The sequence below is a fragment of the Vigna unguiculata genome, chromosome 8, assembly GCF_004118075.2.
Source record: "Vigna unguiculata cultivar IT97K-499-35 chromosome 8, ASM411807v1, whole genome shotgun sequence".
Lineage (NCBI taxonomy): Eukaryota > Viridiplantae > Streptophyta > Magnoliopsida > Fabales > Fabaceae > Vigna > Vigna unguiculata.
In genome coordinates, this window is record NC_040286.1 from 29,943,980 (window position 1) to 30,088,158 (window position 144,179).

The 144,179-nt window shown below is 32.5% G+C and overlaps 16 protein-coding genes across 20 annotated transcripts; 14 read left to right on the forward strand and 2 right to left on the reverse strand.

Moving 5' to 3' along the window:
- Positions 1 to 10,592: 10,592 nt before the first annotated feature.
- LOC114193262 (laccase-3-like) lies at positions 10,593 to 13,179 on the reverse strand. Its single transcript, XM_028082991.1, has 6 exons — positions 13,016 to 13,179; positions 12,788 to 12,939; positions 12,390 to 12,634; positions 12,119 to 12,247; positions 11,085 to 12,041; positions 10,593 to 10,938 (listed from the first exon to the last, which is right to left on the reverse strand). The coding sequence occupies exons 1-6, from the start codon at positions 13,127 to 13,129 to the stop codon at positions 10,808 to 10,810; spliced, it is 1,728 nt and encodes a 575-aa protein (XP_027938792.1). The 5' UTR covers positions 13,130 to 13,179; the 3' UTR covers positions 10,593 to 10,807.
- Positions 13,180 to 22,014: 8,835 nt separating this feature from the next.
- Positions 22,015 to 28,235, forward strand: LOC114194442 (sorting nexin 2B-like). 2 transcript variants are annotated; one of them, XM_028084654.1, is made up of 5 exons: positions 22,015 to 23,377; positions 23,618 to 23,827; positions 23,966 to 24,229; positions 27,449 to 27,535; positions 27,972 to 28,235. In XM_028084654.1, exons 1-5 carry the CDS (start codon positions 22,322 to 22,324, stop codon positions 28,050 to 28,052), a joined length of 1,698 nt encoding a protein of 565 aa, XP_027940455.1. In that variant the 5' UTR covers positions 22,015 to 22,321; the 3' UTR covers positions 28,053 to 28,235. The 2 variants fall into 2 exon arrangements, with proteins under 2 accessions (XP_027940455.1, XP_027940456.1); XM_028084655.1 differs by having other exon boundaries at positions 22,016 to 23,377; positions 23,969 to 24,229.
- A 13,423-nt stretch (positions 28,236 to 41,658) lies between these two features.
- On the forward strand, positions 41,659 to 44,921 carry LOC114194749 (exocyst complex component EXO70B1-like). Of its 3 annotated transcripts, none has more exons than XM_028085139.1 (3): positions 41,660 to 41,927; positions 42,087 to 44,118; positions 44,518 to 44,921. In XM_028085139.1, exons 1-3 carry the CDS (start codon positions 41,889 to 41,891, stop codon positions 44,649 to 44,651), a joined length of 2,205 nt encoding a protein of 734 aa, XP_027940940.1. In that variant the 5' UTR covers positions 41,660 to 41,888; the 3' UTR covers positions 44,652 to 44,921. The 3 variants fall into 3 exon arrangements, with proteins under 3 accessions (XP_027940939.1, XP_027940940.1, XP_027940941.1); XM_028085140.1 differs by having other exon boundaries at positions 41,663 to 41,927; positions 42,181 to 44,118; XM_028085138.1 differs by having other exon boundaries at positions 41,659 to 44,118.
- Positions 44,777 to 45,976, forward strand: LOC114195088 (exocyst complex component EXO70B1-like). The gene has a single exon (XM_028085484.1). The coding sequence runs from the start codon at positions 44,777 to 44,779 to the stop codon at positions 45,974 to 45,976; it is 1,200 nt and encodes a 399-aa protein (XP_027941285.1).
- Positions 45,977 to 47,859: 1,883 nt separating this feature from the next.
- On the forward strand, positions 47,860 to 50,604 carry LOC114193450 (exocyst complex component EXO70B1-like). The gene has a single exon (XM_028083257.1). It carries the CDS (start codon positions 48,086 to 48,088, stop codon positions 50,336 to 50,338), a length of 2,253 nt encoding a protein of 750 aa, XP_027939058.1. The 5' UTR covers positions 47,860 to 48,085; the 3' UTR covers positions 50,339 to 50,604.
- Positions 50,605 to 59,132: 8,528 nt separating this feature from the next.
- Positions 59,133 to 61,630, forward strand: LOC114193376 (exocyst complex component EXO70B1-like). The gene has a single exon (XM_028083141.1). It carries the CDS (start codon positions 59,181 to 59,183, stop codon positions 61,377 to 61,379), a length of 2,199 nt encoding a protein of 732 aa, XP_027938942.1. The 5' UTR covers positions 59,133 to 59,180; the 3' UTR covers positions 61,380 to 61,630.
- A 7,527-nt stretch (positions 61,631 to 69,157) lies between these two features.
- Positions 69,158 to 71,948, forward strand: LOC114193462 (exocyst complex component EXO70B1-like). Of its 2 annotated transcripts, none has more exons than XM_028083273.1 (2): positions 69,158 to 69,396; positions 69,556 to 71,948. In XM_028083273.1, exons 1-2 carry the CDS (start codon positions 69,352 to 69,354, stop codon positions 71,596 to 71,598), a joined length of 2,088 nt encoding a protein of 695 aa, XP_027939074.1. In that variant the 5' UTR covers positions 69,158 to 69,351; the 3' UTR covers positions 71,599 to 71,948. The 2 variants fall into 2 exon arrangements, with proteins under 2 accessions (XP_027939074.1, XP_027939075.1); XM_028083274.1 differs by having other exon boundaries at positions 69,159 to 69,396; positions 69,771 to 71,948.
- Positions 71,949 to 73,566: 1,618 nt separating this feature from the next.
- LOC114195089 (exocyst complex component EXO70B1-like) lies at positions 73,567 to 75,933 on the forward strand. Its single transcript, XM_028085485.1, has one exon. The coding sequence runs from the start codon at positions 73,567 to 73,569 to the stop codon at positions 75,832 to 75,834; it is 2,268 nt and encodes a 755-aa protein (XP_027941286.1). The 3' UTR covers positions 75,835 to 75,933.
- Positions 75,934 to 77,975: 2,042 nt separating this feature from the next.
- Positions 77,976 to 87,356, forward strand: LOC114194700 (exocyst complex component EXO70B1-like). The gene is made up of 2 exons (XM_028085069.1): positions 77,976 to 79,153; positions 86,274 to 87,356. The coding sequence occupies exons 1-2, from the start codon at positions 78,044 to 78,046 to the stop codon at positions 87,195 to 87,197; spliced, it is 2,034 nt and encodes a 677-aa protein (XP_027940870.1). The 5' UTR covers positions 77,976 to 78,043; the 3' UTR covers positions 87,198 to 87,356.
- On the forward strand, positions 80,642 to 83,437 carry LOC114194698 (exocyst complex component EXO70B1-like). The gene has a single exon (XM_028085066.1). The coding sequence runs from the start codon at positions 80,944 to 80,946 to the stop codon at positions 83,185 to 83,187; it is 2,244 nt and encodes a 747-aa protein (XP_027940867.1). The 5' UTR covers positions 80,642 to 80,943; the 3' UTR covers positions 83,188 to 83,437.
- A 674-nt stretch (positions 87,357 to 88,030) lies between the features above and the next one.
- Positions 88,031 to 90,499, forward strand: LOC114194699 (exocyst complex component EXO70B1-like). Its single transcript, XM_028085067.1, has one exon. The coding sequence runs from the start codon at positions 88,101 to 88,103 to the stop codon at positions 90,333 to 90,335; it is 2,235 nt and encodes a 744-aa protein (XP_027940868.1). The 5' UTR covers positions 88,031 to 88,100; the 3' UTR covers positions 90,336 to 90,499.
- Positions 90,500 to 94,260: 3,761 nt separating this feature from the next.
- Positions 94,261 to 96,622, forward strand: LOC114194102 (exocyst complex component EXO70B1-like). The gene has a single exon (XM_028084158.1). The coding sequence runs from the start codon at positions 94,453 to 94,455 to the stop codon at positions 96,358 to 96,360; it is 1,908 nt and encodes a 635-aa protein (XP_027939959.1). The 5' UTR covers positions 94,261 to 94,452; the 3' UTR covers positions 96,361 to 96,622.
- Positions 96,623 to 113,482: 16,860 nt separating this feature from the next.
- LOC114193168 (exocyst complex component EXO70B1-like) lies at positions 113,483 to 115,945 on the forward strand. Its single transcript, XM_028082879.1, has one exon. It carries the CDS (start codon positions 113,657 to 113,659, stop codon positions 115,667 to 115,669), a length of 2,013 nt encoding a protein of 670 aa, XP_027938680.1. The 5' UTR covers positions 113,483 to 113,656; the 3' UTR covers positions 115,670 to 115,945.
- A 3,730-nt stretch (positions 115,946 to 119,675) lies between these two features.
- On the forward strand, positions 119,676 to 120,732 carry LOC114195090. Its single transcript, XM_028085486.1, has 2 exons — positions 119,676 to 119,940; positions 120,176 to 120,732. The coding sequence occupies exons 1-2, from the start codon at positions 119,676 to 119,678 to the stop codon at positions 120,712 to 120,714; spliced, it is 804 nt and encodes a 267-aa protein (XP_027941287.1). The 3' UTR covers positions 120,715 to 120,732.
- Positions 120,733 to 120,816: 84 nt separating this feature from the next.
- LOC114193859 (GDSL esterase/lipase At2g24560-like) lies at positions 120,817 to 123,034 on the reverse strand. Its single transcript, XM_028083822.1, has 3 exons — positions 122,413 to 123,034; positions 121,149 to 121,404; positions 120,817 to 121,031 (listed from the first exon to the last, which is right to left on the reverse strand). The coding sequence occupies exons 1-3, from the start codon at positions 123,028 to 123,030 to the stop codon at positions 120,838 to 120,840; spliced, it is 1,068 nt and encodes a 355-aa protein (XP_027939623.1). The 5' UTR covers positions 123,031 to 123,034; the 3' UTR covers positions 120,817 to 120,837.
- Positions 123,035 to 138,997: 15,963 nt separating this feature from the next.
- Positions 138,998 to 139,767, forward strand: LOC114193938. The gene has a single exon (XM_028083940.1). The coding sequence runs from the start codon at positions 139,098 to 139,100 to the stop codon at positions 139,596 to 139,598; it is 501 nt and encodes a 166-aa protein (XP_027939741.1). The 5' UTR covers positions 138,998 to 139,097; the 3' UTR covers positions 139,599 to 139,767.
- Positions 139,768 to 144,179: the final 4,412 nt, after the last annotated feature.

A 144,179-nucleotide genomic window follows, 5' to 3' on the forward strand; every position in this document is an offset into this window, starting at 1 on the left:
GCTTATATAAGGAAAGAAAAAAGACAAAGGACTAATGAAGTGATCTCTATTATTCTCGTCCTTAGTTTAGTGATGTTTCACCAAGAATGTGCTAAAAATTCTCTCTTTCAAACTACCACTATTACTGTTTCCTTGAGTGAATAATTGATCGAACATATTTGGTTATGCAACTTGATGTCACAAAACATGGGCAACTTCTTCGTGTCGGAGAAAATAAAAGAAATATACTTAGGAAAAAAAATTGTGGAGAATTGACTGTGTATAAAATATTATAAAAGATATTTTATATATACAAATAAACTTAATTTTGAAAGTCACAAATAAATAAACTTAAACAACACATGCATCTTCATAATTTTCTCTTACAATCCTGGAACACTATTAAAAAAATTTATATTTCTTGTTAATTTTATTTTGAAATTTTTTTCGTTGAAAATATTTACAAATTTTGTTGTGAAAAAAAAAATTGCAAAAAATTACTACTAATTTTCTTGTAAAATATTTTGTATAAAACACTTTTCGCTACAAATTTTGTAGAAAATACTTACAAATTTTATAATTTTGTAGAAAATTATTATCCACGAAAAAATTACCTGCCAATTAAAATTCTTAGAAAAAATGGTAGAAAAAAATATTTTCTTGCAAATAATTTTAACAAATTTGCAAGAAAAATATCATGTAATATAAGAATTTCTAATCGTGTAAGTTTTTATATTTTAGATTTTGTAATTTGGAATGTAAATTTTATGTTCTATACTACTCAATTTGTGTAAATTTTCATTTTATATTTTAGATTATATAATTTAGTCAATTTTTAATTTTCAAAATATACAATCAAAAATATAAAAAAATATTTTAAATTATATAATTCAAAATAAAAATTATTTTGAATTGTATAATCTAAAATATAAACATATTATAAATCATACAAATCAAAATGCATTTTTTATTTTATAAGATGAAATGTAAATCCAAAACACGTATAGTTATATTTTGGATTTTACATTCCAAAATACAAAAAGTTTATGGAGGTGCAAGTTGAAATTATGTCATCCTAAAGTTGAAACTAGTATAAGTTTTAAGTATGACAGTTCTTTCTACACCTTCATAACTTTCTTCCGGTACTAATATACTTTTATTTTTGCATTTCATTTGAATTAAATAATTCATAAGTAACTTTTTCGACTTTCAACTATACAATTTCCAAGTAAAAAATGATTTTTTGTATTTTGTAATCTAAAAGCTAGAATGTATAATTCGAAAGTCATTACTTTAGAAAAAAAAAAAAACTTCTAAATTGCACGACTTTGAAATTATTTATTGTTTCCGATCATACAATCTAAAAGTTTTTTTTTTTTCTTTTGGGGTGTGTAATTCAAAATTGTTTTAACGTTATGTAATTTCAAAAGTTACTATTGACTTTTTATTGCATAATTTGAAAAGCTTTTTATTGTAAAATTCCAGAAAGAAAATGAAAATAGAGATAAAAAGAAAGTTATGGAATAGTAAGAAGAATCTGCTTTTCAACATTCATGAATATTTGCCAACAAGGGAGTAGTGTTTGATTATAGGTTAAAATACCATTTTTTTTTTCAATTTTCGTAAACTTTTATCAAATAAATCCTAATTTTGTTTTTGTATTCAAATAGGTTCTAATTTTCGTCAATTTTGTTCAATTTGTTATTTTTTTGTTAACACCGTTTAAATCATTAACAGTCATGAACAGTGCTTGTCACATTCCGTTTCGTGTTTTGTTTTAATCTTTTTTTAATTTTTTAAATGTCCATGTGTCAACCCAACAACGTGCTACATGTTAGAGTAAATGTTTAATATTCAATTTGGTTCATATATTTGTTAAATTTGTTTAATTTAATCATAATTTTTGTTAAAGGTGGGCAAAAAATCCAATTTTTATGATCCAATCCATTTTTTCTATGATCCAATCCATTTAATATCCATTTTATTAAAAATTCAATCCATTTAAAATCCGTTTTATTGGATGTGGATATCAATCTAATCTACATTTTATATATTTTATGGATTGGATATCCATTCTCAAAATCTAGATTTTCAAAATGGATAATCCAAAATATCCAATCCAAATTTTCACTTTATATTTTTTGTTAGGTTAGGCTAAAGGTTGAGACAGACTAGCCCAAATTTAGTCGTATTTGATTGTGTTGGCGTGACATTGTACAAAATTTGGCCGAATTAGGCCAAATTCTGTCAAGTCGGTCCCAATCGAGATTTGACCCAGTTGGTCCTAGACAAAATTTGGAAGTATTCAGCCAAATCTGTCAAATTCTTTGGTGTCAGCCCTATGGACACAAATTTGGATCCACATCCATTATTTGGATCCAAAATGGATGTTGATTAGATTTTCGATAGGGCTGACACCATAAATTTGGCAGATTTTTTGTCGAGGCCAACGAAGCCAAATTTTAGCATGGGATGAACTTGGATGACTTTCGAACGAATTTTGGTCGAGGACGACATGACCAAATTTAGGCTAAGGTCGACTCGACAAAATTTCAGTCGAGATTGACTTGACTAGATTCGACTGAATTTCGGCCAAGGCCGATTTTGCTTAATACGACCAAATTTTGGCCAGAGCCGACTTGGCCAAATATGGCCACGTTTGGGTCAGGGCCTGATCAGTCAAATTTTGGTCAGGGTTGACTCCACTAAATTCGTTGGCCGGGATCGACTTGACTGAATATGGCCATTTTTCGATCATAGTCGACTAAGTTGAATATAGTCAAATTTCGTTCGGGAATTAGTCGACCGAATATGGCTAAATTTGGGCAAGTGCCGACTTGACCAAATTTTGGTCATGACCAACTCGACTGAATTTGGCCAAATTTAGGTTAGGACCGACCCGCCTAAATATGACCAGATTTTGGTCGCAATCGACTCTGCCGAATACGACCAAATTTAGGTCAGGACCAACTCGGTCAAATTTTGGTCGAGACCAACACGACCGAATTTTGATCGGAGCCGACTCGACTGAATTCGGCCGAATTTCGGTCGTGGCTGACTCAGTTGAATATGGCCAAATTTCGATCGTGACCGACTCATTTGAATATAGCCAAATTTCACCTTAGGCCGTCTTAGCCAAATACGACCAAATTTGGGTCAGGGCCGACTCGGCCAAATCTCAATCGGGGCCAACTCGATTGAATTCGACCAAATTTTGACTAGAGCCAACTAGGCCGAATACAACCAAATTTTGGTCGTGGTTGTCTCGGCCGAATACGGTCAAAATTTGTCTAGGTAAACTCAGGCATTTGCATTCAAATTTGGTAAAATAATGTTATTTCTCTTCCTTCTTTCGATAAATAAGAAACTATTATCTGAAAAAGGATAAAAAGCAAAAAAGAACCTTACCTATACTGCAACCAGTAAATTGACAAAGCACCATTATTTTATGAAAGAATCAAGTATTTCAGTGCAATAATGTGATATATGTGACGTGAGACGTTAGACATGCTACGTATGACGTAAAAGATGAGACATGGACGTGGTACGCGGGACGTTAGACGTGAGATATGAACGTGAGACGTGAGACATGGGTCGTGGGACGTGAGACGTGGGCCGTGGAACGTGAGACAACATGGAATGTGAGACGATGTGAAACGTGAGACGTGAGACGACGTTGAAACTGAAACGCGAGACGTAAGACGTGATATGTGAAACGTGAGACGTGGGACATGAGACGTGGGACGTGAGATGTGAGACATGAGATATAAAACGTGAGACGTTGGACGTAATACGTGAGACGCAGGACGTGAATCGTGGAACGTGAGACGTAGGACGTAAGACGTGAGACGTGGAATGTGGAACGTGAAACGTGGACATAAGACGTGGGATGTGCGACGTGGGACATAGGAGGTGGGATATGAAAGGTAAGACATGGGCATGAGTTGTGAGACGTAGGACGTGAGATGTGAGACGTAAGACGTAAAACGTGAGACGTAAGACGTGAGATGTGAGACGTGGGCCGTGGGACACGAGACGACGTGAAACGTGAGACCTGAGACGACGTGAGACGTGACACATGGAATGTGAGACAATGTGACACGTAAGATGTAAGACGTGAAACAGGGAACATGGGACGCGAGACGTTGGACGTGAAAGTTAAGACGTGGGTGCGATATGTGGGACGTACGACGTGAAACGTGAGACGTAGGACGTGGAACGTGAGACGACATGGAAAGTGAGACCTGAGACGACGTGGAACGTGAGACGTGAGACGTAAGACAATGAACATGGGACGTGAGACAAAGGACGTGGGACGTGCGACGTGCGACGTGTGACGTGAGACATAAGACGTGGGACGTGAGACGTGAGGCATGGGAGGTGAGACATGGGACTTGACACGTAAGACGTGGAACGTGGGACGTGGGACGTGAGACGTGGAACGTAAGACGTGAGACGTGAGACGAAAGTTGTAAGACGTGAGAGTGGAACATGAGACGTTAGATGAGAGACGTGAGACGTGAGACGTAAGATGTAAGACGTGAGACGTGGGACGTAAGATGTGAGACATGAGACTTGGGACGTGAGACGGGAGAGGGAAGACGTGTGATGTAAGACGTGAGACGTGAGACATGGGACGTGAGACGTGGAACGTGAGACGTGCGACGTGAGACGTGAGACGTGAGACTTAAGACGTGAGACGTGGGACGTGGGACGTGGGACGTGAGACGTGAGACGTGGGACGAGAGACGTGAGACGTGAGAGGTGAGATGTCTGTAAACACTAAACCATGAAATTTATATTCATAAACTTTAAAGCTTATAATTTAATTGAAATTTTAGAAGTTTAATAAAAGAATTGTTAATGTATCCATAAATTTTTACTAACAAATTTAAATTATACTCTTATAAGAAAATGTATTAATAAAAAGAGATTAAATACATATAAAATTGAAAGAATAAAAATATGAGACTAAAAGTAATAATTAATGTTTATTTAACACATAAAAATAAAAATTATGAGGATAACAACAATAATTTATATTTATTGAACTCTTAAATGAGTGGAGGAAAGCAGAGGATGATCTGAAAAGTTAAACTAAGGATGGACAAAAAATCTATTTTTCATGATCCAATCCATTTTTGCTATGATCCAATCCATTTAATATTCATTTTATTAAAAATCAAATCCATTTTATTGGATTTGGATATCAATCTGATCTACATTTTATATATCCATACTCTAAATCTAGATTTTCAAAATGGATAATCCAAAATATTCAATCCAAATTTTCAGTTTATATTTTTGGTTAGGTTAGGCTAAAGGTTGCGACGGACTAGCCTAAATTTAGTCGTATTTGATTGAGTTGGCGTGATCCTATACAAAATTTGGCTGAATTAGGCCAAATTCTGTCAAGTCGGTCCCGATCGAAATTTGGCCCAGCCGGTTCTGGACAAAATTTGGAAGTATTCGGTTGAGTTCACCCCGACCCAAAATTGACTACATTGGGCTGAGTCGACCTAGATAAAATTTGACCGTATTCGGCTGAGACAACCGCGACCAAAATTTGGCTGTATTTAGCCTAGTTTGTTCCAGTCAAAATTCGGTCGAATTCAATCAAGTTGGCCCCGATTGAGATTTGGCCAAGTCGGCCCTGGTCCAAATTTTGTTGTATTCGGCTGAGACGGCCTAAGATGAAATTTGGCTGTATTCAAATGAGTCGGTCACGATCAAAATTTGGTCGTATTCAACTGAGTTGGCAACGATCGAAATTCATCCGAATTCAGTCGAGTCGGCTCCGGTCAAAATTCGGTCGTGTTGGCCTCAACCAAAATTTGACTGAGTTGGTCCTGGCCTGAATTTGGTCGTATTCGGCAGAGTCGATTACGATCGAAATTTGGTCACATTTAGGCGAGTCGGTCCTGACCTAAATTTGGCCAAATTCAGTCGAGTTGGTCATGACCAAAATTTGGTCGAGTCGGCACTAGCCCAAGTTTAGCAATATTCGTCGAGTAAGTCCCGAACGAAATTTGACTATATTCAACTTAGTCGACTGTGATCGAAAATTGGCCATGTTCAGTCAAGTCGATCCCGACCGACGAATTTATTGGAGTCAACCCTAACCAAAATTTGACTGATCAGGCCCTAGCCAAAATGTGGCCATATTTGGCCAAGTCGGCTCTGGCCAAAATTTGGTAGTATTAGGCAAAATCAGCCCTGGTCGAAATTTAGTCGAATCCAGTCAAGTCGATCTTGAATGAAATTTTCTCAAGTCGACCTCAGCCCAAATTCGTTCGAAAGTCATCCAAGTTCATCCCATCCTGAAATTTGACCTCGTTGGCCTCGACAAAAAATTTGTCAAATTCTATGGTGTCAGCCTTATGGACACAAGTTTAAAAAAAAATTAATTTGAATTTATTTTATGAAAAATGGATTTTGGATTTTGAACTTGATCCAAATATTTAGATCTAGATTTAAACTTGATCTAAATATTTGGATCTGGATTTTAAAAAAATTCAATCTACTTTTTTTGAAAAAATGGATTTGGATCGAAAATCTAATCCAATTATTTGGATCTAAAATGGATGTGAATTGGATCATTAAAAATCCAATTCATGATCACCCCTAATTTTTGTTAACATGAACCAATTTTGTCCCACTCCAAATTGAAACCAAATTTAATTTTTATATTAAAATTCACATTTTTTTATTAAATGTTTTTATATGATATATTAAAATTCAGATCATTATAACTTTTATATAAAAATTAAATTTGGTCTCATCTATTGGTCAATTTTAAACAAAATTGTGATTAAATTGAACAAAAATAAAAAATTTAGGGACCAGATTGAATATAAAACATTGACTTTGACACATAACATGTTGTTGCATTGACATGTGACACATTGATGGGTTGTCATGTGTATATTTAAAAAAATAAAAAAAAAACCACGAAGTGAGATATGTCAGTCACTTGTTCAGGGTTATTAATGATTTAAACGTTATTAGAAAAAATGTTAAATATGTTTTTGGTCCCTTAAGTTTGTGTGAATTTTGGAATTAGTCTCTCATCAAAACTTTATACCAATTTAGTCTTTCATCTTTCAAAATGCGTGAATTTAGTCATTTTATCCAAATTTTGTTAAGTTTATCTGACGTTTCAAGCACATTTCATAATAGTATTTAAGTTAACATTGAAGCAAACATGTGTCAAACAGTGTAAATAATTTAAATACTATCATGAAATGCGCTTGAAACGTCAGATAAACTTAACAAAATTTGGTTAAAAGGATTAAATTCACGCATTTTGAAAGATGAAGGACTAAATTGGTATAAAGTTTTGATGAGAAACCAATTCCAAATTTCGCTGAAACTTAAGGGATCAAAAACATATTTAACCCTTAGAAAAAAAAATCAAATTGAACAAAATTGACGAAAATTAAGATCAATTTGAACATAAAAACAAAATTAGAACTTATTTAACAAAATTTGACAAAAAAAATTAGGATAGAAAAAAGGTATTTTAACCTTGATTATATTCCTGTTATTACCCCATCTATATTTTTGTTAGTTTGATGTACTACTACTAAAGGCAACGCATGTTTCGCTCAATCTAGTTAAGTGTTTTGGTGTCCATAGTACCTTATTACGCTATTGCTTCCAACACCCCACAATTACTAATTACATCCACACAATAAAAGGACAACACTTAAACACCCTTTATTACTGCACCACACTATCATTTCCGTTGTCTCCACCACAATCATCATCGTTACTGCAAAGGAGGAAGCGGAGTGAAAAAACACAACCGGAAAAGAATGAGAAGAAAAAGTGTGAAATAAATAGTTTTTTTTTGTTATAATTTTTGTCAAATTTTGTGAAATAAATTCTAATTTTTTGTTTTATGTTTAAATAGGTCCAAATTTTTGTCAATTTTTTTCAATTGGTTTCTTTTATGCTAACTCCGTTTAAATCATTAACGACTATGAACAGTGACTGCTACGTGTCACTTCGTGGTTTTTTTGAATTTTTTGAATTATTATTTATTTTGAATTTTTTTTTTTAAATTTTTTTAAATTTTTTTAATTGTTTTTAAATGTCCACATGTCAACTTAACAGCGTGTCATGTGTCAAAGTCAATGTTCTATATTTAATTTGGTTCTATATTTGTTATTTTTGTTCAATTTATTCACAATTTTTGTTAATATGAACTAATTTGGTTCCTCTCTAAATTGAAACCAAATTTAATTTTTATATTAAAATTCACATTTTTTATTAAATATTTTTATATAATATATTAAAATTCACATCATTATAACTTTGATATAAAAATTAAATTTGGTCACATCTTCGATAGGAACAAAATTGGTTAATTTTAAACAAAATTGGGACTAAATTGAACAAAAATAACAAATATAGGGACCAAATTGAATATAAAACATTGACTTTGACACATGACACACTATTGGATTGACACGTGGATATTTAAAAAAAATTAAAACAAAAATAAATAAAATTTAAAAAAATCACGAAGTGACACATGACAGTCACTATTCATAGCCGTTAATGATTTAAACAGTGTTAGCAAAAAAGGACCCAATTGAACAAAATTGACGAAAATTGTGAGCAATTTGAACACAAAACAAAAATTAGGACTTATTTGACAAAACTTGACGAAAATTGGGACGAAAAAGATATTTTAACAAAAAAATAATAATTAGAAAACTCTTTTTAGGATGTAATTTGTGTTTCACTAAGCTTTTTCCGAAATACATTTATTTTCTAAAATGATGTTTGAATTTTCTTTTCTAAAAGACTCATTCATGTCTTTTTTTTTTCGCAAAAATACTTTTTAATTATGGATATTTTTCTGAATTCAAAATAATAAATAGAATACATTCATGTTATAGACTCCATAGAAGTCGAAGTCTTGTATGCATACTTATTTTCGATATAAACAACAAAACAACAACAGCTATGGACTCAAATGTATATATAAAAAATAGTTAACTACTTATTTCCTAATTAATCATATCATCCCAAAATTCCAGTTCAATTATTACAGATTATATTTTAAACGATTTTTATTCCCAGTAGCAAGTTTCAACGTAAGATATTTTAGAAAAAAAGTATTTTCTTTTAAAATATGATTAGTATAAATTAACTTTCTTAATTAGTGCAAAAGTAGATTGATTTTACCTAAATTTGAGTTCAGAGAATAATATCTTTGAAACCGTACTTTGACTATTCACATGCACAACCAATACATATTAAAAAATAAATATATTAATGATACAAATATTAAGAGAACTAAAACTAATGGTAATTTTGACAAAATAAATAAAAGGTAATGAAAAAATACATATAACTGAATTCAATATTACTAAATAAAATTTATATATATTTCTTTTATTAAATTAATTAGTTGAATTTTATATTCCAGTAAACTGAATTAATAAAAGAAAAATATCTTCTTGACATTCTTCAAACTATACAGAGAAAAAGTAAATCTAAATTATCTGAATTTTTAATGTTGGATCTCTATGATACCACCAAAATATATTAATTTTTATATATTAAAGAAAATTTTAACATATTTTAAAATATCAAAACTAAAATATCTTTAAGACATAGGAGAGAAACAATATAAAAAATCAGAAAATCCAAATTCAATAAAAAAATAAAAATAAGTCTAGAAAATCTATAAAAGGAAGTGCAAGAGTTTTGAGTCCAAAAGAACAGTCACCACAAAGCCCATAATTCTTGTTTCAAGACCAAATCAAGAACAAACAATTAAGATTTATTATTTTTTATTTTAAAAATAGTATTTTGAAGGATAAATTATAATCTTTACCTTTCTGAAACATCTTCATAAACCTTTATTGGTTTCAGAAGAATAAAATATCTTTTTAGTAATAATTAAAACTTTAATAACAATATAGCAATACCCATCATATAAATAGCTCCTGATTAATTCTAATTCTCGAAATTTATATATTTTCTAAATAATACGTAAAGTAATTTAAATCGACAATTTGAACAATAGAATAAAATCATATATCAGATTAAGAATTTCATAGATATATTTAAAAGAATGTATAAGTAAAGATAACAACAATGTGCATCTAAATATCACACTTTTAAAACAAAAATTCATCTTTATTTTTATACTCATATTCAATAAATATGAAACTTATATGTTATCTACATATAAATAGCAAATATATCCATATTTATTCTTTTGTTATTTTAAATATTAATTAAATAATCATAAATTAAGATAATAATGTAAATCATCATAACACAAATTTCATAAGTTTGTAAAAAAAAAAGTTCTGGAACCAAAATTGTATATTATTGAAAGACCAAATGGATTTAAGATCTACTTCTTTTATGAAAAAAAAAAATATTGTTTTGACTTTCTGGTATAGTTGTTGCCTATAATTTTCGCTTTGAAGTTTTCTAAAAATTACAGGTAACAAATCCAACATCTTTCTTCTGCTTTCAACTTTGTTTAGTGAATTGTTTCTGGGTGTTTGTTTAATTATACTATTATTTTTGCTTTAACAAACATAGGAAGATTTTAGTTATTGAAAGCATTTTGGAGGGTATGATCAATACTAATAACATCTTAAGCCATTTTTGTTGAAGAAGCGCAAGCAATTGCACCCAATGAAGAAAAACACAAACATAGCTGCTCAATTGAGCATGGTCCAATTCTGGGCCTTGAAACACCACAGAACAAATACTGTCTAAAGAAACCTGGTGAAACAACAAGCCAATAATAATTGAGGAACATAAAAATTGTGACCAATGATGTTTTTTCGATCTAACACTGGGGAAGATCTGGTGGTGGAGGAATCACTGACTGTGATGGACCAACTCCATTTTCTACCAGCAGTGCAGTTGCCAGACCCCAATTCAGATGTGAGTCTATGTGACAATGCAAGAACCAAATTCCTGATTTGCAATAAGGAAAAAAACCGAATAATTGGTTAGTTTGCAGTTCACATTAGATGCTTGATAATATGTGTAAGTGTAAGTTTTGTCCTAGTGCAAAATCTGAAGATTGAGTTTGTTTATAGGAGTAAATATGTTGTTGTTACCTGGATTATCAGCCACAAAACGAATGGCCACCCATCCTCCTGGTGGTGTTCCAATGGTGTTCCTCACAGGTGGGTCTACGAGGTTAAACCTTGCAGGATCTGTTGCTGGGTTGAAGTTGCCAAAGCCTGAACCAACTACAAAGAAGTGGAATCCATGAACATGCATAGGGTGGTCCTCAGTTGTTACTATGCTTGTGTCCTGCAGAACAATTTGCAGATGTGAACCATACTTCACCTTGAAGAGCTTAGTTCCTTTTACAGGGGTCCATAGCCCCCGGGGTACATTGCCGGTGTAGTTGAATTGCAGAGGAGGAACCGGAGGAAAGTCTGTGGTGAAAACACCAGGAATACCTTGATAATAGGCTTGCATAAGGGATGTGGTGGATGGAAGAACAAAGGAATTATTGTTTATGCTGGCTGCGAAACGGGTTCCATTTGGTCCTTGGCACCTTGGACTATTAGGGTTTGTGCAGTTGATTAACCCCAACCCAACTACGAAATATAGGCTAACATCAACTCTTGTGAAGACATTGATCTTGGAAAGGCCTCTGATCCCTGCTGTGTATGCAGTTGCAGTGGCTGTGTCATTGAAAGCTGGCAAAACTGGGAGTATTGGTCTTTGAACCTGTCCGTTTCTTTTGCCGCAGCTAACAGATTTGTATTCGAGGATTGCAGTGGTGGTGGTGTTGTCAAATGCAGCATTCATGGCTGTTTGATATGCACGTGCAGCCATGTAGTACCTTCCAGGTGTTTGATCAGCGGTCACAAGGACGTTGATTGTCTGGCCAGGACCAATCATGAGGACATTGGTGGTGAAAGGCTTGGTGTACGCAGCATCAGTAGCAACCACAGTCATTCTGTGGTTGGCAATTGAAAAGAACAGTTCTTGATTGAGTGCACTGTTGATGATTCTCAAGAGAATTGTCTCACCAGCATCTACTGGTACACGTACAGTTTCTGCATTGCATGTTTGTTCTATATTTTAGCCATGTGTGAATCACTAGAGAATGGAAATCTGTATAATAATTCCAAACCTTGACTTGAACATCTGTAGAGATCTCCAGGTTGACCATTGATTGTGTATGCAACAGATACATTAGGAGGTGCTCCTGTGAATTGTGCCTGCCTTAAGAGAGCCATTGGATCCCTGTCAAACCATTCCCCTGTGCATTATCATAATACAATTGGTTATGGTTCTGTCATTGTTTCAGAGAAATGAAGACTTCAGCATGTTTTGCAGTGGAAGAAACGTTTTATTATGGTGCAGAGGTAAATTATAGAAGTGAATTGAAAAGGATAAAGTACCAAGAAGGAGGGGAAATTCTTTCTTAGGCATGGAGAATGGATAAGGAGAACCCAATTTTGGATATATGATGAGAGCTCCATATACAGTAGCTCTTAGGAAACCAGTGTGAGCATGCCACCATAGGGTTCCCTCTTGGTTTTGGATTGTAAAACGGTATGTGTAACTCCCCCCTGGTTGAATGGGACACTGAGTCACATAACTAGGACCATCTGCCCATGGATTTCTCAACATCCTTAACCCATGCCTGATGCAAAGTATACATAACATTGTCAGCATGAAGCATTTCATTTTTCATGATTGTATCATTAGCATAATGAATTAAGGGTTACTTGTTCTGTTTGAAGGGTAAAATAAAAAACATGTCTTTTATGTGGGGATAAATGATGATGCTATTTACCAATGGATGGAGATGTTATATGGTCCAGCATTTACTACTTTGATTGCAAGAGAATCTCCATCTCTTGCTTCCACAGTTGGGCCAGGAAACTGCCCATTCACAGTGAGCACATTATGGGTTCTGCACAGCCTCTTCACTGGCGCAGTTTGAATCTTTTTCAATCAAACATTGAAGTTAGTAAAACTAAGAACTGGTGCATGATCATTACATTGAATGGAAAACACTTACAACAAACTCATGGTAGTGATTCTCTGCAGCTGAAGCAAGGGAAGCAATGATAGAGAGTAGACCAAGTAAGAACCAAGAGTAGCATTGCTTGCCAGGGAAGTGGATAGTCTTCATTGGTGCCAAAGAATTTGTCAAATGTAATTACTTGAGTTATGTGACATTTGGTCTAAGGTGCAGCTATTTATAGAATGATTAAACCTTTGATTGTAACTTTGAAAGAGAACTGTTTTGGCCTTTATTTAATGAGTTAACAGTGTACCAAATAATTTAAGATTGTTAGTCTAACCACAGAGGATTTGGTGCACCCACTAGCGCAATCAACTGTGGAACAAATGCTAGATTCTGTGGTTTAGATATATCACTTATAATATACTGCAGAATTAACAAATCACCTTCATATAGTACTTGCCAAGATAACTACTAATCATTACCCAGCTCTTACTAAACTTGTCTGAGAACAATGAAAGGAATGAAGTTTTTGATGGGAAAGAAGTAAAAACTCAAATTTTTTTCCATGTCTGAAAAGGTAAGAATGAGACCACAGTCATGAATGTAACTCAAACTATGTTAACCTCTAATGTACAAAAAATTAGCAGCATCATGTTTTCAAAGAAAGAAACACACTCTAAAATCAGTGATATTTGAGAAATTCCAATTGGTAAATTGGTCCTTATCATACACTGTTAATAAAGTCAGTTAAATTCGTACCCAAAAGGAAAAGGTTTGGGAAATCAGATAGTCTGTTGAACAATTCAAACGTCAACATGGTCCACACAACCATGCATTTTCCTAAGTTTATTTGTTATGTTCTCACACTGAAACATAGGAGTACCTTCTCAAGTCGGAGGAAGACATGACAGAAAAGCAAATAAAATACTGAGCAGTTAAAGACAGGTTGAATTTTGGTTTGGTTCGGTAGTGCAAAGAGTAGTTGTTCAGTGTTTAGTTGACTACCAAAGTTATTAGCTGAAACAGTGTTTTTTCATTAGCTTTCTGAGCAATATGATAGTGGCATTTGTTAATCCAAAGAAAAAATGGATTTAACATCTTCACTCACTGTTCATTATCTAACCTGAACATAACTATCAAATGGACTCAATGACAGTAACCAAGGGAACATTAATTGTATAAACTGCATAATCATCAATCATAGTACAAATTTATATAATAACAACATCACTTTTACACAAGCTGTGTAACAGTAGTATATTAAATGAAGCAGGTTTGATACGTTTACTTTGGATATTTCCTTTGCAAAGGGTACCTGCAATGTCGTTAGTGTATTGATTGGCCACCTTATTTTCATGTATTAGGTAGACTGCCACCTGACTTTGGAACGATTCCATGAATTGTTTATCTGTTAAGTTCTAACCATAACCATTTTCAGAGTACCACGTGTTAATAAAACCATGTAAAAGCTATACATTAGCTTTGTTTTCGTTGGTGCTTAAGACTCAATATTCCTTGTCAAATTGCAGCAACATAACACTAATGTCAACCCCTGAATTTCAAAAGCTTCTTGCCATTAATATTCATGTTCCTGTTGAATATAAGAGATAAGGACCAATCACAAGATTGGGTGCTGCAAATTTGATAGCTTTTGCTCCAAAGGGTCAAGTGGATAAATCAAACAACATCCATCAAAATGAAAGGAACCTGGATCCTTTGAAAAAGAAGTGTGGGAGGAGCAGTTTGTCGTATAAAATCCACATTCGTTGAATAAAGTTTCCGATATAGATTACTTTAGCATAAAAAATTATATGATCTAGAGTGTTATGCTTATGAGAGAAGGCACAATGTAATGCTACAACCCTTAACCAAAATTAAGTGTTGAGATCTGAAAATAATTCTTCTTGTTAGTGGTGAAGTATAATTTGAGATCTCGAAATGATTTTTTTTCTTCTTGAAGTTTATGTTACGAGGGATCGTTGACTTGGAGTTGTTTATGTTTTTTGTTGTTTTTGGTAGTGAAGTGCGTGTTATTTAGTTGATGATCCAACTCGTTATGAATGGATAATATTCGGTCTTTAAATACTGGAGGAGCTCCAAATAGCAGAATTGATATGGGTAAGACTAATTGTAAGAAAAATTAAGATGAGCAATCAAAGCATATAAAGCGAGATTAACGCAACATAATCATTGAAAAAAAATAAAAATCTATAGACGGTGGACTCATTTAAACATATATACAAATGGTAGGGATGTCAAAGCGGGCAAGACCCGCTAGCCCGTTAAAAAAAATACGGACCGGGTTGAATTTTCTAACCCGTCAACCCGCTGTAGTCTGGCCAACCTAGCTTGTCAGTTTGGTGGGCCAAAGACGAGCTAACCTGTCATAGTCCATTAACTCTTATTTTTATGTTTAAAATTAAAAATAATTAAAAAATAATATTTTTTATATTATATAAATAAAATTTATATATATAAAAAAATTTACCAACAAAATTTTTTAAAAAGTTAAAAAAAAATTAAAAAAATTAAAAATAAAGTGAGAGACCAACCTGTCCTGAGACCGGACGAGTTACAATATCTAATTTGTTTGTTGATGGCAGGTCAGTCCGACCCAACTCATTTTTTGCAATTTATAGGCGGATCAGACTGACTTGTTTTGCCACTACTAATAAATGGATACACTTTTTTCTATTATTAGATACATATTTGTTACACCTAGACTAATTTATGACTTAAGCCTAATTGACTAATTCGACTTAGGCATAGGTGACGATATGTTTTTATTTAAGATATAATATAATTGTAGATAAATCAATTAGAAAAGTAAAAAGATAATATTAGATGTTAAAAAGTGTACGTGTAATTTTTTTCCCGACAAGTCATCATTCAATTAGACGAGCGAGCAGATAAACATGTAGATGATAAAAAACTAAGAAAAGGTTGAATTGTGTTCTAAAATATTTTTAAAATCCTTTTTGTAATAAAGAGAAAGTATTGTATGTAATTTTTAAGGAGATAAGAAGATCTAATTGTTAGCAAATGCTCAAAAACACAATAAACGAAGTATTAAATATGTTTTCACAGATGATAAAAATATAATTTAAAGAGTAATCAAAGTAGTTGAATATATATTATATAAAAAAAACAAATTTAATACAAATAATTTTTTAAATTATTCTTTATTTTAACTTCTATTTTAAAAAAGTGAATTGTCAAGCTAATTGATGGAGTAAAAGGCTAATTGATGGAGTAAACTTGGTTTGAGATTTTATATCTATAGGGTTTGAGCCAAAAAAATTTCACATCAAACAATATAAAGTTTTAAAAGAGTTATTCAATTGTGTGACCACAACGGGATAGGTAGGGTACGGATAATAGCTCCCTAGTATCCTACTCATTGGATAAATATTCGTCTCGTACCCGTCCCCATATTTGTGCGGGTATCTAATAACGTTTGGCAAGTGAACCCCCTTTAACGTAGTAATAAATTATCGTCCTCTCAGATTTATTCACTGAATACTAGATTCCTGGATTACGTAATTTTGAGCAAATGAGATTTAGTAAAATTATAAGCATAAAAATATAACAAAAACTTTAATCAATATAAGAACTGTTAGAAGATTGATTTCGTACTCCTTCTTATAGAATTCTATTCCTTTTCAATTGATGCAAGCAATGTAATCATCCACTTGAGATTACTTAGAGTTGTTTTACCCCTAATCCCTTAGTAGATAAAATCTATTCATTGAATTCGAACCCCTAATTCCTTAGGTCAGTTTACAAAAATTCAATAGAATAATGAAAAATTAATAATCATCTCTATTGCAAACTAATTAAGTATGCCTAATTTTCCAATTATGACATAACGTAACATGTCTTATTTATAATTGCAAGCAATCCCCAATTTCCCAATTGTGATATCGGTCATAGAATAAGCAATAAACCATAAACAGAGCACTGAGATGAAGAACATTAACAGAACATCAAATGTAAGAAGTACAACCTATAATCCAAAGTCTTACATCAATCCTCTAACAAAAATGGAAATTAGTTTTGCATAATGAAAAAGAAAAACTAAAAATGTTGGCACAAGCAAATGACGAAATTGAGGAAGAAGAAGCAATTTCTTCGTGAACGTTCCTCTCCTTTTATATTTTTCACATTCTCTCCCTTTGTTGAGGTGATTTTTTCTCTCCTCTAATTGTTTCCCCCTCTTTCTCTTTCTTTTATTTTCTTTTTCCTTTAAATTTTTGTTAGTCCACGTTATCTTTAGGTTTCTTGCTGAAAAATCCACAGGTTGTGGAAAAATTCACATGCCACCTATGGAACGTGCTGTTTTTTTGCGTTTGATATTCTAAAGCAAACTCCACAGGTTGTAGAAAAATCCACCAGGCACCTGTGGAACACGCTGTTTTGAATCTCGCATTTTTGAAGCCAAATCCACAAGTTGAGGAAAACTCCACTGAGCACTTGTGGAACATGTTGTTTTGTGTCAACTTGCTCCTTTCACACCTGTTTACACAAACAATGCACAAATCCAAATGTATGATCCGAAACTAGATAATACATGATGAAATTAGTCCAATAATGCACAAATGAATAAAAATGGCCTAAACCAATGCATGAATACACCTATATATTATTTGCATGATAAAGTTAATAGTATTGATTTTTCATTGACTTGAATTAGTTTAAAGTTATATTTAGTAAAAAGTATATGTATAATTATAGACGAGCATGTTAATTTTATATATACATATTTTATATATAAAACATTTTTTCCATAATTCTCTAGGAAGAGGTACAACATGAAATAGTTTATCAAATCTTTCAACCTCTAATACGAAAACTCTTGTTACCCAATTTGCTAATTCTAGTGTTAAAACGTCCTAAGTGTAGTTATTGTGAATCTCTTGGCCATACCAAAGAAAAGTGTTACAAGCTGGTCGGTTACCCAATATATCCTAAATGGGGATGTATTGGGCTTTCATATCTGTTTGGCCCATTTTCCTTTTTTGTTTGGGCCTTTTGTGTAATGGGATAAGTCACTATTCCATACCTTTGTATTCGTGATTCCTCCAATGCACATTGCTTCCTTTACTATAATAATGAATCAGTGGCTGCATTTGAAAGATTGATGAAGGTTTGGTATGGTGAATGAAGACGACGGAGCGGCTTCAAGAAACGAGAACTAAGCATATTAACAGAAAGCTACAAATCCATAGCAAAATGGGCATAGACTAAGTTTATTCCATCTCTAATCTTATCTAAAGGCAAGATAATACTTAAGAAATCTTCAAAACTAAAACTTAGTTCAGAAACTTTTGAACCAACCTCTAAACTTTAATATTGTAAAAAAATCAAGAATCTAAGTTTCACACCAGTTTAATATAACTGAAGTTTCTATTATTGAGTTGATTCCAACCATAAGGCATAAATCAATGAAAAAAAAAAGAGAGAGAAAATCTCCACAAACATAAAACACTTTATCCTTTTCAATCGCCCACCGACAGACCATCAATAATAAGAACAATGTTTAATCCCAAAAACAAAAAAGCTCATGCTATCAAAACAAAATCAGCTATCAAACTTCAAACCAATACACCGTTTTCTATAAGATTTTTTAGAGGGTTTAACTCATTAAATCCATATTTTAATCATAGTTTAATTTTAGTTTAATTACTCGGATAGTACCCACTTTAGTCGGATTGTGTTAATTTGGTACCCATTCTTAAAAAAATGTCAATTGCGTCCTTATTTTTTAAAATTACTTCAATTAGGTTCTTTTCAGACAAAAAATCGTTAACGGTGTGTCACATGTCACTCTCTGGTTCTTTTTTTTTTAATTTATTTTTTTTTACAAAATTTTGTTGTTGTCACGTGTCAAGTCCCTGATGTGACACATGACAATATCAGTGTCATGTGTGTCAAATGTCATTGTCCTGATCTCGATTTAATCTCCATATATATATATATATATATATATATATATATATCTTCAATGTAGTTCCCATTTTTGTGTTTTCATTCACTTTTGTCCCAATTTTTTTTAATAATTGAAGTATATTTTTTAATTCATTTTTTATAAGATTAAAACTAATTAAGTATAAATATTTTTACAAAATTAAGTACTAATATTTATAGTAAAATTTAGCGGTAAAAAAAATGTTATACTAATAGAACAGTATAGTCACCCATTTTTTCCTTTTCAGAATAGAGCAATATTATCTCCCTCCAATGTTATATTAATATTCTTTTATTAAAAATGACTTTTTAACATATTATATTGTATATTATTAACTCATATTTTGTAATGTATTCTTTAATCATTAAATTTTAATATAAATATAAGTACTTAATTTTGTAAAAATAGTTATACTTAATTAGTTTTAATTTTATAAACACATATTATAAAAATATATTTCAATTATTAAAAAAAATTGGGACAAAATTTAATAAAAAACATAGAAGTTGGGGGACTAGATTGAAATAAGTACAATGACATTTGACACATGTGACATTATCCTGTCACGTGACACTAACATTGTCACGTGTCACAACAGGAACTTAACATGTGGCAACTTTTTTTCAAAAATTAAAAAATTAAAAAAATAAAAATAAAAAAATGGAAAGTGACATGTGACACACCATTGACAACATTAATTATTATTATTTTTTGCTGAAAATGACATAATTGAGACATTATTTGTAAGTGAGAACGTAATTGACATTTTTTTAACCGCGATACCAAATTGACACTTTTTTAACTGCGATACCAAATTGACACACACTAGTAGAGTGAGTATCATTCGAGTAATTAAACCTTTAATTTTAATATTTTATATCTTAATCTTTGTTTAAGTTCTATTTGAATATAGTTTGGGCACTCTAATTTGTAACTTTGTGTTTTTTCAAATTCTCACTATTTATATTTTCATATCTAAACAATTTTCATGATTTTTTGTTGTTGCAAAATTAAAGAGTTTAATTGTTGTTAATATTCTTATTAGTTTAGATATCAACTTTCGCGAATATAATTATCTATACGGTGAAAAAAATTTTAAATTATTTTTTTTATGTAAAAAAACGCAAAATTGTCTCAATTTTAGGATTTGACATATTTTAAAATGATTACACTTAGAGATGTCAACGTGGTAGGTAGGGTACGGGTAGTAGCTCCCCAATACCCGTACCCTATCTGCTGGATAAATATTTGTCCCATATCTGTATCCATATTTGTCGTCGGGTATCCGTTATGCGGGTATCCACCTATTTTTTTCATATTCAAGGGTATCCACATATACTCGCGAGTATTTACAAAAATATTTAAAAAACAAATTTAACCATAATTAGTGTTTGGATCAACAAGTTCACTTTCTCCGATTGATTTCTGAAAAAACAAACAAATAAAAAATCACTAACAATTTATATTGTAATCTATTTTTGAATGAACTACAATATAAATCGGAGAAAGTGGATCAACAAGTTCACTTTCTTCGATTGATTTCTGAAAAATAAACAAATAAAAAATCACTAACAATTTATATTGTAGTTTATTTTTGAATGAAATATTAGAGAAATTATAACTTCATCAACATTGTATAAAGTTTCTTGTTGTCCAATTTTAATATAGAAGAGTCTGAAAATATAAGAAGTTCATTAAAAATTTCTAATAATCACTTAATTAAAATATCTAAATAAAAGTATTAATTTCATTACCTTCCATGTTGGTCTATAACCAATCTTGATCCATAACCAATCTTGGATACACATCAATGTCTCCACAATATCTAGAAGTAATCTAGGTAAAAATCTGACCACCATTACTGAATAAAGACTCATAATATTTTTTACTAATATATATATATATAAATTGCTTAATTGCTTAATATTAAGAAAAAGCATAACCAAATTTAAAGTTACAATTTTTTTACGAAAACAAAAATGCAAACTCTGATAACTATAGGATCAAAGTAAATTTAAACATATAGATTTATAAATGTATTTTTTTTTTTATAAAACAAACATGTCGTGAGGTAATCACAGAGCCAACAAACACATTGCCAACGATAACACCTTAACATTAAGCAAATATTTCACTATATTAAGTTTACATATCTTTGAACATATAATTACTAGGTATTTTTTTTCTTTTTAAATTGAATTCTACTTCAGAATAAGTTTATAAAATTTTCTGTAGCCTCATCTTCACTTTGTTTAATAGATGGTTGTTTTCAACGAATTCGCCAATTCTATCATAAAATTGGCAACACAAGCTAACTTGATTACTTTAGACTTTTCCCCACTTCATTCACCAAACTAAAGAGCAAAGTATAACAACCCATTCAACCACAAAAAAAGTTTGAAATTTATTTCAAAAATTTAGTTTTTCTTTAACACACTTTTAAATTACTCAATCACGATGAATGTATGATTCAAACTTAATTGAAAAATATTCCTAATCTAAATTAGAATTCTGTTATATATTGTATGTTTCAAATAACAACCAAAATCATAACAACTTAACTTATAATCTTTATTTTAATTTCAATAAATAAATTTGATCATTGTACACATATAATATATAAAAACAGAAAAAATATTAACAAACACGAGAAGTTCATAACGGGGATTGCATTGTGTCACAGGTGATGACATCAGATTCATTTCTCTTTACAACTCACTTCTTTTTCCTTTGGATTTTTCTGTTATAACAATCTCTTTCTATTTAACTGACTTACGTGTCACACATACATTGGTTGTCTTTACGTCGATACCCTCTTGTCGGAAAAAAACACATAAAATCTCAATATTAAATAAAAGTAATAATGCTTTTTTCAAGTTTAAATTTAACTGTAAATGGAAAGTATGTTAATGGAATTACGTGTTAAAATATAAATACTTCAAATGCGAGATTTTTCCCCACAATAATATCAACTTCAAATATAATTTACCCATCCATTATTAATTTTACTATTTTTTTTAATTGAAAAGCTGTTTTAAACATGAACAATAATATAATTTGTTAGTGGGTTTTTACGGAGTTCGGTGTGGAACAACGTAAAATATACCTGCCATCGATTTCAATTTTCAGGTACAGTGAGTGACTCTCAACCTTAGTTCTGCGACTCTTATGGTCCCTGCATGGTCTTCTTCAACCTCACCATTCCAAATCATCACCTCCCAGCGCACATTAGCCAACACCTCACACTCCAACACACTCTATCTGACACTATCAAATCCCTAATGCCAATCCCAAATTCAACCTCTCTCTAATCTAACCTCTTCACGCCTTCTTCATCGGGCTTGCTTCGCCGATTTACTGCAAGCTCCGTCGCGATTCTCATAACCACAATGATGGGCTCCGAGAACCACACCGTTGATGACCACCCTCTATCGGTGCCGCCGGACCAAATGGAAAACCTCGTGCTCCACGACCACGACCAACACGACGCCGGAAAATCCACCTTCTCCTCTGCTTACCGCAGCGCCTTCACCACTTTCTCGGAATCCAACCACCACCCGCTCTCGCCGCCGATTGTCTCCACCCCGGCAGACTCCGATCCCCTTCTCTCCCCGCCGCAGTACTTTCCAAACCCTAACTCCCCCGACGCTTCCTCTTACATCGACCCTCCTTCTTATGCTGAAGCCGTTTTCACGTCCTTTGATGGCGAAACAAACGGCGTCGACGCTCCGTCGCCGTCACTTTCCCTCTCCGTCTCTCGATCTCCGTCTTCGAGCTCTGAGTATTTGAATATAACCGTTTCGAACCCCGTCAAGGAGCAGGAAACCTCGAATTCGATTGTTCCGGGAAGCAACAGTTACGTGACCTATTTGATCACCACGACGACGAACATTCCCGAATTCGGCGCCCCAGGCGCCGAATTCGGTGTCCGGCGAAGGTTCCGTGACGTTGTCACCCTTTCGGATCGGTTGGCGGAGGCGTACCGCGGGTTTTTTATTCCGCCGCGGCCGGATAAGAGCGTGGTGGAGAGCCAGGTGATGCAGAAGCAGGAGTTCGTGGAACAGCGGAGGTTGGCGCTGGAGAAGTACCTGCGGCGGTTGGCGGCGCATCCGGTGATCAGGAAGAGCGATGAGTTCAGGGTGTTTTTGCAGGTTCAGGGGAGGCTTCCACTGCCGTCGACGACCGATGTGGCGTCGAGGGTGCTCGATGGCGCGGCTAAGCTTCCAAAGCAGTTGTTGGGGGAGAGCGTCATTGCGCCGCATGAGGTTGTGCAGCCTGCGAGAGGAGGCAGGGATTTGATGAGGCTGTTCAAGGAGTTGAGACAGTCCGTGGCCAATGATTGGGGAGGTTCCAGGCCTCCGGTTGTGGAAGAGGATAAGGAGTTTCTTGAAAAAAAGGAAAAGATTAATGAGCTTGAGCTGCAGATTAATGGTGCATCTCAACAGGTGTTATTTGGGTTTTATGTTTTCTGTAAATCAATTGGTTTTAATTTCAGATCATTAGGCTGTGTGTGTGTAGATGTTTCACTTGTGTTACACCCTTTCACTGAGTTTATGACTAAGGTTTTTTGTATAGTGAGCCCAAAAACCTTCATGTTGAGGTCAATGTCACAGACTGTTTTTTGAATCTTCTGTGTGGTTATTGGTTACTATGAATTTTCCAATCACGTGCTAATTTTGATGCAGGCTGAGTCACTTGTGAAGGCACAGCAAGATATGGGAGAGACAATGGGTGAATTAGGGCTGGCATTTATTAAATTAACAAAATTTGAAAATGAAGAGGCTATCTTGAACAATCAGAGGGCACGGGCTGCTGACATGAAAGGTTTAGCAACAGCAGCTGTCAAGGCTAGCAGATTATTTCGAGAATTAAATGCTCAGACTGTGAAGCATTTGGTATATTGCACAATTATTTTAATCTTTCAAAAATACATTTTCCACCGAGTAGTCTATTTTCTTTAAGAATTTGTATCACTCTTCCTAAATAAAGGGCAACCCACTAAATATTTTGATGTTTTTCTAATTTGTGCATAGCAGGATACACTTCATGAGTACCTTGGATTAATGTTGGCTGTTCATAGTGCATTCTCAGAGCGTTCAAGTGCACTATTGACGGTGCAGACTCTCCTATCTGAGTTGTCTGCTTTGCAGTCAAGAGCCGAAAAACTTGAAGCAGCCTCATCTAAAATTTTTGGGGCTGACAAATCAAGGGTTCGTAAGTTGGAGGAGCTACAAGAAACTATAAGAGCGACTGAAGATGCCAAGAATGTTGCAACCAGAGAATATGAGCGCATCAAGGTATCATTTGTCTTCAAATAGCTATATGCTTTGATGGTAGTTTATGTTCCAAAATGGTATATGCTTCAGACATATATGATCCATCAGATTTGTGTTTTGCTACTATTTCTATGTCCATCAAAGTTGAATGTTTAATATTGATTTTCATAAATTTGTTTTTCTCTTTATCTTAAATGTTTTTGTATTTGGCCATCTGCTATTCTTTTCTATTATTTCTTTGGGGAATAGAGGCTCCGATCGTTTTATTTGTAGAGCTAAGCATGTTTGTGAATTTGTAGATTGAGCTCCTCTTATATTAAATTCAATCCACAACGAAACATTTTCTAAGCGTCAAGATGTTATGGTCACTAGGTTATTAGTTTTATTGCTTGTGGTTTTGGTTTTCTACTGGTAGTATTGAAAGTTGACATAACTCTTAGTGAGATAACTCTACCTTGAGAAGAGTCTCTTTCTATTGTATTTAGCTCGTCACACTTGGTTGTACAGTCTCCTCAGTTTGTAAGTTAACATCTATTCTCATAAATTCTGAGTGTAGTTAAAAATCTGTTACGGTGCAGTGCCATAATAGTATGGTGGGGCGGTTTTGGCAGCCATCTGCTGTAAGCTGCCCATCATTTCTGCTGTAGTGATTTGTGGTGCCCATTGCTGAAAAACTTTTTTTTTCAAATGACATTTGGGTTGTGGTTTGCCAATTTTCAGACCAAAAGGTCTAATAACCCTAAATCCTATCTGCTCAACCCTCAAACTACTGTCTATGCTTGAGAGAACCCTAGTGAAACCTTTTCCTTCTCCATATCTGTTTTGTTAATTGTGGTGGGGAACCTAGCTACTCTGGTGACATGAACTCTGGCAACCTGCACTCTGACAACTTTTCCAGCGACACATTAACTTTGTTTTTTTTCCACAGTTAAGAGAACCCTTGAGAAACCTTTTCCTTCCTCACATCTATTTTGTTAATTGTGCTGGCAAACAGACTTCTCACAACTTTTCCGATGCACATTAAATTGGCTTTTTTGTTTCACTTTTTCTTCCTAATTTTTCTTGTTTCTTTTTTGTTCATTCTTCTTCCTGCCATTTCTATTTCCTCCTATTTTCTTTTCTTTTCAAACTTTATTCACAGCTGTGCTCTGTTTTTCTTACATGTCTCCACTAGAGTTTTTTTCTCTCCTTTTCTTTTTCTGATTTTTTTTTCTCTATCCGTGCTGTTTTTTACATTCAATGGTTTTTTTTTTTTCCGAAGTGAAGGAAGGGATTTCAGTTTAAAAGATTGCATGATTTTGTAGGCCATAATCAAGCACTTCATTAAAGATACAACCGTAGGGATGAAATTGGGGTTATAGTTGAAGAATATGGAGAAGATAGTGGTGAGGAGAATGATTATGTTGGATTAGGAGGGCGGATGAGGATTAGTTTTGTAGTGTGACATTGTGTCTTTAGCCTATTGTTATGTAATGACGATAATCAGGTTGAGACTTTGATGAATGTCATGAATTTTATTAGTTTTATGTTGTTTTTAATATATTTGTCACTTTTACAGTTCTATATGTGTGTGTGTGTGTGGTGTGTATGTATTGTCTGCCATGGCTTCTGCCCTTAGCTGCTATGCCATCTGCCATATATGTATACGGTGGATTTTTGGCTCACTGCCATAGGCCGTTGTCCACTTCCAACAATTTTTTGGTAAATGTGCATGCATGGTGCTGTTATACATCTATCTATAATCTTTGATGAATTTTCTGTTGAACTCTGTTTTTCCTCTGTTTCTATTTCAAACAATGTCCATCCTATTTTTGTATTTTGTCTTGACTGGAGGTGATTTGAGTATCTTCAAATGATACTTGTCCTATGTTTGCTGTTTTCTCTGAATTATCATCAACAAATTTTCCTTTCTTCTATCTATTACTGCTTATTCTGTTGGGCTTTTCATACTTCTTCCAGTGCTTCTGATGTGTTTGTGAATTTGGTGTAAGGTTTTTATTTAGTGTTTTGTTTCATCTCTTCAATGTTTTATTTCATCTCTTCAATGTTTTGTTCCCATGGTCTCACATTCTTCCAAATAAAATTTTGCTTGTATTCTTTTTGGTTACTGAATTTCTGTTCTGCCTTTATTTGGCATTTTAGTTATTGTTGTGTTTTTATTCATCTTTTTTGGTTTCTGTTCATGTTTGGCATTGAACTAAACGGATGTTTGAGGCTTTGAAGTAGTTTTTATGTGATTTAGTTTGTCAAAGATATGGTGTGATGATTATGGACATTGTGTTTTTGAGATTTAGTTGGAGATGGTGGTCTGATAGTTTACATAGTTTGGAGATTATTTTGAAGTTGAGAGCAGTTCACTTTGGTGAAAAGACGAAGGTTTGCTTGGGATGTGTGAATAGGCTATTTGTCCAGGACTTGGCCAAAATTTGTGGTTTAAGCGAATACTAGATGTGTAAATCTTTTGGCAAGATGTTGTTACAAGTTAAATCATGATGCAGAGTGTTAAGATATTCGGACTGGTAGGTTATTATCAATGTTATTGTTAGGGAGTTTGGGCTTCTACTAATAGCGTTACTACATGACATATTTAGTATAAATAATAATTTTGATTTGGGTGCTGTAACGTATGACACTTATCAATCATGTGTTGTGTTTCGTATTCTTAGATGCCTTTCTTTTCCCTTTTCTCTAACCCTTTACATGAAATTCTTAAATACTAATCATGCGACTTTTATCTATTCACTGCTTATGTGAGTAGTACAAAAATATTTAAAACCCTGTGATTAGGAATCAGAATTAATCGCCTGTTGAATACAAAAAAACTTTAATTCTGTGCATTGTACATGGGTTTTATGTTATGTATGCATGCTACTTGCAAATGCTTATGTTTGCGCTGTTTATATAGTGATCTGTCTGCAACGTTGCTTTTATTATATATGATGATCTTTTCTCTCGCATTCATTTTACTTCTTCCTCATCATCTAACATCTTGCTAGCTTATATTTTATGCTATCTAGTTTGGTCCTGTTGAAAGTGTCTTGTTTATAATTGCTGTATGGATATACCATATCGAAGTTAAAACATTGCTTTAAATGTTGGGTTGTACTGGTTGTCTAGTTTCATTTTAACATTTTTTATGTTTGTTTTTTTTTTTTTAATTTTATTTTATTTCTACATGATGAATTTATTCAGTTCTTTGTCTGCGTATCTGGGTAATGGATGATTATGATGCCATTGCAGGAAAACAATAGGAGTGAACTTGAAAGGATTGATAAAGAGAGGCAGGTTGACTTCTTAAACATGTTGAAAGGTTTTGTAGTTAATCAGGTATGACACGTCTTTTCTTAAATTCCTCCATAAGTAAAAACTGGATTTTCCTTTCACGATTTCCGCACTCTACGTCAATTTAAGACACTTCCTATTTTTCTGAGTGTTTCTTCCTACATAAATTGTTCTTATGGTTGCTTTTGGTTGACATATGTGCCCCATGTAATGTTGGCGGAGTAACAAACTAGATAATTGATAAATGATGCAAGTTTCTGAACACGTTTATTTAGAACAAAAGAAGCAATGAATTAATTTTAGGGGATCAAACATGTGTCTTATGTCATCCGTGTGAGAATAAAATTGTGACAGCATGCTTGAGAAGCTATAAACAAGATTTTAGTGTTCTACTTCCCTATGCTTTTAAGAATAGTTCGAGTGGTTTAACTGCGTTTAGATTCAGAAGTGTAATTTGTTGGTTCTCTTTCTGAATTAACAGGTGGGGTATAATGAGAAAATAGCAAATGTGTGGACAAAAGTCGCTGAAGAGACCCGTGGATATGTGGATGAAAGCACTTGATCTGTGGCTGTAAATTAAAATCTTTATTTATTCATTGATGTGCCACTCTCCGGAAATATGTCTGTAGTCATGACAATAAATTAACGGAAGCTTTTTGTGGGGTTTCTTAGGCTCTTTCTCACACTTGTACCTCAATCAACATTTCTTATACATCATTAAAAGCATACTTGCTGTTGTACATTACTTGCAATTTGGTTTTGTTTTCGATTGCTTGCATAATCTTTTCCAAGCGGTTTTGTTGCACGTGAATTTACGCCACACACGCAACTTCATTTGTTTTCGATGTGTGTTGTTTTGCCTGTTAGGCCATTCTTTTGGGATATTTAGAAGAGCAATTTACTGTTGAGGATTATCTAAAATATTTGCTTTATATACCAAAAAGATGTTCCAAATACCCGAGTTTCTAGGCGTACCAGTTTTAGCATTTCAAATTTAGGTGTTCAAGTATCAATAAATTATAGAATTCAACAAGATTTTGATAACTTCAAAATTGAAATATCATAATTTTTTGTGCACTTTTGACACTATTTTATAAATATTATTTGGTCCAAATAATAACTTTATCATTCTTAAGTTGACATTATTAATATGTAATTCTTATAATAATATGTTGACATATGATACACTTCATATTAATATGTCCAGTTAATTTTAAAATACCACTCTAATTGATTGAATCAAATCAATTTATTTATTAAATGTTAGGTAATAGAAATCTTCAATTTTTTGAAGATATCAATTTGAAATTTGTTTGGAGTATTATTTTATAGGTACCAAAAACTTATTTAGTACTAAAATTATATTATATTGTTAAAAGAATCTCATCAATCGACAATTTCTGCATACATCTAGTTTCTGTTTAAAAACAATCACGTGCTCAACAGTGTAATTTGGTCTAAACTATAAAATAGAAAAGTTCCTCTTGTCTCTTTGTTAAGTAGCTGAGTTTGTTGATCCAAGATGTGATAATGATTAACAAGGTACATTATCTAATTTTTTACTTAATTCTTCTGATGATTGATTCAACGATATATCTTAGATCTATTTTATCTCTTCAACTAGTTTAGTAATGAACATAATGATTAAGAAATGTTTAGTCTAGGATACCAAAAATATCCATAAATGTGAACAGAGAAATTCGGTGGATACAAATAGGTATATAGTTATTATTACAATTTATATTTGTGATCGTTTAAAATTATAATTTTATTTTAAATATTTATTAGGTTATTTTCTATTCTTAATTAGGTTTTTTATGTCCACTTCATACTAGTTCGCCGCAAATTCATACACTTGTCATCGTTTCTTATAAACATGTGCTACCCCTTTTAGTTCTAATTACAAAATTTTCTTTTTCCTTCTTTATCTCAGATATTATTTTATTTTTATTTTCTCAACCACCTTCAACTTACTATTGCTACAATTTTGTACTGTTATTTCTCGTTTTTACGACTTGTTTTACAATTTAATTATCTCCAGTTATGCTCTGTTTGGTTTATTTAGGTAGTTTAATTAGTCCACTTTAATTTAGTTTTGTAAGCACCCCTTAGATAAAATTACTGTATTTTAGATTTTGCTTGGTGATATGGTTTATGATTCACATATTAATGTTTAATTTTTCTAATCTTTTCCCTATCTTTTTCACCGCCCAATATGAGAATAATTAAAACTAAAACCTAAAATATAAACCAAAAGAACTAAAGATTAGGAGGTGGGGAGTGTCAAAATCTTACGTATGAAATATGTTGCTTGAATTGATGTAACTTCTTCATCTTCTATAAAGATACTCAATTACAATAATAACCATTTTACTAAGGTGAAAGGAACAATCATTGATTGAACCTCCTGCTGTATAGTATAAAATAATTAAATATAATCTTGTTGAATCTTATCCATATACAAAATTTAATCGTACCTAAATTAGTTATCATATAAAATTTAATGGAACTATATTTTTTTTCAACAGTAATTTTTCACTGTATAGGTGACATTTTGTCATTCAATTTTATCATTATTGTATGTAGTTATTAAATCATTCCTTAAAATGTCTTAATTTTTTTTTGGTGTGATTTAATATGTAGAATATCTAATCAATAAACCTTTATTTTTTTGAATAATGGAAAACAAGAACCAAATATAGGTGAATCAAATCATAAGAGTCAAAATGATGTTCCTATAGATTCAACTCCAAATGCAAAAAAAGTTCAACTTCAACCGCCAATTTAAGAATTCATTTTATATGTTTGAAATCACTTTCAGAGACAAAAGGTAGATGGAAAATAGAAAACCATATGCAATTATTGTGACAAAAGTCTCTTGGGCAGCAACCCAAGGTATGTCACATTTGCGAAATCATTTCAAAACTTACAAGCTTCCAACAACACGAGACATCAAGCAGAAATTTTTAAAAGCTCAGAAAGTAGATAGTGAAATTGTTGGTGTTGACAATTATGTGTTTAATCAATAAACAGCTAGACATGTACTCCATAAGATGATAATCCTAAATGAATATCCAATGCCAATGGTTGATCACATAGACTTTACAAAATTTTGTGTTATTGTACAACCTCTCTTCAAGGTGGTTTCTCGAACACTATAAAAAAATATATTATAAAGGAGTATTTTACTGAAGAAAAAGAGAAAGTAAAATTAATATTATCAAGGATTCTAAGTTGAGTTGCAATTACAACTAATATGTGAATTGCTAGTAGTCAAAATAAAGGCTACCTAAGTATAATAACTCACTTTATTGATGATTTATAGAGGTTACAAAGTCTACTTGTAAGGTAATAACACTATACTACTATTTTAATTTTTTTTCTTAACTAAATTATTAATGTTTGTTTTTTTAAATTTAGGTTTATGTATGTGTCTGCTCCTCGTACTAGTCCAATCCTTGTTGAAGTGTTAGTTCAATGTTTAACGGATTTGAATCTATATAGAAAAATTTTTACTTTGACAGTTAATAATTGCACTACAAATGATGCTATGATTGAATGTATTTGGATAACATAACATTTCACTTAGGCCTTTTATTTTGGGTGGCCAATTGTTTCACCAACGATGTTGTGCACATATATTGAATTTAATTGTAAATGATGGTTTGTCTATATAAAATGTTCGAAAAAGTGTTAATTTTTGGAGAACAACTCTAAAAGAGAAATTTATAGAAACATGTACTCAATTGAGTATTACATTTACTAGAAAATTAGTTATTGATTGCAAAAGTAGGTAGAATTCTACCTTTTTAATGTTTCAAGTAGCCATACAATACAAAAATGTATTTTATCAATTATCACAATGAGAGGGTCAATATAAAGCTTTGTCTATTGTACATGCACATGATTGGCAAACATCAAATGAATTTATCAAAAGTTGGAAATATTTTATGATGTAACACTCTTCTTTTGCTTCATATATAATTGCCAACATTTTATTTCCAAAGGTATGTCAATTTAAGTTCGCTTTGATGGAATGACTTAACTCTCCCACTTCTACTATTCATTAAACGACTACATCTTAGGTTTTAAAATGTCACAACAAGTATTGGGGTGTGATTAGTGGGGTGATGGCTTTAGGTATTCTGTTAGACCTCTAGAATAAAATTGACTGTTGGATTATTTCTTCAGTGGGAGTGGAAAAACTAACTTCTTATCGTTCATAATTATTTCATACTTTCTTACCAAATCCTTACAAATAATCTTCACCTTTTCAAATTCACAATCAAATCCCTCTTTATATATCTTAGGGAAGAAATAATTCATCACTTCAATTTTATACAAATGGTCGAACACAATACCTCTATCCATCACCCCTACATATCACAATACTTGTCAAATTTTAAAACCATAAGTGTACCCATTTAAAGAATAAAAAAAATGGGAGAGTTAAGTCATTCCATCAAAGTCAACTTAATTTGACATACCTTTAGAAAGAAAGATGTTGGCAGTTGGATATGAAGTACCTAAAAATAAGAGTGTCACATTATAAATTGTGGATCTAGTACATCTTTGTATTGTATGACTATTTAAAGCATTAAAAAGGTAGAATTCCACATAGTTTTGCAATTAATAACTAATTTTCTAGTAAATGAAATACTCATTTGAGCACATGTTTCTATAAATTTCTCTTTTAGAGACGTTCTCCAAAAATTAGCACTTTTTTGAATATTTTCAATGACAATAGCAGTTATAGACAAATCATCGTTTACCATTAAATTCAATATATGTGCACAACATCGTAGGTGAAATAATTGGCCACCCAAAATAAAATACCTAAGTGAACTATTATGTTATCCAAATACATTCAATCACAACATCATTTGTAGTGCAATTATCAACTCTCAAAGTAGAAACATTTCTACATAGATTCAAATCCATCAAACATTGAACTAACACCTCAACAAGAACTAGACTAGTGTGACAGCAAACACATACATAAACCTAAATTTAAAAGACAAACTTTAATAATTTAGTCAAGAAAAACAAAATTAATATAAATATTACAATTAAAATAGTAGTATAATATTATTATCTTACAAGTCGATTTTGTAACCTCCATAAATCATAAAAAAGTGAGTTGTTATTAGTCATGAGCCTTTATTTTGATTAAGAGCAATCCACACATATGTAGTAATTGCAACTTACCTTGGAATTCATACAACGTTAATTATATTTTCCTTTTTCTTCATTATAATTCTTCATAATATAATTTTTATAGTGTATTGGGAAACTACCTTAGATAGAGGTTTTACAACCACACAAAATTATTTAAAGTGTATGTGATCAACCATATACATTAGATACTCACGTAGAATTATCATCTTATGAAGTACATGCCTAGTTGTTTTATGATTAAACACATAGTTACTAACAATTACAATTTATTTATCTACTTAATGAGTATTTAAAAAGTCTGTTTGGTGTCTTGTGTTATTTGAAACTTACATATATTCAAATGGTTTCACAAATGTCATGTACCTTTCTTTGTCCCACTCAAAAGACATTTGTCACCATAATTACATATAGGTTTCCATTTTTTTATCTATTTTTGTCTTTTAAAGTAATTATTTGAAATAAATTTTCTTGAAGTGATGTTGGTGTTGAACTTTCTTTTTCACCTCGAATTGAATCTATAGGAATATCATTTGACTTTTTATGATTTGATTCACTTACATTTGGTTCTTGTTGCCCATCAAGGTTCTTGTTGCCCATCAAGCATTAGAGTAATGTTTATTGAGTAGACATTGTACATATTAAATCTCACACAATTAAGAAGACATTCCATAGTATGATTAAATAACTTCATTAAAATATTAACGAAAATTATTGATATTAATGAATGACAAATTATTAACAACACAATGACAAAATTACAAATTATGTTGAAAAAAAAGTTATAAAATTAAATTTTGTTAAAATACAAATACTCAGCAAGACGATATTTATTATATTTAATTATTTTAGACTACTAGCCAGCTGAATCAATGACAATTCTTTTCATTTTAGTCAAATGGATATAATTGTAATTGAGCATCTTTATAAAGAGGTGAAGAAGTTGCAACAATTTCGACATTTTAGATGTAAGATTTGACAATCCCAATCTCAAATATTTGGTTTTGTTGGATTTATATTTTAGGTATTCGTTTTAACCACTGGCATGTTGGATAGAGTAAAGGGACATGGGAGAGATTAGAAAAGTTGAACTTTAATATGCGTATTATAGAATCTCAACAACAACGAAATCTAAAATTCAGAAAGGTGTGAAATTGAATTTTCTACCGTGTCTCCCTACTAAACTGACTACTAATAAAACACTAATCTTCTATCTCACCTACAAATAAATAAATCAAACATAGCATAACAACATAGGATTAAAATGTAAAATAGAGAGAAGTCGTAAAAAGAGGAAAATGTCTAATTAGAAATAGTGGTACAAAATTATAGAAGAACTGAAGATAAGTGAAAAAACAAAATTAAGATAATATGTGTCATAAGTAAGAAAAATAAATAAAATTTCTGGATATCACCTGTTTGTGAGAAACCATGGGGCAGTGGTGGTGTGACTTGCGGCAAATTGTTTGCAGTAAGATGTGGGAGAAAATTTAGATAAAGAAGAAGAGAGAAAATCGCGAATGAATGGAGTAAGAAAGATGAAAACCCCTAACTGAGAGAAGATAACCTAATATATATTCACCTATTTATATATGTTCTATTAGTCTATCTCTAAAATTTTCTATTTTAAAATATAGAAATAACAAAATTTATTTCTTTAAAGTTGTTAACGACATTTGGAAAAAGAATCTGTTATGTATAAAAAAATAATAAAGAAAAGTTTTTATATGGTCAAAATGAGAGAGATGTTGATTCGCAAAGTTTTAGAATAAATCTATTTTATAAAATAATAATGATATTAAAAAATATGAAAAAATATTTTATTACAATATGTACACATATTATTGTTTATTTGCCAAATTACCGTATCCAAAATTAAAGTTATTTTTATTAATATATCTTATGTTTTAAAAATACATATTTTGATTTTAATTTTTTTATTTAAAATTATTTTTCTTAATATAAATTAAGTTTTAAAAATACATATTTTTATTTTTAATTTTTTATTTAAAATTATTTTTGTCAATATATCTTAAGTTTTAAAAAATACATATTTTATTTTTAATTTTTTTATTTAAAATTATATTTATCAATATATCTTAAGTTTAAAAAATACGTACTTATTTTTAATTTTATTTTTGAAGTAGGTTAAATTGGGAACGAACCGAAACAAATTAAATTGTTGTCGTTTTGATCCGGTTGAAAAAAAGAAATTGAATATGATTATTCATAAGAATAATGTTATTTTCAATAAAGTATTTTTTCATTAAAGAAGACGTAATAATCTAAATCTATAATTTCTTAAAGAAATATATAAGAAATGATTTTTGAAAAAATATAATTTTGATATTATTTGTGACTGTGATTCTCGAGGAATATTATGAAAATGGAAAATGACAGTTTAATAAAAAAAAATTTGACAAATTCCGAAAAACTTTCTAATTGGGTAAAAAAAATAAAAGTTAATATATTTAATTTTATTAATGGAAATTTGCAAAAAAATATTTCCCTATGAAAATATATTGTTTGAATAATTAATCTTGTTGAGTAAAAGAAAAGTTGAAACTAGAATTATTTTTATTTTATTTTTTCATAATTTTCGTTGGACTTTAGTTTTTAAGCTATCAGAATTATGCAATTTCAGTCATTTTAGTTTTAATTATACCAATTGAGTAAACGTTCTGATTTATTATGCAGAGTGGAATGAACTACGAAAGTATCAAAGCGTTCTGAATAATTATGCAGAATCAGTTCTGAATGAAATATGTAAGTATCAGATTTATTTTAATTTGGACTACGTACATCTGTCAGACATTTATTCTAAAGTCTGACATATATCCGTGTTTGATATTTTAGAATTCGTTATTGATATTTAGGAGTGAAATATCTAATTTATAAAATCGTAGTACACTATAAGAAAATATTTGAATAATAAATAATTTTAGTAACAAAAAATAATTAGTCATTATATTGCGACCAATTTCGGTACCAATTTAAAAACTAAAAGTTATTGGCAACTAAAATAGTCCCAAAAAATTATAATTAATTTTTAAATTGGTCATTAACATTATTTATCAAGGTTGTGACTATCAAAATAATTGGTCTCTAATTAGGAAATTGGTCTCTAACATATTTTTTGTTACTAAAATTGATCATGATTTAAGAGTTTTGTTGTAGTGGTACTTTTATGATGACAATAATTTATATTTTTTATGTTGATAAATTTAGCACATAATTTTAATTTGAATTCACACAATAACAATCTTATATTTATTACTTTTTTAAAAATTATTGTACACTTTTCAATATTCATATATCGCATATCTATCACATATCGTATCGTATTATTTTCAAATTTCAAACTAAACGTATTGAAAGTATCGAGCGTCGTATCTGATACACTGTCATATCCATGTATTATAAAATATCAGTAATCCTAACATTATCGGTGATCAGTGTCAGGTAGAGACAAGATTTGAACAACGAAGAATTTGTCTTCTCATGTGAATTTCCTGAATGCAAATCTTGCTTGTTATATTATGACTTAATCTTTTTACTTTTAAGGTTGGATTATATTTAAATAGTGTTTTTAAAAGAAATTATCATTAATACTGTACAACACTTTCACTCTGATATGAAACATCAAAAAATTTCTAGTCACAGCAGCCATGGAAGGGTTGACAAGAAAATATCCAGCATGCGTCAATCGAAACAAACGTCAAACATTATTTTTTTCAAAATTGGTTACGAGTGAAGTAAACGCACTGTCGATGTGGGACACGGTTTACTATATGGTTGACCCAGACTTGGAAAGATAAATGTGAAATGCCAATTCAAAATTGGTGGCTCTAATCTAAGTTTCTTTCTTCCCCCAACGAAAACCTTGACGGTCCAGGAAGAAGACGGTGGTCATGCTCATCAGAATTCAGGGATGGCTGAAACAGCCAAAGGTACGGAAACTCGCGTGTTTTGTTTCATGTTGTGTTGGACTTCTCTGTTACGCTCTCAGCTCCTCTTTCAATTAACTATTCGGAAAGTGGAAATGGTGGAAAATATTACTCTATATTGTTTTTACTCTTTGCTTCATCTTCTTTCTATCTAAGTCCACCAGCACAAGGGAACGCCCTACCTCTTCCTCCTTGAAAGCTAATTCAGCTTTTTTGGTTTTGATCATGACTTCTGTGTACTCATATTTCGTTGATACAAAAGTGAAAGGGAAACCAGATGTATATAGCGTAGTTTCGAGTGCTGCATTTGCTATCATGTCTTTGGGTTTATCGACTCTGAGTCCCTTTGGATTCGAGGTTGATCTCCTGTATTTTTTCTGTGGAGTTCTAATAGTGCAGCTCATGAAAATTAAACTATGGTTGGTCATTGTTGAAGCGTGTTTCAGTTATTCCCTCAACATTCTTCATTCCACTTTAGATACTCAACCCTCATATGATCTAGTAGGCATTACCATTGACAATCACAAGTAAGCACTGCTAGTGTTTCTCCACCTGATTCACCCCATGTTCAGGTTTCTGTTCCTGTTCCTCCTCAAGCTGATCCTACCCAATAGTCGTAGAGTTCTTGCCAGGATGCACTTCAAGAGTCATATAGAAGAGCTTGAAAAGGAGAATGAAAGGGTTATCAACACAATTTTTAAGCTTGTGGGTGGATACCTTAAGGGCAATCTTGTGAATGAAGACCAGATTGCAGTGCCGGAAATACAAGCTGACGACAACTTGGTGAAAGACATGTTACCGTCGGAACTCATCGACAAACTTCGTTACACCGGGAAGCTCATGTTTCAGAATGAGTGCCGTAGTTTGTACAGCAGTTCTAGGAGGTTGTTTCTGAAGCAGTGTTTATCAAAACTCGGGTTGGAAGTTGAAGAGCTCAATGTGGAGGACTTTGACAAGATGGAGAAGATAGAGAGTTTGATAAAAGCTTTGAACATAACATAAGCGTGAGAATACTGTTTCCCAATGAAAGGATTCTCTGTGATTTCGTGTTTCCAGAGTCTTACAATGCAGATATCTCGTTCGGTGAGGTTTGCAGTGAATTGAGTATCAGTCTGTTAAGATTCGTGAATACATTAGCAACTGAGAATCATCAATGGTCTTACCATCTGGTTCATGTCATTCCCAACGTGTTCAAGACTTTGATTGATTTGATTCCAATGTTTTCATGATAAATAATTTGACGTTTTTGCAATTTGGGGAAGATTATATATATGGAGAGATTTTAGGCCAAGATTGGTACAAGTCAAAGATCAACCAAAACATTGAACTCTATCAAAGAAGCTCGTGGGGGAAGATATTGGAGCTTTTGAAAGTAAATAGTAGGGAGTTGGTAACAGAGTCTATGAAAAAGAAGTTGAAATTGTTCAACCAGCACTTCAAGGAGATATGCAAAGCTCAGTCAGAATGGTTAATCTTTGATAATGAGTTAAGGGAAGTTTTGATAAAATCCATAGAGAAGTTTTTGTTGCCTGCATATGGAGCCTTTATTGGAATGATTCACGATGTTGTTGGTAAGGATGCTTATGAGTTCATTAGGTATGGAATGCAGAACATTCAAGATCGCCTTGGCCATTTGTTTCTTGTAAAAATAGCATGAAGGCTGAAGAAAGAGAAATAATGTTTTGGGAGGATTTAGAATACAAACATTTTGTTAATTTGTTTCACTCATTCATCTTTCTTTTTGTCGGTAATCTTAATTTAATACTTCACATCTTTGTTGTATCCCATAGTCTATTATTGATAGCAAACTAAATATAAAATTAAGATCCAAGTTATATAAATAATGTAATAGTTAAACCTTTAATTTTTTTTTAAAAAAGTATAAGTAAATTATGGTCTTAACTACTAAACAATACCCATAATAATTAATCAATGTTAAATGTAAGCAAGACAACCGACTAAGAATTCAAAGATCGAATGAAATAATAACAAAATGAAATAATAAAAAAAGTGTATTGTTCAACTTAAAAATTAAGATATGACAAAAATATTTGTTACACATGCCGATCCGAACAGTCCCATCATTGACCCGGGCAAATAGCAAGTTAATTATGCGTAACATATGATATAAGGATACGATACGTGTATCAGATATGACATATATTCGATATGTCGATACGTTTATTTTAAAAATAATAAGATACGATGCATACTAGATAAGTAATATATGAATTTTGAAAAGTTTATAATAATTCTTAAAAACATAATAAATATATGATTGTTATTATATGAATCTAAATTAAAACCTTAGTGACTAATGTTACTGACCAATTTATAATTGAAACTATCTTAATTATTAATTTAGAAACCAATTATAATTTTTTTTGAACTATGTTAATTGACAATAATATTTAATTTATAAATTAATATCTAGATTGGTTATTATAATAAATTATTATATTTTGTAAAATTAATTATTATTCAATTTTTTTAATAATTTATCACAATTTTATAAATTAGATATTTTATAAATAAATATCAATAAAATATCTTAAAATATTATATACTTATTAAAGACGAATAAAATATGAATGCATGATCTGCGGAGGTTTAATTACTCGGATGTACCCACTTTAGTAGGAGTGTGTCAATTTGGTATCCGTCGAAAAAAAGTGTCAATTGCGTCTCCACTTTTGAAAAAGTGCATCAATCAGGTCTCTTTCAGAAAAAAATAATTAACGCCGTTAACGGCAGGCCACGTGTCACTCTCACGTTTTTTTAATTTTTTTGTTGCCACATGTCAAGTCCATGTTTTGACATGTGGCAATGTCAGTACCATGTGGCAGGATATTGCCACGTGTGACAACTGTCATTGTACTAATCTCAATTTAGTACTCATATATACCTGATTGTTTCAATTTAGTTCCCACTTTTGTGTTTTTGGTTCAATTTTGTCTCATTTTTTTTAATAATTGAAGTACATTTTTTAATTCATTTTTTTATAAGATTAATACTAATTAAGTATAAATATTTTTACAAAATTAAGTACTTATATTTATCTTAAAATTTAGTGATCAAAGAATACATTGACAAGATATGGGTTAATAATATACAATAACATAATATGCCAAAAAGTTATTTTTAATAAAAAAATATTAGTATAACATGTTTACAAATAATAGATTTGGTCTTGAATTGGACAGAAACAATATTGTTTTACTTTGAAAAAAAAAAGTAGATGATTATATTGTTCCATTAGTATAACATTGTTTGTACAATTAAATTTTAATATAAATATCAAAGTACTTAATGTTATAAAAATATTTATTCTTAATTACTTTTAATCTTATAAAAAAAAATGACTTAAAAAATCTTCTTCAATTATTTAAAAAAATTGGGATAAAATTGAACCCAAAACACAAAAGTGGAGACTAAATTGAAACAATCAGGTACATATGGGTACTAAATTGAAATCAGTACAATGACAGTTGTCACACGTGGCATTATCCTGCCACATAGTACTGACATTGCCACGTGTCAAAACAGGAACTTGACACGTGACAACAAAAAAATTTATAAAATTAAAAAAAAATTAAAAAAACGTGAGAGTGACACGTGACTTGCCGTTAACGGCGTTAATTATTTTTTTCTTAAAAAAACTTGATTGATGCACTATTTTAAAAATGAGAACACAATTAACATTTTTTTTTCAACAAATATCAAATTGACACACTTTTACTAAAATAGATACCATCCAAATAATTAAAACACATGCGAAACATCCCTCGAAAGATCAGCATACTAAAAACACTCTCCCAGGCCCGCATTTTTTTTCAGGCATTGTCATCCGTACTTTTGCTTTATGGTCAGAAAAATCCTAAACTCTTATATTTGCCTTATCCACAAAGTTTAAAAATAAATTAATATAAATAGCACAAAAAAGACAAGTAAAGACAACAATGTGAATATTTTACTTGAGTCTTACTAAGTTACACTATGCATACTACAAATAAAAATCCTAATAAAATCAATAATATAAATGCATTAGTCAGACATTATTAAAACAAAATAAAAATACATTAAAAAAGTATGTACAATCCAATTTCAAAAGGATACGAGAAAACACAAACTGTAATTATATATATTTACTTAGTTAACTTTTACCTTTTACTCCACTGGTAATAAAATTGTCACCAATCATATTTTATTATTTAATATTTAATAAATTATAATTAAAGTGTATAATTAAAAATCATTGAAACTCAATTATATATTTGAATCATAGATATTTAATTATATACTTGAATAATAAATATATGATCCTATCATTGAATTTATTTACATTAAATGTTGTTACTATCTTTCCTATATTAGTTTAACAATCTTATATATATATATATATATATATATATATATATATATATATATATATATATATATATATATATATATATATATATATTAATTAAGGAACCCGAAGAAGAGAATGTAAAAAAATACCTCTTGTTTATATTTTTCTTATTTTTAAAATATCTGTTAATTTTTTTTATCCTACAAAATTAAGAGTAAACGTTCAAACAAGTTTCAAAACTTAAACGGACAAGAAAAGCTGGTTGAATCATAAATGAATCAAGCAACATATTTTATTTGTCAAATAAAACAAGGTATATTTATCATTTTAAAATGATATTAGAAAGTACATTTTAAAAAAACAAAAAAGTAAGAGGAAAATCAAACAAAATCATCTTCCATTTAGAAGTCTCACATTTGAGTATGCACTTGCCCTTTTCTTTGGGCACCTCCGATAAGAGTAGTATTTTGCTACTCTAGAACCAATCACTCTTTGAATAACTACTAAGGAAAAGGAAATGATGCATTTGAAATCATCTTCCTGTGATTTTGACTTGTTTTTTCCTTGGAATTTTTTTTGTTTCTTTCATAGAACATTAAAGTGTGTTCAGTGGGTTGAATGAACAGTTATTATATTATTTGACTGAGATTAAAATTATTTCGATCAAGAATGTTTGGTAAGTTTATGTAATTATTAAGTTGGAAGATAACTGAAAGAAGTGAAGGTCCGACAAAAGAAGAATCCAGTTTTAAGTCAACAAGCAGAAGACCGAAGGAACTTACCCAGATCTTTCCCTTCAAATTTCTAAAAAAAAAAAATATAGGGATTAAAACCCCCTCCAACAAAAAAAAAAAGGGCAACAGTGGTGGTGGTCGACATCTTTGTTCCTGAAAGCAAATTTTGCCTAAGAAACAACACGGTGCTCATGCTCTTCAAAATTCAGAGTTGGCTACATCAGCCAAAGGTATGGAGATTTGTGTGTTTTTGTTCCTCTATTGTTGGACTTGTCTGCTATGCCTTCAGTTCCTTTTTCAATCATTTAATTGGAAATTGGAGCTGGTGGAAGATCTTTCTTTACATTGTTTTCAGTTTCTTAATCTCCCTTTCCACCTTGTTTGCAAAGACATGGCAGTACTCCAACTCTCGCTGTTTGGAAGCTCACACAGCGTTTTCTATTTTGCTGATCACTTCTATATACTCTTTTTTCCTTGATAAAGATGTGAAACAGAGACCAGATGTATATAGTCTGGTTTCCTATGTTGCATTTGCTATCATGTCTTTGGGCTTGTCAAGGCTGAGTCAGTTAGGATTTGAGGTTGATCTCCTCTATTTTTTCTGTGCACTTCTGACTGTACAACTCATGAAAGTAAAATTATGGTTAGTCACTGTTGGAGGAGCTTTCAGTTATTCCCTCATCCTTCTTCGTTCCAATTTGGATCCTCAACCAAGGAACGGGTATCATGGACTTCGACACCAAGATCATGTAGTGGTTGAAATTGGTTCGCATTCACAGCCACAAGGAGTCAGTCATAGTGTTACTCCAGTGAATTCACCCCAATCAACTATCGCTAGTTCACAACCACACCCAGTCATTGATATGGTTTGGCCTTCAACAGGGACAACACATACGGCTTCTCGAGTAGTTTCAACTCCAGAGGGTGGCGCTGGTGGTGTCCCTCAAGAAAACATTGATGATACGAAGGAATGCTTCATGAGTTGCATAGAGGCTCTTAAGAAGGAGAGTGAGAGCGTTATCAGCACAATTTTCATGCATGTAGACAAATACCTTAAAGCTAATATTCTCAGTAGGGACAAAATTTCAGAGTCGCTGCCGGTGACCGACTTCGACATTGTCATCGACGCGCTGCCGCCGGGGACGGTCAACGAACTCCGCGAGACCGCGAAGCGAATGGTGGCCGGTGGGTTGGGTAAGGAGTGCTCGAACGTGTACAGCAGTTGCCGTAGGGAGTTCCTGGAGGAGAGCGTGTCGAGGTTAGGGTTAATGAAGCTTAGCATAGAGGACGTTGAAAAGATGACGTGGGAGGACCTTAAAGATGAAATAGAGAAATGGATTAAAGCCTCGAACGTCGCTCTCAAGATCCTCTTCCCCAGCGAGCGGCGTCTCTGTGACCGCGTTTTCTTCGGATTCGCCTCCGTCGTGGATTTTACCTTTATGGAGGTTTGCCGCGGATCCGCAATTCAGTTGCTAGATTTCGCCAACGCAGTCGCGGTCGGGAGCCGGTCGCCGGAATGGCTGTTCAGTATCCTCGACGTGTTCGAGACGCTGCGTGACCTAATTCCCGAATTTGAGGCTCTGTTTTCTGATCAGTTGAGCATCTCGCTCAGGCACGAGGTGATTACTATTTGGAAGAGGCTGGGGGAATCGATTAGGGGCATTTTTATGGGACTGGAGAATTTAGTTCGCCGGGATCCCGCAAAGACTGCGGTTCCTGGTGGCGGTCTTCACCCGATTACTCGCTTCGTGATGAACTACCTCCGTGCGGCGTGCCGGTCACGGCAGAGCTTGGAGCAGGCTTTTGAAGAATACGGGTTGAAAGAGTACCCAAAGCTTGATGATAGAGCTCACTCATCTTGTTCTTTATCAGAGGAAATGAATTGGATTATGGAGCTATTAGAGAGCAATTTGGAAGCGAAGTCGAAGATTTACAAGGACCCTGCTTTGTGCTATGTTTTCTTGATGAATAATGGGAGGTATATTGTTCAAAAGGCCAAAGATAGTGAACTAGGAACCCTCTTGGGAGATGACTGGATCAGAAAACACGCTGCAAAAGTTCAACAATTCCATGTGCACTATCAAAGAAGCTCGTGGGGGAGGGTATTGGGAATTCTGAACCTGGATAGTACTGTCTCACTGCCCCCTAATGCCTTAGCAAGGTCACTGAAGGAGAAGCTTAAGTCGTTTAACACGATGTTTGATTATATTTGCAAGGAACAGTCTTCCTGGTTTGTTTTTGATGAACAGCTCAGGGAAGAAATAAGAATTTCTCGAGAGAAAATCTTGTTGCCTGCGTATGTAAACTTCATAGTTAGGTTCCAGAATGTTCCAGAGATCGGTAAGGACGCTGATAAGTATATCAAGTATGTGACAGAGGACATTCATGCCAAACTCAACGAATTATGTCACGAATCAATTGGTAAGTGAGGGACATGTAGAAAATATTTTGTAGGTGTCAAAATATAATAGGTTTGTAAAATTTTTGAAAAGAGTAAATATATAAAATATATTAAAATTTTAAAAAAATTAATTTATATTTATATATTACTTTATATATGTGAAAAAAAAAATTTGGGGCTCAGCCCTGTAACCATAAACCAAACTCGGCCGCTGCAAGTGGTAGCCGAAAGTAAAGGTGAAGCTGCTTCGAATTGTTGTTGTGTATTTGTAGTGTAATTAATTAAAACTAAAGTACAATATTTTGATCATCACAAATAGTTTTGTACTATAATTCTACTTATGTTGGTCTGCTAGCATCTGAAACGATTCTGTGATTATGAGGTGGTTCTTATTGTTCATAGCTTTCATCAACTTACAGTTATTGATATGGTTCGGCCTTCAAGAGGAACATCACGTAATTCTTCAAAAGTAGTTTTACCTCAAGAGGGTGGTGCTGGTGGTGCCCCCGAGAAAGCATTGATGGTACTAAGGCATGCTTCATGGGTTGTATAGAGGCTCTTAAGAAAGAGAATGGGAGCGTTATCAGCGCAATTTCCTTGCATGTAGACAAATACCTTAAAGCTAATATTCTCAGCGAGGACCAGATTTCAGTGCCAGAATTGCACGCCGACGACAACATGGTGGTGGATTCATTGTCGCCACGAATGATCAGCAACCTTCGAGAAAGTGTAGCGAAATTGGTATCAGATGGATTTTTTGAAGAGGAATGCTTAGACGTGTACAGTAGTTGGCGGAGGGAGTTTCTGAAAGAGAGTTTATTGACATTAGGGTTGCAAGATCAAGAGCTCAACATGGAGGACATTAACAAGACTGAGAAGATTGAGAGGTTGATAAAAGCTATGAACATAGCTTGGAGGATACTTTTTCCCAATGAGAGGACACTCTTCAATCGTGTTACCGGCTCCATTCCCTCTAGGCAGTTTCGTTTCAGGGAAATTTGCACAGAATTGACAACTAGTCTGCTGAACTCTGCCCTTGCCTTGGAAACTTGGAGTCATTTCTTGCGCAACACATTGAAGGAGTTGATACAAGAGTTTGAATCATGGAGATTCACAAATATTGTAGCGCAGCTGGTAAGGCAGAGATTGTCCATTTATGAGGCTTTCGAAGATGTATCAGCCATTCCCGGTGGCGGGATTCATCCGATTACCCTTGAAGTGATGATGTACTGTATTAATTCTAAACTTGGACAGGGTTTAAAAGATAAAACGATTTCACCTGTGTGGATGGACAGGATGCCAGAGCTTTTAGAGAGCAGTTTGGAAGCCAACTCCAAAAATTACAAAAACCCTTTGGGTTATGTTTTCGTCCTGAACAACCGGAGATTCATAGAAGTACAGGCAAAACTAAATGGACTGGGACTTTTTTTTGGAGATGACTGGCTCCACAAAAATACAACAAAACTCCAACAAAACCTTGAACTCTATCTAAGAAGCTCGTGGAATAAGGTTGTAGACTTTTTGAAGGTAGACATCAATCAACTGGAGCCTAGTGTTGCGACCGAGTTGATGAAAGACAACCTTTATTGGTTTTACGAACACTTTGATGAGACATGCAACATTCAGTCTTCATGGTTTGTCTGTGATGAGGAGTTAAGGGAACAAATAATAAAATCCGTAGAAAACATCCTGTTGCCAGCTTATGGAAGTTTCCTTGGCACATTTGAGGAATTTCTTGGGAAGCATGCTTATGATTACATTAAGTATGGATTGTTTGAGGTTCAAGATCAACTCAGCAACTTGTTTCTTCTAAAAGGTAGTGAATCTTTAGCTGGAAGAAAAGGAAAGGTTAAGCTAGTCAAATATAAAGAACTGTAATTTTATTATCTCATATATCGAAATGATTTGTGTCCTGTATACCACTATGTTTCAACCACTATGTTTCAACCAAATGACAAATGTGTTTTCCTTTTTATTTTGTTTCCATGTTTTAGATTGGATTGGTTTAAATTGAAGTTTGGATAGGCTTTCATAATTCTATGCCTGAAGAGTAAAGGAAACAATACCTAAGTTTGGAAAGATTTAGAATACAGGCTTAACCTATCTGTGGATACTTACTAGATTTATGTCAACTGTCATTGGTCTTAATGTGTTTTTTTCTTTCAGATACTTACCTAAACTGTTTCTAGTTTTTTGGTACACATGAAAATGAGGCAGATTTTTAGCAGTTTTATATTCATCAATTTCTATGGTCTATCAAATTCAAAAGGTCTTGAAATACATGCTGCATATATTGAAAATCTTTTCAGGAAAAGTTAATCTCATTTTGGAAAACTGTTACTGCAATATTCCAAGAGTATTTCGAGCTCCTTTAAATGCCAAAGGGAATTTAAAATTTATTTTGAAAAAAAATGTATGTCTGCACCATGATTGAGAAGATCTCAGTTAGCCTGCATGTACATGAACAGTTCTAGAAATTAGATTCACACTATAATTAGATAATGTAGTAAGCATAACTCACAAAAAAATGCTGATATCTAGAGAAGTTCATACAGTTTAGCCCCTACATAGTACAGACCAGGATAAAGGAGAAGGAAATGTGGTATTTTGCTTAATTTAATGAGTTAGTATAATGAGCAAATCCATAGAATAATTTCACAACCACATCACTCTAAGGTCTGTACCAACTACATCAACCTAAAGTATAATTGCACTATAAATTATTACTCAAACTAGCAAGTTGCATGGATTTGCATCTTTGACATTTTTGTCTAATTTGAATAATAATTATGTGCTTTGAATAAGGCAATTTAGGAAAGTAATCATATTAGATAATTTTTTTTTGAAACAAAACTACTTTCAGATCTGTAGGTACGCAGTCTGTTTTTTATGTTAGTTTATTCAATTGACAATTTTATTTATATTAATTATATTATTTGTAAAGCTTTTTATAATTTATTTTATTCATTATTATTATTGTTATTAATATTGTTTTATTTTATCAATCGTAAAGTTCAATTGTTGGTATATATAATATGTGGAATAATTTTAATAAGAATTAAGAAAACAGAATTTAATTTTTTTATGGTGTATTTATTGAGAAAATTAAAAGTTTGATTAAAGAAAAATCAAGAATTTTTTGAGGTATCTTTATAATAGTTCTAAAAATATCTTATTAGTTCCTATATTACAGTATTCTTTTTTGATATATTACTACTGTAGGTATCAATAATGATGATATATATGTTATGTGATTTAGAAGTGCATATATCTTTTAGAATTATAATGACATTTAGATTAAAATCATGTAAAATTTTTTATGTAATTTATTATGTGTTTTCGTTATTCTATATTTTTATTTATTTTTTATGTAGAATTTTAGAATAACATGTTAATAATTTTGGGTTATATATATATATATATAAAGATAGTTTTACTTGTAAGGGAGTAGATGAATCTGTTGCTGGAAGAGAATGAAAGGATAAAGGAGTTCTGTTGCGGAACATGTGAGAGTGAGGATGCAGTTGCTCTTTTCTTTGCCTAGAACCAGTCCTTCTTTACATAACTATTAAAGAAAAGGAAAGGATACATTTTAAATCAACTAATTTTGACCTTTTTTTTTTCCTTAGACTTTGTTTTCTCTCTTTCTGAAATAATAGTCAGACTATCTTTACTAAATTCACTAAATTAATCAGTATGTTATTTGACTAGTTATAAGATGATTTGACCAATAGTGTTTGGTTTTAGTTATTAAAATGCAAGATAACAGAGAAAGAAGTAGACAGGGGCAAAAGAAAATCAATAAGTGGATTGATAGAAATTTCCCAATACCTTCCTTTCAAATTCTATAAAAAAAATAAAAAATAAAATTCAAGGGGTTACACCCAGCCCACACACCCCCACACCCATGAAAGAAAAAACAAATCAATTGTGGTTGACATCTTTGTTCATGAAAGCAAACCTTGTTTCAGAAATAACAGAGTGCTCATGCTCATCAAAATTCAGAGTTGGCTACATCAGCCAAAGGTATGGAGATTTGTTTGTTTTGCTTCATCTATCGTTGGACTTATCTGTTATGCTTTCAGCTCCTCTTTCAATCATTTAATTGGAAATTGGAGCTGGTGGAAGATCTTTCTTTACATTCTTTTCAGTCTCTTAATCTCCCTTTCAACCTTGTTTGCAAAGACATGGCAGTACTCTAACTCTCGCTGTTTGGAAGCTCACACAGCGTTTTCTACTCTGCTGATCACTAGTGTATATTCCTTTTTCCTTGATAAAGATGTGAAACAGAACCCAGATGTATATAGTCTGGTTTCAAGTGTTGCATTTGCTATCATGTCTTTGGGCTTGTCAAGGCTGAGTCAGTTAGGATTTGAGGTTGATCTCCTCTATTTTTTCTGTGGACTTCTGACTGTACAACTCATGAAATTAAAACTATGGTTAGTCATCGTTGGAGGAACTTTCAGTTATTCCCTCATCCTTCTTCGTTCCAATTTGGATCCTCAACCAAGAAGTGGTTATCATGGACTTCAACACCAAGATCATGTAGTGGTTGAAATTGGTTCCCATTCACAACCACAAGGAACCGGTGATAGTGTTACTCAAGTGGATTCGCCCCAAACAATTATGGCTACTTCACAACCACACCAGGTCATGGATTTGGTTTGGCCTTCTAGAGAAACAACACGTAGTGCTTCTCAAGTAGTTTCACCTCAAGAGGCTGGTGGTGCCCCTCCAGAAAGCATTGATGGTACCAAGGAATGCTTCATGGGTTGTATAGAGACTCTTAAGAAGGAGAATAGGAGCGTTATTAGCGCTATTTCCATGCATGTAGACAAATACCTTAAAGCTAATGTTGTCGGTGAGAATCAGATTTCAGTGCCAGAATTGCATGGCGACAACAACATGGTGGTGGATACATTGTCGTCAGGAATGATGAGCAAGCTTCGTGAAAGTGTAGAGAAGATGGTGTCAGATGGATTTGAGGAGGAATGCTTAGACGTGTACAGTAATTGGCGGAGGGAGTTTCTGAAAGAGAGTTTATGGAGATTAGAGTTGCAAGATCAAGAGCTCAACATGGAGGACATTAACAGGAAAGAAAAGATTGAGAGGTTGATAAAAGCTATGAACATAGCTGCGAGGATACTCTTTCCGAATGAGAGGAGACTCTTCAGTCGTGTATTTAGCAGCTCCATCCACTCTAGGGAGTTGTTTCATTTCAGGAAACTTTGCACGGAATTGACCACTAGTCTGCTGAACTCTGCCCTTGCCTTGGAAACTTGGAGTCATTTCATGCGCAACGCATTGCAGGGGTTGATACAAGAGTTTGAATCATGTACAATCAGAAATATTGTAGTGCAGCTGATACGACAGAGATTGAATATTTACGAGGCTTTGGAAGATGCATCACCCATTCCCGGTGGCGGGATTCATCCTGAGACCCTTGAAGTGATGTACCGTATTTATTCTGTTCACAGAGATAGGGAAATTACTAAAGTTAGCCAAGATTTAAAGGAGGGAAAGATTCCATCATCTGTGTATATAACAAAAGTGAGAACTCTGTTAGTGAGTAGTTTGGAAGCTAAGTCGTCCATAAGAGGTAATAAGCTTAAAGTGATGCACTACACTAAATCTCCAATCCCAAGAAGGAAGAGTGAACTTAGAAAAGGTTCAGAAGATGAAATGATTTCACCTGTGTACATGGACAGGATGACAGAGCTTTTAGAGAACCTTTTGGAAGTCAGCTCCAAAAATTACAAAAACCCTATTTTGGGTTATGTTTTCATCATGAACAACCGGAGATTCATAGAAGTAGAGGCAAAATTGAATGGACTGGGACCTATTTTTGGAGATGACTGGCTCCACAAAAACACAAGAAAACTCCAAGAAAACCTTGAACTCTATCTAAGAAGCTCATGGAATAAGATCGTGGACCTTTTGAAGATAGACATCAACAATCAACTAGAGCCTAGTGTTGCGATCGAGTTGATGAAAGACGACCTTTATTGGTTCAACGAACACTTTGACAACACATGCAACATTCAGTCTGCATGGTCTGTCTGTGATGAGGAGTTAAGGGAGCAAATAATAAAATCCATAGAAAGCATGCTGTTGCCAGCATATGGAAGTTTCCTTGGGAGATTTGAGGAACTTGTTGGGAAGCATGCTTATGAATACATTAAGTATGGAATGTTTGAGGTTCGAGACCAACTCAACAACTTGTTTCTTGTAAGGGAGTAGATGAATCTGTTTCAAAGGTTAAGTGAGTTAGATTTAGAGAACAACAATTTTATTATCTCAGTTCCAAAGGATTTGTGCCCTGTATACCACTCTATGTTTCAACACAGTCACAAATGTCTTTCCTTCTTTATTTTGTTTACATGTTTTAGATTGGTTCAAATTTAAGTTTGCATATATTTTCGTAATTCTATGCCTGAAGAGAAGGAAATAACACCTAAGTTTGGGAAGAATTAGTATACAGGCTTAACCTATCTATGGATACTAATTGGATTTATGTCAACTGTCATTGGTCTTCTATGTTGTGCAATGAGTTTTTTTTTTTTCTTCTCTTTCTAAGTGATGCATATTTTTAGTAGTTTTATATTCATCCACTTCTATGGTGTATAAATTCGAGTTCTTGATGCATGCGGCATATAATGAAAGTCCTTTCGGGAAGCGTTCATCTCACTTCGGGAAACTATGTTACTGCAATAACTGAGAAGACCAAAACCCTGAACAACCACAATATTACAAGATTATTCCGAGCTTCTTCCAAATACCAATGGCAATTTAAAATTTATTTTGAAAAAAGAAAAAAAAAAATGCATGTCTGCCCTGTAATTGGGAAGCTCACACTTAGCATGTAATTGGGAAGCTCACACTTAGCATGCTTGATCTTGTATCAATTTTCATCATTCTATATTACTGTCGTTCCTGCATGTACATAAACAGTTTTAGATCAGAAAATTAGATTCACACTATAATTAATTTACTTTGTTTTGTCTTTCCATTATTCTATATTTTATATTTACCTTTTTTAATAACAAAAATTGTAACAAAATTAGTATTATTGTTTAAGTAGTATTTTTAATAAATAAATAGTCAAAATAGTTGTTCAGGAAATTATTTAACAGATTAAGTTGTAGCTTATCTTATTTTAAATATTTGTGTCTAATTGATAAATTCATTACTTGATTCAATTAAATTCTAAAGGTGAAATATCATTTACATAAATAAATTATAACCTTGTCTTAAAACTATGACATCTGTTAATAAAAATGTAATATTCTATATACAATTTCATTGTTCATGTTTAGTATACAAAATTAAATTAAAATTAAATACAAATTCATATTATATAAACTAATTTAGATTTTATAGATTTATATTTAAAAAATTAGACTATATTACTCTATGTTAAATATCCATATTTTATAAATAAATATCAAGTGTTTATAATTTGGTTTAGGTTTAAATACTATTTTGATTTCTTATTTTGGTCCGATTTGTTCAATTTGCTCTATCTTTTTTTTAGTCTTTAATTTGTTAAATTATGTTCAAATTCATTCTTTTTATTGACACCGTTTAAATTGATAACGACATAGCAGAGTATACTGGCTAACATTGTTCAGGTTACATGAGTTAGAGAGAGAAAGTTACGATTCTAATTATTAGAATCAATACCAGAGATATTATGTCAATAATATTATTCCAATATCTTTGGTATTATACCCGTGTATTATTTCTCATGTGTACAACCATCGTTATCAATTATTTCCTATATTGTTTATTACATTTCTCATGTATGATTGCATTGTATTGTGTTTATATAAACACAACATTTGTAATACAAAAGCACTGCAATATTTCTCCATTTTATCTTTCTTGGTATCATAAATCTTAAGCTTGAAGGCTCTCGATCCAATCATGTCTTCCGTAGTCAACACAAATCACAAAAATGACCTACCCACAAATGTTTTTGTCAGGTTGGACAGAGATAATTATCTCCTATGGAAGTCACCAATTCTTCCATTGATAAGAGGTTGCAAACTTGATGGCTACATACTAGGAATAAAAGAATGCCCAGAACTATTTGTCACTACAAGTGACAAAACTCAGAAAACCAATCCTAACTATGAAGAGTGATTGCACATGATCAAGCTCTCCTAGGGTGCCTAAGAAATTCAATGGCCATTGATATTGCAACATAGTTGTTGCACTGTGAAACCTCGAAGGAACTTTGGGATGAAGCTCAAAGCCTAGCAGGTGCACATACAAAATCAAGGACAATCTACCTCAAGTTAGAATTTCACAACACTCGCAAAGGAGAAATGAAGATGGATCAATATCTTCTCAAAATAAAGAACCTTGCTGATAAATTAAAGCTAGCAGGATCACCAATCTCCAACTCATATTGGATGATTCAAACGCTGAATGGACTGGATGTTGATTACAATCCGGTGGTGGTCAAATCATCTTATCAAATCAACCTTAGTTGGGTTGATCTACAAGCCCAACTATTGGATTTTGAAAGCATAATAGAATAGTTGAATAGTTTCAATAATCTTTCAATGAATACTTCAGCAAACTTTGCAACCAAACTGATTTCAGAAGCAACAAACCAGGGACACAATGTAATTGGAGGGGCTCTAACTTTAGAGGAGGTAGAGGAAGAGGTAAATCTAAATCAATATGTCAGGTATGTAATAAGATCAGACATATAACAGTAAATTGCTTTTATCGTTATGATAAGTCATACATAGGTTCAAATCATAATGCTGAAAATAACAAGAGAGAAAATCACAATGCTTTCATAGCCTCCCCCTACCACAATCAGGGCTATGAATGGTACTTTGATAGTGGAGCTAGCAACCATGTGACCCATCAAAATGAGAAACTTCAAGATCTTAATGAAAACAATGGTACAACTTCTTCTCTCTTAGTTGTAAATGGTGAAAGATTGAAAATATTGGCCCCAGGCATAACCAAGTTGAATAACCTCAACTTACATAATGTTCTATATGTTCCAAAAATAACAAAAAATTTGTTGAGTGTATCTAAGCTAACTGCTGACAATAATGCCCTGGTTGAATTTGATGCAAACTAATGTTATGTGAAGGAAAAATTGACAGGGAAAATACTACTAAAAGGGAAACTTAGAGATGGATTATACCAATTTTCAAGTGTCAACTCTCAAGTCAATAAAGATCCATGTGTCTACATGTCATTAAAGGAGAATTAGCATAAAAAGCTTGGACACCCCAACAATAAAGTCTTAGAAAAGGTGCTGAAGATTTGCAATGTTAAGACATCATCACGTGATCAATTTTCATTTTGTGAAGATTGTCAATTTGGAAAACTTCTCTTGTTACCATTTAAATCCCCTTCCTCTCATGTTAAGGAACCTTTAGAATTGATTCACAATGATGTATGGGGACCTGTCCCAATTTTATCTCCCTCTAATTTTAAGTACTATGTTCATTTCATTGATGATTACAACAAGTTCACTTGGATTTTTCCTTTGAAACAAAAATCAGAAACAATACATGCTTTCACTCAATTCAAAAGTTTGGTTGAAAACCAATTTAACAAGAAGATAAAAGCTTTTCAATGTGACGGTGGAGGTGAGTTTAAACTTGTCCAAAAAAAAGCCATTGTATCGGAAATTCAATTTAGAATGTCTTGTCTGTATACCTCTTAGCAAAATGGTATAGCTGAATGGAAACATAAACATGTGACTAAACTAGGGCTCACACTTTTAGCACATGCTAAAATGCCTTTACACTACTAGTGGGAAGGTTTATCTACCTCAGTTTATCTCATCAATAGATTGCCTTCATCAATTAACCCAAATGAAAGTCCTTTTTCATTGTTATTTGGAAAGAGACCTGCTTATGATGCTCTAAAGTCGTTTGGTTGTGCCTGTTATCCTTGCCTTAAACCATACAATCAACACAAACTTCAATTCCACACTACACAGTGTGTATTCTTGGGATACAACAAATCTCACAAGGGTTATAATTCCTCAACTCTCATGGTAGAATTTTCATCTCAAGACATGGTCTTTAATGAGAATCACTTTCCTTTCCATGATGGCTTTCTTGACACAAGAAATTCATTAAAAATACTGACTAGAACAATCCCTATTTTTCTTCCTTCTTGTCTTGCAGGTACCACTACAAGCCACATAGTTGACTTAACTCACAAGGAGGTGAATCATCAAGAAGGTGACTTAGTTTCCAATGAAGAGCAACCAACTCTCGGCGACTTAGTCAATGATGATAAACTAACGCTCAATGATATCTCTATTCATGCAGGTGAGGCAACCTCACATGAAAATGATACACCAAAAGAAAATAACCAACAAACTCAGCAGGACAACACGCACTGGATGCAAACCAAAAGCAAGATAGGGATTTACAAGCCAAAACTTCCATATATATGACTGTCAGAAACAGACACAGAAGACAAGGAACCAAAATATGTTAATGAAGCTCTACTTAGTCCAAAATGGAAAGCAGCGATGGATGTAGAATTTAAAGCTCTAGTAGCTAATCATACTTGGACTTTGGTGCCATTTCAGGGGCAGAATAACATCATAGACTCCAAGTGGGTCTTTAAAACTAAATACAAGGCACATGGCTCAATTCAACAAACTGCGGGTCTCGACTATGATGAAACCTTCAGTCCAGTGGTCACATCTAGCATAGTAAGAATTGTCCTATCTATTACAGTACATTTAAATTGGGAGGTTGGGCAATTAGACATAAATAATGCATTCTTGAATGGCAATCTCAAAGAAAATGTGTTCATGCATCAACCTGAAGGATATACAGATTCAACCAATCCTGGCCACATATGCAAATTAAACAAGACAATTTACGGACTGAAGCAAGCCCCAAGGGCTTTGTAGGACAAGTTGAAAGACACTTTAGTGAGATGGGGCTTTCAAAACACCAAAAGTGATTTGTCACTGTTTGTTCTTAAAGAAAATGATCATATCATACTCCTTCGCATATATGTTGATGATATAATAATTACAGGGAGCAACAATAAGTCTTTAGAGACTTTCATTACTCAATTAAACATTGCTTTGCTCACTCAAAGACCTTGGCCTTCTACACTACTTCTTGGGAATTGAAGTACACAGATATGCTGGTGGAATGTACCTTAAACAAACAAAGTACATTAGAGATCTACTCAAGAAGTTTAATATGGAAAAATCTTCATCTTGCCCTACACCAATGGTAACAGGGAAACAATTCATTGCTAAAGGAGAACTTATTGCTAACCCTACACTATACAGACAGGCTATACGTGCATTACAATATCTGACCAACACTCGACCAGACATAACATTTTTTGTCAACAAACTCAACCAATATATGAGTTCCCCAACTATAGATCATTGGCAAGGAATAAAAAGAATATTGAGATATCTCCATGGCACAACAAATTTGTGTCTTCATATCAAACCCTCAACCGATTTTGATATATCTAGATTCTCTGATGCAGATTGAGCCACTAGCATAGATGATAGGAAATCCATAGTAGGGCGATGTGTTTTCCTTGGAGAGACATTGATCTCGTGGGCCTCAAGAAAACAAAAAGTGATGTCACGGTCAAGTACTAAGTCAGATCACTTCTAGATGAGCTGAAATTTCCCATACCTAGAAAGTCGGTTTTGTGGTGTAATAACTTGAGTGCTAAGGTACTGACATCCAATCCTGTTAGGTTTGTAAGGAGGGGGTATCACTGGGGAGATACAACACCAATGAGACCTAGGCCCAACCACATAAGGCATTGACACCACTCTCAATCCCAAACCTTAAGACAATGAGTTTATGGGTCTTTATCCTTATATAGTGCTCTACTTTCTCATTTCTGGTCAATGTGGGACTTAGAATCACTTGGATTCCTAACAATCTCCCCCTCAAGGGTGAGTCCCTTCAACCACATTAGTATACTCCACCTCCAGGGAAAGCATTCCCAACCATGAGTACTCCTTTTCTGCCCTTTTTTGTACCACCATTCTTTTTCTTAACGGGACACGCTTACTTGGAACCCTTGCCAGGAAGACTTTCGATACTAGGACCATACTGCACTCGCTTGAGCTGGTTTTTAACCATCGGCTCTAATACCATTATCAATAATCCACATGCTTTCATCAAATACAAGATTAACGGACTCAAAGTCACGAAGAAGAACAAGATCACCATCTGTAGCAGTAGTGACACGATCATCACCATCATGATCATTCTCTCTCTATTTGCCCTTCTTGTCTTTGTTCTCCTTTTTCCACTTAAAACAATATTTCTGAATGTGCCCAGTTTTATGATAAAAATGGCACTCTAAATTCTTGTATATTGACTTGGACTTGCTCCTACTCTTCTCTATACCACCTTTATGTTCCTTTTTCTGACTTCTCCCCCTAGCTTCTGTAACAAGCATCTCAGACTGAGATGAAGAACCATGTGCCTTCCTTCTCATCTCTTCATTAAGAGCACCGCTCTTTGCCATCTGAAAAGAAATAACACCATTCGAGGCAGAGTTCGTAATTGAAACCCGAAATACCTCCCAAAACTCTGGTAGAGTATTAAGCAACCATAATCCCATAACTTTGTCATCAAACTTTATGCCCATTCCTGACTATTGATCTAGGAGCCCTTGAAACTCATTTAAGTGATCAGAAATAGAAGAATTCTCCCTGTACCTCAAATTCATCAAGCAATTTAACAAATACAATTTATTATTGCCCGACTTAGAAGCATACAAAGACTCAATCTTCTCCCACAAAGCTCTGGCATGTGTCTCATTAGCAATATGATTATAAACATTATCTTCAACATATTGCCGAATAAAACCACATACCTGTTGGTGCTCAAAGTCCCATTCTTCTTCAGACATAGAATCTGACTTCTGTGTAGTAAAGACCGGAATATGCAATTTCTTGACAAATAATAAATCTTTCATCTTGCCCTTTCACAAATGATAATTTGTACCATTCAAAGCAACCATCTTTGCATTTTCCTCCATCATTCAAGCAAGTAAATATAGCCCAACCAAGAGCTCTGATGCCACTTTGATGGGGAAAACAACAACAAACAATATACTAGAGAATGCAGCAGATATAATTTCCCCTAACTTGCAAGAATCTATGAGGAGCAACAATCAAAGAGCAGCAATAATAAATCACCAAAGGCACAAATAAAGGCACCAAGATTTTTAACGTGGAAAACCCCTCAAATCAAGGGTAAAAACCACGAGTCGTCCAAACCAAAAAAATAGCTCCACTATGATCAACAAGAGTACAAAAGAGTCTCAATCAATAGCACAAATTAGTGCCAACACCCAACGAAATAACTAAGCAACAAAACTTTCAAATAGAGAAGAACAAGAGAGGAAAACCTATCAAATCACTGTTGCAGTGCGAAATTAATATCTCCCAACTTAGAACTCGTATCAACGATCTGACTGGTCAGAATGAAGAGCAATGAGTTCCGAACCTTCTGTAAAAAATTCAGAACGATCCAATGGTGAACGAATCGGCAGTGCCGAATCTACGGTGACAACTATGTGAAAAACGTGAACAAAATTTTCCTCTATCTCTCCCTCTATGTGTTAGGGCTTTTAGTGTGTTCTGACTCTATTGTTCTGCCTCTCTATTTATTTTATAGCCCCCTATCCACTAGGTTAAGTGAGACATGGGCTTCTCAAGTTTTGGACATTTTCTCCACATAGGAAGGGAGCCCAATACCCAACAAATCCAATGATGCATGCTCGATCTAAACATATTGAGATAGACGTTCACTACATTCGTGATCAAGTGCTTCATAATCAAGTCACAATAGCTTATGTGCCCACAACAGATCAAATTGCAGATTGTTTAATCAAACCTCTCACACACAAAGTTCAACATTTTGAGAGACAAACTTGGGATGACTGAGTCACCACAGTTTGAGAGAGGGAGTTAGAGAAAGTTACGATTCTAATTATTAGAATCAATACCAGAGATATTATGTCAATAATATTATCCCAATATCTCTGGTATTATGCATGTGTATTATTTCTCATGTGTGCAACAATCATTATCACATTATCAATTATTTCCTATATTGTTTATTGTATTTAATGATGGCTTTATTATAGAGATTATGATTGTACTCTATTGTGTTTATATAAAACAACATCTGCAATACAAAAACACTGTAATATTTCTCCATTTTATCTTTCTATGTGGACCACTTTAATTATGATTGTTTGTGTTTTGTCCAAAAAAGTGCCTAATTATTGGAAATAGTCCAAGTGTAGAGTCAAAGTCTCACATTGGGTAGAAAATATAAAGTTAAACACTAAATAAGATGAAAGACCCATAACCCCAATGCTTTAAGATTTTGGGTTAAAAATGGTGTCAAATGCTTTATACGTGTAAGACCAATGTCATATACATAAAATCACAATCTCTCAACGACCATAACCGAACCATATGAAAAAATATATATAATCCCAACACTATTTTTAAATGTGTGTTAATAAAAGTGTTTTTTTTTTTTTTCGATGTTCTTATATTTCTTATTGTTATTGTTAAGAACCCAATATATATATAATTAGAGATCATGTTTAATGATTATCTCGAGAGAACAATTCTTGCTCTAAATATTGCCAACACTACCACTTTACTTTTAAGCTTAAAACAACATAATCCAAGTTATTTTCTTTGGGTTTTTTTAGTTATGTGTTTTAGATTGGCACAGCTTAAATTATTTGACACGTTTAAACGCAAAAATAAAATGAATTCTACTCGCTGGTGAGTATAATTGATATATCGAATTAATTGAATTTGTGTTTGATGCATTTTCAGGACTTTACTGTTTTTCTGATTGCATGGGGGATTATTTCAACTAGCATTGATTGCATTAAGGGACTATATCAACTAGCATTGACTGATGAAACTTTCGCAGTACCTTCGTTTCAATTTTCTAAAATAAATAAATAAAGGGATTAACCCCCTCGAAAAACGAGAATAGCGGTTGACATCTTTGTTCCAGAAAGCAAACCCTGCTTAAGAAACAACACAGTGCTCATGCTCTTCAAAATTCGGAGTTGGCTACATCAGCCAAAGGTATGGAGATTTGTGTGTTTTGCTTCATCTATTGTTGGACTTCTCTGTAATGCTTTCAGCTCCTCTTTCTATCTTTTACTTGGAAATTGGAACTGGTGGAAGATCTTTCTTTATATTGTTTTCAGTTTCTTAATCTCCCTGTCCACCTTGTTTGCAAAGACATGGGAGTACTCCAATCCTCGCTGTTTGGAAGCTCACACAGCATTTTCTATTCTGGTGATCACTTCTGTATACTCCTTTTTCCTTGATAAAGATGTGAAACAGAAAGCAGATGCATATAGTCTGCTTTCGTGGGTTGCATTTGCTATCATGTCTTTAGGCTTGTCAAGGCTGAGTCAAGTAGGATTTGGGATTGATCTTCTGTATTTTTTCAGTGGACTTCTCACTGTACAACTCATGAAAATAAAAGTATGGTTAGTCATTGTTGGAGGAGCTTTCAGTTATTTCCTCATACTTCTCCGTCCCAATTTGGATTCTGAACCAAGAAGTGTATATCATGGACTTCAATACCAAGATCACGTAGTGGTTGAAATTGGTTCGCATTCACAATCACAAGGAACCAGTCATAGCGTTACTCAAGTGGATTCACCCCAAACAATTATGGCTACTTCACAACCACACCCAGTCATTGATATGGTTTGGCCTTCAAGAGGAACAACACATGGTGCTGGTGGTCCCCCTCCAGAAAACATTGATGGTACCAAGGAATGCTTCATGAGTTGTATAGAGGCTCTTAAAGAGGAGAATGCGAGCGTTATCAGCACAATTTCCATGCATGTAGACAAATACCTTAAAGCTCATCTTCTCAGTGAGGACAATATTTCAGTGGCGCTGCCGGTGACCGACTTCGACATCGTCATCAACGCACTGCCGTCGGGGACGATCAACGACCTCCACGAAATCGTGAAGCGAATGGTAGCTGGCGGGTTTGGTAAGGAGTGCTCGCACGTGTACAGCAGTTGCCGGAGGGAGTTCCTGGAGGAGAGCGTGTCGAGGTTAGGGTTACAGAAGCTCTGCATCGAAGACGTTCACAAGATGACGTGGCAGGATCTTGGAGATGAAATTGAGGAATGGATTAAAGCCTCCAACATCGCTCTCAAGATCCTCTTCCCCAGCGAGCGGCGTCTCTGTGACCGAGTCTTCTTCGGATTTGCGTCCGCCGCGGATTTTTCGTTTATGGAGGTTTGTCGCGGATACGCGATTCAGTTGCTGGATTTCGCCGACGCCATCGCGATCGGGAGCCGGAAGCCGGAACAGCTGTTCAGAATCCTCGACATGTTCGAGACGCTGTGTGTCCTAATTCCCGAATTTGAGGCTCTGTTTTCTGATCAGTTCAGCGTCTCGCTCAGGAACAAAGTGATTACTATTAGGAGGAGGCTGGGGGAATCAATTAGGGGCATTTTTATGGAGCTGGAGAATTCAATTCGCCGGAATCGGGCGAAGACGGCAGTTCCTGGTGGCGGTGTTCACCCTATTACTCGCTACGTGATGAACTACCTCCTTACGGCGTGCAGGTCACGGCAGAGCTTGGATCAGGTTTTGTCTTCTTCTCTATCAGTGCAAATGAATTGGATTGTTGAGCTGCTAGAGAGCAATTTGGAAGCGCAGTCGAAGATTTACAAGGACCCTGCTTTGTGCTACCTTTTCTTGATGAATAATGGGAAGTATATTGTTGAAAAGGTCAAAGATAGTGAACTAGGAACCCTCTTGGGAGACTATTGGATCAGAAAACGTGCTGCAAAAGTTCAACAAATCCATGTGCACTATCAAAGAAGCTCGTGGAGTTGGGTAATAGGGATTCTGAAGCTGGATAGTACTGTCTCACTGCCCCCTAATGCCTTAGCAAAGTCAATGAAGGAGAAACTCAAGTCGTTTAACACGATGTTTGATGATATTTGCAAGGAACAATCTTCCTGGTTTGTTTTTGATGAACAGCTCAGGGAAGAAATAAGAGTTTCTCTTGAGAAAATTTTGTTGCCTGCATATGAAAACTTCATAGTAAGTTTTGAGAATGCTCCAGAGATTGGTAAGCATGGTAAGCATATCAAATATGGAACAGCGGACATTCAAGTCAAACTTAACAAATTGTTTACGGAATCAAGCGTTAACCGAAAGTTGTTGGAAGGAATTGGAAACTTGAGCAATACAGAATATTCTTAAATTTATTATCTAAAATTTTAGGACGAAAATAGTGTCAATGTTTTAATCTTTATGTGAAATGTTCTGATAACAATTTTTTTTTTAAAGTCGCATCAAATGTTGATGTTGGTGTGTACTGCTTGAAGTTATAGGTGTGTATTCACTGAATCAAGCTATTTTTTGTACGTTTAATCTTTTACGTACGAAAAATTTCCTTGTTTTCTTGTTGTAGACTCGCCGGTTCTAATCCACTGGTCTATAAGGTTATTTTTGAATCGTTTATTTAGAAATACTTCTATGGTTCATTTCCAAACTCAATCCGTTTTTCACTCCCTGTTAAGCGGATAATGGATACTTCTATCTAACAACAGGGGTTTTGTGTCGGTAGAATTTGATTTGGAGCAAACGATATTTTTTATGTTTGGTCATTTGCTTTTGTCTTATTGAAGTTAAATAAAGAGAGATAGTCTGAGTGAAGTTCGAACAGGTAACTCCATAGCTGAAGTTGTTTAATATAAGCGAAATTGATCATGTAGTTCATGGTCCATTTTATCTAAAAAATAGTTTAAGAATTAAAATGATTTTATAAATGATATTTGAATATTTTATTGTTAAACTTATAAATAGATTTTTTATTAATCAAGTTTTAATATATAAGAATTATCATTTTTAAAAAATTTATTTTAAATGAGTTAAATATATTTTTAGTCCTTATAAATTACAGATACATTATTTTTTTACAAAATCATATAATATCATAATATATATCATTAAACTTTAGATACTATTATCTACAAGTTTGTTATAGTCTATATACTGATCTCTTTAATTTACACTCCATTTTTCCTTTTTCAATGAAAAAAAAATTTAAGTTGTTTCATATAAATTTTTTCTTCTCAGTTTTCATCTATAAGAACGATCTTTTCATCAATTTGGTGAAATTCTAAATCATAATAAGCCACCAAAAGACAAGACAATTATCAAAGTATCCTTCTAGTGAAATATTTGACAACCAATTTAGTTTTATAAATTTCAATATTCTCTTTTGAGTCATATTTGATCTTAAATACCCATATGAACCTTTAGACAATAACTAGATATCATACTTTATTGCGATCCATTTATTTCAACTCTTCTTTCATAGCATTCAAACACTTTTTTAGCAATCGAAAATCACCATGGAACGTCAAACAAAAATGATAAAGTACAAAAAAGTCGCTATCATAATTTATTGTGAAAAATTATAAAAAAAACCTTAACAAGAAAAGTCTTTGTAAGATAAAAGTTAATTTTTAAGGTATTTGTTTTCCCCAAAAAGTTTAAATCATGCAAATGCAAAATAATAAGGAAAATATTTTTGAATTTTTTATTTAGATTTGACAAAGATTGACCTTGATATTTGGTATTATGTATTTTCATTTAAAATGTAAAATCAAGATTATATAAGTTTTTAAAATTAATTGAAATTTTTTTGAAAAATTTAAATTTTTTGAAAATGAACCTAACCATGATTGACTTTTGGTTTTACATCTCCGTTTGTAAAGAATAGGTTGAAAAGAGATTTTAATAATGTTTGTTGTATTTTTAGTTTTGAAATTTTAATATTTTTTATTTTCAAATAAATTCAAGAATCATGATAAAAAGTTAATTGTCAAACAAATTAAAGAATTAACGTTATAATTAATAAATTTTAAAATTACAATAAAATAAAAACTTTAGTTATCAAGTAAGTCTGAATCTTAAACACGTTAAACACGATAATTAATAGTTTCTAAAATATTATTATAATTATTAAGTAAATTCAAGACTTAACTATATGATTTTCAAAATATTATTACAGAAACATCAATTATCAAGTTCAAAAATTAACATAATAATAATTTGTTCTTAAAATATTATATAAATGAAATTTTATATTATCAAGTAAAGTCGAGACACGATAAATAATGAACTTTCATAATTATTATGATCGTAAAAATCATGTAAAAGCAAAACAAAAATAAAATAAAAATTTCATAATTATTTTTTAACATATTCTATTTTTAACAAGATGTTTTGATAACTGGACATTGAGCTAGAACTAAGCTACAGGTTTTACAAGATTTAGCATGCATGATTATAAAAACAATAAAATAATACATAAAAGGGAAAAAATAATAGGATAAAGTGTGCATGAGGATAAAACGGGATAATTCACGGATGGCCATTCATCACAATGAAAAGGGAACATCAAAACTAGGGTAATAATACGGATTGACCCATGTTCAGGTCTGTCTTCTAAAATATGGACCAGACCGCCCGTTCTACATTGAAAATACAGGTTTGGTCTACCTTGCATAAATTCTGGTTTACGGGTTTGCATCCTAGTCTTTTTTAATTTTTTTTAATTTTTTATGATAGAATTTTCGATGTTAAACAAATTACGAAGCTTTAACAAGTTCACATAATTGAGTAAAGATTTTGAAAAGGTTAATGATAAATTGATAATTCAACATTTTTATCATATTCATATTCGTACTTTAACATATATGATATATTCTTCAAATTTTAGCATATTAAAAAATACAGAATACTTGTCTACTCATACAAAAATTTGAAATAAACACGTTCATGCCTAAATCTAGAAGAAATAACCACTCTACACAGGTGTAAGTTTTTTCTTCTTTTTTTCTCTTTTTTATGTGGGTCAGCCCGTGTAAGTTGCGGGTTATGCGTGTCAAGGTTTTATTCTTGGAGGGTGATAGAGTTGAGTTTTAAACCGTGTTTGCATGACAGTATTTATTCTTTAGATGATAAGAGATGAATAATTTGATGTGTTAACTTGTGGGGATTTAAAAGAGTGGAAAAGGAAGAAATAAAGAGATTGTATTATTTTCGCAGCAAAGATTTAAAGGTGAGTTGTGTAAGATTACTGAAATGTCTTCTATTTTTTAAATTCAAAGTCGATTGACGTGCATGTTTTCTTAATTTATGCAAATTAATGACACAAATCATTACTTATAATATTGTATAATTATGATAATAATGAAAAAAATATGATTTTTAAAATTATGTTCAGAATAATAATTAATACCGAAAATTTCTAAATTGTTTACAATTTTTTTCAATATGTTAATATATTGTATTTTATTATGTTTTTATTAAAGTAATTATTTTTTCAATTTATTCATTAAATATTTTTATAAAATAAATCTAATTCATCTAAATATAATTTTATATTACTTTCAACATCAAGAGTAATTTGGTAATCTTGTTCTTCTTTCAATTAAACTTAATTTTTAATCTATCATTAACAAACTTTACTTTTAAATCTACTCAGGTTCACCTTCAAGTCCCTTAAAATGTCACCTTCAATTCCCTTAAAATGAAGAGCACAAGCTTCACTCTCTAATCTACTCAAATCCATCTTCTCTCCCCCCAAATCATTTTTACAAGTGAACACATTAGAGAAAGGTGTGATTCGTGATGAAACTGTGATGAGTGAGTCATAGGAGTGGAATGACGAGAATATGTGTATTGGATGAGGTCTCTTCATGAAGATGAGAATCAGGAGTAGAGATCCCCAATTTATAATTAGGGGTGGCAATGCGGCCCGGCCCAGCCCAACCTACACTTGGCCCGCAAAATGTGGGCTAGGTTGGCCCACCATGCATTTACAATACAAGTTGAAAAGTCTGGCCCGTCCACATAACTGCAGGCCTGCGGGACCACGAGCCAACCCGTTTTTTCTTTTAAATCTTATGATAAGACTTTCCATGTTCAACAAATTGGAAAACTTTAAAAAGTTCACAAAATTAGGCAAAGACTTTGGGGAGTTAGATGATAAATTGATAATTCAATATTTTCATCATATTCATATTTGTACTTTGAATGTATTTTTTAAATTTTAGCACATTCAAAAATACATAATACTTGTTTTTTTCCACTCATACAAGAATTTGGAATGTTTATGCAAAAATCCATAAAGAAATTAACCTATATATACAAAAAAGTTTTTTTTTTTATACAGATCGGCAGGCCAACCCGCACGGGCTGCGAACTATGAAGGTTAGGCTTTTACAAACCAACCGACTCAATATCTCAATCCACCTCACATTTTTAGTGGGCCTATAAATCAGTCGTGTCAAACCCATATTGTTACCCCTATGTATAATAACTTCAACGTTTTTGAATGGCAAGAGGGAAAGACATTCTGTCTCCTCGACACCTATAGCGATTTCATTCATTTTGACTTATTTTTAACTCTTGTTTTTCATTCAATTTTTTAGTGTTATATTTTTTATTTTTAATATTTTTAAACTATTCAAAACACAATCTAATCTAAAATTCGTAACTAATATTTTTTAATTTATCAAATTAAATAAAAATAAATTTCTTAATTTAATTCATTTTTCTTCTTTTTTTTCCTTTGTTTAGTATTTTTAAAAAAAATTAATTTTAATATATTTTTTTAGGGTTAAATATGTTTTTGGTCCCTTAATTTCAATGAATTTTGGAATTAGTTTATCTCGAAACTTTAGATCAATTTAGTCCTTATATTTTGAAATACGTAGATTTAGTCATTTTAATCAAATTTTGTTAGGTTTATTTGATGTTGTAACGTCCCATTTAATTTAGCAAACAAAATTAACAAAAACGTCGCACGAGATAACGTAGTAGCGCAGTCCTGGAGTTTAAACCCTACTCCTTACAACATAAGGCACACCACGGTGCCACAGAAAAGCCAGTTATGAAGTTAAAAGGAACATAAAGAGGTCATACGTCAAACAGATACATGGGTCGTAGCCCTAAGAAAAGCCCAACAAAATAAAACATCAGCTCCAGCCCAGATTGACTATGCAGCGAAGTCACCGTTCCCTTGTTGACCACGAGAACCTCTCGCTTCTGCTCACATCAATAAATTGATGATCATCACAAAAGAGAAGTACCACACCCAAGACAATCAAACAAGTAAAAGGGTAAGCTAGAGCCATAGGATTTCATCTATACAAGCAAATACATTTTCACAATCCAATACACACATCTCAACCAAGCATGTTATGACTTCTCAAACAATACACTACGACTCGACTCGACTCATCCGGATACATATAACTTGGTCGGATTCAGCGGATGCTTGCACTTGTGGTGGATACCTCTGCTCACCCCCGAGTTGCTCACCCCCGAGCTGCTTACCCCCGAGCTATGTTTTACAAGTGTTACAATGAATTAATTTTCCCTCACCACAAGGTTAGCCCTTAATGAATTTCAGGCCTCCTGTTACTCTCACCACAGGAGTCAGTCCGCTCTAGGTGAGATTAACTGACTCCTTAGAGTGTCAGGATGCAACCTTATCTTGAATCCTTACCTAGTTATACAGATGGGGCACCACCATGGACATCTACTAACAAGGGCCATGGAATTACGTCCCGACCACTGAAGCACGACCTTGAGAATCTCACCTAGAGATCCCAAGGAATTACGCACTGACACAAACCAAACTTTCTTAATCAAACAAACAGATTCAGCATGCATACCCACAAATATATACATATACATCTTATACAATTTCTCATAATTCACCTCTTTCGTATTCCCAGCCAAACCACCAACACATTATTCCCAAACCCGGGATATGGAACTGTGTCTCATTTCATTACCATGCCACATTGATACCAACCCTTTCATGTTTCATGCCGAACTCATACCAAACTCATCATTTCAATTTCATGAATCATCTCATACAATTATCATGCTCACATCATGTTAAAACTCACAAATCACAACTCATACACCACCTCATTCATAAAGGCCATTTAGTTCATAATCTTAAAGGTAATAATCATGCAAGCATGTTGTCCACTTTTGAAATCAAGGAAAACATCAAAGCCAACCACCTTCTCGCCCAGCATCTCGCTCAGGCAGTAGGGTCTCGCCCAGGCGAGGAGGACCCTCACTTAGGCGAGAGCTCCCTTCGCCTAAGCGAGACGTTTGCTCGCTCAAAAAGAACAGTGGTTCGCCTGGGCGACCATTCGTGGAAAGATACTTAGGCGAGCCCCTTCTAATCTCGCATAGGCGAGACATGCCCGCTTGGGCGAGTTTAACAGTTCTCGCCACTATTTTCTCCTGCAGCAGACAATATAGCATACCAAACAGTGATCCAACTATTTTATATATCCATAACAATACTCAAAACGCAATCAATCGCAAGACCAACACCAAACAACCACAAAATCTCAAACATTTAGGAGGGGTTCTAGCTTCCCTTACTTGGAAGGGTTTGGCAGAAGATTCCTAGACCAAACTGGATTAGCATCGTAGCTCCGATGCTAGCTTTGGGGTGACTTAATGAACTGGAAAAGAATGGCAGTAGAGGCATGAGCTACACAGAGTAACAGTAGCAAGAGTTACAAACACTGTGGAGGGAATACTTACGTGAGGAGGGAGACACTGGTTCGAGCTCGCTTGACCACAGTAGCACCAAACTCTAACGGAGCGGGAGACGACTGTGGCTCTTAGGATTTTCTGAGAATGAGCAAGCAAAATGAATTATGGCAGACTTCGGATTCAGTTATAACAGTTGGGCCAGCTCTAGGCCCAATTACAAGGGACAACCCTTTACTTTAGGGCAATAAAATGTAAGACAATTTTTTTTAATGGGCCTTACAGATGTTTTTACATATTTCAGGATTGTATTTGAGTTATTTATACTGTTTGACAGAAATAAATCTAACAAAATTTGATTAAAATGACTAAATTCACTTATTTCAAAAAAGATGGAGAACTAAATTGGTCTAAAGTTTCAAAATAAACTAATTGCAAAATTTACTAAAAATTAAGAAATTAAAAACATATTTAACCTTTCTTTTTATTATTATCGGACAAAATTGCTTGTCGAGAACTTTTTTAAACTGTCTTTTCATGACTTGTTTAAACGAGACCATATCCTCATCAATACTTAATTCACCTTTATGTTCAAGTGTTCAATGCACAAATAAAATCACTTGATGGTGGTAGAGAATCTGATCACTCAGTCACCATCTTCAGTTCCTTAGGCTGGGAGCCTAATCAAGAACATATCTTTGTTGTTTGTTCCGTTTCCGGTGATAGGTTCACCCGTCACATTACCATCCAACAACGCGTCTGCTTGGGCGACTAGAACGATTTTGGGTAGCGTGACATTTTAGGTGGTTTTGCTATGATTTTAAAGAGTGTCACATCAAATTGTAATACTTGAAATTATTACATATAACTTGCTTTTATTAAAGGATAGGGAACACGGTAGGTTCTTTTATAAGACACCACAAAACAATGACGTGAAAGAATACCTCAATACATTCGTTCAAACAAGTTTCAAAAATTTAAATTGACGAGAAAAGCTTGCTGGATCATAAATGAATCAAGCAACATATTTTATTTGTCAAATAAAAGAAGGTATATTTATTCTTTTACACTGATTTTAAAAACTACTTTTTAAAAGAAAAAAGTAAGGAAAAAAGAAAGAGGAAAATTAAGCAAACTCATTTCAACTCCCATCATCACTATCACAAGTGAGTATGCACTTGCCCTTTTCTTTGGGTACCTCTAGTAAAAGTAGTATTTTGCGTGAATAGAACCAATCATTCTTTGAAAAACTATTAAGGAAAAGGGAAGATGCATTTGAAACCATCTTCCAGTCATTTTTTACTTTTTTTTTCTGTTTCGTTCTAAAAAGATTAAAGTATCTTCAGCAAGTTGAAAGAACTAGTAATTATATTATTTGACTAAGATATAAATTATTTTGATCAAGAATGTTTGGTAAGTAAGTTTATGTAATTAAACCCTAAACGGGCAAAAGAAGAATCCAGTTCTAAGTCAACGAGTAGAAGACTGATGGCACTTTCCCAACACCTTCCTTTCAAACTTCTACAAAAAAAAAGGGGGGATTAAACACCCATCCAAAAAAAAAAAAAAAACAACGGTGGTTGACATCTTTTTTGTTCCTGAAAGCAAACCCTGCTTAAGAAACAACACAATGCTCATGCTCATCAAAATTCAGAGTTGGCTTCATCAGCCAAAGGTATGGAGATTTGTGTGTTTTTCTTCCTCTATTGTTGGACTTCTCTGTTATGCCTTCAGCTCTTCTTTCAATCATTTAATTGGAAATTGGTGCTGGTGGAAGATCTTTCTTTACATTGTTTTCAGTTTCTTAATCTCCCTTTCAACCTTGTTTGCAAAGGCATGGGAGTACCCCAACCCTCGTTGTTTGGAAGCTCACACATCATTTTCTATTTTGGTAATCACTTCTGTATACTCCTTCTTTCTTGATAAAGATGTGAAAGAGAAAGCAGATGCATATAGTCTGGTTTCCTCTGTTGCATTTGATATCATGTCTCTAGGCTTGTCAAGGCTGAGTCAATTAGGATTTGGGGTTGATCTCTTGTATTTTTTCAGTGGACTTCTGACTGTACAACTCATGAGAATAAAACTATGGTTAGTCATTGTTGGAGGAGCTTTCAGTTATTCTCTCATCCTTCTCCGTTCCAATTTGGATCCTCAACGCCGAGATCATGCAGTGGTTGCAATTGGTTCGCATTCACAACCACAAGGAACCAGTCATAGAGTTACTCAAGTGGATTCACCCCAAACAATTATCACTGCTACTGGGAATGCTTCTTCACAACCATTCTCAGTCAATGATATTGTTTTGCCTTCAACAGGAACAACACGTAGTGCTTTTCAAGTAGTTTCACCTCAAGAGGGTGGTGCTGGTGGTGCACCCCAAGAAAACATTGATGATACTAAGGCATGCTTCATGGGTTGTGTAGAGGCTCTTAAGAAGGAGAATGCGACTGTTATCAGCACAATTTCCATGCATGTAGACAAATACCTTAAAGCTAATATTCTCAGTGAGGACCAGATTTCAGTGCCAGAATTGCATGGCGACGACAACATGGTGGTGGATTCATTATCGTCACGAATGATCAGCAAACTCCGTGAAAGTGTGGAGAAGATGGTGTCAGATGGATTTGAGGAGGAATGCTTCCACGTGTACAGTAATTGGCGGAGGGAATTTCTGAAAAACAGTCTCTGGACATTAGGGTTGCGAGATCAAGAGCAAAACATGGAGGACGTTAACAAGATAGAGAAGATTGAGAGGTTGATAAAAGCTATGAACATAGCTGCGAGGATACTCTTTCCCAATGAGAAGAGACTCTACTATCGTGTCTTTAGCGGCTCCATTGGGGAGTTTCATTTCAGGGAACTTTGCACGGAATTGGCTAATAGTTTGATGAACTCTGCGCTTGCCTTGGAAACTTGGTGCCATTTCATGCGAAACACATTGCAGGAGTTGATACAAGAGTTTGAATCATGTACAAGTACAACAGTCATAAATATTGTGGTGCTACTGATAAGGCAGAGATTGTACATTTATGAGGCTTTGGAAGATGTATCAGCCATTCCCGGTGGCGGGATTCATCCTATTACCCTTGAAGTGATGTACAACATTTATTCTGTTTACAAAAACGGGGAAATTAGTAAACTTAGCCAAGATTTAGAGGAGGGAAAGATTTCACCATCTGAGTACAGGGTCAGAATGACAAAGCTGTCTGAGAGTAGTTTGGAAGCTGAGTCCGAAAATGGTAATAAGCTTAAAGAGACGTACTACAATTCTCTTCACAAAAGTAGGAAGAGTAGATTTAGCCATGGTTTAGACGAGGGAGTGTTTTCTTCACCTGTGTACTCGGCCAGGATGATACAACTTTTAGAGAGTAGTTTAGAAGCCAACTCCAAAAATTACAAAAACCCGACTTTGTATTATGTTTTCATCATGAACAACAGGAGATTCATTGAAGTAGAGACAAAACTGAATGGACTGGGACCTATTTTTGGAGATGACTGGCTCCACAAAAACACAACAAAACTCCAACAAAACCTTGAACTCTATCTAAGAAGCTCATGGAATAAGATTGTGGACTTTTTGAAGCTAGACATCAATCAACTAGAGCCTAGTGTTGCAGCCGAGGTGATGAAAGACAACCTTTATTGGTTCAACGAACACTTTGACGAGACATGCAACATTCAGTCTGCATGGTCTGTCTGTGATGAGGAGCTAAGGGAGCAAATAATAAAATTCATAGAAAACATGCTCTTGCCAGCATATGGAAGTTTCCTTGGGAGATTTGAGGAATTTGTTGGGAAGCATGCTTATAAGTACATTAAGTATGGAATGTTTGAGGTTCAAGATCGGCTCAACAAATTATTTCTTGTAAGGGGGTAGATGAATCTGTTGCTGGCAGAGAAGGAAAGGTTAAGCGAGTTAAATTTAGAGAACAATAATTTTATTATCTCTGTTTCAAAGGATTTGTGCCCTGTCTGTATACCACTCTGTTTCAAACACAATCACAAATGTCTTTCATTTTTTTTATTTTGTTTTCATGTTTTAGATTGGCTTCGTTCAAATTTAAGTTTGGATATATTTTTGTAATTCTATGCCTGAAGAGAAGGAAATAATACCTTTGTTTGGGAAAATTTAGTATACAGGCTTAACCAATCTATGGATACTAACAGCTTTTATGTCAACTGTCATTGGTCTTCTCTGTTGTGCAATGAATTTTTTGTTTTTTTTTTCAAAGTGATGCATATTTTTAGCAGTTTTATATTCATCAATTTCTATGGTCTATCAAATTCGAGTTCTTGATGAATGCGGCATATAATGAAAGTGCTTTCGGGATATCAAATTTGTTCTTGATGAATGCGGCATATAATGAAAGTGCTTTCGGGAAGCGTTCATCTCACTTTGGGAAACTATGTTACTGCAATAACTGAGAAAACCAAAACACTGAACAACCATAATATTGCAAGATTGTTCCGAGCTTCTTCCAATACCAATGGCAATTTAAAATTTATTTTGCAAAAAGAAAAAAAAAATGCATGTCTGCACCGTAATTGGGAAGCTCACAGTTAGCATGCTTGATATTTTATCAATTTTCATCATTCTATACTATTGTCATTCCTGCATGTACATAAACAGTCTTGTCTTTCCATTATTCTATATTTTATATTTACCTTTTTAATAAAAAATTAATTTGTAACAAAATTAGTATTATTGTTTAGGTAGTATTTTGAATAAATAAATAGTCAAAATAGTTGTTCAGGAAATTATTTAACAGATTAAGTTGTATGTAGCTTATCTTATTTTAAATATTTGTTTCTAATTGATAAATTTATTACTTGATTCCATTCAATTCTAAAGGTGAAATATCATTTACATAAATAAATTATAACCTTGTCTTAAAACTATCACATCTGTTAATAAAAATGTAATATTCTATATACAATGTTTAGTATACAAAATTAAATACAAACTAATATTATATAAACTAATATAGATTTTATAGATCTATATTTAAAAAATTAGACTATATTACTCTATGTTAAACATCCATAAGTGCTTATAATTTCGTTTAAGTTTAAATACTAGTTGGGTTCCTCTTTTGATTAGGTTATTTAATTTGGTCTATTTTTTTTGCACGTTTAATTTGGTCCTTGGTTTGTTAAATTATGTTAAATTTTGATCTGTTCATCGATGTTATTTAAATTGATTACGACAAAATATATAGTCTGACACTATTCACATTATGTGAAATGCTCAAATTATGATAGTGATAGTTTGTGTTTTGTTCCCGTTAAATTTGTTCATTATTTTAATATGGTTTGAGAGACTATCTATCGAGAAGTCTTCCATGTTTAAAGTTTGTTCAGTGTAACTTTCTTAACAAACCGTAATACTGTCAAACTACCTGTGTTTAGAATGTGTGTTAATAAAAGTGTTTTTTTTCAAAATTCTTATATTTGTTATTGTTGTTGTTAAGAACCCAATATATATAATTATAGATTATGTTTAATGATTATCTCGAGAGAACAATTCATGCTCTAAATCTTGCCAACACTACCCAATCCAAGTTATTTTCTTCGGGTTTTTTTAGTTATGTGTTTTAGATTGGCACAGCTTAAATTATTTGACACGTTTAAACGCAAAAATAAAATGAATTATACTCGGTGGTGAGTATAATTGATATACCGAATTAATTGAATTTGTGTTTGATGCATTTTCAGGATTTTACTGATGTTCTGATTGCATGGGGGATTATTTCAACAAAGCATTGACTTGACTGCAAAGACTGATGAAACTTTATCAGTACCTTCGTTTCAATTTCCTAAAATAAATAAATAAAGGGTGGTTGACATGTTTGTTCCTGAAAGCAAACCTTGCTTCAGAAACAACACAGTACTCATGCTCATCAATATTCAGAGTTGGCTGCATCAGCCAAAGGTATGGAGATTTGTTTGTTTTGTTTCATCTATCGTTGGACTGGTCTGTTATGCTTTCAGCTCCTCTTTCAATCATTTACTTGGAAATTGGAGCTGGTGGAAGATCTTTCTTTACATTCTTTTCAGTTTCTTAATCTCCCTTTCCACCTTGTTTGCAAAGACATGGCAGTACTCCAACTCTCGCTGTTTGGAAGCTCACACAGCCTTTTCTGTTTTGCTGATAACTTCTGTATACTCCTTTTTCCTCGATAAAGATGTGAAACAGAATGCAGATGCATATAGTCTGCTTTCCTCTGTTGCATTTGCTATCATGTCTCTAGGCTTGTCAAGGCTGAGTCACTTAGGATTTGAGGTTGATCTCTTGTATTTTTTCAGCGGACTTCTGATCGTACAACTCATGAAAATAAAACTATGGTTAGTCGTTGTTGGAGCAGCTTTCAGTTATTCCCTCATCCTCCTCCGTTCCAGTTTGGATCCTCAACCAAGAAGTGGTTATCATGGACTTCAACACCAAGATCATGTAGTGGTTGAAATTGGTTCGCATTCACAACCACAAGGAACCAGTTGTAGTAGTGTTACTCCAGTGGATTCACCCCAAACAATTATCACTGCTACTGGTAATGCTTATTCACAACCACACCAAGTAATTTCACCTCAAGAGGGTAGTGTTGGTGGTGGTGCCGCTCTGGAAAACATTGATGGTACCAAGGCATACTTCATGAGTAGTATAGAGGCTCTCAAGAAGGAGAGTGGGAACGTAATCAGTACAATCTCCATGCATGTAGACAAATACCTTAAAGCTAATCTTCTCAGTGAGAACCAGATTGCAGTGCCAGAACTGCATGGCGACGACAACATGTTGGTGGATTCGTTGTCGTCAGGCATGATCAGAAACATTCGTCAAAGTGTAGGTAAGATGGTGTCAGATGGATTTGGGATGGAATGTTTCCAAGTGTACAGTAATTGGCGGAGGGAGTTTCTGAAAGAGAGTTTGTGGACATTAGGGTTGCAAGATCAACAACTGAACATGGAGGACAATAACAAGACGGAGAAGATTGAGAGGTTGATAAAAGCTATGAACATAGCTTGGAGGATACTCTTTCCCAATGAGAGGACACTCTTCAATCGTGTTACCAGCTCCATTCCCTCTAGGCAGTTCCGTTTCAGGGAAATTTGCACAGAATTGACAACTATTCTACTGAACTCTGCCCTTGGCTTGGGAACTTGGAGCCATTTCATGCGCAACACATTGCAGGAGTTGATACAAGAGTTGGAACCATTTACAACACTCAGAAATATTGTACTTCTGCTGATACGGCAGAGACTGTACATTTATGAGGCTTTGGAAGATGCATCACTCATTTCCGGTGGGGGGATTCATCCTACTACCATTGAGGTGATGTACTATGTTTATTCTATTTACAAAAATAAGGAAATTAGTAAAGTTAGCCAAGATTTAAAGGAGGGAAAGATTCCATCATTTGTGTACGAGGCCAGAGTGAGAGTTCTGTTCGACAAGAGTTTGGAAGCTAAGTCAAAAAATGGTAATAAGCTTACGGTTGCGTACTACATGAAATCTCTAAACCAAAGTAGGGAGAGTTCACTTAGAAAAGGTTTAGAAGATGAAATGCTTTCACCTGTGTGGATGGACAGGATGATAGAGCTTTTAGAGAGCAGTTTCGAAGCCAACTCCAAAAATTACAAAAACCCAACTTTGGGTTATGTTTTCATCATGAACAACCGGAGATTCATAGAACTCAAGACAAAACTGAATGGACTGGGACATATTTTTGGAGATGACTGGCTCCACAAAAATACAACAAAACTCCAACAAAACCTTGAACTGTATCTAAGAAGCACGTGGAATAAGATTGTGGAACTTTTGAAGCTAGACATCATCAATCAACTAGAGCCTAGTAATACAGTCGAGTTGATGAAAGACAAGCTTTATCGGTTCAACGAGCAGTTTGATGAGACATGCAACATTCAGTCTGCATGGTCTGTCTGTGATGAGGAGCTAAGGGAGCAAATAATAAAATCCATAGAAAACATGTTGTTGCCAGCATATGGAAGTTTCCTTGGGAGATTTGAGGAATTTGTTGGGAAGCATGCTTATGAGTACATTAAGTATGGAATGTTTGAGCTTCAAGATCGACTCAACAAATTGTTTCTTGTGGAGTAGATGAATTTGTTGCTGGAATAGAAAGAAAAGTGAAGTGAGTTAGACTTAGATAACAATAATTTTATTATCTCATGGTTCCAAAGGATTTGTGCCTGTATGTTTCAACACAATCACAAATGTGTTTCGTGTTTATTTTGTTTGGTTCTATGTTATGGAATGAGTTTTTCTATGGTCTATCAAATTTAAGGTCTTACAATACATGCTGCATATATTGAGAGTCCTTTCAGGAAGCGTTGATTTCACTTTGGAAAATTGTTACTGCAATCACTAAGAAGACGAAAAGAAGAACATGCATGTCTCTGCGCCATAATTGAGAAGATCACAGTTGGAATGCTTTATCATGTATCAATTCTCATCATTCTGTACTACTGTAATTACTGCATGTACATTAACAACTTTAGAAATTATAAAATTAGATCCTCACTGTAATCAGATAATGTAGTGAGCATAGCTCACCAAAAATGCTGATATCTGAGAAGTTCACACAGTTTGACTCCTGCAGAACACAGACCAAGAAAGAGGAGAAGGAAATGTAGTACATCACATAACTTAATTAGTGAGGAATGAGCAAATCCATGGAATAATTTCACAGCCACATCACTCTAACATCCGTGAATCAACCTAAAGTGTTAGAAATCGATTAAACACATAACATAATTAATAATAAAATATATAAATCTAATAATAATTATTAGAACAATAATATAAATAAATATATATATATATATATATATATATATATATATATATATATATATATATATATATATATATATATAAATCAATGAATATCAATCAACAATTCTTATAACAATAATAGATAAAAAATCAATAAGAAAAGAAGTAGAAAATAGGCTGGGTTGAGGTATGCATAACATTATCCTTAGAGAGAAAATGCCCCAATTGCACAGGGGTAATACACAATACTATATGTGGGCAATACACAATATTATGTACTCCTCTCCCAAGACACAAAATCCCGTTAGATCGATCGAGTGCAGCGTAAGATTTCTGAACCTTATGAATACTTTGAAGAGATAGTATAGAGAGGAAAAGAAGAACACTTTTGAGGGAACTCTATTTGTTGTTTCTTTTTCCATGCACCTAGGTGGTATTTATAGGTAGAAAATGGAGACACAAGAGTCAATTAGTCAATTGTAATAAAAAATATAGTCGTTTAACCATAAATAACATTAACCCATAAAATTTGAAATTCATGAAAACTTGAGTAATAGTAGGATTTTTATTTTTATTATTTATTTTTTAAATTATATTTAAAAAATAAAATAAAACAAAATATTGTGCTCGGTGTAAAGAACCTTCCGAGGTTTGAATTTTACACCTAGTGCTTATAACTTCTATCCGAGAAATTGTAGAGACTTGTGTTGAGCTACATCCTTTATGACTAGATTTTAGTAAATAACATATATAATATCAATGTTCATTTTAGAATCTAATGAGTGGGTGCAACCTTACAGCCTTCTAAATATATTTTGTTTCATGAGTGTCACTTAGATATTTGTTGCCTGCTTATGGAAACTTCGTAGGCAGGTTCGAGAATATTCTCGAAATTGGTAAGCATGCTGACGGGTATCGTAAGTATGAAACAGAGGACATTCAAACCAAACTCAAGGAATTGTTTCAGAAACCAAGAGTCACCCCAAAGTTGGATGAAATTGAAATATTCCAGAAACATCCCTATCATTATCTGAAGATTATGAGATAAAAGTGATATTAATCTTACAAGTGGGTTAGATTAGTGTTTCAATTTTTTTGGTACACATGAAAGGGAGGCAGTTAGCATGCTTGATCATGTATCAGTTTTCATCATTCCGTAATACTGGTGTTCCTGAGTGTACATAAACAGTATTAGAAATTAGAAAATTAGATCCACAACTATAATTAGATAATGTAGTGAGCATAGCTCACAAAAAACGCTGATATCCAGAGGTTTTGTTATGTCCTTCTATTATTGTATAATTTCTATCTATATTTAATATATAATTTAATAATAGGAAATTAATTTGTACCACAATATGTATTATTTGCAATGAAACTCGTTATCCTCCACTGAAATTTAAATAACAAAATAAAGCGTTTAACCAAGTCAAACGATGGTGACTATCTTGCATACAAAATACCAATAATTGAAATGTTATTGATTTATTCAACATCTTTGTTCCTGAAAGCAAACCTTTCTTGAGTGATAATGCTCATCGAAATTCATAGTAGGGTGCTGCAGCCAAAGGTATGGAGATTTGTGTGTTTTGTTTCATCGATTGTTGGACTTGTCTGTTATGCTTTAAGCTCTTCGTTCAATCATTTATGTGGAGCTTGGAAGTGGTGGAAGATCTTTTTGTTTAGCGGTTTTAGTTTGTTCATCTCCCTTTCCATCTTGTTCGCAAAGGCATGGGAGGGCTCCAACTCTCGCTGTTTGGAGGCTCACACAGCCTTCTTGGTTTTGCTGATAACTTCTGTGTACTCCTTTTTCTTCGATAAACAAGTCACAGAAAAACCCGATGCATATAGTCTGGTTTCGTGCGCATCATTTGCTATCATGTCACTAGGCTTGCCAAGACTCAGTCACTTCGGATTTGAGGTTGATCTTCTATATTTTTTCAGTGGATTTCTTACAGTACAACTCATGAAAATAAAATTATGGTTAGTAATTGTTGGAGGGAGTTTCAGTTATTTCCTCCTCATTCTTCGTGCGGCCTTGGATGCTTCAGCAAGAGGTGGGTATGTTGGACTGCATGTCAATGATCACGTAGTCATTGAAATTGGTTCACAATCTCAAGGAACAAGTCGCAATTTTTCACAAGTTGGTTCACCTCAAACTATTACCACCTTTGTTGGTAATTCCCTCGTCATGCCCCAAGACGCCGGTGTCTCTGAAGGAGATGAGGATTCAGGATTCATGGTCACTCAAGGCAGAAATGACAGTAACAAAAGTGTCAAGGCACGATTCATGGAATGTGTAGAGGTGCTGGAGAAGGAGAATAAGACCCTTATCGACACAATTTCGAAGCATGTAGATGGATACCTTAAAGCTAATGTGATCAACAAGATTCCAGTGGTGGAACTCCATGCTGACAACAACTTAGTGGTTGATTCATTGCCTGCAGGAACGATCAACGACCTTCATGAAACCGTGCGGCTGATGTTGGCTGAAGGGTTTGAGGAGGATTGTTGCGGAGCATACTATACATGCCGAAGGGAGTTTCTGAAAGAGTGTCTATGGACTTTTGGGTTGCAAATGCAAGAGTTTAGCACGGAGGAGATTGATATGATGGAGAAGATTCAGTGTTGGTTAACGAAGGTTTTGAATATAGTTGATTGTGTACTCCTTCCCAGTGAAAGGACACTCTGTGATCGCGTCTTTAAAGGGGTCGCTTCCCCTGGGGATTTCGATTTCGATGTGGTTTGTCGTGAATTGAATATTTGTCTGCTTCGCATTGCCAATCACTTGGCAACTTTTCTGGAGTGTGAAAAATTTACATATTATGAGGGTGGTGAGGTTCACCCTAATATATGTGAATTGATGCTCAAAATTCGTTTTGTTTGCAGACAAAGGGATAATAGATCTAGGCAAGGATTAGAAGGATATAACATGCTTGGTAAGGAGGGAAAGCTTTCACCGTCTGTGAATGTGGCCAGGATAATAGCAACAGCCCTGTTAGAGAGAATTTTGGAAGTGGAGTGCAAAAATTACCATAACCCTTCTCTGGGATATGTTTTCCTCATGAACAATCTGAGTTTCATAGAACAAGAAGCAAAATTCTATGGATTGGTTCCTATTTTTAGTCATGATTGGCTCCGGAAAATGACAACAAAATTCCAGCAAAACCTTGAACTCTATCTGAGAAGCTCGTGGACTAAGATTGTGGACTTTCTGAAGCTGGATATCAGTGAATCAGAGAATAGTGTTGCGGTTGGGTTACTGAAAGACAGGATGAATTCGTTCAATGAACATTTTGATGAGATATGCAAAGTTCAGTCTACTTGGTTTGTGTTTGATGAAGAGTTAAAAAGCCATATTATAAAATCCATAGAAAACATGTTGTTGCCAGCATATGGAAACTTCATTGAAAGGTTGCAGAATTTTCTTGGCCAGCACAGTTATTATTATATCAAGTATGGAATGTTTGACGTCCAAGATCGAGTCCGCAATCTGTTTGTTGTGATGAAGAATAAGAATCTGTTTCTGAACAGAAGTGAAAGACACCCAAGGCCTTTGAGTTGATTTAGAATACAAAAATTTTATTATCGTGTGATTGGAATATTGTTCTTGTTGGATATCCCAGTTCAAAAAGAGATAAAACTAAATTATAGTACATAAATACTCATCTTACAAAGCTGATTTTAACTGTTAAGTTATGCTTAAACTCGCCGGTTTTAAATGGTTTGAGAGACATACAGTCTATAGAGAAGTCATCAACGTTTAAAGTTTGTTAAGTGTAACTTTCTTAACAAACCGTAATACTATTAAACTCCCTACGGTAACAAAAGTGTTTTTCTTTTGTCAATCTTCTTATATTTCTTATTTTTATTGTGAAGAACCGAATATATGTTATTAAAAATCATGTTTCATGATTATCTCGAGTCGAGAGAACAATTCTTGCTCCAAATCATGCCAACACTACCACTGTACATTTAAGTTTAAAAGTGCATAATTACTTTACTTCTCTGTTTTAGATTTGTATAGATTAAATCCCGATCCAAGTTATATTCTTCTTTTTTTATTTATCTGTTTTGGATTTGCACAGATTAAATTATTTGACACGTTTAAGCACAATAATAAAATGAGTTCTGCTCCAAGGTGAGAATTAATATATCGAATTAATTGGATTTGTGTTTAATGCATTTTCAGGATTTTATTGTTTTTCTGATCGCATGAGGAGATTATTTCAACTATGATTGCAAAAGTATCCAGTTTTAAGTCAACACGTAGAAGACTGATGGATCTTTCCCAGTACCTTCCTTTCCAATTTCTACGAAAAAAACAACCTAAAGGATTGAACCCCGCTTCAAAAAAAAAAAAAAAAAAGCAACGGTGGTCGACATCTTTGTTCCTGAAAGAAAACCTGCTTAAGAAACAACACAGTGCTCATGCTTATCAAAATTCAGAGTTGGCTACATCAGCCAAAGGTATGGAGATTTGTGTGTTTTTCTTCCTCTATTGTTGGACTTGTCTGTTATGCCTTCAACTCCTTTTTAAATCATTTAATTGGAAATTGGAGCTGGTGGAAGATCTTTCTTTACATTGTTTTCAGTTTCTTAATCTCCCTTTCCACCTTGTTTGCAAAGACATGGGAGTACTCCAATTCTCGCTGTTTGGAAGCTCACGTAGCGTTTTCTACTTTGCTGGTCACCAGTGTATACTCCTTTTTTCTTGATAAATATGTGAAAGAGAAACCAGATGTGTATAGTCTGGTTTCGAGTGTTGCATTTGCTATCATGTCTCTAGGCTTGTCTAGGCTGAGTCATTTAGGATTTGAGGTTGATCTTCTCTACTTTTTCTGTGGACTTCTGACTGTACAACTCATGAAAATAAAACTATGGTTAGTCATTGTTGGAGGAGCTTTCAGTTATTCCCTCATCCTTCTTCGTTCCAATTTGGATCGTCAAACAAGAAGTAGGTATTACGCAATTGAACACCAAGATGATGTAGTGATTGAAATTGGTTCGCATTCACAACCACAAGGAACCAGTCATAGTGTTACTCAAGTGGATTCAACCCAAACAGTTGTGGCTAGTTCACACCCAGTAATTGATATGGTTTGGCCTTCAAGAGGAACAGGGCACAATGCTTCTCAAGTAGTTTCATCTCAAGAGGATGGTGCTGGTGGTGCCCCTCCAGAAAACATTTATGGTACCAAGGAATATTTCATGGGTTCTATAGAGGCTCTTAAGAAGGAGAATGGGAGCATTATCAGAGCAATTTCCATGCATGTAGACAAATACCTTAAAGCTAATGTTGTCAGTGAAGACCAGATTTCAGTGCCAGAATTGCATGGCGACGACAACATGGTGGTGGATTCATTGTCGTCACTAATGATCAGCAAGCTTCGTGAAAATGTAGAGAAGATGGTGTCAGATGGATTTGTGGAGGAATGCTTAGACGTGTACAGTAATTGGCGGAGGGAGTTTCTGAAAGAGTGTCTCTGGACATTAGGGTTGCAAGATCAAGAGCTAAACATGGAGGACATTAACAAGATAGAAAAGATTGAGAGGTTGATAAAAGCTATGAACATAGCTGCGAGGATACTCTTTCCCAATGAGAAGAGACTCTTCTATCGTGTCTTTAGCGGCTCCATTTCCTCTGGGGAGTTTCATTTCAGGGAACTTTGCACGGAATTGGCTACTAGTTTGCTGAATTCTGCCCTTGCCTTGACAACTTGGAGCCATTTCATACGCAACACATTGCAGGAGTTGATACAAGAGTTTGAATCATGTACAACATTTATAAATATTGTGGTGCTACTGATAAGGCAGAGATTGTGCATTTATGAGGCTTTGGAAGATGTATCACTCATTCCCGGTGGCGGTATCCATCCTATTACCGTTGAAGGGATGTACTGTATTTATTTGGTTTACAGAAATAGGGAAATTAGTAAAGTTAGACAAGATTTAAAGGAGGGAAAGATTCCATCATCTGTGTATATAACAAAAGTGAGAATTCTGTTAGAGAGTAGTTTGGACGCTAAGTCCAAAAATGGTAATAAGCTTGAAGTGATGTACTACATTAAATCTCTAGACCGAAGTAAGGAGAATAATCTAGGTTTAGGTTTAGATACACTGATTTTACCTGTGTGGATCTACTGGATGATAGAGCTTTTAGAGAGCACTTTGGAAGCCAATTCCAAAAATTACAAAAACCCTTCTTTGGGTTATGTTTTCATCATGAACAACCGGAGATGCATTGAAGTAGAGACAAAACTAAATGGAATGGGACATTTTTTTGGAGATGACTGGCTCCACAAAAACACAAGAAAAATCCAAGAAAACCTTGAACTCTATCTAAGAAGCTCATGGAATAAGATTGTGAACCTTTTGAAGGTAGACATCAATCAACTAGAGCCGAGTGTTGCAGCCAAGTTGATGAAAGACAACCTTTATTGGTTCAACGAACACTTTGACGAGACATGCAACATTCAGTCTGCATGGTCTATCTGTGATGAGGATCTAAGAGAGCAAATAATAAAATCCATAGAAAACATGCTGTTGCCAGCATATGGAAGTTTCCTTGGCACATTTGCCGAATTTGTTGGGAAGCATGCTTATAAATACATTAAGTATGGAATGTTTGAGGTTCAAGATCGACTAAACAAATTGTTTCTTGTAAGGGAGTAGATGAATCAGTAGCTAGAAGAGAAGGAAAGGTTAAGCGAGTTAAATTTAGAAAACAATAATTTTATTTCCAAAGGATTTGTGCTCTGTATACCACTGAATGTTTCAAACACGATCACAAATGTGTTTCCTTTTTTATTTTGTCTTGTTCAAATTGAAGTTTGTATACATAATCATAAATCTATGCCTGAAGCGAAGGAAATAATTCCTAAGTTTGGATTGATTTAGAATACATTTACTGGATTTATGTCAACTGTCATTGGTCTTCTCTGTTGTGTAATGAGTTTTTTTTTTTTTCAGATACTTACCTACACTGTTTCAAGTTTTTTGGTACACATGAAAGTGAGGCAGATTTTTAGCAGTTTTATATTCATCAATTTCTATGGTCTATCAAATTCAAAAGGTCTTGAAATACATACCGCATATATTGAAAGTCCTTTCACGAAGAGTTGATCTCACTCTAGGAAACTTTGTTACTTCTATCACTGAGAAGACAAAAAAAAAAAAATTAACAACCACATCTCCTGATTCCAATCTATTTGCAGTGTCAATTTCTGTGGCTACATGATTGGTGGCAATTTGATAAAGATCAGGTATGTGTTTAGGTAATTATGGGCTTATAAAGCAAAAGAAAACAATAAATAGTTGAGTTAAATAACTAAAATTAGAACATGATATGATCAAGTAAAGTAAAAAAGAAAAAGATGAAGAAAAATTATGAAAATGAAAGAAGATGACTGTCACTTAAATTCATCTTCATTATATACTCTATGTAGAAAGGATTTGTTTACAAAATTCTAAATCATATTTCAAAGGAAGTAAGATCACTCGAGTAAAATTAGAAGTAATGTCGTACATCTAACACCCTTCCTTTGAGAATATCCTTTCCTTTTGAAACTCAATCTTTTGGTTCAAAGACAGCTTTCTTTCATTCTTTATTGACATGTTTATCATATTGACCAACACTCTTCTCAATATGTGCCTTGCTTTTTATGCTCAAGTGTTAGTTGTGATTTTTTAAAACCATCCTTGAACGTTAATTATAGATTCAATATTTGGAAGGAATATTAGATCAAGAAATAAAATTGTTTGAATTAAGGAAAAGAGAATAAAAATAAAAAATAAAAAGTGAGTGAAGAGTTTAATAGTAATATAAATCTAAATTTTAAGTAAAAAATTACTAAATCGTCCTCGTGTAAAAAACAGAATTAGATGGAATATTCAACCCTTTTTAAAAAAGTTTCTCTAATTTAAATAAGAAATAAAACATAACTTGTACGAGTTTAATTACTATAATTAAATTTTAAATTTTAAAAGAGGTGCCAAATAGTGATTATTGTAAAGAATAAAATCATACCAAAACTCACAAAGTCGAATTAAGTTGATAGTACAAAAGTGAGTGTTTGTTTGATAGTGAAAGCACATGATGAAAGTGTTACAGAGGAAGCTAAGGATCACTCCATAAAGAATGAATGAAGAAGTGCAGTGCCCAGAGGATTTGTATATGAGAAATTGTGAAGCAGACATTGAGATAGTAAAAGGATGGGTAATTTTGGCATGAAAAATCATAAAACCCCCTTGCATTTAGTCTTACAAGTTAGTCTGACTAACTTATCAAAATAAGTTTTACTTTTTTTAAGCTTAAAAAACAACTAAAAATTAACAATAAGTGTTTTTCTAATTAAAAAAAAAATGTTTCTTCTAAAAACCAAAAAGTAACACACTCATTGGTAATTTGAGAAACTAGCTGAAGAATTTTCAACTATTTACAACCAACTTTTAATTTCCATTTATTTTTCAACTTCTAACTTGATATCTAGTTTTCAACTAATTTTATCCATCATATCACAATGAAACTCATTATCTTTCTTTGAAATTTATGTCAGAACCAAGTCAAAGATTGTGACTATCTTGCATAAAAAATACCAATAATTGAAATGTTATAGATTTATTCAACATCTTCTTTGTTCCTGAAAGCAAACCTTGCTTGAGTGATAATGCTCATCGAAATTCATAGTAGGGTGCTGCAGCCAAAGGTATGGAGATTTGTGTGTTTTGTTTCATCGATTGTTGGACTTGTGTGTTATGCTTTAAGCTCTTCTTTCAATCATTTATGTGGAGCTTGGAAGTGGTGGAAGATCTTTTTGTTTAGCGGTTTTAGTTTGTTCATCTCCCTTTCCATCTTGTTCGCAAAGGCATGGGAGGGCTCCAACTCTCGCTGTTTGGAGGCTCACACAGCCTTCTTGGTTTTGCTGATAACTTCTGTGTACTCCTTTTTCTTCGATAAACAAGTCACAGAAAAACCCGATGCTTATACTCTGGTTTCGTGTGCATCATTTGCTATCATGTCACTAGGCTTGTCAAGACTCAGTCACTTCGGATTTGAGGTTGATCTTCTATATTTTTTCAGTGGATTTCTTACAGTACAACTCATGAAAATAAAATTATGGTTAGTAATTGTTGGAGGGAGTTTCAGTTATTTCCTCCTCATTCTTCGTGCGGCCTTGGATGCTTCAGCAAGAGGTGGGTATGTTGGACTGCATGTCAATGATCACGTAGTCATTGAAATTGGTTCACACTCTCAAGGAACAAGTCGCAATTTTTCACAGGTTGGTTCACCTCAAACTATTACCACCTTTGTTGGTAATTCCCTCGTCATGCCCCAAGACGCCGGTGTCTCTGAAGGAGATGAGGATTCAGGATTCATGGTCACTCAAGGCAGAAATGACAGTAACAAAAGTGTCAAGGCACGATTCATGGAATGTGTAGACGTGCTGGAGAAGGAGAATGAGACCCTTATCGACACAATTTCGAAGCATGTAGATGGATACCTTAAAGCTAATGTGATCAACAAGATTCCAGTGGTGGAACTCCATGCTGACAACAACTTAGTGGTTGATTCATTGCCTGCAGGAATGATCAACGACCTTCATGAAACCGTGCGGCTAATGTTGGCTGAAGGGTTTGAGGAGGATTGTTGCAGAGCATACTATACATGCAGAAGGGAGTTTCTGAAAGAGTGTCTATGGACTTTTGGGTTGCAAATGCAAGAGTTTAGCACGGAGGAGATTCAGTGTTGGTTAACAAAGGTTTTGAATATAGTTGATTGTGTACTCCTTCCCAGTGAAAGGACACTCTGTGATCGCGTCTTTAAAGGGGTCGCTTCCCCTGGGGATTTCGTTTTCAATGTGGTTTGCCGTGAATTGAATATTTGTCTGCTTCGCATAGCCAATCACTTGGCAACTTTTCTGGAGTGTGAAAAATTTACATATTATGAGGGTGCTGAGGTTCACCCTAATATATGTGAATTGATGCTCAAAATTCGTTTTGTTTGCAGACAAAGGGATAATAGATGTAGGCAAGGATTAGAAGGATATACCATGCTTGATAAGGAGGGAAAGCTTTCACCGTCTGTGAATGTGGCCAGGATAATAGCAACAGCCCTGTTAGAGAGAATTTTGGAAGTGGAGTCCAAAAATTACCATAACCCTTCTCTGGGATATGTTTTCCTCTTGAACAATCTGAGTTTCATAGAACAAGAAGCAAAATTCTATGGATTGGTTCCTATTTTTAGTCATGATTGGCTCCGGAAAATAACAACAAAGTTCCAGCAAAACCTTGAACTCTATCTGAGAAGCTCGTGGACTAAGATTGTGGACTTTCTGAAGCTGGATATCAGTGAATCAGAGAATAGTGTTGGGGTTGAGTTAGTGAAAGACAGGATGAATTCGTTCAACGAACATTTTGATGAGATATGCAAAGTTCAGTCTACTTGGTTTGTGTTTGATGAAGAGTTAAAAAGCCATATTATAAAATCCATAGAAAACATGTTGTTGCCAGCATATGGAAACTTCATTGAAAGGTTGCAGAATTTTCTTGGCCAGCACAGTTATTATTATATCAAGTATGGAATGTTTGACGTCCAAGATCGAGTCCGCAATCTGTTTGTTGTGATGAAGAATAAGAATCTGTTTCTGAACAGAAGTGAAAGACACCCAAGGCCTTTGAGTTGATTTAGAATACAAAAATTTTATTATCGTGTGATTGGAATATTGTTCTTGTTGGATATCCCAGTTCAAAAAGAGATAAAACTAAATTATAGTACATAAATACTCATCTTACAAAGCTGATTTTAACTGTTAAGTTATGCTTAAACTCGCCGGTTTTAAATGGTTTGAGAGACATAAAGTCTATAGAGAAGTCATCAACGTTTAAAGTTTGTTAAGTGTAACTTTCTTAACAAACCGTAATACTATTAAACTCCCTGCGGTAACAAAAGTGTTTTTCTTTTGTCAATCTTCTTATATTTCTTATTTTTATTGTGAAGAACCGAATATATATTATTAAAAATCATGTTTCATGATTATCTCGAGTCGAGAGAACAATTCTTGCTCCAAATCATGCCAACACTACCACTGTACATTTAAGTTTAAAACTGCGTAATTACTTTACTCCTCTGTTTTAGATTTGTATAGATTAAATCTGGATCCAAGTTATATTCTTCTGCTTTTATTTATATGTTTTAGATTTGCCCAGCTTAAATTATTTGGAACGTTTAAACACAATAATAAAATGAATTCTGCTCCCTGATGAGTATTGATATATCGAAATAATTGGATTGGAGTTGTGTTTGATCCATTTTCAGGATTTTATTGTTTTTCTGATCGCATGAGGAGATTATTTCAACTAGCATTGATTGCATGACAGAATTATTACAGAAGAAGTATCCAGTTTTAAGTCAACACGTAGAAGACTGATGGAGCTTTCCCACCCACTACCTTCCTTTCAAATTTCTATAAAAATAAAAAATAAAGGGATTAAACCCTCCTTCGCAAAAAAAAAAAAAAAAAAAAGCAACGTTGGTTGACATCTTTGTTCCTGAAAGCAAACCCTGCATAAGAAACCACACAGTGCTCATGCTCATCAAAATTCAGAGTTGGCTTCATCAGCCAAAGGTATGGAGATTTGTGTGTTTTGTTTCATCTACTGTTGGACTTATCTGTTATGCTTTCAGCTCCTCTTTTAATCATTTAATTGGAAATTGGAGCTGGTGGAAGATCTTTCTTTACATTCTTTTCAGTTTCTTAATCTCCCTTTCCACCTTGTTTGCAAAGACATGGGAGTATTCTAACTCTCGCTGTTTGGAAGTTCACACGGCGTTTTCTACTTTGCTGATCACTTCTGTATACTCCTTTTTTCTTGATAAAGATGTGAAACAGAAAGCAGATGCATATAGTCTGGTTTCTTGTGTTGCTTTTGCTATCATGTCTCTAGGCTTGTCAAGGCTGAGTCAGTTAGGATTTGAGGTTGATCTCCTCTATTTTTTCTGTGCACTTCTGACTGTACAACTCATGAAAATAAAACTATGGTTTGTCACTGTTGGAGGAGCTTTCAGTTATTCACTCATCCTTCTTCGTTCCAATTTGGATTTTCAACCAAGAAGTGGGTATCATGGACTTCAACACCAAGATCATTTAGTGGTTGAAATTGGTTCACATTCACAACCACAAGGAACCAATCATAGTGTTACTCAAGTGGATTCAACCCAAACAGTTATGGCTAGTTCACAACCACACCCCGTCATTGATATGGTTTGGCCTTCAAGAGGAACAAGGCATAGTGCTTCTCAAGTAGTTTCACCTCAAGAGGGTGGTGCTCCTCCAGAAAACATTTATGGTACCAAGGAATGCTTCATGGGTTGTATAGAGGCTCTTAAGAAGGAGAGTGGGAGCGTTATCAGAGCAATTTCCATGCATGTAGACAAATACCTTAAAGCTAATGTTGTCAGTGAGGACCAGATTTCAGTGCCAGAATTGCATGGCGACCACAACATGTTGGTGGATTCATTGTCGTCAGGAATGATCAGCAAGCTTCGTGAAAATGTAAAGAAGATGGTGTCAGATGGATTTGTGCATGAATGCTTACACGTGTACAGTAATTGGCGGAGGGAATTTCTGAAAGAGAGTTTATGGACATTAGGGTTGCAAGATCAAGAGCTGAACACGGAGGACACTAACAAGACGGAGAAAATTGAGAGGTTGATAAAAGCTATGAACATAGCTGCGAGGATACTCTTTCCCAATGAGAAGAGACTCTTCAATCGTGTCTTTAGGGGTTCCATTTCCTCTGGGGAGTTTCATTTCAGGGAACTTTGCACGGAATTGGCTACTAGTCTGCTGAACTCTGCCCTTGCCTTGGCAAATTGGAGCCATTTCATGCGCAACACATTGCAGGAGTTGATACAAGAGTTTGAATCATGTACATTCACAAATATTGTAGTGCAGCTGATAAGGCAGAGATTGTCCATTTATGAGGCTTTGGAAGATCTATCACTCATTCCCAGTGGTGGGATTCATTCTATTACCCTTGAAGTGATGTACTGTATTTATTTGGTTTACAGAAATAGGGAAATTAGTAAACTTAGCCTAGATTTAAAGGAGGGAAAGATTACATCATCTGTGTACAAAGCCAAAGTGAGTATTCTGTTAGCGAGTACTTTGGATGCTAAGTCCAAAAATGGTAATAAGCTTGAAGTGATGTACTACATTAAATCTCTGGACCAAAATAGGGAGAATAATCTAGGACTAGATTTAGATACAATGATTTCACCTGTGTGTATTTACAGGATGATAGAGCTTTTAGAGAGCAGTTTGGAAACCAACTCCAAAAATTACAAAAACACTTCTTTGGGTTATGTTTTCATCATGAACAACCGGAGATTCATACAAGTAGAGACAAAAGTAAATAGACTGGGACCTACTTTTGGAGATGACTGGCTCCACAAAAACACAACAAAGTTCCGAGAAAACCTAGAACTCTATCTAAGAAGTTCATGGAATAAGATTGTGGACCTTTTGAAGCTGGACCTCAATCAACTAGAGCCTAGTGTTGCAGCCGAGTTGATGAAAGACAAGCTTTATTGGTTCAACGAACACTTTGATGAGACATGCAACATTCAGTCTGCATGGTCTGCCTGTGATGAGGAGCTAAGGGAGCAAATAATAAAATCCATAGAAAACATCCTGTTGCCAGCATATGGAAGTTTCCTTGGGAGATTTGAAGAATTACTTGGGAAGCATGCTTATAAATACATTAAGTATGGAATGTTTGAGCTTCAAGAGCAACTCAACAAATTGTTTCTTCTAAGGTAGTAGATGAATCTGTTAAGCTAGTTAGATTTAGAAAACAATAATTTCATTATCTCAGTTCTAAAGGATTTGCGCCCTGGATACCACTGTATGTTTCAACACAATCACACATGTCTTTCCTTTTTTATTTTGTTTCCGTGTTTCAGATTGGCTCGGTTCAAATTAAAGTTTGGATAGATTTTCATAATTATATACCTGAAGAGAAGGAAATAATATTTAAGTTTGGGTAGATTTTGTACACAGGCTTAACCTATCTGTCATTGGTCTTCTCTGTAGTGCAATGAGTTTTATTTTTTTTTCAGATTCTTACCTACACTGTTTCAAGTTTTTTGGTAGACATGAAAGTGAGGCAGATTTTTACCAGTTTTAAATTCATCAATTTCTATGGTCTATCAAGGTCTTGAATACATGCTGCATATATTGAAAGTCCTTAAGGGAGTGGGTTTAGTGAGAACACTGTAAAAACACTTAAACCACATTGGACATGGATTTAAAAGGAAAATATAAAATGCTCATCTTTTATTAATACAACTATAATTCCACTATCTAACCTACGTAAAGAACTTAACTCTCGGTGGTGATTATTGTTATATTCAAATGGGAAATCATTGTTGATATCATGTTGATGCCAAGGTTGACTCTGATTCCAATCTATTTGCAGTGTCAATTTCTGTGGCTACATGATTGGTGGCAATTTGATATGGATCAGGTATGTGTTTAGGGGATTATGAGCCTATGAAGCAAAAGAAAACAATAAATCTCATCATCACTTCATTTAACGCACTTAGATGACAGGATTCTAACTGCAAAACGAATTTGATGTAATGAAGCTATCATCATGAACATATTGGAAACAAGCACAACAACATATATGAACTGAGTGGAAATAAAGATAGAATTGGCGGAGGCAAATAAAAGAAATATAACTAAAATTAGAACAAAGATATGATGAAGTAAAGTAAACAATAAAAAGATGAAGAAAACTTGTGAAAATGAAAGAAGATGAGTGTCACTTAAAGATGGAGAATCATCTTAATTATAAACTCTTATGTAGAATCCATACTTGACTCCTAAGAAAACAAGATAAGATCTAAACACTAGATCTCTCTGACAAAAAATCTATTCTCATATATCAATCAAAGTATCCAAGAAGCACAGATTCCCTAAACTATATGACAATCAAGTATGTCTGTAGTGGCATGTAAGTGAGATATCTAGAATTATCTCATTCATAGCCGAAAATTAAAAAAAAAAAGAGAAAAAAAACGGAGGAGGACGGATTTTAAATTCAAAATTGAAAATTGAAAAATAAAAATCAGGGAAGATTTTCTCTTGGCCGAATTTCACCCATGCTTCTCATTCTTTGTTTCATGTTTTTGCGTGCCTTTTTCTAAGATTTGTAAGCTTGAATAGGGCTCCAATATTTTACTTTAATTAGTGTTTGTCTTCTCTTCGTCTTGCCCCCTTTGCAGACACCTCTTGGAGTTACATTTGGGCTTGAGAAAACTCAATTAAATATATCCTAATTATTTTCCCAAGAAATACAGAATAAAGAAAATAAGAAATTAATTTTAGAAGCACTAAAAATATTATCTCATCATGTTTATAGTAATTATTCTTGAAATTGCAGGCTTTTACTCATTTTTCTCTTAACTCATCATCTTTTCCTTCTTAGAATGGATTTGTTTACAAAATTTTAAATCATGTATCGAAGGAAGTAAGATCACTCTGGTCAAATTAGAACTAACAGTTTAATCATGTTGTACATCTAACTCATGCATTATTATTTATTTTTCTTAGGATTTGAAAAATCACTCCTTTCTTTGAGAAGGAAATCTAATCTTCCTCCCGTGAAACTCAATCTCTTTCGCTGCTAAAAATTTTCATTAGATTTATAAGTTTGTTAAAAAAATTTATAAGAAAAAACTTTTTTCTATTATTTTTTTCAAGAATCTTAATTAGTAGAAAATTTTTTTATAAATAATTATTTTCTACAAAATTATAAAATTTGTAAAATTTCTTACAAATTTTGTTGTGAAAAATATTTTATACAAAATATTTTGTAGAAAATTGACAATAATTTCCTGCAAATTTTTTTTCATAAAAAATTTATAAGTATTTTTTAAAAAAAAAATTAAAACAAAATTCATAGGAAATAGGAAATATGAGTTTTCTTTAGTGTTGGTTTAAAGACAACTTTCTTTCTTTCTTGACATGTTTATCATATTGACGAACACTCTTTTTGTGCCTTAGTTTTTATGTTGAAGTCTCTGGTTGTGATTTTTCAAAACCATCCTTGCACATTATAGATTCAATATTTGGAAGGAATATTAGATCAATAAATAGAAATGTCTGAATTAAGAAAAATAGAATAAAAAGTAAAAAAGTGAGTGAAGAGTTTAATAATAATAATAATAATAATATAAATATAAATATAAGTTTTAAGAGTGAAAATTATGTTAAAAGATAAATTCTTTTAATTGTTACATTTATAAAATTACTGAGTTGTCCTCATGTAAAAAGAAAAAAAAAAGGATGGAATATTCAACCCTTTTTTAAAAAAAGTTTATCTAATTTAAGTAAGAAACAAAAAATAGCAACTAACTAGTTTGTAAAGTATAATTACTATAATCCGATTAAATTTTAAATTTTAAAAGATGTGCTAAATATTTTAAAACCTAACTTAATTACTATTAAATAGGTATGTCCTTTATGCTGTGTGTTCATGGACTAATGATAAATCCTTTCCCACACACCAAATTCTGACAAAAGCGCAATAGCAGATATGGGTTGATGAGAATATAAATAAACAATCACAATAAAAGAAAAATAGTTTTTCAGGAAAATACATAAAACCATAATTGATTATAGTGTGTAATCCATTCCCGGTACACTTCCATCAAGCTATATAATCACACTTCATACAATTTTTCTATTTGTGAACAATAAAAAAAATAAAGTAAATGAGTAATATTACTTAAATATGCTGCATTTTCCCTCCTTTCATCTCAATTAGAGGCAAATCATTTCTTATAAATAAAAACAAATAGAGGGTGAATTTACATAAAAACTAACACAACATTAGTTTTAATTTCATAGTCCATTTTTGGGCATCCGCAAAAGTCACGTTGTGTCCTGTTTAGCGTGGAAAGAGAGCTCAAACACGGTTCGTGAGTTTGGACCAGGTAAACTAAACTAGACAGGGAATATGTTACAAGTTTTTTTAATATGTAGAGTAAGATATCTGATTAATTTAATTCAAAAACCCTAAGAAATTTTTAAGCAATCCTTAGCAATTGGTAAATTTTTCAACGACAATAAAAGAAATACATACACCTAGAGAAAAAAAAAACTACAAGTTACTAAGATTAAAACAATGAAGAAAGACTATAATTACCTTTTCGGAATATTTTTTTCACGTATCTAAGATTATCACTCAAAATTTAAAGTGAGGGATTATTTTAATACCTTAATAAACGGTTTACACATTATTCTCATCTTAGTGGTCAAACGATACCGTTGTTGATTTTCATTTTAGAAACACCCTCGGCATTTCGCACTGAAAACGACTGATCGACGTCCTGAAAACTGTGATGACAGATTAAAACATACGGAACAAACGATAACAAAAAACGACAACATATCATTCAAAAGATTCTGGACCAACCGCTTCCGAAGAAGATAAATAATTAAAATACTGAGAAAAAAAATTACGAGTGACACCATTTTTTGACAGAGGTTCTTATTTTTTCTGATTTTGCAATTAAAAGTGAAGTCAAAGGTCAAAAGACTGGAAAAAATGGAACAAGGAAAGGAAGTTTTGAATGAAGAAATAAAGAGAAAAAAGAAAAGCAATAAAAAAAGCAGAGTTACCTGCAAGAACTATCAATCAAAGAGAATCAAAGAGAAACTGGTAGCCACGTTCACTCTTACTTTATCTTCTTCTCTGGTCTCTGCTAACTATCCGCGTTGTTTCGATTTTCCACTTTTGTCCCCACTTATTCAACAAACCGCGTCCCCCAAGGGGGTATATAGGTCATTTAAGATTCTCTGCTCCTCTTCTTGGTTCTTGTTCCCTTGGCAGTGCAAGTGATGAACTAAGTAGGTTTGGTGTGAAAACATGTCTGAAAACGGAGAAGAGAAGTTACTCGCTGTGGCGCGGCACATAGCGAAGACGCTGGGCCACAACAACACCATGTCTGATGACATTTTCCAAATATTGTCCAACTTCGATGGAAGGTTCTCGCGAGAGAATCTTTCTGAAAAGGGCGCAGATGCGGATTCCAGAGCCTGCGCCGCACTCGATCATTCCCTCAAATCCCTAGACCACCGGATCTCTCACCACGTCTCCTCCGACCGTCCAATATGGGCCGACGCCGCCCACGCCGCTGCTTTCCTTGACGCCGTGGACGAGCTTGTTGCTGTTGTTGCAGAGTGGAACCACCTCGCCTCCGACAAGGCCGTCGCCGCGTGCCTCGTACGGGCCGAGGACATGCTCCAGCACGCCATGTTCCGCCTCGAGGACGAGTTCCGCACGCTCATGGAGCGCGGCGGTGAGTCGTTCGGCCTCACTAGGAGCTACCGCAACGGCGAGTCGACGGAGAACATGCCGTTCGAGTCGGAGGAAGAGGACGAGGAGGAAGACGAAGCGAGAAACGGGGGAGAAGAGGAGCAGATTCCGGTGGCGCTGCCGGTCACGGACTTCGACATCGTCATCGACGCGCTGCCGGCGGGGACGATCAATGACCTCCACGAGATCGCGAAGCGAATGGTGGCTGGCGGGTTTGGTAAGGAGTGTTCGCATGTGTATAGCAGTTGCCGGAGGGAGTTCCTGGAGGAGAGTATCTCGAGGTTAGGGTTACAGAAGCTCAGCATCGAGGACGTTCACAAGATGGTGTGGCAGGACCTTGAAGATGAAATTGAGAAGTGGATTAAAGCCTCCAACGTCGCTCTCAAGATCCTCTTCCCCAGCGAGCGCCGTCTCTGTGACCGCGTCTTCTTCGGATTCGCCTCCGCTGCAGATTTTTCATTCATGGAGGTTTGTCGCGGATCCGCGATTCAGCTGCTGAATTTCGCCGACGCCGTTGCGATCGGGAGCCGGTCGCCGGAACGGCTGTTCAGAATCCTCGACGTGTTCGAGACGCTGCGTGACCTAATTCCCGAGTTTGAGGCTCTGTTTTCTGATCAGTTCAGCGTCTCGCTCAGGAACGAAGTGATTACGATTTGGAAGAGGCTGGGGGAATCAATTAGGGGCATTTTTATGGAGCTGGAGAATTTAATTCGCCGAGATCCGGCGAAGACTGCGGTTCCCGGTGGCGGTCTTCACCCGATAACTCGCTACGTGATGAACTACCTCCGTGCAGCATGCCGGTCACGGCAGAGCTTGGAGCAGGTTTTTGAAGACTACGGGTTGAAAGAGTACCCGAAGCTTGATGATAGAGTCCACTCTTCGTCTTCTCTGTCAGTGCAAATGGATTGGATTATGGAGCTGTTAGAGAGCAATTTGGAAGCGAAGTCGAAGATTTACAAGGACCCTGCTTTGTGCTATGTTTTCTTGATGAATAATGGGAGGTATATTGTTCAAAAGGCGAAAGACAGTGAACTAGGAACCCTCTTGGGAGATGATTGGATCAGAAAACATGCTGCAAAAGTTCGACAATTCCATGTGCACTATCAAAGAAGCTCGTGGAGTAGGGTATTGGGGAGTCTGAAGCAGGATAGTACTGTCTCACTGCCCCCTAATGCCTTAGCAAAGTCAATGAAGGAGAAGCTCAAGTCGTTTAACACAATGTTTGATGATATTTGCAAGGAACAATCTTCCTGGTTTGTTTTTGATGAACAGCTCAGGGAAGAAATAAGAATTTCTCTTGAGAAAATCTTGTTGCCTGCTTATGGAAACTTCGTAGGGAGGTTCAAGAATGTTCCAGAAATCGGTAAGCATGCTGATAAGTATATCAAGTATGGGACAGAGGACATTCAAGCCAAACTCAACGAATTGTTTCAGGGATCAAGTGGTGGCCGAAAGTAAAGGTGAAGCTGCTTCGAGTTGTTCTTGTGTATTTGTAGTGTAATTAATTAAAATTAAAATTAAAATACAATGTTTTGATTTTCACAAAATAGTCTTGTACTAAAAATATGTTATTCTGCTTAGCATCAATGTGGAAAAGCATTTGAAACGATTCTGTGGTACCACTTGAGGTGGTTCTTATTGTTCATAGCTTTCATCAACTCCTTTAGAGCAGTGCTTAGAATAGTATGTATTTACTGAATCAAATTATTTTTTGTATGTTTAATGTTTTATGTACGTTTAGATTTTTTGGTTTTCTTGTTTCAGACATGCCGGCTCTGATCCAATGGTCCAAAAAGTTTAATGATTTTTAAATCGTTTATTTACAGACCCTTTATGGTTCATTTATAAATTTAGAATCCATTTTTCACTCCGTGTTAAGCGGATAATGGATTCTTCCAACTAGCAAAAGGGGTTTTGTGTTGATAGAATTTGATTGGAGGCAACGACATTTTTTATGTTTCGTGGCTTTTTGTCTTATTGTAGCTAAAGTGTGATAATTCAATGAAGTGTGAACTAATAACCTAATACCTGATTTCTAATACTTATAGTCAACCTAAGTTCTCTAATATAGACGAGAATGATGACACCTAAAAATCTGAATTCGCCAAAGTCATGCCGTGAACCTAGGTTCGTAGCAAATATTTACGGATTAATTAAAAGGAAATATGAAATTAGACAGGTACTTACCAATATTTTGAGATATTTATTATTATTAAGCCATATTCTTTTATCCTCTTTGCAGAGTCCTTGAAAGATGGCATCTGTTATGTTTGGAACAGACATCAAAGATGATCATTTGCATTATGATTCCCTCCTGCAACTTATACTGGGTATCTTTTTCGGATGCAAAATTGATCTCAGATTTTATTTATAAAAAGATTTAATATAAATTATGGATTCTTTTTAACTAATAATTTTTAATTTAAATGAAATAAAAATAATTTATAAAAAACTTTGAATCGTAAACAATTTCAGTAAATAAATAAATAAATTCTCGAAAAGCGATTATAAATTCATCTTAATATAAGTTTGATTTTTAAAACAAAAATATAACGATAAAATTTAAATATTGTAACGTCTCATTCTAGTAACTTAAAAATAATAAAATAAAACCAGTCATCATAATATCCAAAACAGAGTATATAAAATATATTAATACAATCTTACAAAAAATAGGATTATAAAGTTATGACATTTATGCTAAACCAACAATAATTAACCAGTATTAAAGTTTCTTGAGATTTTCTACTATTCTAACCGATGGCTCTTCATCCTCTAAAGATATCTCTAAACCTGCAACTTCATATGCTTCCACCGAATAGCTGATCACCGCAAAAAGAAGAGACGGACAACACGGAAAAACACAAAACACTCCACAGAGTAAGCTAGTATACAGAAAAAGTTATTCTAAAATAGTAAATCTTGTCAATTTCACGCCAACGTAGATAAAATAGATATGTATATGCACACCAAGTAGTTGACACTAAACTCAATTATCCAGATGACACTAGAGGCATGCATCCGTGATGGTTCCTAGATTCTATAGAGTCTAGCCTTAAAGGGTTATCACCCAACCACACACAAAGTTAATCCCTTTAGCGCCTATGACGAAACAAGTCCAAAGACTAGAATCTTCTACGACTCTCACCACATAACGTATTCTACTCTATTTGAGTGTGAATGACTATTAGAGTTCATAATATCTCCTTACTGACATCTCTTATGTTAAAGCATACACTGAGATTACCATCACACGAAATTTCCCTTGAAACTCCTTAAACACCATCATTTCACATGCTCAGAACATCATCTCATATCACTTATCAATCATTAAAACAATAAATAGAATAAACTAATCCAAATGGAACCATTACAAGGAATAAAAAGCAAAACAGGGTCAACAGAGAAAATTGGCGCTCAACGCCACACCTCTCGCAAAAAGGTAGCGTGTAGCGACATTTTTGGCACTTAGCGCCATTCTCGCACATTGGCGCTCGGAGACACCTTCTAGTACTCAGCGTCCTAAAGCTAAAATGCTCCATACATGTAGTCCAAAGATGGCGCTCAACAGTTCCTTGTTGCCGCTCAACGCCACAACATTCACAAATTTTGACGCTCAGCGGTACAAATTGGCGCTCAACAGTTGGAGCTTAAATGCTCCCAAACCTGCACAACAAGGTTGGCGCTCAACAATAGTCTAGTACCGTTCAATGTTGTATTAGAAACCGAAAAATGCACTCTGTGATATGATGGGAGATGGACCTGTTTAATTGATCAATTTGGTACCCCTTTCTTAGTACTTTGGTCCAAAAATAGTTTTAAAACATTTAGGCTTGTACCAAATTGCTCAATTACTTAGATTCTAATTCTCTCAAACATCACAAGATCAATCTAAACAAGCACAACCATTCTAACATGTAGCTTTTAACCACATTATATAAAATCACCTTAGCAATACACATCAAACCAAATTTATCTAAATAGGCAATTTATCTCCAATTAATCTAGCAACAACTTGCATCCATCAAATAGCAAAAGCATCACAAAACAAGTCAAGACTAGCTTTCCTTACTTTTTAAAACTTCTCAACAAGCTCAGAGACACCCAAACACCTTTAGCTTCGTAGGATGTTCTATCTATACCTAGGAACAACACAAGAACGATTATGACATACCGTTATGATCCCTAATCAACATAAACTGGTACTGATGACTAAAAAGACGCATGCAAGTGGAAGAATGGTCACATACAACAGAACATAAAATAGACCAAGAAAAGGATTGAAACTTAGTTTATGCAATTAGAAAAATGATCGGTTCAAATTGAAGAGCTTGTCACGATGATCAATCCTACGGTTTCAGTTCTTCAATTAAAAGAACAGCAACAAAGAACTATTAAAGAGAAGTCAAATAACTTTATACAAATTATTTCTACAAAGATTGTGTGTTTTAAAATAGTAAAACTCCTTTATAATAAAATTATTTATACTAAAACCTTTTAATATTAAAATGATATAATCTCACTATTTTTAAACCACTACACTCCTAAAATATCATTTTTTTTAGGTCTTTACAAATATATTGTTTATATGTTATGTAAAGAATACATGCAAATGAATTGATCATACTAAACTAGTATTTATAACAATATTAATGAATACCCTTATTTTCAAAAATAACTTGAATTTAAAAACAAATAACACTCATGATTGTTAAAATTTAATGAATGAAAAGGAAAATAAAGGAAATAAAAAACGTTTAAATGTAAACCATACAAATAAAATAAATAGCAACAAAAAGTGGTGATCAAGTATACTCTTTTCATTACAGTTTGTTGCCATATTTAACCAATACGAAATTTAGTACATTTTTATTTTGTCACACACAAATGGTTATATTAAATTTTTATTTTCAATAGTTATTTTTGTACATGATATGTTTATCAAATATGCTTGTATATTGTTATCGTTAGAATGATGTATCTATTGGACAATTTTAACTTCAATATTCCTCACAACTTCTGCTTATATTAAAAGAACTCATTTTCTAATTACATAACTACTCTTCCACTCTTCAATTAATAATTTTTTATTTTAGACATTTCATAATTTATTGAAATAAGGGTCACAATCTTTTCTTTCTTAATGTATTTTATTACACCTTCATTGATGTTTTAATGCAAAGTTTATGACTCTCATTTGAGCATGTTGATATTTTTGAATTTAGAAGACTTTTGCTAGAAGGTGATTCTACTATGGTCATTCAAGTTTTCTCTAATTGTTTGGTTCACAACTAAAAATTCTTATATTACATGAAAATTTTCTTGCAAATTTGTTAAAAGGATTTGCAATAAAAAGTTTTTTCCTACTATTTTTTCTAAGAATTTTAATTCACATATAATTCCTTTGTGGATAATTATTTCCTACAAAATTATGAAATTCGCAAGTATTTCCTACAAAACTTGTTGCGAAAAGTGTTTTATACAAAATATTTTTCAAAAGAATTGGTAGCAATTTCCTGAAAAGTTTTTTTCATAACAAAATTTATAAGTATTTTCTACAAAAAAAAATATTCAAAACAAAATTGACAGAAAATACGAGTTTTTTTTAGTAGTGGTTGTTTATTGGAATATGTTAGATCAATGAAAATAATACTTTTTAGACACCTAGATAAGCATGAGAGTGGGTGATAGTAGCTATATAATGAACTTAAAGTTCATGATATTTAGACACCACTGCCAAAAACACTTTAACTTTGTATTTGACATTTTTTATACTTTTGTAATAGATTGGTGCGAGATTTGGTTTAAATTCATTTTTTGAAGAAGATTGGTGTATTTGGAGTCAAAGGACATAAAAAAATAATGGGTTAAATATGTTTTTGGTCCCTTAACTTTTAGTGAATTTTGGAATTAGTCCATTTTGAAACTTTGGACCAATTTAGTCTTTCATCTTTCAAAATACATGGATTTAGTCCTTTTAATCAAATTTAATTAAGTTTATTTGACATTTCAAGCGCGTTTCATAATAGTATTTGATTTAACATTAAAGCAAAAATTTGTCAAATAATATAAACAACTCAAATACAATCCTAAAATGTGTACAAAACATCAAATAAAACTAACAAAATTTGATTAAAATGACTAAATCCACGTATTTTGAGAGATGAATGACTAAATTGATCCAAAGTTTCGAAATAGACTAATTTCAAAATTCACTCAAAGTTAAGGGACCAAAAACATATTTAGCCCAAAAATAATCTAGGTATTGTAAAAATTTTCACAGTGTCACTCTCTGGTTGTCATTAGAAAACAATCGTAATTTTTCTCCGATTTTGAAATTTTCAAATTATATTATTTTGTTGACACTTTTTATCCTATTTCTTTATTAGTAGGGTAATTGATTTATTCTTTATGGTTTCTCCTTGGCCTAATGCTAATTTTTCATGAGAGTTTCCATTTACGACATTGAGACAAAATTGACTGTTTTATTGCATTATTTAAAGGATTATTTGTCTTTTCCCTTTTTCTATTTTGGATGATATGTCATGGTTGCTGTCATGAAATTGCTTTATCATTAACAAGCCCCAAGTTTGATGATTGATAAACCACCATTAATGATCTTTTATCTCATTGGTGTTTGCTATAATCGACTCCTTTGTTGTTTCTCCATTACAAATACCAGAATCTCTGGCTGGGAAATAAGGCCAATTGGATTGTGCGATTGCCCTTGGGAAGGACAATTCCAATCTCACCAACATGCTTTACGAGCATGTAAAGGAATGCGTCGAAGATTATTCTAAACTACAGGTAATCGACCAAAATTTTGTGATCGACGCGCTTCCAATGGGGAAAATGAACGACCTTCGTATAACTATACAGCAGATGGTGGGTGTTGGGCTGAGAAAGGAGTGCTGCGAGGTGTACTGTAATTGGAGGAGGGAAAGCTTAAAGGAGTGCTTAATGAGTTTATTAGGGTTTCCAGAGATCAACACCGAGGAATTTAAAGATGACATTATTAGAAGACGGGTTGAGGCTGTGGAGGTTGCTCTTACGATACTTGTCCCCAGTGAGAGACGACTTTGTGACAGCGTCTTCTCCGGGTTCCCTTCTGTTGCTGATCTTTGTTTCGATGATGTTTGTCGAGGAGCTATCATTCAATTACTGAATATTGCCGTTGTCACTGCGAATGGGATTCATTCCAACTGGCGTTTGTTCGAAATCCTTGATATGCTTCAGGCATGGGGTGACATAATTCCATCCTTTTTGAATCAGTGTTCCCAGAGTCACTGATAAAGAAAGCAATGGCAATATTCCACGACGAATTAGGAGAAGCAAGCATGGTGAGTTTTATGAAAGTGATAAATATGGTTATCGATTACCGACAAGCCAGGGTAATGGTCATTCGTTGCGGGGTTCATTTAACGACCCTTAATGTCATGAGGTACCTCGTTTCTACTTGTTTGAACCAACGGACCTCGAAGCATAATGTAGCGGGAACATCTTCATTTTCTGTGTATATTGATCGAATGATGAAGCATCTCGAGAAGCACGAATCCTGCATGGCGCTACCTTTTCATGATAATAATTGGAGGTTTGTAGAACTAAGCGCAGAAAGGTCCGGACTTGACTGTTTGAAAAAATACAGTGCAAAAGTTCAACAAAACCTCAAATTTTATCAAAGAACTTGGAATACAGTACTGGAGTTTTTGAAGCTAGAGAACAATGCTTACGCAGAGTCACTGAAAAGCAATATCAATTTGTTCAACCATGGGTTGTCTTTGATATGCAGCAAAGGGAACAAATAATAATGTCACTGCTAAACATGTTGTTGCCAGCATACGGAAGCTTCATTGGGAGGTTTCAAAATATTGTTGGTAAAGATGCTTTTGAGCATATTAGATATGGAATGTTTGATATCCAAAACCAACTCAACAATTGGTTTCTCGAAGCAACGAAAATGAATTACCAAAAAGAGAAAGAAGGACTATTAATGCTTGTTCAAACTAAAATATGATCTTTTCCTTCTTATCATAAAAATAGTACTAAACAGAGATGTATGGCTTGTCCTATATGTCCTATGTTTTCTTCTTAGAATTGTAAACACTTGTTTCCTTCTTTTCGTTTTCATTTTCTACTGGTATAGCTCAAGTCTAAGTAAAAGTTGAGATTGGGAATATAGTTTCTTTTAGTTGAGAAAGAACAAAAAAACGTTGTCGACTATGTGGCCATAATTTTCTTTCAATTTAGAGTAGTTCGTTTTCATTTTGGTTCGTCCGATCAAGAGATTGGCACTCATAGTTGGAAAACTCTTCCAAAAAGTTGAGCTCAACCATCAATGTCTTGAAAAGAATATTTGATGAATGTTATATATTCTCCCAAAGGATTTGTGTGATATTAGGAAATGAACGTTTTGTTCCTAGCTCAGACAACAAAAATAATTTGCATAAGATAACTTAAAAACTAAATTAGAGTGACAACAAAATAAAGTGAATTTGTTAAAGAACTTTTAGGAATTTTCGAGAACAACTTATGAGCACAAAAATATACAGAAAAATACAAATGGCAAAATATTGTTGAGGTTTAATTTATAAGTAGATATTATCTCGAAATTAGGTTTTGAAGGATAGGATTCGAGAATCCACAAATTAGACGTATTCCTAGAATCCACATCCATGGATGATTCTACATAAACTAGAATTGGATTATACTTTCTGCAATGAACTTTGGAAGATAACTAATTGCCCTTTCTCTCCCAATTAAACGTATATCTCAAAGAAGAATATGTTCTACATCTTCATCCTATATGTAGTGGCTTCATCCTATACGAATATAAATAAATCTTCATCGTTATTAAATAGGTGGCTACCATTTTTATCTCATGCGGGTAACACGTATTTTCATATTCACGTTTGTTTTCTTATTATTTAATTTTAATTAATTAATTTTTATAAAAAATTAAAAAAAATTACGGATATCATCAAATATTCAATTTATTTTTATTTTTTTAATAATAAATAATTAAAAATAAATTATAATTATATATATTTTATATTAGAGCATCAAATAAATAAAATTTGATGAGAATCGAAATAGGTATTAAATTTGCAAAAATCAAACTTGATAAAATTAAAAAATATTTTTTAAAATATAAAAAACAAGTATCAAAGTTTAAAAAGATTTTAAATTTCTTTTTGCTCTTTTTTTCTAAACTCTAACAAAATATTTTTTTACATTAGTAAAAATTATAATACACCACTTGATGGGTACAACAAACAAAGATTTAATTAATAATAATTAAAATTTAGTATATATCTTTCATTTTTGCAACTTCAATTTATGTTAAATTGTAATAAATAAGATTCATAACAATGACATTAAGTTATTATATTATAAAACATAAAATAAAATGACTTTATATAATTACGATGATAAAATTATATTTAACATAATAGGTTAAAAATGAAAATAATTATATAAAAAATCATCAAAAATAGTAGTCTATATGATAAAAATAAATAATAAATAAAAATATTAAAAAGAAGCAAAAATAATCTAATGTGTCTTAGAAAAAAAATGATATACCATTTATCGAAATAACACAAAGAAAAACAAATGTATAAAGGGATGTGATAATATGAAAAGTACACTCAAGATCTAAAAAAAACTTTTCAAATATCAAATTAGTCAAACTGTTAATTGTTGGACCGGGTGAAAATAATATGTCTTGAAAAGTCTTACATCGCCTAGGATAAGTTGCTAGTGAGTGAGTGTTATTGACTATATAATGGGCTCCAAGTCCATATGTTCCTTGCCCCATGTCAAAGACACTAAGTTATTTTGCATTTCTTATACTCTTGTAGTAGGATGTTGTGAGGTGTAATTAAATTCTTGCTTTGGAAAGTGTGGGTGTATTTCGGGTCAAAGGGTTGAGAGTGTTTTCTGTATGTCGTCAAAATTTGCACATAGTGAGTATACTCTATTGATTTTTTTTTGTATTATATTTTTGTGTACACTAGTGCAGTGAGCGCTTTTGGCCCCGGTTACTTTCGTGATTCTGCCTCGATTTTAGAACCGAGGCATATTGGGGCGAGGCCAAAAGGCACCTCCTTTTGGCCTCGGTTATCACCCGAGGCCATATTGTCTGTTTTCTGCCTCGGGTCTGAAAGAACCGAAGCCATAGCGTCTGTTTCGTCTTCGCAGTGGTGGCTATGGCTTCTGCTGCTGTTCTGGCTCATTCTCGCTCACCGTTGCAGTGGTGATGATGACGCGTTGTTGTAGTGGTTTCTGCTGTTTCGCATGGATCTGTGTGGTGCAAAATTGCACGTCTGGTGAAGATGACTCGCGCTCCCATGGTGGTGTTGTGTGAGGATGCGCTGGTTTCATTGTAGGTGTTGATGGCAGGTCACGGTGGTGCGAGGTGTTGCCATGGTTGTCACTGGTTCTGTTGCAGAGAACACAATGCATTGTGAGGTCCGTGAATGGTGCAGCTACGGTGGTGGTGGTGGCAGCGAAGTTCGCACAGAGTTTTCGAACTGACCCGCATCGGGAGGTGATTTGCAATCGGTGAACCTGGACAGCGCGACGGAGGCGACGACGCACGACTATTGATGGCAGATGCTGGTCGGCGACGGAGGCGGAGCGTGATGGTGGTGGTAGAGCGAAGAAATTCGCGCAGAGAGAAGAGAGTTTGGGAGACGATGAATAGTAGTTAGGGTTCGCGAATTGGGAATTTTAACAGACTTTATGGCCTCGGTTCAATTAATAACCGAGGCCAAAAGCCCCCTTTACTGCCTCGGTCCTTAAAGAACCGAGGCCAAAAGCCTGATGCTGACTTTATGGCCTCGGTTCAATTAATAACCGAGGCCAAAAGCGCCCTTTACTGCCTCGGTCTTTAAAGAACCGAGGCCAAAAGCCTGATGCTGGTGGCATTTGAAAACTGGGCTGCCTTATATGCTTCGGTTCATTTGTAACCGAGGCCTAAAGCCCCCTTTATTGCCTCGGTCCTTAAAGACCCGAGGCCAAAAGCCTGACGAAATTGCAAAAATGCCACCGCCTCCTTATAGGCTTCGGTTCAGTTGTAACCGAGGCCTATAAGGCGAAGTAAAATGTCAAATCTGCACTAGTGGTATCTTTGTGTTAATCTTATTTCTATGTTAATAAGGTAATTATTAGGGATAGAGAGGGTAATGCTCTTAATTGATTATGTGTTTTTCCAACATTAAGAAATAATAGAAATTGTTTTAGCGAAAAATAAATAAATTTCTTCAACTGAAAATGAAATTATGGATCAAAGAGAATAAGAAAGATAAGTTTTTTATATTACCTACTAACCAAAGGATATATGTGATTGAAAACTTGAATTTGAGATTCAAATATTTTGTGTGAAAAAATATAATGAATAAAAATATTAAAAAGGAGTAAAAATATTCAAATGTGAGACATAAAACAAGGGATAACAATGAGGGTCGCCTGTATGGTTTTGGCCTGTCCTGAATTTGGTCAACAAAAGCGGGGTCAGGCCAGCTCACCCTACATAAGAAATGTGAGTTAATTTCTTGGCTCGTGCCCGCATAACGTTTGGTAAGCGGGTTTATGGGCTAGCCCGTAGCCCACATACGAATTTTATAAACTTTATTTTTATTTAATTGAATTAGTAGAAATTATATTTCCTATAAGGTCATTTCTTAAAATAAGTTATATTCATAATTTTATAATTTTTAAGTATAAGTCTATTGAAAATAGAAATGATTTTTAATTGTACTAAATCACGAATGAAGGAGCTACTTTGGATGGACATGACACGAATAAGCAAGCAACTTTTGGATGGACTGAAGAAGAAACATGAATGGATACATTGCTTATAAGAAACACACACACGATGTGTTGTGCTTATACTGTTGAATTTTAGGACTTTAAGTCAATTCAAGCCAAATGTTAGCTAGCCCGTCATTGGCTAGTACGAGCTGCGGGTTATGCAAGAAGAGACTAATTGGGGCAGCGAGCTAAAATACTTAGCCCACCCTGCATTTTTTGCATGCCTTCGTCCCGCATTGTCGTCCTAATAAAAACTATTTGATTTACTATAATTGTTAATATATCATTTGAACATAGCTGCATAAAGATTATGATAAAAGAAAAAATACTTTGAAGATGTAAGTGAATTTCATGGATATAAAACAAGTCAAACAATTAGGAGAGAGAAAAAAAAGTGTGTAACGAAAGAAAAAACACGATTATAAAACTATATATATATATATATGGTTATCTAATAAATTGTTGTGAGTACTTTAACATATATGGCTTTGAGCATATATGTAGCACTCAATCTACTTGGGTTGTCTTTGATATGCAGCTAAGGGAACAAATAAAAATGTCAGTGCAAAACATCTTGTTGCCAGCATATGGAAGCTTCGTTGGTAGGTTTCAGAATATTCTTGGTAAAGATGCTTTTAAGCATATTAGATATGGAATGTTTGATATCCAAGACCAACTCAACAATCGGTTTCTCGAAAGAACGAAAATGCATCACCATAGCGAGAAAGAAGGACTTTTAAACCTTTGCTCAAAATAAAATATGATCTTTTTTCTCATCATAAAAGTAGTTCTAAACAGATGTATGGCTCTTCGTATATGTCCTATGTTTTCTTCTTAGAATTGTAAACACTTGTTTCTTTCTTTTCGTTTTCATTTTCTAATGGTACAGCTCAAGTCTAAGTAAAAGTTTAGTAGTTTCTTTATAGTTGGGAATGAAAAAAAAAAAAAAAAATTGCCAACTATGTGGTGATACTTTTCTTTCAATTTAAAGAAGTTCGTTTTCATCTTGGTTCGTTCGATCAAGAGATTGGCACTCTTAGTTGGAAAACTCTTCCAAAAAGTTGAGCTCAACCATCATGGTCTTGAAAGAAAAATGAATACCAACACAAGTCCCGTGAGAGTGATAGATAAGCGGAAAACGTCAAACCAAAAAACCCTCTGATTCAACAATTGCTCTGGGTAGTGGTGGAGATTTAGAAGCAAAGCAAGGCAGAAAGACCTACATTCTGAAATATTTGATGAAGATTATATGGTCTCCCAAAGGATTTGTGAAATATTCGGCAAAGAACGTTGTTACTAGCTCAGACAACAAGATAATCTGCATAAGCAGGTTACTTATAGCTAAATTAGAGGACAACAGAATAAAGTGAATTTGTTAAAGAACTTTTCGCAAACAGTATATGAGCATAAGAATGTACAGAAAAATAAAAAGAAAAATTGTGAGGATTTATCTTCATCTATACCTCTACTATATAATTGAGATCTCTAAAAGCATATTCAATGCTTAAATTTTCTTTTTTCAAACTCTACTTCCTGACATAGCTAAGGCTTAATTTATACAAATCTAGAAATTAGGTTTTGAAGGATAGAATTCGAGAATCCACACATTAGACGTGTTCCTATAACCCACATCTATGATGATTATACACGAAGTAAAATTGGATTATTCTTTCTCCAATGAATAATTGCCCTTTCTTTCCCAATTAAATAGAGATATCTAAGAAAAATATTTTCTACATCAAACCTGGCTTAAGCAGAGATCTTTTTTGCTGATACAATGAAGGCAATTGATCACCGATGATAGGCAGACAAAGGATCCTTGTCACGTCCTATAAGATAATAACCATCCTATAAGATTATCATAATCATCATCGCCCGCAAAGAATCCATAGAGAACCTTTCCATCAAGTTGCCATGAAAGATTAGCCCAAATATGTGTATTTTTCGCCCACAGCGGTTGAAAACATATTTAATCAAGTAGTATTCATGATTGAGTGGTTTCATCCTAAATAAATAGAAATATTCATGATGGAATCATTCTTTTTTATGTTATATTTGTTTACCATATTTTAATGTATTATTAATTTTTTTAATAATTTTATTATCATTGTCGGTAATTAAATAATAAAATTTTCGATAAAATAAGTTAGTAGTAATTTAAAATTTCTTCTAATGATAAATGTGATGCTTAATTATTTAACTATATAAGAGTAATTTAAAATATAAAGCGATAAAAAGACTTTCAAGTAATAGTTAAATTATAATAATGAAAAAAATATAAAAATAAAAATAATATGTTTCTTTATTTTGATTTTTTTTAATTGATTAAGTCTTTGGATAGTAATTATTTGGTACACTTACTTAAAACCGCAACAAATATTTATGTTTATGTTTTCTCGTATTATGTAAATACCATCCAAATGTGTTTAAGTATATAATATTATGTGGATTAGGGATTGACTTGATGACCTTAGCATCATTGTCACGATTCGGAAGTTCTTAATTGATAGTATATTATTGTTTAAGAGTTTGGTTGACGTACCATATTGTGAGACTTTTCAATAATAACAAAGCTTATATTATTTTTAGTTGTTGACTTTTTAGTTTAAGCCAATTCTAGGAGGGGTTCATTTGTACCAACAATTAAGTGTCGTATTCATAAAAATTTGATAAAATTATTCTATATTTAGATTCGAATTAGATTAAATAGAACAGTGCAATGGTTTTACATTACAGAATTAACAACATAATAGTAATAATGTATTGAGGTTGAATGTCATTTCTCCTTCCTCTTGTATAATGTTATTAAACTTTACTTATTTATTTATACAAATCACTCAATGTTTTTGAAGTTCTTTAAGGTAATTATAAATTCATTCCTACAATCTATAACTTAAAGGCTTTAGACTTAAATGTTATTTCTATAATCCTAATAAAATGAATCATTGTCTTAAGTACAAGGCGTTGTATTGAATTAGAGATTTATTCCTAACATGTAAAGGAGGACGGAGATTTGATTGGACCACAATTTAATATTAGTTTTTCAATTGAACCTGAACTAGTGAAATAAGTTAATGATCAACTCATTAAGCAATAAAGCACAAACCAAATTACAAACATTTGAATGAAAGCACAATAAATATTAAAGACGTAGTAGTATAAAGAGTTGGGCTTAATTATATCAAACCTCAACAGAGGAGAGTTCAACTCCTCATAATGATGGGAAATAATAAAACCTTTTGGAGTAGTTATGCCTATTCTAGGTTCATATTTTATGATGACTTAGCTCCAAAATCTAGTACTTCAGGTTTTCTCATGTTGAAGGTTTTCTTGTGTAGCTCAACACCAAACGTTGTTGCTCAACTGTATGGCCAAAACTTGGATTCTTTCTCTGCTACCTTGGGTGCTTAGCACCAATTCATTTGGCTCAACTACACCATCATTTTCTTCCAATTTTAACTGAAATTCATTAAAATATCATTAGTTTCACAAATATATAACTCTCGAAACCTATTCTATAATACAAAACTAAAAGGAGTTAAATCAATAGAAAATATGAACAATTCATGTATTGTAAGTGCCAAAGTCATGTGAAAATATAAGTAACTCAAACACTTATTATTAGTCAATATGTGTGTAATGAAAAGGTTGTTTGAAAAAGTCATCGTATTGTTCTTACATTCTATTATGTGTTGCATGATATAATATGATAAAACTAATTAATCTTGATGTTATTCCTTATAACCCATGATATAAAAATATCTTATAATAAATGTGATAGAATATAGTGTACAAATTTATCAATAATATTCACACTAGTTATATTTCAGTCTTAAGTGTCTCCTTTAATAATGGAATTCGATCAAATCGTAAATAAGATATATTAAAAATATTTTCACAATATTTAATTGAACAGTGGACATTGATTTAATTGAATTCAAACCATAAATCTTAAATTCTAAACATTCATTGAGACTTTTTCTTTTCTTTTCCTTTCCTTTCTTTTCTACTTTCCCTTTGGTCCAAACAAAGCATCAAAGTCACCATTTTTCATGAAATTGTCATGAAATATATCAATAGCAGAAACTTGCTAAAATATAATGGCAGACCTTGACCAATAAATTTAAAAAAATTAAAATTATAAAGTGAATATATATATATATATATTATCATTGTCACTAATACAATACAAATAAACACATAATTTAACATAATTGTAATTATAAATATAGAATAAATTGCATATATTTATCTAGAGATTGCACTTCCTTCCTTCACATTCTTGAACTAATCAATAATTGGATCATAATTAAAATTTTAATTTATTTCTTTTTCAATTTAAATAATCATTTCGTCTGCATAAAAATCATCTTCCATTTTATTTTGCAATCTTTTTTAGATAATCTCAATTACAAAAAAAAAAATATCTTTGTGGTAGTTGTAGAAATAAGAAGAATTAAAATAAGACAATAAAGTAAAATGTAATTGACTTTTCTATTATTGTCAAATATTAACATAATTCAAACATGAGTGATAAATTCTTGAAATTATAATGGTTAAGATCATCATCAATAAAATGCTAAAGTTAAAAATTTAAACTAATATTCTCTTATTCATGAAATCTAAATTGATAACTTTTTTTTTAGAAAAATGTACATATCATCATATTTTGTATCATATTTTGTCTGGACGAGACAATTTAATAGGATAATTCATTTATTTGAAGAATAAATGAATTATATATGTATTATGGTTTTTTTTAATATTACTAAGACATCTTTTATATATATTACACATTTCAAAGATGACTCCTATACACATATGTAAGTAATATATAAAAATGAAAAATCTTAGCAATATTTAAAAGAATATAAAATATATATATATATATATAAATAATATAATATAATATAATATAATATAATATAATATAATATGTCTTAGTAATATTTAAAAGATGTAATAGGTACATGATTAGGTATATTAAGTCAGGTAAAAGATTCCCCAATTTAAAGTCAGGAAATCCTTAGGAAATAAAAAAAAAAAAAAAAAAAAAAGACACCTGTCCTTTAAGGGTGTCAACATCGGTAGGTTCAAGGGTGTCTAACATTGGTCGGTGTACTGATGTTTCCACTTTCCACTCTATTTCCTGTTGCCTTCCTGGTTTGATCACTAATCAACTCATCCCATTAAAGGTATACTTTTCTTTATTTTTGTTCTGTTTTTGAATTTCTCCATGTTTTTGAAGTTTGTATTCCTGAGTATCCTTTTAATGATTCATTAGCGTTTTTGAAAGTGGTATATGGTACGTAATCTCTTTCATGATGTCCTATTACATTGCAAAGAGTGAACATCTTGGTACTTCATTTTGGTTTATAAAATATTGGAAATATTATTTTCAATAATATAAATTCTAATTGAATTCATTGCTTTCACAGGTAGTATTCCAATTACTCAATTGTCCGTGGCCTATTGATCTCTCACTTCAATCTCATGTGACTCGATTTGAAGACTTTTTCACTTCAAGTCATGTATCCTTATTACTTCAATTGTTCGATACAAATTTTATTAAATCGTAATGTCTCTCAACATTTGGAGGTCTTTCAAATTGTAATGAATCAAAAGAGAGACGAATGTAATAATTAAATAATGGTATAAATATATATTTGGTACCCAAACTTTTTCGAAAAGTTCAAAGTGGTACCCGAATTTTAGGAATGTTCAATTTGGTACCCCAATTTTTTAAAGAGGTTCAATTTGGTCATCTCCGTTAAGTTGGAGTTAACACCGTGTCCGTATAGGACACGTGTCAAGCCATGAAATTTTTATTTTTTTTTAATTTTTTTTTTCAAAAAATTTAAAAAACTACCACGTGTCAGTTTATCATCGTGTCACGTGGCAGCTTACAAGCATGACACGTGGCAGTGTAATAGTTGTTTTCAATTTAGTACCCCAATTTAAATTTTTGGTTCAATTTAGTACCCCAATTTTTTAAAATCATTCAATTTCGTCATCTTTCATTTGAGACCAAATTAGTAAATAAGCTTAATTACAACCTATACATACATGTTACAATAACTTTTTATAATATATATATACATCAAATCATTTCACCTAAATACTTAAATTATTTTATTTTTTTCATTTTAACCTTTGTAATTTTTTATACATGAAATTTTTTATACTTGAAAAAATAAAATAATTTAAATATTTAGGTGTAGTGATTTGATGTATAAATTCAAAACAATTATTTTAACATGTTTATATAAATTATAATTAAGCTTATTTACTAATTTGGTCTCAAATAGGAAAGGACGAAATTGGATCATTTTAAAAAATTTGGGTGCTAAATTGAACCAAAAATTTTAATTGGGGTACTAAATTGAAAACAACTATTACATTGCCACGTGTCATGCTTGTAAGCTGCCACGTGGCACGATGATAAACTGACATGTGGCAGTTTTTTAAATTTTTTGAAAAAGAAAATTAATTTTTTGAAAAAAAAAATTAATCTTTTGAAAAAAAATTAAAAAAAAAATAAAAATTTCATGGCTTGACACGTGTCCTGTACGGACACGGTGTTAACTCCAACTTAACGGAGAGGACCAAATTGAACCTCTTTAGAAAATTGGGGTACCAAATTGACCATTCTAAAGTTCGGGTACCACATTGAACTTTCTGAAAAAGTTTGGATACCAAATGTGTATTTATACCTTAAATAATATATAAGTAGTGTGATGGGAAAGTAAACGAAATAGAGAAAAAAAATATAGAAAGATAGATAAAAGAAAGTGGAAGTTTGTCCAATATTTTTTTCGGACTAGACTTTGTGTTTTCCCCGAGATTTCATCTGCAAAAAAGGGGATCTGAGCTTTCAACCTAGGCATAAATTTAGCATTGAATACCTTTTGCCAAAGTAAGTACTGAGTTCAGATAAAACATGACAACTTTGGACATCCAACTCACTAGATGGTTGAGGCAAACAGCAGTATGGAGATTTGTAGGTTTTTTTTCAACCGTTGTTGGACTTGTTTGCTATGGTCGCAGCTCCTCTTTCACCCTTGTTTTCGGAGAGTGGAGCTTGTTCAAGATCTTTCTCTACACTGTGTTTAGTCTCTTCCTCTGTTTTTGGAGTCTACTACACGCAAAGGTATGTCCACGCTCAACGTGTCCCCTATTCAAAGCTCACTCAGCACTATTGCTTTTGACCCTCACATCTGTGTATTCCTATTTCACTGATAAAGCTGCGAATGGAAAACCAGATGTATATAGTTTGATTTCCTGTGCTGCGTTTGCTATCATGTCATTCAGCCTCTCCAGGCAAACCCAGTGCGGTTTTGAAGTTGATCTTTTGAATTTTTTCTTGGGATTTCTAATACTGTTACTCATGAAGATTACATTGGCATTAGCTGTTGTTGGAGTAGGTTTCAGCTATGCCCTTATTATTCTTCGTTCATCATTAGATACAACATCATACGAGAATTGTGGAACACAAGATGAACATCCTGTAGTTATTGATATGAATCAAGCTAGAATGATGCAACATCTAGTGGATTGTGCGAAGGCCCTTGGGAAGGACAATTCCAATCTTGCCAACACGCTTTACAAGCATGTAAAGGAATTCGTTGAAGATGATTCTAAACGACAGGTAATCGATCGCAATTTCGTGATCGATGCGCTACCATTGGGAAAAACGAACGACTTTCGTAAAACTATACAGCTGATGATGGGTGTTGGGTTGAGAAAAGAGTGCTGCAAGGTGTACTGTAATTGGCGGAGGGAGAGCTTAAAGGAGTGCTTAATGAGTTTATTAAGGTTCCCAGAGATCAACACCGAGGGCAATGGTGAAGGGGTTGAATTTAAAGATTACGTTATTAGAAGAAGGCTTAAGGCTGTGAGGGTCGCTCTTACAATACTTGTCCCCAGTGAGCGACGACTTTGTGATAGCGTCTTCTCCGGGATCCCTTCTGTTGCTGATCTTTGTTTCACTGATGTTTGTCGGGGAGCTACCATTCAATTGCTGAATATTGCCGTTGTCACTGCGAGTGGTATCCATTCCAACTGGCGGTTGTTCGAAATCCTTGGTATGCTTCAGGTTTGGTGTAAAATAATTCCTTCGTTTCGATCATTGTTTCCACAGTTAATGGTAAAGAAGGCAATGGCAATGGCAATATTCCAGGACGAACTAGGAAAAGCAAGCATGGCCAATTTTATCAAAGTGAGAAATATGATTTCCCATCACCCAACCTTCAGTATAATGGCCAATCATTGCGGGGTTCTTGTAACGACCATTAATGTCATGAGGTACCTCATTTCTACTTGTTTGCCCCAACAGACCTCGGAGCATAATGTAGCGGGAACATCTTCATCTTCTGTGTATATTGATCGAATAATGAAACATTTCGAGAGAAAATTGGTGGCAGAGAGCAAAAGAATGAATCCTGCACGGCGCTACCTTTCCATGATGAATACTTGGAGGTTTGTAGAGCTAAGCGCAGAAATGTCCGGACTTGATTGTTTGAAAAAATACAGTGCAAAAGTTCAGCAAAACCTCAAATTTTATCAAAGTACTTGGAGTACAGTACTGGAGTTTTTGAAGCTAGAGAACAATACGTTAGTGGAGCCTAATGCTTACGCAGAGTCCCTGAAAAGCAACATCAACTTGTTCAACAATGCCTTTGAACATATATATAGTACTCAGTCTACATGGGTTGTCTTTGACATGCAGCAAAGGGAACAAATAATAATGTCACTTCAAAACATCTTGTTGCCAGCATATGGAAGCTTCATTGGGAGGTTTCAGAATATTCTTGGTAAAGATGCTTTTAATCATATTAGATATGGAATGTTTGATATCCAAAACCAACTCAACAACTGGTTTCTCGAAGGAACGAAAATGATCTACCAAAGAGAGAAAGAAGGACTATTAAAGCTTGTTCAAACTAAAATATGATTTTTTATCTCATAATAAAAGTAGTTCTAAACACATGTATGCCTTGTCCCATGTTTTCTTCTTAGAATTGTGAACGCTTGTTTCTTTTTTCTCGTTTCCATTTGTAGATCAAGTCTAAAGTAAAAGTTGAGATTGGGAATATAAATTTTTTAGTTGAGAAAGAATAAAAAAAACTTTATTGACTATATTAATACTTTTCTTTAAATTTAGAGAAGTTCGTTATCATCTTGGTTCGCCCGATATTGGCACACATAGTTGTGATTCATGGGAAAAGGACGATACCAGCAGAATTCCAGTGAGTGGTAGATAGAGTGGAAAACGTCACACCAAAAAACCCTCTGATTCAACCATTGCTCTAGGTTGTGGTAGAACTTTAGAACAAAAGCAGGGCAGAAAGACTACATTGTGAAATATTTGATGAAGATTATATGGTCTCCCAAAGGATTTGTGTCATATTCGGCAATGAACGTTTTGTTAACAAAACTAGCTTGGGCAACCAAATAATCTGCATAAACAAGTTGTTTATAACTAAACTAGAGTGATAAAAAAATAAAGTGAATTTGTTAAAGAACTCCTTCTCAGGAATTCTCGCGAACAGCTTCTGAGCATAAGAATGTACACAAAAATAAAAATGCAAAATTGTGAGGATTTATCTTCATTTATACCTCTTGCATCTTTATTTTATTTTTTCAAATTCTACAAATTCTACCTCCTGACATGGGTGAGGCTTAATTTATACAAGTAGATATTATCTAGAAATTAGGTTTTGAAGGATATAATTCAAGAATCCACAAATTAGACGTGTTCTTAGGATCCACATCCATGGATGATTCTACATTAAGTAGAATTGGATGATTCTTTCTTCAATGAACTTTGGAAGATAACTAATTGTCCTTTCTTTCCCAATTAAACATATATATGTAAGAAAAATATGTTCTACATCAAACCTGGATTAAGTTTGCTCATACAATAAAGGCAATTGATCACAAATGATAGGCAGACAGAGGATCCTTACCAAGTCCTATAAAGGTAATCATCATCGCCCAAAAAATTGGTTTCAGAACCTTTCGACCAAGTTCCCATGGAAGGTAGGATAACGTGCTTGGTTAACCCAGATATGTTTATTTTTCACTTAAATATGTTTATTTTTAGCCGACATTGGTTGAAAACATAATGTCGTATCTGTATTTTTCATCCTATATAAGGAGAAATATTCATTAATATTAAATTAAATTAGTTGAATATCTTTTTGTTATTCTTTTTTTTACCATACTATTCCGTTAGCATTTTGTTTTTTCAATGTTATAATTTTTTTTAATAATTATGAATACTTTCTGATATTTGATAAAATTAGTTAGTAATTTAATTTTTTCTAGTAGCAAGTGTGATACTTAACTACATAATAGTAATTTAACATACAGAGCATCGAGAAAATTTATAAATAATAGTTGAAATATAATAATGAAAAAATATAAACAATAAAAATAACATGTTTCCTTATTCTGAAAATTTTCTTAATTGATTAAGTCTTTGTCAGAATTATTAATTATTTCGTATACTTTCTTAAAATCTTAAAAAATATTATAATGAGATTCTTTTAGCCTCAAATAGTTTTAGAACTAATTGAGATTCAGAAGTCACTTATAATATCAATAATTTTACATGAACAATGAATGAATAAGATATTTAATTGACAGTAGGATCAAAGAATTGGAAAATACAAATTATGACATATAGAATAAAACTCACAATACATTAGAAAAGACATAAAAAATAGGTGTCACAGAATAAAGTTTGAAAAATCTTAAAGATCTTCACAAGAAATACAAATTCATGATAAGATCAAAATGATTTAGGAAAGAATTCCAGCAAAGAATTTCTCTCACTTCAAATAATAACTAAAACCTTTTCATATTCCGTTCCTTCACAAAATTATTTATACTCCTTTTATCCAAGAGAAAAAAATAACATAAATAAGTTTTTGGATCTTTTATTTAAAGTCTAAAACTTGGACTTTTTATTCTCATCCCAAGCAAATAATACATGTGGATAACACTTCACATGTTGGACTTCATCATGTAATTGCACCTCCATTAGATTAACCACCACTCTTTGCAAAGTTTTTTGAGTCAATTTAGCTCTTGCTCTTGTCGTCCTCCTAAATCTTGTATTGGCTTTTAGGCTTTCCTTTGATCTTTAGTATAGACTTCATGATTATTAAGAGTTTCAACATTGTTAATAATGTCCATGTCAATTTATATTTATGTTTTCTCGTTTTCTCGTATTCTATTTGATTAATATCATCTCAAATGCACTTAAGCATGTGAATATTATGGAAAACTTGGGATTGTGACTTGATAACTTTAATATTGTTATCACGGATCAGAGGATCTTAGTTGTTAGGATATTGTTGATGAGCTTGGTTGACCCTACCATATTGTGAGACTCCTCAATAACATAGCTTACATCATAGTTAGTCAAGATGTGTGTAGTAAAAATGTTGTTTGAAAAAAATCATTTAATTGTTCTTACATTTTATCACGTGTTGCATGATATGATATGGTATGATACAATAAAACTAATTAATCTTATTGTTATTCTTGATAACCCATGATATAGAACTATCCTCTTATAGTAAATGTTATAGAATATAGTGTACAAATTTATCATTAATATTCACACTAGTTACATTTCAATCTTAAGTCTCTATTTTAATAATGAGACCCAAAGTTATATCAATCATAATGGAATTTCTTATCAACATGCTTCTTTGGATCCGAAATAAGATAAATTAAGGATATTTTCATTGTGTTGAATTGAATATTATTCATTTAGTCTTTTTTATTTTCTTTTTCTTTCTTTCCTTTTCTACTTATCCCCTATTATGACCAAATGGTAATGACACCAATTAGCCAAAAACATTCAAGGTTATGATCTGCCATTTCCCTTATACCGTCGACTTATCTTATCGACCTTTTTCTAACCTCTAGATTTCTTCCCCTTAAATATTTCCCACCCCCTACAAACCTTTAACCTTTCCTAGGTTAGTTTTTTTCCTACCCTTATGATGATGTAAATGTTATTGATCCAATCGGCCTTGGGCTTGATTGGGCCCAACACCACACCCCCTTAATCCAAAGAAAGCATCAAAGTTACAATTTTCCATGAAATTGTCTTGAAATGTATTAATAGCTGAACTTCTTAATACTATACAATGACAAATCTTGATCAATAAATTTTGGAGAATCAGAATTATATATATATATATATATATATATATATTATCACTATCGCTATTACAAAATTAATATCTTATTATCGAGTGCAATAAGAGTATTTTCTTAAGGATGAGAAAAGAAAATAAAAAAAATAAATTGTATTTAAATTTTTTATGTGTTAAATGAAAGAACATAAATAGTGATTAACTAAACAATAATAATAAGAGAGAAAAAATAAACACAAACACGTTAAATTTTCTTTTTCATTCTTTGTAATATTTAATTTTAGGGTTAAATATGTTTTGGTCCTTCAAGTTTAAGTGAAATTTGAAATTAGTCCATCTTCAAAATTTTATATCAATTTAGTCATTCATCTTCAGAAATATGTAGATTTAGCCCTTTTAACCAGATTTTGTATGTTAGTATTTGAAATGTTTACACCTTTTGACACATATTCTCTTTAATATTAGCTCAAATATTATCGTAAATCGCGTTTGAAATGTCACATAAACTTGACAAAATTTGGTTAAAAAGACTAAATTCACGTATTTGTAAGGATGAAAGACTAAATTGGAATAGAATTTCGAAGAGGGACTAATTACAAATTTCACTAAAAATTGAGGGAGCAAAAAGATATTTAACCCTTAATTTTATAATTTACTATTTATTAACATTCAATTAAATTATGTATATACAAGATAAAAATTCTAGACTCACAATTTTAAAAATTTGGGTCAAAGCCAGCCAATAATCCTCCGCCACTAGTACAATACACCACGCTATCATAAATGACTCTCTTTGACAATGGACAATTTCTCAAATCCTTCACTGCCTCTTTGAACTTCTCAAGATTTATAAACCAAACCAAAGGCGCTGCTCTACAGAAATCAAGTTATGTCTATCCGAAATTTCAATCCTCTAGAACAGAAAAGGCTATGCAGATTTCTGGGGTTTATGTCCTGTGTGATTGGACTAATCTGTTATGCGTTGAGTTCCTCTTTCAACCATGTATTTGGAGAGTGGAACTTCTTCAAGATCACCCTTTACACCATGGTAAGTTTCTCTATCAGCAGCAGCATGTTATTTATGAAGAAATGGAGACGATCCAGGCGTTTCTCGCTGAAAGTTCACGTGGGTGTTCTTGTTTTGTTGCTTACTTCTTTGTACTCGTTTGTGTCTGATAAAGTTGTGAATGGAAAACCAAACGGATTAAGTTTGATTTCGTGTGGAGCCTTTTGTTTAATGTCTTTGTGTCTTTCAAGGCTGATTAACCCAGCTTTTGGAGCAGATCTTCTCAATTTCTTCCTTGGATGTCTAACTGTTCAACTTATGGAGATCAATTTGATACTCTTTATCGTTGCTGCTATCTTCTGCTATTGTTTCGGGATTCTTCGTTCTAAAGACTCTAACTCAGAGATTGGAACAGTACCAATGGAAGACCAAGCAACCATAGAACTTGATACCGCAGATGGTGGAGAAAGAGAAGCAGAGGACAACATTGGCCAACAACAAGTTCCGTTGTTAAGAATGGTAGGTGATGGTTACAATTGGAAAAAATACGAAGATAAAGTAGGGAAAGGGAATGAAAATCAAGTAAGTTACTATAAATGCACACACCCCAATTGTTATGTGAAGAAAAAAGTTGGTAGAACTTTAGAGGGGAAAATTGTTGAGATCAATTACCAGGGTACCCATACACACCACAAGCTTATGAATAATATGAAGAGGAACTCTTCATCTGAATATTTGTATTCAGTGGTAACTTCAGAGTCTGTCACCAGTGACTTGCCAGATCAATCATTGGATCAGTATCCAAATGAAATATAATTTAGCACTCTGCTTCTAGATCTCATCACTTTAATAACAAATTTTATGTAATGAAACTAAAGTTCATAAGGAAATAAAGATAACACTTAAAATACAAGAAGAAAGTTGTCATAGTTCTCACTACTATTTGAAGAATAAGGGCAAAGCTACTCTTATAAGATAGTCTGCAAGATAACTGTAAGATGCTTCTGTTAAATGAACACTGTCCCAGAATACATACTTTGAGTGATTACTGCATAGAGGTGTAAATGCATTACATATCTCAATCACTTCCAAGTAACCTGATCCACAACACCCTCTGTTTGTTACCTCCATACCTATTTGATACATTTCCACAAATGTTCAAAATAAATATAAGAACACTAGAGAAATATAAAATGAAGTTAATTAATGCATTCTATGTGTTTGATGTATAAGTATTGAATATGACTTACCATAATGTTGAGGATGAGTAAAAAGGTTAAGTAGTGGGTGATACAAATCTCCATATACAATTTTGCTTTGAGGGAGTGTAGCTTGTAACAGGGAGAGTCTCTGAGCCAACTTCTGATTATACTTCTCACTGTCAGTATTCTGATGCATCAAACATTGCCTATCAATTTTGAGTTTTAGGGTCATTTGAAGAGGCACACAACCAAGGGGAGGAAGCCCGGCCACACCAATGTTCCTACATCCTTGGTCATATAGTTCCTACAATATCAGACACAAGATTATTATTATGACTGTGCTTCGATTAATGGATTTTGATTTTGTTAAACTTCATAAAGAAAATTAGAACTTTTAAAAGTATATTTCTTCTCTTGTGAATTTCTTATTATTAAATTTGTTGAAAATAATCTAAAAATATTAACTATTTTAAGTTTCACATTAAATAAAAAATAAAAATAAAAAAAGTTAGTCTCTATATAATAGAAAAAAATATATAAATTCATTACTTTAAAATTTTGGATGTTAATTTAAAAAAAATTATAAATTCATTGTTTTAAAGTTTTGGATCGTAAATAATATCAATTATTTATATGCATTATATTAGAAAAAGACAATTACTTTATGCATCCTATCATTTTCTTCCTAAGTCGTATCATTTTTAGAATTTATTTTTTGAATCACGATAAACAATTTTGAGAATTCTTTTTCAGATATCGATCACTTCCTTTTGTACAGAAAACATTTTCTAGAAGTTTTTTGATAGGAATGGGAGGCAATTACTTTAAAGTTTTGGATTGAATGTCAATGTAAAAAAGATTCTTAAATTCATTCACTTAAAGTTTTTAATTGAAAATAATATCAATTCTTTATGTGCATTACGTTAGAAAAAGACAATTACTTCATGCATCCTATCATTTTCTTCCTACGCCATATCATTTCTAGAATTTATTTTCTGAAACCCGATAGACAATTTCAGGAATTGTTTTCGGGAATCAATTCCTCTCATCTTTTACAGAAAACATTTTTCAGAAGCTTTTGATGGAATGAAATGAGAAATGTGATAAGATGCGTGAAACAATTACTTTTAGAAAAATATCTAACAATAATATCAAAATCCACGATTGTCTCCAGATTTTGAACTTGTATTACCTGAGTTAGGCTTAGTTATGTTAATGTATATTTATGTATTCTCCCTAAGACCTATGTGAGAAAAAGAAAAAAACCCAACAAAATTTACAATTTAACCATAGCAAAATAACTTTGGCTTACCTTAATGATGACCTCAAACTTATCAAGCAAATAATCTTGGTAAGCATCGATGGTGATGAACATGAGTCGTCGAGAGGGGAAGTCATGGAAATTCAAAATGAAATCGTTAGTACCAACAGAGATGAGAACAAGAGCATCATGAAGTCTTTGCATGGCTTGATCTTCTCCTACGATTTGCTTCAGCTTCATTGTGTAAGCTTTGAAATATTGAAGTTGTTGGTCCATCGATAAAACATTAGTGAGAGATGCAGTGAAATCATCAATACCAGATTGTCCCGAGCCAAAAGAAACTCCTGTTAGAAGTTCTTGGTCACTTAGGTCTGGATTTAGAAAAGGAGGAACAGTGTCTTTGATGTTCAAGGCAGAGGCAAGAAAATCAGGAACCAATTTTCCGTTGCTGAATCTCCCTGTGGGTACATGCCCTGGGAAATCTATGCCATAAGGAAAATAATTAGCCTTAGAAATAGTTAGCAGGTAATTGTTATTACCAGGATCAACAGTAGAATCTCCAAAAACAAGTAGGGATGAGAATTTTGAAGATTGGACAAGATTGTTTGAAGCAAGAACACCAATGCAAACATGCATTAGCATCACAAGATGCATTGTAGATGATGACATTTCTGCTATTTTCAAGTCACAGCTCTTATTTTCAAGGGCTACAGTGATACCTATCTATATATATATATATATATATATATATATATATATATATAAATAATGAGAAATGCAGTAAGAGGAAATAGTGTGTCAATTATTTTCCAATATTGTCAGAAAAGAAAGTATAGCTATATTTAGTGGCACAAAGAAAACATACTTAAAGTTATTTTGTTAGTTTCAGTGTAGATGATTGCATTTTTTTTTTTTATTTAAAAGAATTTAGGCAAATTATCTACTAATAGAATATTTTGAGAAAGGTTAGATGAGTGATATTGAATGTGCATGAAATTTAATCCAGTAATGTACTGTATGATTGATTATAATAGTTGTTTCTTTAAACATTGTATTACATATTTAAATTTCAATCGTGAATAGTATGTGAATAGTGTAAAATATTATTATTAAGCTACATAGAATAAAGTGGAAGTAATTATTATTTAATGCAAATTCTTGTAGCTAAAAGAACACTTAATTATTGCTATTTTTTTTCAATATATACATAAAGGTGTTTTTAAATATTTTGATAAATAATATATGTTTTTTAATTATATATTTAAAATGTAAATATATTAATTGTATTTATATTTTTGTAGTCAGTTACTTAAATTACACATTGACTGAAAAAAAGAAGAGAATTTACACAATGAAATTCTACATTTAATAGTTTTAGATTTAACTTCTTATTTTTAAATTTGTACTCAAATTATTAAGATTGTGAAAATAAACTTAGAATAACAATTCAATTAGAATACAAATTAAAAAAAAGTATAACATTTCAAACTTTTTATACAGAATGATTTTTTTTTTATTGATTTCCTCTTTGTTCCAATTAATTCTAAAAGAACATTATTTAATTATTTATAATAAGAATAAGAATATATGTGTAGAAAAAGATTACTAAACATTTAGAAAGAGGGTGTGAATGAATAAAGTTTGAAAAATGAAACCTTCTCTCCAAACTTTGTAAGATATTATTTATGGAATAACTTGATAGCATACATCAAGTATATAACATCCTGGAGCAAGAAGATACTAAAAAGAAGTCACCAATTATTTTTTAACATTAATTAAAATTTAATTTCAATTTAATTCAATCAACCTTACCTTACCATAAAATGTTTTTTTGGTGGGAATGTAATAAATATTGAGGAGAAATAATTAAAAATAAGCAGAGCATATTGATAACTTCTGCAATGCAATTAAATGTTTCTAAAAAGACTGATATTATCTCCTTGGAAGGTGGCATTTATAAATAGAAGTTATGAAGAGATGATGAATTGAAGTACCTCTGCAAGGATATTTAAATTACCATTTGGCATATTTCAGGGATTTATTTGGTACTTCAAAAAACCTGCACATATTAAATACTATATTAATTATATGGATATGAAGGCATTGAATTTCACCAGTAAGGTAAAATAGATAGATAGGTAGAAAGTGTAAAATATGAGAAGTGAAAGTAAACGAGGAAAAAAAATGTTAACCTTTCAGCACAAATAAAAAAGAGGAAATAGTCGATATAATATATATTTAATTATATTTAATTATCAATGTATAAAAAATTTAGTTTCCTTAATTTTATTTGAACTATTAAAATAATTAAATATTTTTTTATTTTTTTAATAATTATTATCTGTATTTATTAAAAAAATTAATATAAATATAAATATATATTTAACATTGAAACAATTTCTGTTTTTTTTTTTCAAATTTAAAATTGTCAGTGCTTCATTATAATAAATATACGTTATAAATACTAATTTAAGTATATAATCAAGCATTTTAAAAGCTAATTTAGTTTATATATAAATTTTTAATTAAATGGAAATATAAAATTAATTTAAATAAATTTGATGAACAACTTTAAAATATATTATTAGAATAATTGATATTGTTATTGCAATGATTTCAGGTGGATAAAAGAAAATAGATAATGATTTATAATCACAAGTATGTCACAATAAGAAGAATTATGTATATGTTACTTGGCATACGTTTAAGATATGATTTAAGTTCGTGGAAGATAGATTCAACTTAACATGTTTCTAGTTAAATAAAATTGGGATTGATTTTTTTTTAATTATAATATATTTTAGTTCTAAAACATTAAAAATAATGGATATAGTTATCTAAATTTAATGACTTTATTTTTTATGTGTGTTAAGCCGTGTTTTAGATTAACATTTAAGTTAGAAATGTCAAAAAGTAAAAATAATTTATCTCATTTGACATGTAAAAAAATTAAATGGGGTAGATTAGAATAACTTTATCTACTTAATTTTGATATTGTAGGACTAAAACTGTTTCAAAGTTTGAAAACACAAACAAAAATTAATATTGATTAAGAATTAGAAACATGAATTAAAAACATATTTAATCTAGTTATTAAAATCATATTTATATCAATAAAGAGACATGGAGTATTTAACCCTTGAAAAATAAGAAATTAAACTCTTACATTAAATTACATTAAATTGCTATATAATATTTTTATATTTAATGTATAATTACTGTATAATTATCCTTAAAATAATAAATCAAACCTTTTACAAAACTCGAAGTAACTTTAAGTTACTTTCTCTAGCTCTATTTATTATTTCTCTCTCATGTTATATGTCTCTCTTCATACTTTCTTAACACCCTTCAAATATTCCTCTACCACTGCACCATGTCTTTTGTTTTAATTTAAGGGTTAAATATTTTTTTAGTCTCTTAACTTTCACTACAAATTTTGGAATTAATGTCTCTTCAAATCTTTGGTCCAATTTAGTTCTTCAACTTTAGAAATGTATGAATTTAACCATTTTAACCAAATTTTGTTAAGTTTATTTTTTTATATGTTAAGCCGTGTTTTAGATTAACATTTAAGATAAAAAATGTCAAACAGTAAAAATAATTTAATGTCATCTTAAAATGTCATTTGACATATAAAAAAAATAAATGGAGATGGATTAGAATGACTTTATCTATTTAATTTTATTATTGTAGAACTAAACTGTTTGTGTTTCAGAGATGAAAACATAAACAAAATTCAATATTATTTAAAAATTAAAAACATATTTAATCTAATTATTAAAATTATATTCATATCAATAAAGAGATAGGGAGTATTTAACCCTTGAAAAATAAGAAATTACACTCTTACATTAAATGGCTATATAATATTTTTATATTCAATGCATAATTACTCTATAATTATCCTTAAAACAATAAATTAAACCTTTTACAAAACTCGGAGCATCTCTAAGTTACTTTCTCTAACTCTATTTATTGTTTCATTCACATGTTATGTCTCTTCATACTTTCTTAACACCGTTCAAACAACCTTCTTTTACCACTGCACCATGTTTCTTGTTTTAATTTAAGGGTCTAATATGTTTTTAGTCTCTTAACTTTCACTCAAAATTGGAATTAGTGTTTCTTCAAATCTTTAGTTCAATTTAGTTCTTCAACTTTAGAAATACATGAATTTAGTCATTTTAACCAAATTTTGTTAAGTTTGTTTAATGTTTCAAACACATTTTCAGCTAATATTAAAGCGAAAATGTATCAAACAATATAGAAAAACTTAAATATTATCATAAAATGCATTTAAAACGTTAAATAAACTTAATAAAATTTAGTTAAAAGAATTAAATCCACATATTTCTAAAGTTGAGGGACTAAATTGGATAAAAGTTTCGAAGAAAGATTAATTTCAATTTTCACTGAAAGTTAAGATATCAAAAACATATTTAACTCTTACTTTAATTAGAATAATTGAACACATACTTGAAGAATAATGATTTAAGAGACAAAATTTGATTCATGTTCTTTTTTATTTGAATAATATTCCTATTCTCTTTGTTTTTGTTTTCTCTTACGAAGTATTTGCCATGTTGGTTACCACATTTTCCAAAACACGTGATCCTTGCAAAATTCAAATTCAAAGTATCACACATTTACCATAACTAAAAGAATAGAACTACAAATCTTAGTTACAAGTTTTGGAACATGGGTCCAATAGCAGTGGCCCAATAATACAAGGGCCCAGTCAACGATCGTGAATCTTTTCAAACAGTTCTAGATTTGGACGGTGCCAAAAAATCAAACCTTACTTACTCTAGATCATACATAGTAAGACATGACACTTCACCAAATTCATATTTAGGTCACTTCCCAAATAAATTGGTAGGGTTCCTTTATTTCCCAATATATATATATGTTCTATCTATTCCACATTATGTGAATTTATGAATTATTGAGTCATCTTTGCCAAATATGAAAAAATCGTGGATCAACTCACTTTTCTTCCTTTATGAATTCCTTTTTTTATTTGAAACATTACTCGTACTTTTTTTTTCACGAATTATAATAATATTTTTTAATATCTCGAGTTTTAGTTCTACTAATTAGGGTAATTTGATATTTGAAATAAAAGTAATTTTTCCCAATGTTATAAATATATAATTTTAGTCTATGACTTTATTAAAATCTAAAATCGTACTATTACGAATATACGATACTTAAAAATCAAAAGTATAATTTCGTTTCTCCTAAAAAGAAATAAAAGGTTTGAAATATACTAATTTATATTGCTAAAATCTACTTACGTTATACATCTTATAAAACGACTGTCTACATTTATATTCACTATGTCTAAGCTTAATTATTTTAAGTTAAGTTTTAAGTTTTGGTTTAGATGTACTTCACATTATGATGATTAATTTAAACTTCTAATTTAGTGAGATTTATATCTTTGAAAGTAAGAGTAGTGTGCTATATTCTTTTAATGCTAAATGAAGGAGATATACGTAAACAAAATACGTATTGATACTTTTTATAAGATGTATGTATTTATACTTATTAAGATGTACGTATTAAATAAATAAATCATAAATAAAATAAAAATAAATAAAATAAAGTGATACATATATAGCGAAAACTTATTTCCATATTTGTATTAGTATTTACATATTTGAGATAATTGGTTTAACTTGTAACTTAGAGAAAGAAATTAATTAAGATATTATAATACATTAGTATGTAATTAAGTAATTAGTGTGACCTTAAGCTTATTGACAAAAGTATTAACGCTATTTATGTTGTTGGTTATATAAATTAGAGATAATAGTAGTAATGACTATTTTATTATTTTTTACATTGAATTAAAAATATTGTGATTCTTAATTTAATAACATCAATCGAATATTATTTTTTGTTTATTTATTTAAAAAATAAATAAATGCAAAAGTAACTTTATGGGAAAAAATTTTAAATGATTAAATCTAATATTTCAAATAACAATCTTAACAAAAACTACAACACAATTATTAAGAATTTCGAATTTTTAAATATAATATAAAATATAAAATAATTATAAAATTAAGTATCATAAAAATATGTCAAATATAAAAAAACTACCATTATAAAAAAATTAAATAGTAAACAAAGATAAAAAATAATTAATCCTAAAATTTGTTACTATTTAAAATATTCTTGTAGTATAAATATAGTAAAAATATCATATTTAAAATAATATTTTTATTCATAAAAGATGTGAGTAGAGAATGTATTTATGTAGAAGCAACTGCAAAATCTAATGTTAAAGTAATCACAAACGAGTCACGCGTGAAAAAGCAATACAAATCCTAAATTTGTCGTTTAGCTAATTAACTTCATCACCTAATTATTGATCTTGAGTATGCAAATTTGTTCTAGGGTTATTCTAGTGTTATCATATATAAATATATATATATATATATATATATATATATATATAATCTTTAGTGTAAATGTTCGAATATATGAAGAGAAATGCATGAATATTTAAGAAGAAACAAAGGTTTAATTAAGAAAATAAATCTCCTAAATCTCCTGAAATAAAAATTCTAAATCAGGAGCAAATATGTCAAATAACTTCCAATCTCAATCACTTAATTTTAGGGATTCCAAATAATACTATATTTATTTTACAATAAATAAATAATATTTTTCACATATTCTAACTCTTTAAGGATGAAGAAGGAGATCTGAGACGGAGAATGGAGTGTTTCCTAGCATCCCCAACAGTCTCTAAGAGTCTCTTCCAAGCACTCAAGTGTTTCTTTTCATGTAAAATGAAGCATTCCCTAAAACTCTTGTAAAAACATGATTAAATATCTATATTCGCGTATCAAGTTAACATTCTTGTCCAACGGCTTCATTCTCGTACAACGAGGCCTAAAAATCGATGCTCCCTGACTTGTAACTAGGGATGTCAACGGAGCAGGTAGGATACGGGTAGTAGCTCCCCCATACCCTACCCGCTAAATAATTATTGGCCATGTACTCGTACCCATATTCGTCGGGTATCTGTTGTGCGAGTACCTACATAAATTTTTAATATCCACGGCTACCTGCGGGTATTTACAAAAAAATAAAAATAAATATTTAACAATATATTTTAATTGTAAATTCAAATAAAATACATATATAACATTCATAAATTTTAAACAAAAGTCCAAATAACTCATTTAAATAGTGTTGGATGACTGTTCACAAAGAAATGAATTTTTTTTAAAATTAATTGATAAAAAAATAACTCATTCAAAATCAATATGTTAATATTTTAATCATGTTTTTAAATTTTTTTTAATTTAAATTAGAGTATAGCGGGTACAAGTATCCACAGTACGAATACTATGATACTCGTACCAACCCCCGTTAACATACGGGTATTAAAAATACACGTACCCGTTATCCGCGGATATTCATTTCCTACAAACACTACAGGTTTTGACTGTCATTTTCGCCTAGCAAGCCACCAGCTTGTCCAACGAGTTAGCTTGAAACCTAAAAATGGTTTTTTGATTGTCCATGGCAGTACAACCCTACATGTGAGTCGTTCTTCATGTTTATGGTGTTGAGTACGTGGCATGGGTATTTGTACAAAAATCATTCTTCCTTATTCAATCATGCTTCATTGATGAGTTCTAACTTGTTTTTCTTCGTTAGAATTGCTTTCTATTGATTTATTTCACATAGTTAATGTTCCTACCACACCTAAATCGCTCATTTCCCCTTCGAATGCGTCTTTAAAAATAAAACTGAGACAAAACACACACTCCAAAATAGACAATATTTCAGAAAGATTGTGATCGACAACAATTCTTTTATCAAACTTGAGATCGAAACAGTTAAAATAAATAAACATAAAACAACTAAAATATAAAATTACATAAACAAAATAAACTTAAGAATTAATAAATTAATTTTGTTCACAGAACTAAACACCAAATGTAGAAAATAACAATCTTGTACAAATATTAAGCTCTGAACTATATATAAATTATAGGCTAACTGAAGAATGCCATCCAAATGTTCTCCACGAAGAAAAGACTCATAATAAAGTAAACTAACTTATAAAATACTTTATTCGGTTGAACTAAATAAACAACTCAAATATTGTTTTAAACATGCTCTATCGGGTAGAAAAATATTTCGATCAATTAAACTAATTAATGAAGCATTGACCCATAACTTCTCTTACCAGTTTAATCTCCAATTCAAATTTAATACTCAACTTACTACAGAAGTTTCTTGGCCCTACAAATTAATTAAATATTGCGTGTGTATTAAATAATTGATATAACATAACCAGCTGCACATATAACACTTCGATATCTCTCTTCCTTCAGAATTCAGCCGTGTATTTTATTAGAGATGAAGTGATCATCTATTTTATTTGAAATTCTGAAATATGACCGAACTTTTGTTTTAAATAAACTAGCGAACAATAATTCGCAGCTAAATATCAACACGCGAGAGAAAATTTTAAGAATTCTTCTATTTGAATCCTTTTTTCATTTAAAAAAAAACACGAAAAAAATCTTATCCATTTAAAATAAAATACTCGATTGAATTGAAAGCCCGTCTACCTCACGCATGCTTCCATTCAAAACTTTTTTATAAAATAATTTGTTCATATATATTATATAATTGGGAAAATAAAAATGGAATACAATAAGCATGTATGATGAAGGGAAATAATTTGAAATAATTTGAAGATGACAATGGTGGTGGCCCCAATTATCCAATTATAGATTGGGACCTGGAAATGAGTTGATTATTATTGGAATGGTCCACATTTGAAGTAAAACCCTAAATACGTGTATGAGGATGATTACGCTGAGTTGAAGGACATGCAAGCTGGTTCGTACCTTCGTATTTGGCCACAATCTATTCAATTCAACCAAGCCAATTATTAGTTCCTCTTTATTTTGCACTCCAAAATAAAAATTGCGTTTAACTTTAAATTTTTTAATTCACTCAAAATTACACCATATGAAAAATTAATTATTATTTAATAATGTTTTTGTAGTGATATTCTTTATAGATCAAGTATGTTTCTTTTTAAAAAGAAAATTAGTGAGATGCTTTTTATATTAATTGTCAAGGAACTTATGTAGAAAGTACACATATTACAATTCAATACTATTAAATATTTCCGAAACCTAAAGCCTTCAATTTAAAATCAAAGTAGTGTATATAGATAAAAAGTTTTTCTAGTATTTACCAAATTGTAACCATTCTACTTTTTACATTGGTTTCTAGCCAATGTTATATAGATGATGTAAAACCAACTTTTACCATTAGTGTAATGTGAATTTTTGTACATCTAAATTTGAAATATGTCTTGTTATTATGTTTGATAGGTTAATATTTCATTTTGGTTGATTGCATTTATGTATGTGAAATGTGTTTAAAATACAAATTTTCAAGATAATCAAGACTTACTTATGCTATATTAATTAAAACTTAATGTAAAATTCAGGAAGAAATTAATTAGTATAATTTTTGTATGTGTGTGTGCTTTTTATTTTATCTTTTCTCTTATTTTATTAAGTAATAAATAATCTTAAACCCTTCATTTTAATTGTTTAATATTATCAAATCAAAAGTTTTAAATCTCAATTTGTCCACCACATACTACCAGAATGGGAATATAAAAACTTATTAGTACGGTGAGCATGTTTCTATAACTTGATCTGCATACCATTTCATTTAAAATGAGATAAAACCAGATCAATTAGACTTTTTAATATAATATATAGTTGAAATTTTAAATAAAATACAAAATTAAATTAAAGTATGCTTATATATAGTAGATATTTTAAAGTAAAGAAATTTGTTAAAATATAATATTATGCTATATGTATAAAATATTTTATCAAACAAATTTTTGTTCTAGTTGAAAAATCTTTTTTTTTCTTAAGATCTTAATCGAATTATAATGATGTGAAATAAAATACTTTTGTTGTAGAAAAAAAAAATACAGCAGATTTTAAATTTCAAATATGAATATCTATTCAAATCAACTTTAAACGAAAGGAGCTGGATTGTGCCATCCTCACCCTACTTATTGTGTTGCATTTGGAAAATATTCCCATGGTTTTTGTCGTACATGCAAATATTCAAATTCTTAAAACCTTTATAAGCAATTTTCTAGGGTTCTGATAAACTTTAGACAACCTGCATGCGTACGTATTATATCGATCAATCATTTATCAGGTAAGAGTATTCCAGATGCATGTGTTTGGTTAACGTGTACCCTAGAGGTACTTGCATATTAAAATAAAAAAAAATAAGAATAGTGTTTTTTACTCATTTTAATTTTCAAAAAAGGATTAAGTGTTTTATAATTTATCTTAAAAAACAAACTTTTAATTTATGTCTGTATCGTTCAGAATCAACAAAATTTGTTCTGGGTATCCAACACTATAATCTATTGAGTTTGCTTTTTCAATTTCATTTGTCTTATCGTCGTATACGGTGTAACATTAACTATATATAAAATAAATTTATAATATATAAATGATAATAAATTTTATAATAAGTTAATTTTATAGAATTGAGTTAAATTTAAAATTTAATATAATCATTAATTATTTAAAGTTTATCATATAAATATTTGTTATTTATTAGGTTTATCGTATCATTTACTATCATATTATTATTGGATCATTATTAATATATAATTGGGTTAAATATGTTTTTTGTCTTTCAACTTTTAGTGAAAATTGGAATTAATCTCTCGTAGAAATCTTAAACAAATTTAGTCTCTCAACTATGTAAATGCGTGGATTTAGTCATTTTAACCAAATTTTATTACGTTTATTTGACGTTTCAAACATATCTTATTATAATATTTTAGTTTGTTGACATCATTTAAAACATCTTCGTTTCAATGTTAGCTGAAAAATACGTTTAAAATATCAAATAAATTTAACAAAATTTGGTTTAATTGACTAAATCCACTCATTTCTAAAGATGAATTACTAGATTAGTTCAAGATTTTTAAAAAGGACTAATTTAAATTTTCACTAAAAGTTAGAGGACAAAAAACATATTTAACCCTATATAATTTTGTACTCGAAATGTATATATCTTAGAAAGTGTTGGAGATGATATATTGACTAGAAATAAAATAAATTTACAATATATAAAAGATATAAAAACATCACTTAATTGATTTTATTATAAAATTGAATTAAATTTAAAATTTGACATCTTAAAAATTTACATTCTTTGAAGATTGATCAGATGCTAAGTAACTTGGAGATGGAGATCCTTAAATGATTGCTTTTCATAAACTGTGATCACATGTCATACATAAGAATTTAGGTTAGATACTTAATAAGCCATTTTTTAGTGTAGGACACCAACTAGTACTTAAAGATAACGTACTTGCTGATAAAAAAAAAATGAAAATGATAATGTACTTTCCAAATCTCGATTTCGATGCTTAGCCGTATCCCTACCACCGTACGTTAATTTGCCTGAGCTAAGTTAACATTAATGAGCCATAATCAATAAACTTCGTACAAACAAATGGCATTGAACTTTCCATAGATAAATTTGTATCCTCGAAGACATATTTGTGTATCTGAGAATTAAAATAACATAAAACCTAAAATTCAATTGACAAAATTTAATTTAGGAGACTGAAATTGTATTAAACTAATTACGATGATGTCAGTGTAAAATATACACATTTAGATGAAATTAATAATAGAAGTTTAAAATCATTAATAAATAAATTTTGCAATAGGTTTAATTTAAAAAATAACCCTCTAGCCAAAATAAATTAAGAAATTCACAAGAAAAAAAATACAAAAATAACTTACGTTGAAGTTCTTACGTGAACTAATTTAGATATACAATAATTTCATAAATATAAACTTAAACTTGACTTTATAAATTAATTTTGTGAGGTTTAAAGTGGACCTCTTGTTATACTCTGTAAATATATAATTGTGGTAAGTGCACCTACAAAGTTTTTGATAATGTAAATGTTTTCTGGTTTTGTCCGTATTGCAAAAGCGTGAAGGGCATTTATCTCCAATTTTTTTTCCTTTGTCTTTTATGATGAAAGACTGAATTTCTTTCTTGATTCAATGGCAGAATTTAAAGTTATAAGGTGCACGCTATTTCCCATGGTTGCTTCTGGATCTACATGCATGATTGATCTTGATTGATTAAGCCCCGCAGTTGTATGGGGACTGCTGTTTTTGTTTTTTCTCTTTATATTATTACTATGTTTCTTCTGTTTATGTTTTTCTATTCTTGATGGGTGCAAAGGATTCTTAGATAAAAAAACAAATACTAATTACATATGAATATATTTTTAATTTCTTCTGTTTATGTTATTCTTGATGGGTGCAAAGGATTCTTAGATAAAAAAATAAATACTAATTAGATATGAATATATTTTTAACTTTTAAAATAATAAATTTATGAATCTTTATTTTTATATAATATTTTATTTTTTATTTTTATTTAATATAAGTCTTAGATTTATATTTAGATTTTCCATAATATTTTTATTTAGTTGTTCCTTATATGTTTTTTCAACATCAAAGAATATAGCTTCTTCTCTTTGTCTTAAGTTTGAGTAGGAGAAAATAAAATATACAAGAAAAATAATATGTCAGGAATATTCAGGCTATGTTTGGATAATCGTTGAAAAATGCTTTCTAATTAATATAGTTTTTTTTAAAGATATTCTTTTATTCATACAAAGTTATTTTAAACATAACTTTCTTATTTTCAAAAAGGTTTACATAACTATTTTAAAACATTTTAGTTATAATTTCAAGTACAAACAAATAGAATATTACACACATGTTAACATGTGCGTAAAAAGAGATGAAGTCTGTGATACTGGATTTCAAAGAACTTTCACACTTAAATGATTTCTTTTTTATAAACTATATATGTTTTTTATTTATATTTCATAGACAATTTGTCAATAGTTAAAAAACTAGGTAAACATTTATAAATTTACGGATTTAAGTAATGCATGTTTTAAAATACGATTTCGAAGTAAGAGATCCTATTTTTAATCCGATTGTGGTTTATTCTCAGAAAAAAATATTCAAGAATAATCTAGATTAACTATAACGATAGGATCTTGTTGAGGCACTGATTAGAGATAGTTCAAGTGATTTTACCTTACAGAGTTTTACATTATTCATGCACATTTTTTATTGTCATTACATAGTTTCAATATATGATATTTGAGTAGAAAGATAAAATGGAGAAATATTATAGTACTTTTGTATCGGAGATATTGTGTTTCTATAAACACAATGCAATACAGTACAATCATAATCTCTATAATAAAACTATCAAACTATCACTGAATACAATAAACAATATAGAAAATAATTAATAATAATAACTAAACATATGAAAAATAATACACGAGCATAATATCAGAGATATTGGGATAATATTATTGACATAATATCTTTGTTATTGATTCTAATAATTAGAATTGTAACTTTCTCTAACTCCCTCTCTCAAACTGAGGTGACTCAGTCATCCCAAGTTTGTCTCTCAAAATATTGAATCTTGTGTGCGTGAGAGGTTTGGTTAAACAATCTGGAATTTGATCTGCTGTGGGCACATATGTTATTATGACTTGATTCTAAAGCACTTAATCACGAATGTAGTGAACATCTATCTCAATATATTTAGACCGAGCATGCATCACTGGATTGGATGTTAGTGCCTTAGCACTCAAGTTATCACACCATAAAACCGACTTTCTAGGCATAGAAAATTTCAGCTCATCTAGAAGTGATATGATCCAAGTTACTTCTACTGCTAGGTTAGTTAAAGCTCTGTATTCTGACTCAGTACTTAATCGTGAGACCACGTTTTGTTTTCTTGAGGCCCACGAGATCAATGTCTCTCCAAGGAAAACACACTACCCTGCTATGGATTTCCTATCATCTATGCTAGTGGTTCAATCTGCATTAGAGAGTCCAGTTATATCAAGATCGGTTGAGGGTTTCATATGAAGACAAAAATTTGTTGTGCCAAGGAGATATCTTAGTATTCTTTTTATTCCTTGTCAGTGATCTATAGTTGGGGAACTCATATATTGGCTGAGTTTTTGACAGTATGTTATGTTTGGTTGAGTGTTGGTCAGATATTGTAATGCACCTATAGCCTATCCGTATAGTGTAGGGTTAGCAATAAGTTTTCCTTTAGTAGTGAATTGTTTCCCCCTATTACCATTGGTGTAGGGCAAGATGAAGCTTTTTCCATATTAAACTTCTTGAGTAGATCTCTAATGTACTTTATTTGTTGAAGGTACATTCCACCAGCATCTTTGTGTACTTCAATTCCCAAGAAGTAGTGTGGAAGGCCAAGGTCTTTGGGAGAGAGAAAACAATGTTTAATTGAGTAATGAAAGTCTCTACAGACTTATTGTTGCTCCCTGTAATTATTATGTCATCAACATATATGAGAAGGAGTATGATATAATCATTTTCTCTAAGAACAAACAGTGACAAATCACTCTTGGTGTTTTGAAAGTCCCATCTCAATAAAGTGTCTTTCAATAAGATGGAACCAAAGTCATGTTTGTCTTTTGTTCAATGGGTATGTTGGTCAAATTTATGTTTATCGAGGTAATTATACCTCAAGAACGATGGAGCTATTGCTGCGACAAAATTCAATTTCCTAAAACAAAGTTGGGACAAACTCCATCTCCAAATTCTGATATGTTATTTATAAATTCAAATATAAATTTATGTCCCAAAAATGAAAAAGTTAAGCACATATAAGGAAGAAGATCTATAAATTTTCTGTTTTAATAAGTTCTAGAATGAAAGTGGTATCAATCTCTTTTAATTGGACTTGGACAATTGATGTTAATCTTTCGGGTGAATCGGTGAATCTTCCACTGAAGAACTGATAGTGATATTTAGTCGGCAAGTCACCTCTATCTCTTTGTTGGAGCTAACCACAACTATCAATTTACTTGTATTATCGTTCATCTTAACAGAATAAGTTTTGATATCATTAAACTAATAAGATGAGTTAAATTCACATAAATGATTCACATAATCAATAATCCAAAATCTTACAACAATTAAATTATGGTTTATATTTTATATAGAGTGTTCAATTTTATCACTTTTACTTAATGTAAGATTTATACTCACTTCAAATTTTTACACAATAATAATTTTACATGTTTAAAGGAAGTGCAATGAGAGTGGAGGAGTTGAGAATATATGAAAAGGTGGAATTTAAGGTGAGGACAGTTGAGGATGACAAAAATGACTAAATAAAAATAAAATGTATTTGAGGTTTCTGGAAAGAAGTAAAACCATTCAAACAAGCTTCGTACTCCATCTAATGGATATGGTTTGGTTGATATACGATATGCTCATCCACTTGTAAACATAACAAGAATTCAATGTATTAAAAGAATGGAAACTATAAAACTTGTAAATAGAAAAGAATGGACAAAAGGAGAGTGGTTTAAGAAAAAATTATAAATAATTACTTACGAAAAAAGTTTATATGTAAATTGGAATTACCTACAGAAATAATTATTATTATCGATGAGGATAAGAGAGATGAGAAAAAGTGAATTAATTAAGAGACTTACTTTGGAATGGAGGCATACGAAATAAAAGTACATGATAACATCAAATAAAATGGCTAACGTAGACACATTTATTGCCTATACTGTAGGATACTATTTTTTTCTACTGTGAAAATCGAGAATATGTTAAACGTGCCATTGTTGATTTTCTTTTTCTGTCATGAAAGGAACCAAAAGAATGGTGTGGAAATTATTGTGTAAGTTCGGCTAATTGTAATGTCAAGTCACGAGTATTTTCGTGGTTGTTTCTTCCTTTTCTGTGGATAAGTTTTGACTGCGTGCATACACTGAATTAGGGTAAACCGCATATTATACACGCCTACTTAAATTTTCCACAAAAAGGCTAATGTTTTCGTGCACAAAGGTATAAAGGTGAAGCAAAAAGAGAAGAAAAAAGAAGAGGAACCCATTACCAACTTGATAAGGTCTAGTTTTCAATGTCAACTCACTCTATAGAAAGAAACCATAATTGATAACTTATTATTAAGTCACTATTTCAGAACCATAATTTCTTAATTAAGATCGACTAATAATGAAAATTGTTCGGATAGATCCAATAAATTTCATATCGTGTAGAAGTTGAAATCAAGTACAGTTTAAATATTTCTTCTTCTTTTCCTTCCGAGATGTCTGCTAAAAAGAGAACTATGATAGAGTTTCATGCTCCAAAATGAACAATACATCAAAAACACAATGACTCTGCCGGACGGACTTGAATAGGATCGGAAGATTAATCTTAATCTTAAGACGCCTAAATTAACTACTTAACTACATGGCAGCAACACTAGGCGGCTAGAGAAGCGATGAAAAGATTACAGAAGGAAGGAACCCACCACCATAGCATGTGAGCGTGACTGCAAGAAAGCCAAAACACAAAAAATTGAAAACCACTCTTTTGTGATGGGTAGTTTCGTCAATTCCAGTCCACAATTATTATTAAACTCACATTTGCATTATTATGATCGTACTTACGCTCGTTCGCTGTATAAATACGCATCTCAAACACAGAACTCAACAACTAAGATTCAGAATTTGGAACAACAGAGGAAAAAGGAGCTTCATTCCCGAGTCTCCAAAACCACGTCGCAGAGCAACAACAATGGGAAACAGCTTAAGGTGCTGTTTGGCATGCGTTCTTCCGTGCGGAGCTCTCGACTTGATCCGCATAGTTCACCTGAACGGTTGCGTGGAGGAAATCACGCGTCCAATCACGGCAGGGGAAGTTCTCAAGGCCAATCCAAACCACGTTTTGAGCAAGCCCAGTTCCCAAGGCGTGGTTCGCCGGATTCTTATCCTCTCGCCGGAGACTGAGCTAAAGAGAGGCAGCATCTATTTCTTGATCCCCGCGGCGTCGCTGCCGCCGGAGAAGAGAAGGCACGTCAAGCACGTGAGTGGCCGCACCAGTCATATTGATAATGAAAAGAACGAGGTTAACAGCAAAGTATGTTCCAAGAAGAGTAACAGCGATTTGTCGTCTTCACAACAATGTGATGACAAAGGCTCAGTAATTTCTAAGGAGAATAAATGCTCGCGGCGGGATCGCCGGAACGGACGCGGCGGATTGTGGCGGCCGCGGTTGGAGAGTATCTCGGAAGATTAATTTTCTTTTTTTTTTGGGTTTTCCGGCGGCCGGTGCCGGAATCTTGAGTGGGACCGAAGATGGTTCAATACTTGGATTGTTAAAATGTAACATGACCTTTTTCTCCTTTTTCTGAAATGTACGAGTATATATCTAAATTTGTGGATATAGAAGAGTTACTTTTTGCAGTGCCATATGATCTTTTCGCTTTTGGTTTTTGGTTTGAATTTATCAAATTTTGATTCAGAATTAATCAACACACATATGCTTGCGTTCTACAAATCCAAAAATAAAGGAATGGAAAATAATCGAGGGGTTATGAGTAATATTTCATCAAGTTTGCTTTCTCTTTGTCATCTATAAAGAATATTAAATTTTCATACATTTCACAAAAGTTGAAATTCAAACTAATGCTTTTAACGATAAATTATTATATAATTTGATATTATTATGTATTATGTGACTTATGTTCTTTAACTCTTTTGACAGAATTATGTTCTCTAGTTATAAAAGTAGTTAAATTACAATTTTTATTTTTTTAATGTCTGATAAGCAACTTTAGTCCCCGTGTTTTTTTTTTTTGGGTTGAGATTTTAGTTTCTGTATTAATAAAATCCACAAATTTTATTTAATACTCAAATTTGCATATGGTATGAAAATTAAAGAGAGACCAACAACATTATGAACATTAGAGAATCTAAATACAAAAATAAAAATTAGAGAATTAAAATGGAATTTAAGAAATTATTAAGACCAACATTATAATTTAATAAAAATTTTCATTTTTTATGACGTGAAGATGGTCCCAACCATAATGATGCGACACCATGTAATAATTTCTTTGAAAAGTCCTTAATTTTCCTAATGAAAAATTAAGAGTGAGTATAATTTGTTTGCTTTTAGTTAAGTAATCAATGAATGCACCCTAAACACCAAACATTAATGGTGGCATCCTGAATTAGATCCATATTCCAATGATTAAGACGGGTTTCCATTAGATTATCTAATTAGAACATGCATGTTAGTCACCTATGTCTACTCACGGAATCAAGAAAAAAAAAAAAGGAATAAAAGGCTTTGGTTGACATTATTATTTCAGTTGCTAATTATTTTGTTGTGGGACAAGATTAAAGCGATTATGAGTTATACTTTTAGGTGATGAACAGGTGTAATCGGAGCAAACAATGTCAAAAAAATAAACAGAATAGAAGTCAAAATATACCTTAATTAAACACTTAATATTCGACCCATTTTCGTAGGAAACGAGCCAAAAGTACAGATTGGTCCCAATTAAGGTCGATGCTTTTCATCCCAGTTTAGATTTGCGACTCAAAGTACAAACATTAATTCCAATTTAAGTAAAATTCTTATTATATTTCAAAACTCATTTTAGCATATGATAAATTAATATCACATATGTTTAAGTAAGGAAACTCACTTTATAATGTAAGGATTATTTTCATTTATACATTACTATGATTAATGTGACATTTTTAACAAATTTTTCTTGTATTAATATTAAAGTTGTTACACCGATTAGAGATAAAACAAATTTGTACTATATAAGTAAGTGTAAATCATACATTGCAAGTCAGTTTTGTAGGGTTGAATTAAGTTTAAAGTCTACCTCTTAAGATAATATAAAAGTCATTCGAAGTTTATTTCAACAAAATTTGTTGTTTTTTGGATATATAGTGTTATTCACTTTTGAGTCGCTATCATATTACCTATTAATTTGTAGTCACACACTTAAAATGTATATGTCTCGATGTGAGAAGTATATTGCATTGCAGATCTCACATGAATTTACAGTATATAAATCCATATAAACGTTACATTGCAAATTAATTTTGTATGATTAAATTAGACTTCTACTTCTTCCAAAATAAAAAATTGGGAGTCGTGAAGGTTATTAAATTATAAAATTAGACAATGTTCGTAATCCAATGACAACTTGATAGCAAATGATCTTTCATAATAGTTATTAAGATTATTATAAATGATGACTTAACTCAATGCTATACATACATATATATAGTCTGTAACTAATATGATATCTTCAATCATGTAAATATGTGTGTGAGGGTATAAGATATTAGTTAACAATTACAAGTGTTGAAAGACAGAGAGGGGGCATATAGAAATAGCTGGAAAATTTGTGTTGATGAATGACTAGTGAGTAGAAGAGGTTTAGTGAAAGAAGTAATTAATTAAATGAGAGTAGGGTGGTAGAAAGAATGAGAGGAGAAAAAAGTGGGACTTGGTAGAAACATGGGCGACATGAGCACGCTACACAAAGCAAGAAAGCTGGCATATCCTTCTTGACTTGTATCTTATTAAATTACTCACTTCTTCACGTGGATTCCCTCTCCTCTCTCCCATACCAATAATACACCATTTTTCTCCACATCACTTTCTCACTCTCCAACTCATCCATATATTATTATTCTACTTCGATTCGACCATATACCTACCTTCTTTCCACACATCGATGCACATTTGTTTTAGTGAACCATAAACACACCTTTACTAACTCTTCTCACTTTTCTTTTCTTCAGATCAAATGGTTTTACTTTAAACAACATACGTACCAATACAGGATCCCTTCAATCTCCTTCTTTCAAGCTAATTATCCTTTAACTTGCTTTTAATCAAACAGTTTCAGAAAATCACTTCATTTTACAATTTCCGGTTTGCAGAGTAAAACAGAATAGATATTCTTTTCAAAACCTAATCAGCGAGTTTCGTTTAGGGTTTCGTGACTTTAATAATAATGTGAATTGTTTTAAAATCAGTTGCATTTTAAACATTTGTGAGAGTGTTGAATAAGACAAAGCTTTCAAACATGTTTAGAGTGTTTAAAATTGAACAGAATAGATTCTAAAAAAACGTATAGATGAGTGAAATGGTTAAGTGAATAAAAAATTGAATGAATTTGATTGATAATGAAGCATGATATTATATATATTGTATGAAGAAGGTGATAGAGGGAGATCCCAAGGACTGGAGTAAGTAGCATTGAGCCTTGTGCTGCAGCTGGTTAGGACAAAGCAAATCAAGAAGCAAAGTTCACGGGGGTTCAGTAGCCAAATCCCGGAGGAAAACTGGTTTTCATTCTCTCAAAACATGCCCACATATCCCATCATTGGAGATTGGATTTTCAATAAATATATATATAAAACAAGTTATAGTTTGATGAGAACTGATGAAGAGAATTGTTAATATCCTCTTCAATCATTATTATAGACAATCATATTATGTTTTTCACTCTAAATTTAGTTCGATGTTTGTTCAAACAATAGTTTAAATGAATTAACAAACTTGTTCTTATATGATCGAAATTACATTATAAAGACTACACAATAAGTTCTTCTCCACACTCTTTAGTCTACAACCTGAAATACTTCTGAGTTTAGATGTTGTCCTAATTCGATAAGAAGTGTGCCTGCAAATGACAATCCGACACTTAAGTTAAGGGTGTACATCAGATGGTAATAAATGTTATAATAATGAACACTTTGTTAAACTTACTGGTATAATGAGATGAGGGTAGTGTGATCATAGAACAAAATGATATCAAACAATTGTTCATGACTATTCTAGATGATCCTAGGTAGGTATGGGCTAGGATCATCTTGTTTATATGTGAAACAAAATGATCTCAGTCATTATGACCCACATGATGTGTCAAACATACTTGAGATATCCATAAATATATATTTCGAGATGGTTTCAAGTACATATAATACAAAAATTTTGTGGATTCCTCTAATATATTACTAAGAAACAAATTGTTTTTCGATCTAAATTAAAGTATTTTAACTCAAAATTTAATGATTAACACAATTTATTTGTAAACCACTTATATCTTAAAAAAATTTATAAATAAATCTATTTCACTCGGTTGTCAAGTAGATATTAATTAAGAACTCATGCATTGAAATCGGATTTTGCTTTTAATAAGCCAAATGAAAAATGTTGAAGCCAGAGGTGAATTAAAACAAAATGTTTTTGAAAACTAAAAATGTAAATTGGGTAAGAAATAAATAAATTGGGAAGGTAAATGCGAGAATTGTAACATGCAAGAAACTAAATTACTATGGATAAAATAAGAACGGGCAAAAAAAATTAATTAAAGAAGTGACCCAAATTGCTACAATCATCATTGTTGGAGTTATCATTATCCTATTCACGTTTTTCTCAAATTATTTTTGTTGTAAATATAATTTGTCACCACGTTTTGACATAAATAAACTATTTATTTTTTGACTCGTTTTTTATAATTAAACTAGCATATATTACATAATAATTGAAATACTTGTTTAAAAATCACCCACTTTACATCAATTATGCCTAATAAGACTACGTTTGCAACAAGTACTTTTGCTAGATGTCCCTCTCAACCTTTGTGTGATGTTTCTTTCGAATGAATACCTTTTTTGATGTATTTTGAGTTTTCTTTTTTCTCGATTATCCCTTGATTTCTACACTGGCCCTATCTTGATATTCTGCATGAACATAACTTCACTACTCTTTCCCTCAATTTCTTCGTTCCCTTCGATCTCCTTATTTCCTTCAATTTTTCTATTTTCTTAACTTCCT

Bases quoted from the DNA above. Each gene is read 5' to 3' on its own strand.
- LOC114193262 (XM_028082991.1), bottom strand. From the start codon at position 13,129: ATGAAGACTATCCACTTCCCTGGCAAGCAATGCTACTCTTGGTTCTTA. The intron at 12,635-12,787 runs GTAAATAGCATC...ACTTTGCATCAG, and splicing joins TATAACATCTCCATCCATTG to GCATGGGTTAAGGATGTTGA. The intron at 12,248-12,389 runs GTACTTTATCCT...GATAATGCACAG, and splicing joins AGAATTTCCCCTCCTTCTTG to GGGAATGGTTTGACAGGGAT.
- LOC114194442 (XM_028084654.1), top strand. From the start codon at position 22,322: ATGATGGGCTCCGAGAACCACACCGTTGATGACCACCCTCTATCGGTG. The intron at 23,378-23,617 runs GTGTTATTTGGG...ATTTTGATGCAG, and splicing joins TTAATGGTGCATCTCAACAG to GCTGAGTCACTTGTGAAGGC. The intron at 27,536-27,971 runs GTATGACACGTC...CTGAATTAACAG, and splicing joins AAGGTTTTGTAGTTAATCAG to GTGGGGTATAATGAGAAAAT.
- LOC114194749 (XM_028085138.1), top strand. From the start codon at position 41,889: ATGCTCTTCAAAATTCAGAGTTGGCTACATCAGCCAAAGGTATGGAGA. The intron at 44,119-44,517 runs GTAAGTGAGGGA...ATCAACTTACAG, and splicing joins ATTATGTCACGAATCAATTG to TTATTGATATGGTTCGGCCT.
- LOC114195088 (XM_028085484.1), top strand. From the start codon at position 44,777: ATGGTGGTGGATTCATTGTCGCCACGAATGATCAGCAACCTTCGAGAA.
- LOC114193450 (XM_028083257.1), top strand. From the start codon at position 48,086: ATGCTCATCAAAATTCAGAGTTGGCTACATCAGCCAAAGGTATGGAGA.
- LOC114193376 (XM_028083141.1), top strand. From the start codon at position 59,181: ATGCTCTTCAAAATTCGGAGTTGGCTACATCAGCCAAAGGTATGGAGA.
- LOC114193462 (XM_028083273.1), top strand. From the start codon at position 69,352: ATGCTCATGCTCATCAAAATTCAGAGTTGGCTTCATCAGCCAAAG. The intron at 69,397-69,555 runs GTATGGAGATTT...TTGTTTGCAAAG, and splicing joins GTTGGCTTCATCAGCCAAAG to GCATGGGAGTACCCCAACCC.
- LOC114195089 (XM_028085485.1), top strand. From the start codon at position 73,567: ATGTTTGTTCCTGAAAGCAAACCTTGCTTCAGAAACAACACAGTACTC.
- LOC114194700 (XM_028085069.1), top strand. From the start codon at position 78,044: ATGCTCATCGAAATTCATAGTAGGGTGCTGCAGCCAAAGGTATGGAGA. The intron at 79,154-86,273 runs GTTTTGAATATA...TGGTTAACAAAG, and splicing joins TTCAGTGTTGGTTAACGAAG to GTTTTGAATATAGTTGATTG.
- LOC114194698 (XM_028085066.1), top strand. From the start codon at position 80,944: ATGCTTATCAAAATTCAGAGTTGGCTACATCAGCCAAAGGTATGGAGA.
- LOC114194699 (XM_028085067.1), top strand. From the start codon at position 88,101: ATGCTCATCAAAATTCAGAGTTGGCTTCATCAGCCAAAGGTATGGAGA.
- LOC114194102 (XM_028084158.1), top strand. From the start codon at position 94,453: ATGTCTGAAAACGGAGAAGAGAAGTTACTCGCTGTGGCGCGGCACATA.
- LOC114193168 (XM_028082879.1), top strand. From the start codon at position 113,657: ATGACAACTTTGGACATCCAACTCACTAGATGGTTGAGGCAAACAGCA.
- LOC114195090 (XM_028085486.1), top strand. From the start codon at position 119,676: ATGACTCTCTTTGACAATGGACAATTTCTCAAATCCTTCACTGCCTCT. The intron at 119,941-120,175 runs GTAAGTTTCTCT...CTTTTGGAGCAG, and splicing joins AGATCACCCTTTACACCATG to ATCTTCTCAATTTCTTCCTT.
- LOC114193859 (XM_028083822.1), bottom strand. From the start codon at position 123,030: ATGTCATCATCTACAATGCATCTTGTGATGCTAATGCATGTTTGCATT. The intron at 121,405-122,412 runs GTAAGCCAAAGT...CTGATATTGTAG, and splicing joins AGTTTGAGGTCATCATTAAG to GAACTATATGACCAAGGATG. The intron at 121,032-121,148 runs GTAAGTCATATT...TGTATCAAATAG, and splicing joins TACTCATCCTCAACATTATG to GTATGGAGGTAACAAACAGA.
- LOC114193938 (XM_028083940.1), top strand. From the start codon at position 139,098: ATGGGAAACAGCTTAAGGTGCTGTTTGGCATGCGTTCTTCCGTGCGGA.